Raw genomic sequence first — 144,179 nt, 5'->3', positions numbered from 1 at the left:
GTATGAAGGTATTATTTAGTTACTATATTGTAGTGTTTTTGGCACAGTATGAAGGTATTATTTAGTTACTATATTGTAGTGTTTTTGGCACAGTATGAAGGTATTATTTAGTTACTATATTGTAGTGTTTTGGCAGAGTGTGGAGGTATTATTTATTTACTATATTGTAGTGTTTTGGCACAGTGTGGAGATATTATTTAGTTACTATATTGTAGTGTGTTTGGCACTGTATGGAGATATTATTTAGTTACTATATAGTAGTGTTTTTGGCACAGTATGGAGGTATTATTTAGTTACTATATTGTAGTGTTTTTGGCACAGTATGGAGGTATTATTTAGTTACTATATTGTAGTGTATTTGGCACTGTATGGAGATATTATTTAGTTACTATATTGTAGTGTGTTTGGCACTGTATGGAGATATTATTTTAGTTACTATATTGTAGTGTATTTGGCACAGTGTGGAGGTATTATTTAGTTACTATATTGTAGTGAATTTTGGCACAGTGTGGAGGTATTATTTAGTTACTATATTGTAGTGTTTTTGGCACTGTATGGAGGTATTATTTAGTTACAATATTGTAGTGTGTTTGGCACTGTATGGAGATATTATTTAGCTACAATATTGTAATGTTTTTGGCACAGTATGGAGATATTACTTAGTTACTATATTGTAGTGTTTTTGGCACTGTATGGAGGTATTATTTAGCTACAATATTGTAATGTTTTTGGCACAGTATGGAGATATTACTTAGTTACTATATTGTAGTGTTTTTGGCACTGTATGGAGGTATTATTTAGTTACTATATTGTAGTGTTTTTGGCACAGTATGGGGGTATTATTTAGTTACTATATTGTAGTGTTTTTGGCACAGTATGGAGATATTATTTAGTTACAATTTTGTAGTGTTTTTGGCACAGTATGGAGATATTATTTAGTTACTATATTGTAGTGTTTTTGGCAATGTATGGAGATATTATTTAGTTACTATATTGTAGTGTGTTTGGCACTGTATGGAGGTATTTAGTTACTATATTGTAGTGTTTTTGGCACTGTATGGAGTTATTATTTAGTTACAATATTGTAGTGTGTTTGGCACTGTATGGAGATATTATTTAGTTACTATATTGTAGTGTATTTGGCACAGTGTGGAGGTATTATTTAGTTACTATATTGTAGTGTATTTGGCACAGTGTGGCGGTATTATTTAGTTACTATATTGTAGTGTTTTTGGCACTGTATGGAGGTATTTAGTTACTATATTGTAGTGTTTTTGGCACTGTATGGAGGTATTATTTAGTTACTATATTGTAGTGTATTTGGCACAGTGTGGAGGTATTATTTAGCTACAATATTGTAGTGTGTTTTGCACTGTATGGAGATATTATTTAGTTACTATATTGTAGTGTATTTGGCACAGTGTGGAGGTATTATTTAGTTACTATATTGTAGTGTTTTTGGCACTGTATGGAGGTATTATTTAGTTACAATATTGTAGTGTTTTTGGCACTGTATGGAGGTATTATTTAGTTACTATATTGTAGTGTTTTTGGCACAGTGTGGAGGTATTATTTAGTTACTATATTGTAGTGTTTTTGGCACTGTATGGAGGTATTCAGTTACTATATTGTAGTGTTTTTGGCACAGTATGGAGATATTATTTAGTTACTATATTGTAGTGTTTTTGGCACAGTATGGAGGTTTTATTTAGTTACTATATTGTAGTCTTTTTGGCACAGTGTGGAGGTATTATTTAGTTACTATATTGTAGTGTTTTGGCACTGTATGGAGTTATTATTTAGTTACTATATTGTAGTGTTTTTGGCACAGTATGAAGGTATTATTTAGTTACTATATTGTAGTGTTTTTGGCACAGTGTGGAGGTATTATTTAGTTACTATATTGTAGTGTTTTTGGCACTGTATGGAGGTATTATTTAGTTACTATATTGTAGTGTTTTTGGCACAGTATGGAGGTATTATTTAGTTACTATATTGTAGTGTTTTTGGCACTGTATGGAGGTATTATTTAGTTACTATATAGTATTGTTTTTGCCACTGTATGGACATATTATTTAGTTACTATATTGTAGTGTTTTGGCACTGTATGGAGGTATTATTTAGTTACTAAATTGTAGTGTTTTTGGCACTGTATGGAGGTATTATTTAGTTACTATATTGTAGTGTTTTTGGCACTGTATGGAGGTATTAGTTACTATAATTTAGTGTTTTTGGCACAGTATGGAGATATTATTTAGTTACTATTTTGTAGTGTTTTTGGCACAGTATGGAGGTATTATTTAGTTACTATATTGTAGTGTTTTTGGCACTGTATGGAGGTATTATTTAGTTACTATATTGTAGTGTTTTTGGCACAGCATGGAGGTATTTAGTTACTATATTGTAGTGTTTTGGCACAGTATGGAGGTATTTAGTTACTATATTGTAGAGTGTTTTGGCACAGTATGGAGGTATTATTTAGTTACTATAATTTAGTGTTTTTGGCACAGTATGGAGATATTATTTGGTTACTATATTGTAGTGTTTTTGGCACAGTATGGAGGTATTATTTAGTTACTATATAGTAGTGTTTTTGGCATTGTATGGAGGTATTATTTAGTTACTATATTGTAGTGTTTTTGGCACAGTGTGGAGGTATTATTAAGTTACTATATTGTAGTGTTTTTGGCACAGTATGGAGATTTTATTTAGTTACTATATTCTAGTGTATTTGGCACAGTATGGAGGTATTATTTAGTTACTATATTGTAGTATTTTTGGCACTGTATGGAGATATTATTTAGTTACTATATTGTAGTTTTCGGCACAGTATGGAGGTATCATTTAGTTACTATATTGTAGTGTATTTGGCACTGTATGGAGGTATTATTTAGTTACTATATTGTAGTGTATTTGGCACTGTATGGAGGTATTATTTAGTTACTATATTGTAGTGTTTTTGGCACTGTATGGAGGTATTATTTAGTTACTATATTGTAGTGTTTTTTGGCACAGTATGGAGGTATTTAGTAACTATATTGTAGTGTTTTTGGCACAATATGGAGATATTATTTAGTTAATATATTGTAGTGTGTTTGGCAATGTATGGAGATATTATTTAGTTACTATATTGTAGTGTTTTGGCACTGTATGGAGATATTATTTAGTTACTATACTGTAGGGAATTTGGCACAGTATAGAGATATTACTTAGTTACTATATTGTAGTGTTTTTGGCACAGTATGGAGATATTACTTAGTTACTATATTGTAGTGTTTTTGGCACAGTATGGAGGTATTATTTAGTTACTATATTGTAGTGTTTTTGGCACTGTATGGAGGTATTATTTAGTTACTATATAGTAGTGTTTTTGGCACTGTATGGAGATATTTTTTAGTTACTATATTGTAGTGTTTTTGGCACTGTATGGAGGTATTATTTAGTTACTATATTGTAGTGTTTTTGGCACTGTATGGAGATATTATTTAGTTACTATATAGTATTGTTTTTGCCACTGTATGGAGATATTATTTAGTTACTATATTGTAATGTTTTTGGCACAGCATGGAGGTATTTAGTTACTATATTGTAGTGTTTTGGCACAGTATGGAGGTATTTAGTTACTATATTGTAGTGTTTTGGCACAGTATGGAGGTATTTAGTTACTATATTGTAGTGTTTTGGCACAGTATGAAGGTATTATTTAGTTACTATAATTTAGTGTTTTTGGCACAGTATGGAGATATTATTTAGTTACAATATTGTAGTGTTTTTGGCACAGTATGGGGGTATTATTTAGTTACTATATTGTAGTGTTTTTGGCACTGTATGGAGATATTATTTAGTTACTATATTGTAGTGTGTTTGGCAATGTATGGAGATATTATTTGGTTACTATATTGTAGTGTTTTTGGCACAGTATGGAGATATTATTTAGTTACTATATTGTAGTGTTTTTGGCACAGTATGGAGATATTATTTAGTTACTATATTGTAGTGTTTTTGGCACAGTATGGAGGTATTATTTAGTTACTATATTGTAGTATTTTTGGCACTGTATGGAGATATTATTTAGTTACTATATTGTAGTTTTCGGCACAGTATGGAGGTTTTATTTAGTTACTATATTGTAGTGTTTTTGGCACTGTATGGAGGTATTATTTAGTTACTATATTGCAGTGTTTTTGGCACAGTATGGAGGTATTTAGTTACTATATTGTAGTGTTTTTGGCACAGTGTGGAGGTATTATTTAGTTACTATATTGTAGTGTGATTGGCACAGTATGGAGAAATTATTTATTTACTATATTGTAGTGTTTTTGGCACAGTATGAAGGTATTATTTAGTTACTATATTGTAGTGTTTTTGGCACAGTGTGGAGGTATTATTTAGTTACTATATTGTAGTGAATTTGGCACAGTGTGGAGGTATTATTTAGTTACTATATTGTAGTGTTTTTGGCACTGTATGGAGGTGTTATTTAGTTACAATATTGTAGTGTGTTTGGCACTGTATGGAGATATTATTTAGCTACAATATTGTAATGTTTTTGGCACAGTATGGAGGTATTATTTAGTTACTATATTGTAGTGTTTTTGGCACAGTATGGGGGTATTATTTAGATACAATATTGTAGTGTTTTTGGCACAGTATGGAGATATTATTTAGTTACTATATTGTAGTGTGTTTGGCACTGTATGGAGGTATTTAGTTACTATATTGTAGTGTTTTTGGCACTGTATGGAGGTATTATTTAGTTACAATATTGTAGTGTGTTTGGCACTGTATGGAGATATTATTTAGTTACTATATTGTAGTGTATTTGGCACAGTGTGGAGGTATTATTTAGTTACTATATTGTAGTGTATTTGGCACAGTGTGGCGGTATTATTTAGTTACTATATTGTAGTGTTTTTGGCACTGTATGGAGGTATTTAGTTACTATATTGTAGTGTTTTTGGCACTGTATGGAGGTATTATTTAGTTACTATATTGTAGTGTATTTTGCACAGTGTGGAGGTATTATTTAGCTACAATATTGTAGTGTGTTTGGCACTGTATGGAGGTATTTAGTTACTATATTGTAGTGTTTTTGGCATTGTATGGAGGTATTATTTAGTTACTATATTGTAGTGTATTTGGCACAGTATGGAGATATTATTTAGTTACTATATTGTAGTGTATTTGGCACAGTGTGGAGGTATTATTTAGTTACTATATTGTAGTGTTTTTGGCACTGTATGGAGGTATTATTTAGTTACTATATTGTAGTGTTTTTGGCACTGTATGGAGATATTATTTAGTTACTATATGATAGTGTTTTTGGCACAGTATGGAGATATTTTTTAGTTACTATATTGTAGTGTTTTTGGCACTGTATGGAGGTATTATTTAATTACTATATTGTAGTGTTTTTGGCACTGTATGGAGATATTATTTAGTTACTATATGATAGTGTTTTTGGCACTGTATGGAGGTATTATTTAGTTACTATATAGTATTGTTTTTGCCACTGTATGGAGATATTATTTAGTTACTATATTGTAATGTTTTTGGCACAGCATGGAGGTATTTAGTTACTATATTGTAGTGTTTTGGCACAGTATGGAGGTATTTAGTTACTATATTGTAGTGTTTTGGCACACTATGGAGGTATTATTTAGTTACTATAATTTAGTGTTTTTGGCACAGTATGGAGATATTATTTGGTTACTATATTGTAGTGTTTTTGGCACAGTATGGAGGTATTATTTAGTTACTATATAGTAGTGTTTTTGGCATTGTATGGAGGTATTATTTAGTTACTATATTGTAGTGTTTTTGGCACAGTATGGAGGTATTATTTAGTTACTATATTGTAGTGTATTTAGCACAGTGTGGAGGTATTATTTAGTTACTATATTGTAGTGTATTTGGCACAGTATGGAGGTATTATTTAGTTACTATATTGTAGTGTTTTTGGCACAGTATGGAGATATTATTTAGTTACTATATTGTAGTGTTTTTGGCACTGTATGGGGGTATTATTTAGTTACTATATTGTAGTGTTTTTGGCACAGTATGGAGGTATTATTTAGTTACTATATTGTAGTGTATTTGGCACAGTGTGGAGGTATTATTTAGGTACTATATTGTAGTGTTTTTGGCACTGTATGGAGGTATTACTTAGTTACTATATTGTAGTGTTTTTGGCACTGTATGGAGGTATTATTTAGTTACTATATTGTAGTGTTTTTGGCACAGTATGGAGATATTACTTAGTTACTATATTGTAGTGTTTTTGGCACTGTATGGAGGTATTATTTAGTTACTATATTGTAGTGTTTTTGGCACAGTATGGAGGTATTATTTAGTTACTATATTGTAGTGTTTTTGGCACTGTATGGAGGTATTTAGTTACTATATTGTAGTGTTTTTGGCACTGTATGGAGGTATTATTTAGTTACTATATTGTAGTGTGTTTGGCACAGTATGGAGGTATTATTTAGTTACTATATTGTAGTGTTTTTGGCACAGTATGGAGATATTATTTAGCTACAATATTGTAATGTTTTTGGCACAGTATGGAGATATTACTTAGTTACTATATTGTAGTGTTTTGGCACAGTATGTAGGTATTATTTAGTTACTATATTGTAGTGTTTTTGGCACAGTATGGAGGTTTTATTTAGTTACTATATTGTAGTGTTTTTGGCACAGTGTGGAGGTTTTATTTAGTTACTATATTGTAGTCTTTTTGGCACAGTGTGGAGGTATTATTTAGTTACTATATTGTAGTGTTTTGGCACTGTATGGAGTTATTATTTAGTTACTATATTGTAGTGTTTTTGGCACAGTATGAAGGTATTATTTAGTTACTATATTGTAGTGTTTTTGGCACTGTATGGAGGTATTATTTAGTTACTATATTGTAGTGTTTTTGGCACAGTATGGAGGTATTATTTAGTTTCTATATTGTAGTGTTTTTGGCACTGTATGGAGGTATTATTTAGTTACTATATAGTATTGTTTTTGCCACTGTATGGAGATATTATTTAGTTACTATATTGTAGTGTTTTGGCACTGTATGGAGGTATTATTTAGTTACTAAATTGTAGTGTTTTTGGCACTGTATGGAGGTATTATTTAGTTACTATATTGTAGTGTTTTTGGCACAGTATGGAGATATTATTTAGTTACTATTTTGTAGTGTTTTTGGCACAGTATGGAGGTATTATTTAGTTACTATATTGTAGTGTTTTTGGCACTGTATGGAGGTATTATTTAGTTACAATATTGTAGTGTATTTGGCACAGTATGGAGGTATTATTTAGTTACTGTATTGTAGTGTTTTTGGCACAGTATGGAGGTATTATTTAGTTACTATATTGTAGTGTTTTTGGCACTGTATGGAGATATTATTTAGTTACAATATTGTAGTGTATTTGGCACAGTATGGAGGTATTATTTAGTTACTATATTGTAGTGTGTTTGGCACTGTATGGAGGTATTACAATTTTGTAGTGTTTTGGGCACAGTATGGAGGTATTATTTAGTTACTATATTGTAGTGTTTTTGGCACAGTGTGGAGGTATTATTTAGTTACTATATTGTAGTGTTTTTGGCACTGTATGGAGGTATTATTTAGTTACTATATTGTAGTGTTTTTGGCACAGTATGGAGGTATTATTTAGTTTCTATATTGTAGTGTTTTTGGCACTGTATGGAGGTATTATTTAGTTACTATATAGTATTGTTTTTGCCACTGTATGGAGATATTATTTAGTTACTATATTGTAGTGTTTTGGCACTGTATGGAGGTATTATTTAGTTACTAAATTGTAGTGTTTTTGGCACTGTATGGAGGTATTATTTAGTTACTATATTGTAGTGTTTATGGCACAGTATGGAGATATTATTTAGTTACTATTTTGTAGTGTTTTTGGCACAGTATGGAGGTATTATTTAGTTACTATATTGTAGTGTTTTTGGCACTGTATTGAGGTATTATTTAGTTACAATATTGTAGTGTATTTGGCACAGTATGGAGGTATTATTTAGTTACTGTATTGTAGTGTTTTTGGCACAGTATGGAGGTATTATTTAGTTACTATATTGTAGTGTTTTTGGCACTGTATGGAGATATTATTTAGTTACAATATTGTAGTGTATTTGGCACAGTATGGAGGTATTATTTAGTTACTATATTGTAGTGTTTTTGGCACAGTATGGAGATATTATTTAGTTACTATTTTGTAGTGTTTTTGGCACAGTATGGAGGTATTATTTAGTTACTATATTGTAGTGTTTTTGGCACTGTATGGAGGTATTATTTACTTACAATATTGTAGTGTATTTGGCACAGTATGGAGGTATTATTTAGTTACTGTATTGTAGTGTTTTTGGCACAGTATGGAGGTATTATTTAGTTACTATATTGTAGTGTGTTTGGCACTGTATAAAGATATTATTTAGTTACTATATTGTAGTGTTTTGGCACAGTATGGAGATATTATTTAGTTACAATATTGTAGTGTATTTGGCACAGTATGGAGGTATTATTTAGTTACTATATTGTAGTGTGTTTGGCACTGTATGGAGGTATTACAATTTTGTAGTGTTTTTGGCACAGTATGGAGGTATTATTTAGTTACTATATTGTAGTGTTTTTGGCACAGTGTGGAGGTATTATTTAGTTACTATATAGTATTGTTTTTGCCACTGTATGGAGATATTATTTAGTTACTACATTGTAATGTTTTTGACACAGCATGGAGGTATCTAGTTACTATATTGTAGTGTATTTGGCACAGTGTGGAGATATTATTTATTTACTATATTGTAGTGTTTTTGGCACAGTATGGAGATATTTAGTTACTATAATTTAGTGTTTTTGGCACTGTATGGAGGTATTATTTAGTTACTATATTGTAGTGTTTTTGGCACAGTATGGAGGTATTATTTAGTTACTATATTGTAGTGTTTTTGGCACTGTATGGAGGTATTATTTAGTTACTATATTGTAGTGTTTTTGGCACAGTATGGAGATATTATTTAGTTACAATTTTGTAGTGTTTTTGGCACAGTATGGAGATATTATTTAGTTACTATATTGTAGTGTGTTTGGCACTGTATGGAGGTATTTAGTTACTATATTGTAGTGTTTTGGCACAGTGTGGAGATATTATTTAGTTTCTTTATTGTAGTGTTTTTGGCACTGTATGGAGGTATTATTTAGTTACAATATTGTAGTGTGTTTGGCACTGTATGGAGATATTATTTAGTTACTATATTGTAGTGTATTTGGCACAGTGTGGAGGTATTATTTAGTTACTATATTGTAGTGTTTTTGGCACAGTATGGAGGTATTTAGTTACTATATTGTAGTGTTTTTGGCACTGTATGAAGGTATTATTTAGTTACTATATTGTAGTGTTTTTGGCACAGTATGGAGGTATTTAGTTACTATATTGTAGTGTTTTTGGCACTGTATGAAGGTATTATTTAGTTACTATATTGTAGTTTTTTTGGCACAGTATGGAGGTATTATTTAGTTACTATATTGTAGTGTTTTTGGCACTGTATGGAGGTATTTAGTTACTATATTGTAGTGTTTTTGGCACTGTATGGAGGTATTATTTAGTTACTATATTGTAGTGTGTTTGGCACTGTATAAAGATATTATTTAGTTACTATATTGTAGTGTATTTGGCACAGTGTGGAGGTATTATTTAGTTACTATATTGTAGTGTTTTTGGCACTGTATGGAGGTATTATTTAGTTACTATATTGTAGTGTTTTTGGCACAGTATGGAGGTATTATTTAGTTATTATATTGTAGTATTTTTGGCACAGTATGGAGGTATTATTTAGTTACAATATTGTAATGTTTTTGGCACAGTATGGAGATATTACTTAGTTACTATATTGTAGTGTTTTTGGCACTGTATGGAGGTATTATTTAGTTCCTATATTGTAGTGTTTTGGCACAGTATGAAGGTATTATTTAGTTACTATATAGTAGTGTTTTTGGCAGTGTATGGAGGTATTATTTAGTTACTATATTGTAGTGTTTTTGGCACAGTATGGGGGTATTATTTAGTTACTATATTGTAGTGTGTTTGGCACAGTATGGAGATGTTATTTAGTTACTATATTGTTGTGTTTTTGGCACTGTATGGAGATATTATTTAGTTACTATATTGTAGTGTTTTTGGCACAGTATGGAGATATTATTTAGTTACAATTTTGTAGTGTTTTTGGCACAGTATGGAGATATTATTTAGTTTCTTTATTGTAGTGTTTTTGGCACTGTATGGAGGTATTATTTAGTTACTATATTGTAGTGTTTTGGCACTGTATGGAGGTATTATTTAGTTACTATATTGTAGTGTTTTTGGCACAGTATGGAGGTATTATTTAGTTACTATATTGTAGTGTTTTTGGCACAGTATGGGGGTATTATTTAGTTACTATATTGTAGTGTTTTTGGCACAGTATGGAGATATTATTTAGTTACTATATTGTAGTGTTTTTGGCACTGTATGGGGGTATTATTTAGTTACTATATTGTAGTGTTTTTGGCACAGTATGGAGGTATTATTTAGTTACTATATTGTAGTGTATTTGGCACAGTGTGGAGGTATTATTTAGGTACTATATTGTAGTGTTTTTGGCACTGTATGGAGGTATTACTTAGTTACTATATTGTAGAGTTTTTGGCACTGTATGGAGGTATTACTTAGTTACTATATTGTAATGTTTTTGGCACTGTATGGAGGTATTTAGTTACTATATTGTAGTGTTTTTGGCACAGTATGGAGATATTACTTAGTTACTATATTGTAGTGTTTTTGGCACTGTATGGAGGTATTATTTAGTTACTATATTGTAGTGTTTTTGGCACAGTATGGAGGTATTATTTAGTTACTATATTGTAGTGTTTTTGGCACTGTATGGAGGTATTTAGTTACTATATTGTAGTGTTTTTGGCACTGTATGGAGGTATTATTTAGTTACTATATTGTAGTGTGTTTGGCACAGTATGGAGGTATTATTTAGTTACTATATAGTATTGTTTTTGCCACTGTATGGAGATATTATTTAGTTACTATATTGTAGTGTTTTTGGCACAGCATGGAGGTATTTAGTTACTATATTGTAGTGTTTTGGCACAGTATGGAGGTATTATTTGGTTACTATATTGTAGTGTTTTTGGCACTGTATGGAGGTATTATTTAGTTACTATATTGTAGTGTTTTTGGCACAGTATGGAGATATTATTTAGTTACTATTTTGTAGTGTTTTTGGCACAGTATGGAGGTATTATTTAGTTACTATATTGTAGTGTTTTTGGCACTGTATGGAGGTATTATTTAGTTACTATATAGTATTGTTTTTGCCACTGTATGGAGATATTATTTAGTTACTATATTGTAATGTTTTTGGCACAGCATGGAGGTATTTAGTTACTATATTGTAGTGTTTTGGCACAGTATGGAGGTATTTAGTTACTATATTGTAGAGTGTTTTGGCACAGTATGGAGGTATTATTTAGTTACTATAATTTAGTGTTTTTGGCACAGTATGGAGATATTATTTGGTTACTATATTGTAGTGTTTTTGGCACAGTATGGAGGTATTATTTAGTTACTATATAGTAGTGTTTTTGGCATTGTATGGAGGTATTATTTAGTTACTATATTGTAGTGTTTTTGGCACAGTATGGAGATATTATTTAGTTACTATATTGTAGTGTTTTTGGCACAGTATGGAGGTATTATTTAGTTACTATATTGTAGTGTTTTTGGCACAGTATGGAGATATTATTTAGTTACTATATTGTAGTGTTTTTGGCACAGTGTGGAGGTATTATTTAGTTACTATATTGTAGTGTTTTTGGCACTGTATGGAGGTATTATTTAGTTACTATATTGTAGTGTTTTTGGCACTGTATGGAGATATTATTTAGTTACTATATTGTAGTGTGTTTGGCAATGTATGGAGATATTATTCAGTTACTATATTGTAGTGTTTTTGGCACAGTATGGAGGTATAATTTAGTTACTATATTGTAGTGTTTTTGGCACAGTATGGAGGTATAATTTAGTTACTATATTGTAGTGTTTTTGGCACAGTATGGAGGTATTATTTAGTTACTATATTGTAGTGTTTTGGCACAGTATGGAGGTATTATTTAGTTACTATATTGTAGTGTTTTGGCACTGTATGGAGGTATGATTTAGTTACTATATTGTAGTGTTTTTGGCACTGTATGGAGATATTATTTAGTTACTATATTGTAGTGTTTTTGGCACAGTATGGAGGTATTATTTAGTTACTATATTGTAGTGTTTTTGGCACAGTATGGAGGTATTATTTAGTTACTATACTGTAGTGTTTTTGCACTGTATGGAGGTATTATTTAGTTACTATATTGTAGTGTTTTTGGCACAGTATGGAGGTATTTAGTTACAATATTGTAGTGTGTTTGGCACTGTATGGAGATATTATTTAGTTAATATATTGTAGTGTTTTTGGCACAGTATGGAGGTATTATTTAGTTACTATATTGTAGTGTTTTTGGCACAGTATGGAGGTATTATTTAGTTACTATATTGTAGTGTTTTTGGCACAATATGGAGATATTATTTAGTTAATATATTGTAGTGTGTTTGGCAATGTATGGAGGTATTATTTAGTTACTATATTGTAGTGTTTTTGGCACAGTATGGAGGTATTATTTAGTTACTATATTGTAGTGTATTTGGCACAGTATGGAGATATTATTTAGTTACTATATTGTAGTGTGTTTGGCACTGTATGGAGGTATTATTTAGTTACTATATTGTAGTGTGTTTGGCACAGTATGGAGGTATTATTTAGTTACTATATTCTAGTGTATTTGGCACAGTATGGAGGTATTATTTAGTTACTATATTGTAGTGTTTTTGGCACAGTATGAAGGTATTATTTAGTTACTATATTGTAGTGTTTTTGGCACAGTATGAAGGTATTATTTAGTTACTATATTGTAGTGTTTTGGCAGAGTGTGGAGGTATTATTTATTTACTATATTGTAGTGTTTTGGCACAGTGTGGAGATATTATTTAGTTACTATATTGTAGTGTGTTTGGCACTGTATGGAGATATTATTTAGTTACTATATAGTAGTGTTTTTGGCACAGTATGGAGGTATTATTTAGTTACTATATTGTAGTGTTTTTGGCACAGTATGGAGGTATTATTTAGTTACTATATTGTAGTGTATTTGGCACTGTATGGAGATATTATTTAGTTACTATATTGTAGTGTGTTTGGCACTGTATGGAGATATTATTTAGTTACTATATTGTAGTGTATTTGGCACAGTGTGGAGGTATTATTTAGTTACTATATTGTAGTGAATTTGGCACAGTGTGGAGGTATTATTTAGTTACTATATTGTAGTGTTTTTGGCACTGTATGGAGGTATTATTTAGTTACAATATTGTAGTGTGTTTGGCACTGTATGGAGATATTATTTAGCTACAATATTGTAATGTTTTTGGCACAGTATGGAGATATTACTTAGTTACTATATTGTAGTGTTTTTGGCACTGTATGGAGGTATTATTTAGCTACAATATTGTAATGTTTTTGGCACAGTATGGAGATATTACTTAGTTACTATATTGTAGTGTTTTTGGCACTGTATGGAGGTATTATTTAGTTACTATATTGTAGTGTTTTTGGCACAGTATGGAGGTATTATTTAGTTACTATATTGTAGTGTTTTTGGCACTGTATGGGGGTATTATTTAGTTACTATATTGTAGTGTTTTTGGCACAGTATGGAGATATTATTTAGTTACAATTTTGTAGTGTTTTTGGCACAGTATGGAGATATTATTTAGTTACTATATTGTAGTGTTTTTGGCAATGTATGGAGATATTATTTAGTTACTATATTGTAGTGTGTTTGGCACTGTATGGAGGTATTTAGTTACTATATTGTAGTGTTTTTGGCACTGTATGGAGTTATTATTTAGTTACAATATTGTAGTGTGTTTGGCACTGTATGGAGATATTATTTAGTTACTATATTGTAGTGTATTTGGCACAGTGTGGAGGTATTATTTAGTTACTATATTGTAGTGTATTTGGCACAGTGTGGCGGTATTATTTAGTTACTATATTGTAGTGTTTTTGGCACTGTATGGAGGTATTTAGTTACTATATTGTAGTGTTTTTGGCACTGTATGGAGGTATTATTTAGTTACTATATTGTAGTGTATTTGGCACAGTGTGGAGGTATTATTTAGTTACTATATTGTAGTGTTTTTGGCACTGTATGGAGGTATTATTTAGTTACAATATTGTAGTGTTTTTGGCACTGTATGGAGGTATTATTTAGTTACTATATTGTAGTGTTTTTGGCACAGTGTGGAGGTATTATTTAGTTACTATATTGTAGTGTTTTTGGCACTGTATGGAGGTATTCAGTTACTATATTGTAGTGTTTTTGGCACAGTATGGAGATATTATTTAGTTACTATATTGTAGTGTTTTTGGCACAGTATGGAGGTTTTATTTAGTTACTATATTGTAGTCTTTTTGGCACAGTGTGGAGGTATTATTTAGTTACTATATTGTAGTGTTTTGGCACTGTATGGAGTTATTATTTAGTTACTATATTGTAGTGTTTTTGGCACAGTATGAAGGTATTATTTAGTTACTATATTGTAGTGTTTTTGGCACAGTGTGGAGGTATTATTTAGTTACTATATTGTAGTGTTTTTGGCACTGTATGGAGGTATTATTTAGTTACTATATTGTAGTGTTTTTGGCACAGTATGGAGGTATTATTTAGTTACTATATTGTAGTGTTTTTGGCACTGTATGGAGGTATTATTTAGTTACTATATAGTATTGTTTTTGCCACTGTATGGACATATTATTTAGTTACTATATTGTAGTGTTTTGGCACTGTATGGAGGTATTATTTAGTTACTAAATTGTAGTGTTTTTGGCACTGTATGGAGGTATTATTTAGTTACTATATTGTAGTGTTTTTGGCACTGTATGGAGGTATTAGTTACTATAATTTAGTGTTTTTGGCACAGTATGGAGATATTATTTAGTTACTATTTTGTAGTGTTTTTGGCACAGTATGGAGGTATTATTTAGTTACTATATTGTAGTGTTTTTGGCACTGTATGGAGGTATTATTTAGTTACTATATAGTATTGTTTTTGCCACTGTATGGAGATATTATTTAGTTACTACATTGTAATGTTTTTGGCACAGCATGGAGGTATTTAGTTACTATATTGTAGTGTTTTGGCACAGTATGGAGGTATTTAGTTACTATATTGTAGAGTGTTTTGGCACAGTATGGAGGTATTATTTAGTTACTATAATTTAGTGTTTTTGGCACAGTATGGAGATATTATTTGGTTACTATATTGTAGTGTTTTTGGCACAGTATGGAGGTATTATTTAGTTACTATATAGTAGTGTTTTTGGCATTGTATGGAGGTATTATTTAGTTACTATATTGTAGTGTTTTTGGCACAGTGTGGAGGTATTATTAAGTTACTATATTGTAGTGTTTTTGGCACAGTATGGAGATTTTATTTAGTTACTATATTCTAGTGTATTTGGCACAGTATGGAGGTATTATTTAGTTACTATATTGTAGTATTTTTGGCACAGTATGGAGGTATTATTTAGTTACTATATTGTAGTATTTTTGGCACAGTGTGGAGGTATTATTTGGTTACTATATTGTAGTGTTTTTGGCACTGTATGGAGATATTATTTAGTTACTATATTGTAGTTTTCGGCACAGTATGGAGGTATCATTTAGTTACTATATTGTAGTGTATTTGGCACTGTATGGAGGTATTATTTAGTTACTATATTGTAGTGTATTTGGCACTGTATGGAGGTATTATTTAGTTACTATATTGTAGTGTTTTTGGCACTGTATGGAGGTATTATTTAGTTACTATATTGTAGTGTTTTTTGGCACAGTATGGAGGTATTTAGTAACTATATTGTAGTGTTTTTGGCACAATATGGAGATATTATTTAGTTAATATATTGTAGTGTGTTTGGCAATGTATGGAGATATTATTTAGTTACTATATTGTAGTGTTTTGGCACTGTATGGAGATATTATTTAGTTACTATACTGTAGGGAATTTGGCACAGTATAGAGATATTACTTAGTTACTATATTGTAGTGTTTTTGGCACAGTATGGAGATATTACTTAGTTACTATATTGTAGTGTTTTTGGCACAGTATGGAGGTATTATTTAGTTACTATATTGTAGTGTTTTTGGCACTGTATGGAGATATTATTTAGTTACTATATAGTATTGTTTTTGCCACTGTATGGAGATATTATTTAGTTACTATATTGTAATGTTTTTGGCACAGCATGGAGGTATTTAGTTACTATATTGTAGTGTTTTGGCACAGTATGGAGGTATTTAGTTACTATATTGTAGTGTTTTGGCACAGTATGGAGGTATTTAGTTACTATATTGTAGTGTTTTGGCACAGTATGAAGGTATTATTTAGTTACTATAATTTAGTGTTTTTGGCACAGTATGGAGATATTATTTAGTTACAATATTGTAGTGTTTTTGGCACAGTATGGGGGTATTATTTAGTTACTATATTGTAGTGTTTTTGGCACTGTATGGAGATATTATTTAGTTACTATATTGTAGTGTGTTTGGCAATGTATGGAGATATTATTTGGTTACTATATTGTAGTGTTTTTGGCACAGTATGGAGATATTATTTAGTTACTATATTGTAGTGTTTTTGGCACAGTATGGAGATATTATTTAGTTACTATATTGTAGTGTTTTTGGCACAGTATGGAGGTATTTAGTTACTATATTGTAGTATTTTTGGCACTGTATGGAGATATTATTTAGTTACTATATTGTAGTTTTCGGCACAGTATGGAGGTTTTATTTAGTTACTATATTGTAGTGTTTTTGGCACTGTATGGAGGTATTATTTAGTTACTATATTGCAGTGTTTTTGGCACAGTATGGAGGTATTTAGTTACTATATTGTAGTGTTTTTGGCACAGTGTGGAGGTATTATTTAGTTACTATATTGTAGTGTGATTGGCACAGTATGGAGAAATTATTTATTTACTATATTGTAGTGTTTTTGGCACAGTATGGAGGTATTATTTAGTTACTATATTGTAGTGTTTTTGGCACAGTGTGGAGGTATTATTTAGTTACTATATTGTAGTGAATTTGGCACAGTGTGGAGGTATTATTTAGTTACTATATTGTAGTGTTTTTGGCACTGTATGGAGGTGTTATTTAGTTACAATATTGTAGTGTGTTTGGCACTGTATGGAGATATTATTTAGCTACAATATTGTAATGTTTTTGGCACAGTATGGAGGTATTATTTAGTTACTATATTGTAGTGTTTTTGGCACAGTATGGGGGTATTATTTAGTTACAATATTGTAGTGTTTTTGGCACAGTATGGAGATATTATTTAGTTACTATATTGTAGTGTGTTTGGCACTGTATGGAGTTATTTAGTTACTATATTGTAGTGTTTTTGGCACTGTATGGAGGTATTATTTAGTTACAATATTGTAGTGTGTTTGGCACTGTATGGAGATATTATTTAGTTACTATATTGTAGTGTATTTGGCACAGTGTGGAGGTATTATTTAGTTACTATATTGTAGTGTATTTGGCACAGTGTGGCGGTATTATTTAGTTACTATATTGTAGTGTTTTTGGCACTGTATGGAGGTATTTAGTTACTATATTGTAGTGTTTTTGGCACTGTATGGAGGTATTATTTAGTTACTATATTGTAGTGTATTTTGCACAGTGTGGAGGTATTATTTAGCTACAATATTGTAGTGTGTTTGGCACTGTATGGAGGTATTTAGTTACTATATTGTAGTGTTTTTGGCATTGTATGGAGGTATTATTTAGTTACTATATTGTAGTGTATTTGGCACAGTATGGAGATATTATTTAGTTACTATATTGTAGTGTATTTGGCACAGTGTGGAGGTATTATTTAGTTACTATATTGTAGTGTTTTTGGCACTGTATGGAGGTATTATTTAGTTACTATATTGTAGTGTTTTTGGCACTGTATGGAGATATTATTTAGTTACTATATGATAGTGTTTTTGGCACAGTATGGAGATATTTTTTAGTTACTATATTGTAGTGTTTTTGGCACTGTATGGAGGTATTATTTAGTTACTATATTGTAGTGTTTTTGGCACTGTATGGAGATATTATTTAGTTACTATATGATAGTGTTTTTGGCACTGTATGGAGGTATTATTTAGTTACTATATAGTATTGTTTTTGCCACTGTATGGAGATATTATTTAGTTACTATATTGTAATGTTTTTGGCACAGTGTGGAGGTATTTAGTTACTATATTGTAGTGTTTTGGCACAGTATGGAGGTATTATTTAGTTACTATAATTTAGTGTTTTTGGCACAGTATGGAGATATTATTTGGTTACTATATTGTAGTGTTTTTGGCACAGTATGGAGGTATTATTTAGTTACTATATAGTAGTGTTTTTGGCATTGTATGGAGGTATTATTTAGTTACTATATTGTAGTGTTTTTGGCACAGTGTGGAGGTATTATTTAGTTACTATATTGTAGTGTTTTTGGCACAGTGTGGAGGTATTATTTAGTTACTATATTGTAGTGTATTTGGCACAGTATGGGGGTATTATTTAGTTACTATATTGTAGTGTATGTGGCACAGTATGGGGGTATTATTTAGTTACTATATTGTAGTGTATTTGGCACAGTATGGGGGTATTATTTAGTTACTATATTGTAGTGTTTTTGGCACAGTGTGGAGGTATTATTTAGTTACTATATTGTAGTGTATTTGGCACAGTATGGGGGTATTATTTAGTTACTATATTGTAGTGTATGTGGCACAGTATGGAGGTATTATTTAGTTACTATATTGTAGTGTTTTGGCACAGTATGGAGATATTATTTAGTTACTATATTGTAGTGTTTTGGCACTGTATGGAGATATTATTTAGTTACTATACTGTAGGGAATTTGGTACAGTATGGAGATATTACTTAGTTACTATATTGTAGTGTTTTTGGCACAGTATGGAGATATTACTTAGTTACTATATTGTAGTGTTTTTGGCACAGTATGGAGGTATTATTTAGTTACTATAGTGTAGTGTTTTTGGCACTGTATGGAGGTATTATTTAGTTACTATATAGTAGTGTTTTTGGCACAGTATGGAGATATTATTTAGTTACTATATTGTAGTGTTTTTGGCACAGTATGGAGGTATTATTTAGTTACAATATTGTAGTGTTTTTGGCACTGTATGGAGGTATTATTTAGTTACTATATTGTAGTGTTTTTTGCACTGTATGGAATTATTATTTAGTTACTATATGATAGTGTTTTTGGCACTGTATGGAGGTATTATTTAGTTACTATATAGTATTGTTTTTGCCACTGTATGGAGATATTATTTAGTTACTATATTGTAATGTTTTTGGCACAGCATGGAGGTATTTAGTTACTATATTGTAGTGTTTTGGCACAGTATGGAGGTATTTAGTTACTATATTGTAGTGTTTTGGCACAGTATGGAGGTATTATTTAGTTACTATATTGTCGTTTTTGGCACTGTATGGAGATATTATTTAGTTACTATTTTGTAGTGTTTTTGGCACAGTATGGAGGTATTATTTAGTTACTATATTGTAGTGTTTTTGGCACAGTATGAAGGTATTATTTAGTTACTATATTGTAGTTTTTGGCACAGTGTGGAGGTATTATTTAGTTATTATATTGTAGTGTTTTTGGCACTGTATGGAGGTATTATTTAGTTACTATATTGTAGTGTTTTTGGCACTGTATGGAGATATTACTTAGTTACTATATTGTAGTGTTTTTGGCACTGTATGGAGATAATATTTAGTTACTATATTGTAGTGTTTTTGGCACAGTGTGGAGGTATTATTTAGTTACTATATTGTAGTGTTTTTGGCACAGTATGGAGGTATTATTTAGTTACTATATTGTAGTGTTTTTGGCACTGTATGGCGGTATTATTTAGTTACTATATTGTAGTGTTTTTGGCACAGTATGGAGATATTATTTAGTTGCTATATTGTAGTGTTTTGGCACAGTATGGAGGTATTATTTAGTTACTATATTGTAGTGTTTTTGGCACAGTATGGAGGTATTTAGTTACTATATTGTAGTGTTTTTGGCACTGTATGGAGGTATTATTTAGTTACTATATTGTAGTGTTTTTGGCACAGTATGGAGATATTATTTAGTTGCTATATTGTAGTGTTTTGGCACAGTATGGAGGTATTATTTAGTTACTATACTATAGTGTTTTTGGCACAGTATGGAGGTATTATTTAGTTACTATATTGTAGTGTTTTTGGCACAGTGTGGAGGTATTATTTAGTTACTATATTGTAGTGTTTTTGGCACAGTATGGAGGTATTATTTAGTTACTATATTGTAGTGTTTTTGGCACAGTATGGAGGTATTTAGTTACTATATTGTAGTGTTTTTGGCACAGTGTGGAGGTATTATTTAGTTACTATATTGTAGTGTTTTTGGCACAGTATGGAGGTATTATTTAGTTACTATATTGTAATGTTTTTGGCACAGTATGGAGGTGTTATTTAGTTACTATATTGTAGTGTTTTTGGCACTGCATGGACATATTACTTTGTTACTATATTGTAGTGTTTTTGGCACTGTACGGAGGTATTATTTAGTTACTATATTGTAGTGTTTTTGGCACTGTATGGAGATATTATTTAGTTACTATTTTGTAGTGTTTTTGGCACAGTATGGAGGTATTATATAGTTACTATATTGTCGTTTTTGGCACTGTATGGAGATATTATTTAGTTACTATTTTGTAGTGTTTTTGGCACAGTATGGAGGTATTATTTAGTTACTATATTGTAGTGTTTTTGGCACAGTATGGAGATATTATTTAGTTACTATATTGTAGTGTTTTTGGCACAGTATGGAGGTATTATTTAGTTACTATATTGTAGTGTTTTTGGCACAGTATGGAGGTATTTAGTTACTATATTGTAGTGTTTTTGGCACAGTGTGGAGGTATTATTTAGTTACTATATTGTAGTGTTTTTGGCACAGTATGGAGGTATTATTTAGTTACTATATTGTAATGTTTTTGGCACAGTATGGAGGTGTTATTTAGTTACTATATTGTAGTGTTTTTGGCACTGCATGGACATATTACTTTGTTACTATATTGTAGTGTTTTTGGCACTGTACGGAGGTATTATTTAGTTACTATATTGTAGTGTTTTTGGCACTGTATGGAGATATTATTTAGTTACTATTTTGTAGTGTTTTTGGCACAGTATGGAGGTATTATTTAGTTACTATATTGTCGTTTTTGGCACTGTATGGAGATATTATTTAGTTACTATTTTGTAGTGTTTTTGGCACAGTATGGAGGTATTATTTAGTTACTATATTGTAGTGTTTTTGGCACAGTATGGAGATATTATTTAGTTACTATATTGTAGTTTTTGGCACTGTATGGAGGTATTATTTAGTTACAATATTGTAGTGTTTTTGGCACAGTATGAAGGTATTATTTAGTTACTATATTGTAGTGTTTTTGGCACAGTATGGAGATATTATTTAGTTACTATATTGTAGTGTTTTTGGCACAGTATGGAGGTATTATTTAGTTACTATATTGTAGTGTTTTTGGCACAGTATGAAGGTATTATTTAGTTACTATATTGTAGTTTTTGGCACAGTGTGGAGGTATTATTTAGTTATTATATTGTAGTGTTTTTGGCACTGTATGGAGGTATTATTTAGTTACTATATTGTAGTGTTTTTGGCACTGTATGGAGATATTACTTAGTTACTATATTGTAGTGTTTTTGGCACTGTATGGAGATAATATTTAGTTACTATATTGTAGTGTTTTTGGCACAGTGTGGAGGTATTATTTAGTTACTATATTGTAGTGTTTTTGGCACAGTATGGAGGTATAATTTAGTTACTATATTGTAGTGTTTTTGGCACTGTATGGAGGTATTATTTAGTTACTATATTGTAGTGTATTTGGCACTGTATGGAGGTATTATTTAGTTACTATATTGTAGTGTTTTTGGCACAGTATGGAGGTATTATTTAGTTACTATATTGTAGTGTTTTTGGCACTGTATGGCGGTATTATTTAGTTACTATATTGTAGTGTTTTTGGCACAGTATGGAGATATTATTTAGTTGCTATATTGTAGTGTTTTGGCACAGTATGGAGGTATTATTTAGTTACTATATTGTAGTGTTTTTGGCACAGTATGGAGGTATTTAGTTACTATATTGTAGTGTTTTTGGCACTGTATGGAGGTATTATTTAGTTACTATATTGTAGTGTTTTTGGCACAGTATGGAGATATTATTTAGTTGCTATATTGTAGTGTTTTGGCACAGTATGGAGGTATTATTTAGTTACTATACTATAGTGTTTTTGGCACAGTATGGAGGTATTATTTAGTTACTATATTGTAGTGTTTTTGGCACAGTATGAAGGTATTATTTAGTTACTATATTGTAGTTTTTGGCACAGTGTGGAGGTATTATTTAGTTATTATATTGTAGTGTTTTTGGCACTGTATGGAGGTATTATTTAGTTACTATATTGTAGTGTTTTTGGCACTGTATGGAGATATTACTTAGTTACTATATTGTAGTGTTTTTGGCACTGTATGGAGATAATATTTAGTTACTATATTGTAGTGTTTTTGGCACAGTGTGGAGGTATTATTTAGTTACTATATTGTAGTGTTTTTGGCACAGTATGGAGGTATTATTTAGTTACTATATTGTAGTGTTTTTGGCACTGTATGGCGGTATTATTTAGTTACTATATTGTAGTGTTTTTGGCACAGTATGGAGATATTATTTAGTTGCTATATTGTAGTGTTTTGGCACAGTATGAAGGTATTATTTAGTTACTATATTGTAGTGTTTTTGGCACAGTATGGAGGTATTTAGTTACTATATTGTAGTGTTTTTGGCACTGTATGGAGGTATTATTTAGTTACTATATTGTAGTGTTTTTGGCACAGTATGGAGATATTATTTAGTTGCTATATTGTAGTGTTTTGGCACAGTATGGAGGTATTATTTAGTTACTATACTATAGTGTTTTTGGCACAGTATGGAGGTATTATTTAGTTACTATATTGTAGTGTTTTTGGCACAGTGTGGAGGTATTATTTAGTTACTATATTGTAGTGTTTTTGGCACAGTATGGAGGTATTATTTAGTTACTATATTGTAGTGTTTTTGGCACAGTATGGAGGTATTTAGTTACTATATTGTAGTGTTTTTGGCACAGTGTGGAGGTATTATTTAGTTACTATATTGTAGTGTTTTTGGCACAGTATGGAGGTATTATTTAGTTACTATATTGTAGTGTTTTTGGTACAGTATGGAGGTTATTATTTAGTTAATATATTGTAGTGTTTTGGCACAGTATGGAGGTATTATTTAGTTACTATATTGTAGTGTTTTTGGCACAGTATGGAGATATTACTTAGTTACTATATTGTAGTGTTTTTGGCACAGTATGGAGGTATTATTTAGTTACTATATTGTAGTGTTTTTGGCACAGTATGGAGGTATTATTTAGTTACTATATTGTAGTGTTTTGGCACAGTATGGAGATATTATTTAGTTACTATATTGTAGTGTTTTTGGCACAGTGTGGAGGTATTATTTAGTTACTATATTGTAGTGTTTTGGCACAGTATGGAGATATTATTTAGTTACTATATTGTAGTGTTTTTGGCACAGTGTGGAGGTATTATTTAGTTACTATATTGTAGTGTTTTTGGCACTGTATGGAGGTATTATTTAGTTACTATATTGTAGTGTTTTTGGCACAGTATGGAGGTATTATTTAGTTACTATATTGTAGTGTTTTTGGCACAGTATGGAGGTATTATTTAGTTACTATATTGTAGTGTTTTGGCACAGTACGGAGGTATTATTTAGTTACTATATTGTAGTGTTTTTGGCACAGTATGGAGATCTTAGTTAGTTATTATATTGTAGTGTTTTTGGCACTGTATGGAGGTATTATTTAGTTACTATATTGTAGTGTTTTTGGCACTGTATGGAGATATTACTTAGTTACTATATTGTAGTGTTTTTGGCACAGTATGGAGGTATTATTTAGTTACTATATAGTAGTGTTTTTGGCACTGTATGGAGATAATATTTAGTTACTATATTGTAGTGTTTTTGGCACAGTGTGGAGGTATTATTTAGTTACTATATTGTAGTGTTTTTGGCACAGTATGGAGGTATTATTTAGTTACTATATTGTAGTGTTTTTGGCACAGTGTGGAGGTATTATTTAGTTACTATATTGTAGTGTTTTTGGCACAGTATGGAGGTATTATTTAGTTACTATATTGTAGTGTTTTTGGCACAGTATGGAGGTATTTAGTTACTATATTGTAGTGTTTTTGGCACAGTATGGAGGTATTTAGTTACTATATTGTAGTGTTTTTGGCACAGTGTGGAGGTATTATTTAGTTACTATATTGTAGTGTTTTTGGCACAGTATGGAGGTATTATTTAGTTACTATATTGTAGTGTTTTTGGCACAGTATGGAGATATTATTTAGTTACTATATTGTTGTGTTTTTGGTACAGTATGGAGGTATTATTTAGTTAATATATTGTAGTGTTTTGGCACAGTATGGAGGTATTATTTAGTTACTATATTGTAGTGTTTTTGGCACAGTATGGAGATATTATTTAGTTACTATATTGTAGTGTTTTTGGCACAGTATGGAGGTATTATTTAGTTACTATATTGTAGTGTTTTTGGCACAGTATGGAGGTATTATTTAGTTACTATATTGTAGTGTTTTGGCACAGTATGGAGGTATTATTTAGTTACTATATTGTAGTGTTGTTGGCACAGTACGGAGGTATTATTTAGTTACTATATTGTAGTGTTTTTGGCACAGTATGGAGATCTTAGTTAGTTATTATATTGTAGTGTTTTGGCACTGTATGGAGGTATTATTTAGTTACTATATTGTAGTGTTTTTGGTACAGTATGGAGGTATTATTTAGTTAATATATTGTAGTGTTTTGGCACAGTATGGAGGTATTATTTAGTTACTATATTGTAGTGTTTTTGGCACAGTATGGAGGTATTATTTAGTTACTATATTGTAGTGTTTTTGGCACTGTATGGAGATATTATTTAGTTATTATATTGTAGTGTTTTTGGCACAGTATGGAGGTATTATTTAGTTACTATATTGTAGTGTTTTTGGCACTGTATGGAGATATTACTTAGTTACTATATTGTAGTGTTTTTGGCACTGTATGGAGATAATATTTAGTTACTATATTGTAGTGTTTTTGGCACAGTGTGGAGGTATTATTTAGTTACTATATTGTAGTGTTTTTGGCACAGTATGGAGGTATTATTTAGTTACTATATTGTAGTGTTTTTGGCACTGTATGGCGGTATTATTTAGTTACTATATTGTAGTGTTTTTGGCACAGTATGGAGATATTATTTAGTTGCTATATTGTAGTGTTTTGGCACAGTATGGAGGTATTATTTAGTTACTATATTGTAGTGTTTTTGGCACAGTATGGAGGTATTTAGTTACTATATTGTAGTGTTTTTGGCACTGTATGGAGGTATTATTTAGTTACTATATTGTAGTGTTTTTGGCACAGTATGGAGATATTATTTAGTTGCTATATTGTAGTGTTTTGGCACAGTATGGAGGTATTATTTAGTTACTATATTGTAGTGTTTTTGGCACAGTATGGAGGTATTTAGTTACTATATTGTAGTGTTTTTGGCACAGTGTGGAGGTATTATTTAGTTACTATATTGTAGTGTTTTTGGCACAGTATGGAGGTATTATTTAGTTACTATATTGTAGTGTTTTTGGTACAGTATGGAGGTTATTATTTAGTTAATATATTGTAGTATTTTGGCACAGTATGGAGGTATTATTTAGTTACTATATTGTAGTGTTTTTGGCACAGTATGGAGATATTACTTAGTTACTATATTGTAGTGTTTTTGGCACAGTATGGAGGTATTATTTAGTTACTATATTGTAGTGTTTTTGGCACAGTATGGAGGTATTATTTAGTTACTATATTGTAGTGTTTTTGGCACAGTATGGAGGTATTATTTAGTTACTATATTGTAGTGTTTTTGGCACAGTATGGAGGTATTATTTAGTTACTATATTGTAGTGTTTTGGCACAGTACGGAGGTATTATTTAGTTACTATATTGTAGTGTTTTTGGCACAGTATGGAGATCTTAGTTAGTTATTATATTGTAGTGTTTTTGGCACTGTATGGAGGTATTATTTAGTTACTATATTGTAGTGTTTTTGGCACTGTATGGAGATATTACTTAGTTACTATATTGTAGTGTTTTTGGCACAGTATGGAGGTATTATTTAGTTACTATATAGTAGTGTTTTTGGCACTGTATGGAGATAATATTTAGTTACTATATTGTAGTGTTTTTGGCACAGTGTGGAGGTATTATTTAGTTACTATATTGTAGTGTTTTTGGCACAGTATGGAGGTATTATTTAGTTACTATATTGTAGTGTTTTTGGCACAGTGTTGAGGTATTATTTAGTTACTATATTGTAGTGTTTTTGGCACAGTATGGAGGTATTATTTAGTTACTATATTGTAGTGTTTTTGGCACAGTATGGAGGTATTTAGTTACTATATTGTAGTGTTTTTGGCACAGTATGGAGGTATTTAGTTACTATATTGTAGTGTTTTTGGCACAGTGTGGAGGTATTATTTAGTTACTATATTGTAGTGTTTTTGGCACAGTATGGAGGTATTATTTAGTTACTATATTGTAGTGTTTTTGGCACAGTATGGAGATATTATTTAGTTACTATATTGTAGTGTTTTTGGTACAGTATGGAGGTATTATTTAGTTAATATATTGTAGTGTTTTGGCACAGTATGGAGGTATTATTTAGTTACTATATTGTAGTGTTTTTGGCACAGTATGGAGATATTACTTAGTTACTATATTGTAGTGTTTTTGGCACAGTATGGAGATATTACTTAGTTACTATATTGTAGTGTATTTGGCAATGTATGGAGATATTATTTAGTTACTATATTGTAGTGTTTTTGGCACAGTATGGAGGTATTATTTAGTTACTATATTGTAGTGTTTTTGGCACAGTATGGAGGTATTATTTAGTTACTATATTGTAGTGTTGTTGGCACAGTACGGAGGTATTATTTAGTTACTATATTGTAGTGTTTTTGGCACAGTATGGAGATCTTAGTTAGTTATTATATTGTAGTGTTTTGGCACTGTATGGAGGTATTATTTAGTTACTATATTGTAGTGTTTTTGGTACAGTATGGAGGTATTATTTAGTTAATATATTGTAGTGTTTTGGCACAGTATGGAGGTATTATTTAGTTACTATATTGTAGTGTTTTTGGCACAGTATGGAGGTATTATTTAGTTACTATGTTGTAGTGTTTTTGGCACAGTATGGAGGTATTATTTAGTTATTATATTGTAGTGTTTTTGGCACAGTATGGAGGTATTATTTAGTTACTATATTGTAGTGTTTTTGGCACTGTATGGAGATATTACTTAGTTACTATATTGTAGTGTTTTTGGCACTGTATGGAGATAATATTTAGTTACTATATTGTAGTGTTTTTGGCACAGTGTGGAGGTATTATTTAGTTACTATATTGTAGTGTTTTTGGCACAGTATGGAGGTATTATTTAGTTACTATATTGTAGTGTTTTTGGCACAGTATGGAGATATTACTTAGTTACTATATTGTAGTGTTTTTGGCACTGTATGGAGATAATATTTAGTTACTATATTGTAGTGTTTTTGGCACAGTGTGGAGGTATTATTTAGTTACTATATTGTAGTGTTTTTGGCACAGTATGGAGGTATTATTTAGTTACTATATTGTAGTGTTTTTGGCACAGTGTGGAGGTATTATTTAGTTACTATATTGTAGAGTTTTTGGCACAGTATGGAGGTATTATTTAGTTACTATATTGTAGTGTTTTTGGCACAGTATGGAGGTATTTAGTTACTATATTGTAGTGTTTTTGGCACAGTATGGAGGTATTATTTAGTTACTATATAGTAGTGTTTTTGGCACTGTATGGAGATAATATTTAGTTACTATATTGTAGTGTTTTTGGCACAGTGTGGAGGTATTATTTAGTTACTATATTGTAGTGTTTTTGGCACAGTATGGAGGTATTATTTAGTTACTATATTGTAGTGTTTTTGGCACAGTGTGGAGGTATTATTTAGTTACTATATTGTAGTGTTTTTGGCACAGTATGGAGGTATTATTTAGTTACTATATTGTAGTGTTTTTGGCACAGTATGGAGGTATTTAGTTACTATATTGTAGTGTTTTTGGCACAGTATGGAGGTATTTAGTTACTATATTGTAGTGTTTTTGGCACAGTGTGGAGGTATTATTTAGTTACTATATTGTAGTGTTTTTGGCACAGTATGGAGGTATTATTTAGTTACTATATTGTAGTGTTTTTGGCACAGTATGGAGATATTATTTAGTTACTATATTGTAGTGTTTTTGGTACAGTATGGAGGTATTATTTAGTTAATATATTGTAGTGTTTTGGCACAGTATGGAGGTATTATTTAGTTACTATATTGTAGTGTTTTTGGCACAGTATGGAGATATTACTTAGTTACTATATTGTAGTGTTTTTGGCACAGTATGGAGGTATTATTTAGTTACTATATTGTAGTGTTGTTGGCACAGTACGGAGGTATTATTTAGTTACTATATTGTAGTGTTTTAGGCACAGTATGGAGGTATTATTTAGTTACTATATTGTAGTGTTTTTGGTACAGTATGGAGGTATTATTTAGTTAGTATATTGTAGTGTTTTGGCACAGTATGGAGGTATTATTTAGTTACTATATTGTAGTGTTTTTGGCACAGTATGGAGGTATTTAGTTACTATATTGTAGTGTTTTTGGCACAGTATGGAGGTATTTAGTTACTATATTGTAGTGTTTTTGGCACTGTATGGGGGTATTATTTAGTTACTATATTGTAGTGTTTTTGGCACAGTATGGAGATATTATTTAGTTACTATATTGTAGTGTTTTTGGCACTGTATGGCGGTATTATTTAGTTACTATATTGTAGTGTTTTTGGCACAGTATGGAGATATTATTTAGTTGCTATAATGTAGTGTTTTTGGCACAGTATGGAGGTATTATTTAGTTACTATATTGTAGTGTTTTTGGCACAGTATGGAGGTATTTAGTTACTATATTGTAGTGTTTTTGGCACTGTATGGAGGTATTATTTAGTTACTATATTGTAGTGTTTTTGGCACAGTATGGAGATATTATTTAGTTGCTATATTGTAGTGTTTTGGCACAGTATGGAGGTATTATTTAGTTACTATACTATAGTGTTTTTGGCACAGTATGGAGGTATTATTTAGTTACTATATTGTAGTGTTTTTGGCACAGTGTGGAGGTATTATTTAGTTACTATATTGTAGTGTTTTTGGCACAGTATGGAGGTATTATTTAGTTACAATATTGTAGTGTATTTGGCACGGTATGGAGGTATTATTTAGTTACTATATTGTAGTGTTTTTGGCACAGTGTGGAGGTATTATTTAGCTACAATTTTGTAGTGTTTTTGGCACAGTATGGAGGTATTATTTAGTTACTATATTGTAGTGTTTTGGCACAGTATGGAGGTATTATTTAGTTACTATATTGTAGTGTTTTTGGCACAGTATGGAGGTATTATTTAGTTACTATATTGTAGTGTTTTTGGCACAGTATGGAGGTATTATTTAGTTACTATATTGTAGTGTTTTTGGCACAGTATGGAGGTATTATTTAGTTACTATATTGTAGTGTTTTTGGCACAGTGTGGAGGTTTTATTTAGTTACTATATTGTAGTCTTTTTGGCACTGTGTGGAGGTATTATTTAGTTACTATATTGTAGTGTTTTGGCACTGTATGGAGTTATTATTTAGTTACTATATTGTAGTGTTTTTGGCACAGTATGGAGGTATTATTTAGTTACTATATTGTAGTGTTTTTGGCACAGTATGGAGATATTACTTAGTTACTATATTGTAGTGTTTTTGGCACAGTATGGAGGTATTATTTAGTTACTATATTGTAGTGTTTTTGGCACAGTATGGAGGTATTATTTAGTTACTATATTGTAGTGTTTTTGGCACAGTATGGAGGTATTATTTAGTTACCATATTGTAGTGTTTTTGGCACAGTATGGAGGTATTATTTAGTTACTATATTGTAGTGTTTTTGGCACAGTATGGAGGTATTATTTAGTTACTATATAGTAGTGTTTTTGGCACTGTATGGAGATAATATTTAGTTACTATATTGTAGTGTTTTTGGCACAGTATGGAGGTATTATTTAGTTACTATATTGTAGTGTTTTTGGCACAGTATGGCGGTATTATTTAGTTACTATATTGTAGTGTTTTTGGCACAGTATGGAGATATTATTTAGTTGCTATATTGTAGTGTTTTTGGCACAGTATGGAGGTATTTAGTTACTATATTGTAGTGTTTTTGGCACAGTATGGAGGTATTTAGTTACTATATTGTAGTGTTTTTGGCACTGTATGGAGGTATTATTTAGTTACTATATTGTAGTGTTTTTGGCACAGTATGGAGATATTATTTAGTTGCTATATTGTAGTGTTTTTGGCACAGTATGGAGGTATTTAGTTACTATATTGTAGTGTTTTTGGCACAGTATGGAGGTATTTAGTTACTATATTGTAGTGTTTTTGGCACAGTATGGAGATATTATTTAGTTACTATATTGTAGTGTTTTTGGCACTGTATGGCGGTATTATTTAGTTACTATATTGTAGTGTTTTTGGCACAGTATGGAGATATTATTTAGTTGCTATATTGTAGTGTTTTTGGCACAGTATGGAGGTATTATTTAGTTACTATATTGTAGTGTTTTTGGCACAGTATGGAGGTATTATTTAGTTACTATATTGTAGTGTTTTTGGCACAGTATGGAGGTATTTAGTTACTATATTGTAGTGTTTTTGGCACAGTATGGAGATATTATTTAGTTACTATATTGTAGTGTTTTTGGCACTGTATGGCGGTATTATTTAGTTACTATATTGTAGTGTTTTTGGCACAGTATGGAGATATTATTTAGTTGCTATATTGTAGTGTTTTTGGCACAGTATGGAGGTATTATTTAGTTACTATATTGTAGTGTTTTTGGCACAGTATGGAGGTATTTAGTTACTATATTGTAGTGTTTTTGGCACTGTATGGAGGTATTATTTAGTTACTATATTGTAGTGTTTTTGGCACAGTATGGAGATATTATTTAGTTGCTATATTGTAGTGTTTTGGCACAGTATGGAGGTATTATTTAGTTACTATACTATAGTGTTTTTGGCACAGTATGGAGGTATTATTTAGTTACTATATTGTAGTGTTTTTGGCACAGTGTGGAGGTATTATTTAGTTACTATATTGTAGTGTTTTTGGCACAGTATGGAGGTATTATTTAGTTACAATATTGTAGTGTATTTGGCACGGTATGGAGGTATTATTTAGTTACTATATTGTAGTGTTTTTGGCACAGTGTGGAGGTATTATTTAGCTACAATTTTGTAGTGTTTTTGGCACAGTATGGAGGTATTATTTAGTTACTATATTGTAGTGTTTTGGCACAGTATGGAGGTATTATTTAGTTACTATATTGTAGTGTTTTTGGCACAGTGTGGAGGTATTATTTAGTTACTATATTGTAGTGTTTTGGCACAGTACGGAGGTATTATTTAGCTACAATTTTGTAGTGTTTTTGGCACAGTATGGAGGTATTATTTAGTTACTATATTGTAGTATTTTTGGCACAGTATGGAGGTATTATTTAGTTACTATATTGTAGTGTATTTGGCACTGTATGGAGATATTATTTAGTTACTATATTGTAGTGTTTTTGGCACAGTGTGGAGGTATTATTTAGTTACTATATTGTAGTGTTTTTGGCACAGTACGGAGGTATTATTTAGTTACTATATTGTAGTGTTTTTGGCACAGTATGGAGATATTATTTAGTTACTATATTGTAATGTTTTTGGCACAGTATGGAGATATTATTTAGTTACTATATTGTAGTGTTTTTGGCACTGTATGGAGTTATTAGTTACTATATTGTAGTGTTTTTGGCACAGTATGGAGGTATTATTTAGTTACAATATTGTAGTGTTTTTGGCACTGTATGGAGTTATTAGTTACTATATTGTAGTGTTTTTGGCACGGTATGGAGGTATTATTTAGTTACTATATTGTAGTGTTTTTGGCACTGTATGGAGTTATTAGTTACTATATTGTAGTGTTTTTGGCACGGTATGGAGGTATTATTTAGTTACTATATTGTAGTGTTTTTGGCACAGTGTGGAGGTATTATTTAGCTACAATTTTGTAGTGTTTTTGGCACAGTATGGGGGTATTATTTAGTTACTATATTGTAGTGTTTTTGGCACAGTATGGAGGTATTATTTAGTTACTATATTGTAGTGTTTTGGCACAGTATGGAGGTATTATTTAGTTACTATATTGTAGTGTTTTTGGCACAGTATGGAGGTATTATTTAGTTACTATATTGTAGTGTATTTGGCACGGTATGGAGGTATTATTTAGTTACAATATTGTAGTGTATTTGGCACGGTATGGAGGTATTATTTAGTTACTATATTGTAGTGTTTTTGGCACAGTATGGAGGTATTATTTAGTTACTATATTGTAGTGTGTTTGGCACAGTATGGAGGTATTTAGTTACAATATTGTAGTGTATTTGGCACTGTATGGAGGTATTATTTAGTTACTATATTGTAGTGTTTTTGGCACAGTATGGAGATATTATTTAGTTGCTATATTGTAGTGTTTTTGGCACAGTATGGAGATATTATTTAGTTGCTATATTGTAGTGTTTTTGGCACAGTATGGAGGTATTTAGTTACTATATTGTAGTGTGTTTGGCACAGTATGGAGGTATTATTTAGTTACTATATTGTAGTGTTTTTGGCACAGTATGGAGATATTATTTAGTTGCTATATTGTAGTGTTTTTGGCACAGTATGGAGGTATTTAGTTACTATATTGTAGTGTTTTTGGCACAGTATGGAGGTATTTAGTTTCTATATTGTAGTGTTTTTGGCACAGTATGGAGATATTATTTAGTTACTATATTGTAGTGTTTTTGGCACTGTATGGCGGTATTATTTAGTTACTATATTGTAGTGTTTTTGGCACAGTATGGAGATATTATTTAGTTGCTATATTGTAGTGTTTTTGGCACAGTATGGAGGTATTATTTAGTTACTATATTGTAGTTTTTGGCACTGTATGGAGGTATTATTTAGTTACTATATTGTAGTGTTTTTGGCACAGTATGGAGGTATTTAGTTACTATATTGTAGTGTTTTTGGCACTGTATGGAGGTATTATTTAGTTACTATATTGTAGTGTTTTTGGCACAGTATGGAGATATTATTTAGTTGCTATATTGTAGTGTTTTGGCACAGTATGGAGGTATTATTTAGTTACTATACTATAGTGTTTTTGGCACAGTATGGAGGTATTATTTAGTTACTATATTGTAGTGTTTTTGGCACAGTGTGGAGGTATTATTTAGTTACTATATTGTAGTGTTTTTGGCACAGTATGGAGGTATTATTTAGTTAGAAATATTGTAGTGTATTTGGCACGGTATGGAGGTGTTATTTAGTTACTATATTGTAGTGTTTTTGGCACAGTGTGGAGGTATTATTTAGTTACTATATTGTAGTGTTTTTGGCACAGTATGGGGGTATTATTTAGTTACTATATTGTAGTGTTTTTGGCACAGTATGGAGGTATTATTTAGTTACTATATTGTAGTGTTTTTGGCACAGTGTGGAGGTATTATTTAGCTACAATTTTGTAGTGTTTTTGGCACAGTATGGAGGTATTATTTAGTTACTATATTGTAGTGTTTTGGCACAGTATGGAGGTATTATTTAGTTACTATATTGTAGTGTTTTTGGCACAGTATGGAGGTATTATTTAGTTACAATATTGTAGTGTGTTTGGCACTGTATGGAGATATTATTTAGTTACTATATTGTAATGTTTTTGGCACAGTATGGAGATATTATTTAGTTACTATATTGTAGTGTTTTTGGCACTGCATGGAGTTATTAGTTACTATATTGTAGTGTTTTTGGCACAGTATGGAGGTATTATTTAGTTACAATATTGTAGTGTATTTGGCACGGTATGGAGGTATTATTTAGTTACTATATTGTAGTGTGTTTGGCACAGTATGGAGGTATTATTTAGTTACTATATTGTAGTGTTTTTGGCACAGTGTGGAGATATTATTTAGTTGCTATATTGTAGTGTTTTGGCACAGTATGGAGGTATTATTTAGTTACTATACTATAGTGTTTTTGGCACAGTATGGAGGTATTATTTAGTTACTATATTGTAGTGTTTTTGGCACAGTGTGGAGGTATTATTTAGTTACTATATTGTAGTGTTTTTGGCACAGTATGGAGGTATTATTTAGTTACAATATTGTAGTGTATTTGGCACGGTATGGAGGTATTATTTAGTTACTATATTGTAGTGTTTTTGGCACAGTGTGGAGGTATTATTTAGCTACAATTTTGTAGTGTTTTTGGCACAGTATGGAGGTATTATTTAGTTACTATATTGTAGTGTTTTGGCACAGTATGGAGGTATTATTTAGTTACTATATTGTAGTGTTTTTGGCACAGTATGGAGGTATTATTTAGTTACTATATTGTAGTGTTTTTGGCACAGTATGGAGGTATTATTTAGTTACTATATTGTAGTGTTTTTGGCACAGTATGGAGGTATTATTTAGTTACTATATTGTAGTGTTTTTGGCACAGTGTGGAGGTTTTATTTAGTTACTATATTGTAGTCTTTTTGGCACTGTGTGGAGGTATTATTTAGTTACTATATTGTAGTGTTTTGGCACTGTATGGAGTTATTATTTAGTTACTATATTGTAGTGTTTTTGGCACAGTATGGAGGTATTATTTAGTTACTATATTGTAGTGTTTTTGGCACAGTATGGAGATATTACTTAGTTACTATATTGTAGTGTTTTTGGCACAGTATGGAGGTATTATTTAGTTACTATATTGTAGTGTTTTTGGCACAGTATGGAGGTATTATTTAGTTACTATATTGTAGTGTTTTTGGCACAGTATGGAGGTATTATTTAGTTACCATATTGTAGTGTTTTTGGCACAGTATGGAGGTATTATTTAGTTACTATATTGTAGTGTTTTTGGCACAGTATGGAGGTATTATTTAGTTACTATATAGTAGTGTTTTTGGCACTGTATGGAGATAATATTTAGTTACTATATTGTAGTGTTTTTGGCACAGTATGGAGGTATTATTTAGTTACTATATTGTAGTGTTTTTGGCACAGTATGGCGGTATTATTTAGTTACTATATTGTAGTGTTTTTGGCACAGTATGGAGATATTATTTAGTTGCTATATTGTAGTGTTTTTGGCACAGTATGGAGGTATTTAGTTACTATATTGTAGTGTTTTTGGCACAGTATGGAGGTATTTAGTTACTATATTGTAGTGTTTTTGGCACTGTATGGAGGTATTATTTAGTTACTATATTGTAGTGTTTTTGGCACAGTATGGAGATATTATTTAGTTGCTATATTGTAGTGTTTTTGGCACAGTATGGAGGTATTTAGTTACTATATTGTAGTGTTTTTGGCACAGTATGGAGGTATTTAGTTACTATATTGTAGTGTTTTTGGCACAGTATGGAGATATTATTTAGTTACTATATTGTAGTGTTTTTGGCACTGTATGGCGGTATTATTTAGTTACTATATTGTAGTGTTTTTGGCACAGTATGGAGATATTATTTAGTTGCTATATTGTAGTGTTTTTGGCACAGTATGGAGGTATTATTTAGTTACTATATTGTAGTGTTTTTGGCACAGTATGGAGGTATTATTTAGTTACTATATTGTAGTGTTTTTGGCACAGTATGGAGGTATTTAGTTACTATATTGTAGTGTTTTTGGCACAGTATGGAGATATTATTTAGTTACTATATTGTAGTGTTTTTGGCACTGTATGGCGGTATTATTTAGTTACTATATTGTAGTGTTTTTGGCACAGTATGGAGATATTATTTAGTTGCTATATTGTAGTGTTTTTGGCACAGTATGGAGGTATTATTTAGTTACTATATTGTAGTGTTTTTGGCACAGTATGGAGGTATTTAGTTACTATATTGTAGTGTTTTTGGCACTGTATGGAGGTATTATTTAGTTACTATATTGTAGTGTTTTTGGCACAGTATGGAGATATTATTTAGTTGCTATATTGTAGTGTTTTGGCACAGTATGGAGGTATTATTTAGTTACTATACTATAGTGTTTTTGGCACAGTATGGAGGTATTATTTAGTTACTATATTGTAGTGTTTTTGGCACAGTGTGGAGGTATTATTTAGTTACTATATTGTAGTGTTTTTGGCACAGTATGGAGGTATTATTTAGTTACAATATTGTAGTGTATTTGGCACGGTATGGAGGTATTATTTAGTTACTATATTGTAGTGTTTTGGCACAGTGTGGAGGTATTATTTAGCTACAATTTTGTAGTGTTTTTGGCACAGTATGGAGGTATTATTTAGTTACTATATTGTAGTGTTTTGGCACAGTATGGAGGTATTATTTAGTTACTATATTGTAGTGTTTTTGGCACAGTGTGGAGGTATTATTTAGTTACTATATTGTAGTGTTTTGGCACAGTACGGAGGTATTATTTAGCTACAATTTTGTAGTGTTTTTGGCACAGTATGGAGATATTATTTAGTTACTATATTGTAGTATTTTTGGCACAGTATGGAGGTATTATTTAGTTACTATATTGTAGTGTATTTGGCACTGTATGGAGATATTATTTAGTTACTATATTGTAGTGTTTTTGGCACAGTGTGGAGGTATTATTTAGTTACTATATTGTAGTGTTTTTGGCACAGTACGGAGGTATTATTTAGTTACTATATTGTAGTGTTTTTGGCACAGTATGGAGATATTATTTAGTTACTATATTGTAATGTTTTTGGCACAGTATGGAGATATTATTTAGTTACTATATTGTAGTGTTTTTGGCACTGTATGGAGTTATTAGTTACTATATTGTAGTGTTTTTGGCACAGTATGGAGGTATTATTTAGTTACAATATTGTAGTGTTTTTGGCACTGTATGGAGTTATTAGTTACTATATTGTAGTGTTTTTGGCACGGTATGGAGGTATTATTTAGTTACTATATTGTAGTGTTTTTGGCACTGTATGGAGTTATTAGTTACTATATTGTAGTGTTTTTGGCACGGTATGGAGGTATTATTTAGTTACTATATTGTAGTGTTTTTGGCACAGTGTGGAGGTATTATTTAGCTACAATTTTGTAGTGTTTTTGGCACAGTATGGGGGTATTATTTAGTTACTATATTGTAGTGTTTTTGGCACAGTATGGAGGTATTATTTAGTTACTATATTGTAGTGTTTTGGCACAGTATGGAGGTATTATTTAGTTACTATATTGTAGTGTTTTTGGCACAGTATGGAGGTATTATTTAGTTACTATATTGTAGTGTGTTTGGCACAGTATGGAGGTATTTAGTTACAATATTGTAGTGTATTTGGCACTGTATGGAGGTATTATTTAGTTACTATATTGTAGTGTTTTTGGCACAGTATGGAGATATTATTTAGTTGCTATATTGTAGTGTTTTTGGCACAGTATGGAGGTATTTAGTTACTATATTGTAGTGTGTTTGGCACAGTATGGAGGTATTATGTAGTTACTATATTGTAGTGTTTTTGGCACAGTATGGAGGTATTATTTAGTTACAATATTGTAGTGTATTTGGCACGGTATGGAGGTATTATTTAGTTACTATATTGTAGTGTTTTTGGCACAGTGTGGAGGTATTATTTAGCTACAATTTTGTAGTGTTTTTGGCACAGTATGGAGGTATTATTTAGTTACTATATTGTAGTGTTTTTGGCACAGTATGGAGGTATTATTTAGTTACTATATTGTAGTGTGTTTGGCACAGTATGGAGGTATTTAGTTACAATATTGTAGTGTATTTGGCACTGTATGGAGGTATTATTTAGTTTCTATATTGTAGTGTTTTTGGCACAGTATGGAGATATTATTTAGTTGCTATATTGTAGTGTTTTTGGCACAGTATGGAGATATTATTTAGTTGCTATATTGTAGTGTTTTTGGCACAGTATGGAGGTATTTAGTTACTATATTGTAGTGTGTTTGGCACAGTATGGAGGTATTATTTAGTTACTATATTGTAGTGTTTTTGGCACAGTATGGAGATATTATTTAGTTGCTATATTGTAGTGTTTTTGGCACAGTATGGAGGTATTTAGTTACTATATTGTAGTGTTTTTGGCACAGTATGGAGGTATTTAGTTTCTATATTGTAGTGTTTTTGGCACAGTATGGAGATATTATTTAGTTACTATATTGTAGTGTTTTTGGCACAGTATGGAGATATTATTTAGTTGCTATATTGTAGTGTTTTTGGCACAGTATGGAGGTATTATTTAGTTACTATATTGTAGTTTTTGGCACTGTATGGAGGTATTATTTAGTTACTATATTGTAGTGTTTTTGGCACAGTATGGAGGTATTTAGTTACTATATTGTAGTGTTTTTGGCACTGTATGGAGGTATTATTTAGTTACTATATTGTAGTGTTTTTGGCACAGTATGGAGATATTATTTAGTTGCTATATTGTAGTGTTTTGGCACAGTATGGAGGTATTATTTAGTTACTATACTATAGTGTTTTTGGCACAGTATGGAGGTATTATTTAGTTACTATATTGTAGTGTTTTTGGCACAGTGTGGAGGTATTATTTAGTTACTATATTGTAGTGTTTTTGGCACAGTATGGAGGTATTATTTAGTTAGAAATATTGTAGTGTATTTGGCACGGTATGGAGGTGTTATTTAGTTACTATATTGTAGTGTTTTTGGCACAGTGTGGAGGTATTATTTAGTTACTATATTGTAGTGTTTTTGGCACAGTATGGGGGTATTATTTAGTTACTATATTGTAGTGTTTTTGGCACAGTATGGAGGTATTATTTAGTTACTATATTGTAGTGTTTTTGGCACAGTATGGAGGTATTATTTAGTTACTATATTGTAGTGTTTTGGCACAGTATGGGGGTATTATTTAGTTACTATATTGTAGTGTTTTTGGCACAGTGTGGAGGTATTATTTAGCTACAATTTTGTAGTGTTTTTGGCACAGTATGGAGGTATTATTTAGTTACTATATTGTAGTGTTTTGGCACAGTATGGAGGTATTATTTAGTTACTATATTGTAGTGTTTTTGGCACAGTATGGAGGTATTATTTAGTTACAATATTGTAGTGTGTTTGGCACTGTATGGAGATATTATTTAGTTACTATATTGTAATGTTTTTGGCACAGTATGGAGATATTATTTAGTTACTATATTGTAGTGTTTTTGGCACTGTATGGAGTTATTAGTTACTATATTGTAGTGTTTTTGGCACAGTATGGAGGTATTATTTAGTTACAATATTGTAGTGTATTTGGCACGGTATGGAGGTATTATTTAGTTACTATATTGTAGTGTGTTTGGCACAGTATGGAGGTATTATTTAGTTACTATATTGTAGTGTTTTTGGCACAGTGTGGAGGTATTATTTAGCTACAATTTTGTAGTGTTTTTGGCACAGTATGGAGGTATTATTTAGTTACTATATTGTAGTGTTTTTGGCACAGTATGGAGGTATTATTTAGTTACTATATTGTAGTGTTTTGGCACAGTATGGGGGTATTATTTAGTTACTATATTGTAGTGTGTTTGGCACAGTATGGAGATATTATTTAGTTACTATATTGTAGTGTTTTTGGCACAGTATGGAGGTATTATTTAGTTACTATATTGTAGTGTATTTGGCACAGTATGGAGGTATTATTTAGTTACTATATTGTAGTGTGTTTGGCACAGTATGGAGGTATTTAGTTACAATATTGTAGTGTATTTGGCACGGTATGGAGGTATTATTTAGTTACTATATTGTAGTGTTTTTGGCACAGTATGGAGGTATTATTTATTTACTATATTGTAGTGTTTTGGCACAGTATGGAGGTATTATTTATTTACTATATTGTAGTGTTTTTGGCACAGTATGAAGGTATTATTTAGTTGCTATATTGTAGTGTTTTTGGCACAGTATGGAGGTATTATTTAGTTACTATATTGTAGTGTTTTTGGCACAGTATGGAGGTATTATTTAGTTACAATATTGTAGTGTGTTTGGCACAGTATGGAGATATTATTTAGTTACAATATTGTAGTGTGTTTGGCACAGTATGGAGGTATTATTTAGTTACTATATTGTAGTGTTTTTGGCACTGTATGGAGGTATTATTTAGTTACTATATTGTAGTGTGTTTGGCACAGTATGGAGGTATTTAGTTACAATATTGTAGTGTATTTGGCACGGTATGGAGGTATTATTTAGTTACTATATTGTAGTGTTTTTGGCACAGTATGGAGGTATTATTTATTTACTATATTGTAGTGTTTTGGCACAGTATGGAGGTATTATTTAGTTACTATATTGTAGTGTTTTTGGCACAGTATGGAGGTATTATTTAGTTACAATATTGTAGTGTGTTGGGCACAGTATGGAGATATTATTTAGTTACAATATTGTAGTGTTTTTGGCACTGTATGGGGGTATTATTTAGTTACTATATTGTAGTGTTTTTGGCACTGTATGGAGGTATTATTTAGTTAATATATTGTAGTGTTTTGGCAGAGTGTGGAGGTATTATTTAGTTACTATATTGTAGTGTATTTGGCACAGTGTGGAGGTATTATTTAGTTACTATATTGTAGTGTTTTTGGCACAGTATGGAGGTATTTAGTTACTATATTGTAGTGTTTGGCACTGTATGGAGATATTATTTAGTTACTATATTGTAGTGTATTTGGCACAGTGTGGAGGTATTACTTAGTTACTATATTGTAGTGTTTTTGGCACAGTATGGAGATATTATTTAGTTACTATATTGTAGTGTATTTGGCACAGTGTGGAGGTATTACTTAGTTACTATATTGTAGTGTTTTTGGCACAGTATGGAGATATTATTTAGTTACTATATTGTAGTGTGTTTGGCACAGTATGGAGGTATTTAGTTACTATATTGTAGTGTTTTTGGCACAGTATTGAGGTATTATTTAGTTACTATATTGTAGTGTGTTTGGCACAGTATGGAGGTATTATTTAGTTACTATATTGTAGTGTTTTTGGCACTGTATGGAGGTATTTAGTTACTATATTGTAGTGTTTTTGGCACAGTATGGAGGTATTTAGTTACTATATTGTAGTGTTTTTGGCACAGTATGGAGGTATTTAGTTCCTATATAGAACTATTTTTGAGGTGCATTGCTCCCCTTTCTCTTTTACCATAAAGAACAGTAGGAAGTGGCTCTCACACTTGTGTTTACCTGGGGCTTTTACAGTCTTTCATCCCACCCTGCCTATGGCGACCAGGAGTCGATTGCAACTTTACAGCACTTACAGGGGATGTATGGTTTAAATACCCCATTGTCATACCCCCTATTAGTAAATTCTGAGATACAGGGGGTCGTCTGTTCAGGATCCTCATCTCTCGGTCAGAGTGGAGAGCCGTTAATACAGCGTCTCTGGAGGACCAATCCTGTCCTGTATTACACAGACAACACATTGATATGAATGGACGCTGTGTAACACTTCATATTCCCTGTGGGGGTGCTGTAGGGGAACTGAACACTTACTGCCTGGTTTCCCCACAGATTACAGCTGATCGCTGGGGGTCCCAGCAGGAGGACACTTTGTGATCTGCTTATTGTCGAGGGACCCTTGTAGCAAGTAGGGATTGTCTAAGCAATTACAGCTCTCACAGGAGGAAATGCACTCACCCTCAGTAACACCACCCCATAGTCGTACATCATCACGGGGTCCTTCATCTGCATGGCCCCCTTTTCGTAAAACTTCACTGCAGCCTCAGGGTTGGAGGAGATTCCCTGCTGTCCCCAGAAGAGCATCCGGCTGACGGTTTGCTGATGATAAACAAGCGAGTGTCAGTGTGCACTGCTATACACGTGTTACTCTATCAGGCGCTCTGCCAACCAGACTCATTCATTATCCTGTTAATTGCTCCGGAAGCCAAATAAACAGACATCCTCTAAGTCTACACGGAGCTGCCAAATCAGCTTGTCCCGTCCCATAAATCATTCCCAGACATTCAGCGGTGACATCCAGCGGCAGCCTGATGAATCCCTGCTGGAGGGGAGATCTATATAAAGATTATGTGTCACAAGGTACAGCGTCTGTATATATACAGTGAAGGAAATAAGTATTTGATCCCTTGCTGATTTTGTAAGTTTTCCCACTGTCAAAGTCATGAACAGTCTAGGATTTTTAGGCTAGGTTAATTTTACCAGTGAGAGATAGATTATATAAAAAAAAACAGAAAATCACATTGTCACAATGATATCTATTTATTTGCATTGTGCACAGAGAAATAAGTATGTGACCCCCGACCAACCATTAAGAGTTCAGCCTCCTCCAGACCAGTTACTGCTCCAAATCAACTTGGTGCCTGCATTATAGACAGCTCTTACATGGTCACCTGTATAAAAGACTCCTGTCCACAGACTCAATGATCAGTCTGACTCTAACCTCTACAACATGGGCACGACCAAAGAGCTTTCTAAGGATGTCAGGGACAAGATCATAGACCTGCACAAGGCTGGAATGGGCTACAAAACCATAAGTGAGACGCTGGGTGAGAAGGAGACAACTGTTGGTGCAATAGTAAGAAAATGGAAGACATACAAAATGACTGTCAATCGACATCGATCTGGGGCTCCATGCAAAATCTCACCTCGTGGGGTATCCTTGATCCTGAGGAAGGTGAGAACTCAGCCGAAAACTACATGGGGGGAACTTGTTAATGATCTCAAGGCAGCTGGGACCACAGTCACCAAGAAAACCATTGGTAACACATTACACCGTAATGGATTAAAATCCTGCAGTGCCCGCAAGGTCCCCCTGCTCAAGAAGGCTCATGAACAGGCCCATCTGAAGTTTGCAAATGACCATCTGGATGATTCTGAGAGTGATTGGGAGAAGGTGCTGTGGTCAGATGAGACTAAAATTGAGCTTTTTAACTCAACTCGCCGTGTTTGGAGGAAGAGAAATGCTGCCTATGACCCAAAGAACACCGTCCCCACTGTCAAGCATGGAGGTGGAAACATTATGTTTTGGGGGTGTTTCTCTGCTAAGGGCACAGGACTACTTCACCGCATCAATGGGAGAATGGATGGAGCCATGTACCGTCAAATCCTGAGTGACAACCTCCTTCCCTCCACCAGGACATTAAAAATGGCTCGTGGCTGGGTCTTCCAGCACGACAATTACCCGACACATACAGCCAAGGCAACAAAGGAGTGGCTCAAAAAGAAGCACATTAAGGTCATGGAGTGGCCTAGCCAGTCTCCAGACCTTAATCCCATCGAAAACTTATGGAGGGAGCTGAAGATCCGAGTTGCCAAGCGACAGCCTCGAAATCTTAATGATTTACAGATGATCTGCAAGGAGGAGTGGGCCAAAATTCCATCTAACATGTGTGCAAACCTCATCATCAACTACAAAAAACGTCTGACTGCTGTGCGTGCCAACAAGGGTTTTGCCACCAAGTATTAAGTCTTGTTTGCCAAAGGGATCAAATACTTATTTCTCTGTGCACAATGCAAATAAATAGATATCATTTTGACAATGTGATTTTCTGTTTTTTTTTATATAATCTATCCCTCACTGGTAAAATTAACCTAGCCTAAAAATTCTAGACTGTTCATGACTTTGACAGTGGGCAAACTTACAAAATCAGCAAGGGATCAAATACTTATTTCCTTCACTGTATATGTAGCAATGCTGCTAAAAATGGCGCCATCTGTGTGATACTGTATAGATGTCGCTGAATTCATTGCGCCTCGATCAGCGGGAGACGGCGATATAGACTAACGTATGAGCGCGACATTGTGTAAACATCTGGGGTAATGTCGGCCCCTTTTTAAGATTGAAGATAAAGCTGATATTTAGGGAAGAAAGCGGAGCACCCAATGAATAAACATGGCGTCGGGGTCAATCATCACCTTACACTTGCGCCATTTTTATGTCATACACGAATTTATACATGAACCCCAAAGATGTCAGTCACAAAACCATAATATCGTACTATTATATTTATAAACTCGCTTGTCAGCTCTGATGTCATCACTTGTCAGCTCTGATGTCATTAATTGTCAGCTCTGATGTCATCACTTGTGAGCTCTGATGTTATTACTTGTCAGCTCTGATGTTATTACTTGTGAGCTCTGATGTCATTACTTGTGAGCTCTGATGTCATTACTTGTAAGCTCTGATGTCATTACTTGTGAGTTCTGATGTCATTACTTGTCAGCTCTGATGTTATTACTTGTCAGCTCTGATGTTATTACTTGTGAGCTCTGATGTCATTACTTGTAAGCTCTGATGTCATTACTTGTCAGCTCTGTTATTACTTGTCAGCTCTGATGTTATTACTTGTGAGCTCTGTTATTACTTGTCAGCTCTGATGTTATTACTTGTGAGCTCTGATGTCATTACTTGTGAGCTCTGATATCATTACTTGTGAGCTCTGATGTCATTACTTGTGAGCTCTGATGTCATTACTTGTAAGCTCTGATGTCATTACTTGTGAGTTCTGATGTCATTATTTGTCAGCTCTGATGTCATCACTAGTCAACTCTGATGTCATCACTTGTCAGCTCTGATGCCATCACTCATCAGCTCTGATGCCATCACTCGTGAGCTCTGATGTCATCACTTGTGAGCTCTGATGTCATCACTTGTCAGCTCTGATGTCATCACTTGTCAGCTCTGATGTCATCACTTGTCAGCTCTGATGTCATTACTTGTGATGTCATCACTTGTCAGCTCTAATGTCTTGAGCTGAGGACACCCCCTGTCTCCAGTCCCTTCCCCTGCATCCGCCAGTACCTGAGCTGAGGACACCCCCTGTCTCCATGCCTTTCCCCTGCCCCCGCTAGTACCTGAGCTGAGGACACCCCTTGCCTCGCCTGGAACCTCAGCCACATGAAGAGATCATCATTTTCTTTTGTCTGTTGCTTTAAAACGTCCTCGTCTGTCAGGCGGATTTGCTCCACGTAAGACTGAGGGGGAAAAACGAGCGACACTTTATTTTATTCTTTGAATTAAATACGTTTTGCTGAGAAAGTAGCAGTGAGGTATAAAGTGCCTCATGCCTCAAGAAGGTCATAAATAACTTAAAGCACAGATTTGCCTTTCAGCATCATTTTATAGGTTCAGTCTCTTCTACTCTGGTCACATCCAGAGCTGCAGTAGTATTTCTGCTAGACTCCTGTTAGCTCTCAGTAGTTTGGTTCAGTAGAAGTGCTGAGCATGATTTGCTGTACTGCATTATGGGAGATGAAGTGCTTACATCATTTATGTTAATGGATTTCAAATGGCAGCTTGAAGAATGGCTTACAGCCCATGATGTGATTAGAGTATAAGGCATGCTATAATAGTAGTAATGTGAATGAAGCTCTGGATGTGACTGGAGTATAAGACATGATGTAACAGCAGAATAGTGACTGAAGCTCTGGATGTGACTGAAGTATAAAACATAATGTAACTGCAGACTGTGGCTGCAGCTCTGGATGTGACTGGAGTATATGATATGATGTAACGGCAGCATTGTGACTACAGATCTGGATGTGACTGGAGTATAAGACATGATGTCACAGCAGAATTGTGACTGCAGCTTTGGATGTGAGTAGAGTATAAGACATGATGTACCAGCAGAATTGTGACTGCCGCTTTGGATGTGACTGGAGTATAAGACATGTTGCTACTTAAGATCAATATAAGATAAGCGAGACTTACAAAGTTATTTATGGGAAGTATAATATCGTACCTGGTGTTTGTCGGGCTGCAGTCGATCCGCCATTGTCTGGCGAGCAATATTGGCGTAATATGCATAGGATAGGTCGTAATCTAGCGGGTACCCGTCCACCCCCAGGTGATGCTTGTGCCCAAGAAACAACTGAGAGAGACGCTCGTCTTTCTGCGCAGAAATGAGGCTGAACTTCAGGGCCTGGAAGTGAGCGAGACGTAACAAAGGAATAATCGCCATCATGAGTGCCGCCATCTTTGTTCTGTAACTGCAGCATCACGATGTCAGAGCGCGGCGCCCGTGTGTCATACCTTAGACGGGTCCTTTATGACTCCCAGGCCGGTTTGGTGCAGCACTGCCGCCGTGTATAGCGCAGGGAGATACCCCAGACATCCAGCCTGGAGGACGAGCGCCACCGACCGGCGCATCCTGGAGAAACCATCAGCAGCCAAAATCCTCTTCTTGTATATTTTGGACAGAGCTTGACCGAAGAGCTCACGATTAAAGGTGACGTGACCTGTATGAAAAGGATCAAGGGGAACAGGAAATATCACTGCTGCCACTAGAGGGCACAATCACATGCACCGAATTCAGGCCACAGACTATTGAAGAGGCAATACTTTACATAATGTACTGATTCTACTCCAGTCACATCCAGAACTACACACACGCGCACGCGCACATCATATTACTATTCTTTATTACACTACATTACATTTTGTTGTTTGATGGACAATGTTGGGGGTTCCTTTCACGTTGCAATCATCAGCATGTCAGATAACGGTCTTCAGTAACATGGTGACACTTTGGCCATTCCCAGTACACGGTGGTCAGTGATCTCACCTGCTCCGGTCACTCTCCTCAACAGCCTGGTGATAAGGACCCTGTGCGGGGGAGGAGGTGAATCCCAGGCTGAGCACTGCGGTCCTGAAGACTCTGGACTATAACGAGTCTGGTACTCATGGTAGATGTCACTGCAGATTCCTGCGGTGGAGAATGCGGGGAGATAATATAAAGAAGCGCGTTTACATGAGAACCGTGAAGTAACATGGAGAGCGATGGATATGGAGAAGAATTTACAGTACAGACCGGTCACTGAACCCCACAGGACCCGAGATATAAAACATATAGAAACATTAATATACACAGACACTCCTCAGGTCCAGGCTGGAACGATATGATAGATCTCCTGTACAGTCACCGCACGCACAGTTTAGCAGCATTTCTGTCCAGTTGTCCTCCAGACTCCCCCTTAGTATGTTCTGCAGGGTGTGGTACTGCAGGTTGGCTAGAACCCCTTGACTTCCTGTCTGGGTGACCACCATTTGAATACTTGTAGCAATGGGATCAGAAGTGGTCACAGGAAGTTCTGTCCGCTGTAGAGTAGACTGCTCCTCCCTGCTGCACAGACCTGTTTTATCACCCCCCCCCCCTCCCCCCGCCCCCGATAACAAGAAGAGATGGGAAAGACAAGAGGGAAAGGTGCAGGAATAAGAAATATTGTAAGTACAGAGAAGAATTCACTGTATAACTGATACAACAAAATTGTGCTCCCACAATATAGGGAAGTTTTAATGGATTCACTGAAGTGATATATGAGTAAAATATAACTTTATTTAGATAACTCTCTAAAAACAGGGGTACAATCACCACCGTGACAAAGCCCCACCGTGTGTATTAAAAACGTATTAAACAGTAACTACTGAGTCCTGATACCATTGCGAACCCTCTATGACTCAGTATGTTATTAACGATATCAAACCGGAATCAGCACATAACCATGGGCATAACAGTAGTATAGACCTTGAGACACACTAGAGCCCGCGATAACCGCACCTGAAGCTCCTAGTGCTAAAGGATACAACAATTCACACTGTCCCCAATGCTACAATTCCTCACTAACCCGACCCTACGCGTTTCAATACTCATCATCAGGGGTCTGTACTTGGTCACTCTGGCCGGGATGCCAGCGATATTAGTTCAGCAGCAGATATTCTGCTGTACTCCGCGGGAGCGTGCGCGCATAGATGTCAGCGGCACGCCTCACTACGGGACTCTGATCACTATAAACAACTAACTCCTCCCCCCGTCCTCGGCAGCGGTCTGCAGATCAGCCAATCACACTCACTCCCCCGGAATTCATGACGCCTGTCCATGTGACTCCCGGCCATCAGCTGACAACCAGGAATCAACATCGACCGCATCGAGCCGAAGGCGCAGTGGAGACCGCAGACGCGTCACCCATGCTGCACAAGAATAACCCTAAGTTGAGGAAGGAATCCAGCGATATTCAGGTAATGGATAGATATTGCGGATCAGCTCAGGCCCGCAACCGGACAGCCACAAATAAAACACCTAGCCCAAAAAATAGTACATATTGTATAGATAATGGAATAATGGAATGTCTACCACACTTATCAATTTTGAAAAATCTCTTGAAAGGGACCACGTCTATTTAACCTCAACTAGACAAGATGTATTTAACAATTGGATATAAACATATATAAACATAAGATCGCATGACACAATGACCACAGGTCAGGCAGCCATGATGAGAGTGTCCTACTTAAATAAAGCAGGCATAATTGGTCTGCTCATTTAGACCATCTGATTGTACACATGACAATCTATAAATCCACTGGGCTTCCTTATGCAGAATGAGGTTATCCCAGTCCCCTCCCCCCCCCCCGTCCCCACCGCCCCCCCCCCCCCCCCCCGTCCCCCCCGTTTGGGAGGCCTTATGAGTTCAATAGCCTGAAATTGTAAACATTCTGCTGTACCCTGGTGTTTGGCATGTACATGTTTGGATATAGAAGTGTCTCTTGAATGAACAATGTCACCAACATGCTCTCGAATCCGGCGCCTAAACTGCCGTATCGTTTTGCCCACATAGTTCAGGGGACATGGACATGTGATCAGATAGACCACCCCTGCTGTTTTGCAATTAACAAAATCTCGGATTTCATATTCCACCTTGGTGGTAACATTTTGAAATTTGTTTCCTCTCTGAATGAAATCACAAGATTTGCAGCTGCCACATCTATGTGTACCCGGTATCTGTCTATCCATCCATGTGCCTTTAGGTGTAATGGGGTCAAAACAACTCTGCATGACCCTGTCCCTGATGTTTTTGCCTCTGCGGAAAGTGACTGAGGGCCACTGTGTGATCTGATCTGCCAAATCTACATCAGCACTGAGAATGCGCCAGTACCTTTTCAAGATTTGCATGATTTCACTTTGCTTGGAATCATACGTGCCTATGAGTCTCGTAACTCTTTCTTCCTTCCGTTGTCTAGGGACAAGAAGACTTTGCCTATCCGCATCTCTCGCTCCCTTATAGGCCTTCCTGATTACTCCCATAGGAAAACCTCTATCCTTCAGTCTACCCGTGAGCTCTTGCGCCTGTCTTTTAAAGTCCTCCATCGAGCTACAGTTCCGGCGTACTCGCATGAACTGGCCCTTGGGAATACCACGCTTGAGGGGATAAGGGTGGCAGCTATTCCATTGAAGGAGACTGTTGGTTGCTGTTTCCTTGCGGTGTACTTTAGTACAAATTGTACCTTCCGCTGTTTTGGTGATTTTAAGATCTAAAAAGGACAGTTCTTGATTTATTTAAGTAGGACACTCTCATCATGGCTGCCTGACCTGTGGCCATTGTGTCATGCGATCTTATGTTTATATATGTTTATATCCAATTGTTAAATACATCTTGTCTAGTTGAGGTTAAATAGACGTGGTCCCTTTCAAGAGATTTTTCAAAATTGATAAGTGTGGTAGACATTACATTATTCCATTATCTATACAATATGTACTTTTTTTTGGGCTAGGTGTTTTATTTGTGGCTGTCCGGTTGCGGGCCTGAGCTGATCCGCAATATCTATCCATTACCTGAATATCGCTGGATTCCTTCCTCAACTTAGGGTTATTCTTGTGCAGCATGGGTGACGCGTCTGCGGTCTCCACTGCGCCTTCGGCTCGATGAGGTCGATGTTGATTCCTGGTTGTCAGCTGATGGCCGGGAGTCACATGGACAGGCGTCATGAATTCCGGGGGAGTGAGTGTGATTGGCTGATCTGCAGACCGCTGCCGAGGACGGGGGGAGGAGTTAGTTGTTTATAGTGATCAGAGTCCCGTAGTGAGGCGTGCCGCTGACATCTATGCGAGCACGCTCCCGCGGAGTACAGCAGAATACCTGCTGCTGAACTAATATCGCAGGCATCCCGGCCAGAGTGACCAAGTACAGACCCCTGATGATGAGTATTGAAACGCGTAGGGTCAGGTTAGTGAGGAATTGTAGCATTGGGGACAGTGTGAATTGTTGTATCCTTTAGCACTAGGAGTTCCAGGTGCGGTTATCGCGGGCTCTAGTGTGTCTCAAGGTTTATACTACTGTTATGCCCATGGTTATGTGCTGATTCCGGTTTGATATCGTTAATAACATACTGAGTCATAGAGGGTTCGCAATGGTATCAGGACTCAGTAGTTACTGTTTAATACGTTTTTAATACACACGGTGGGGCTTTGTCACGGTGGTGATTGTACCCCTGTTTTTAGAGAGTTATCTAAATAAAGTTATATTTTACTCATATATCACTTCAGTGAATCCAAGTACAGAGAAGAAGAGTTGTAGGAGACAGACCCTCCCCTGCCATATACCTGCCATCTTCTGCCGTGATAGAAAGTGCCGGAACCTCATGGAACATTCCGTCTTGAAGGTCTCACACTTCCGGAACCACTGCGGGAGCTGTATACTGTCTACGAGCCGGGGAGGTGGAGTCTTAGGAAGAAAAAGATACAGGAACTGTTCATTACATAGCGGGGAGGTAACATGTCACATGACCACTTGGCACCTTTTTATTTTGGCTTCAGTGACGCTACAATGGCGCCATCTGTAACATTTATCAAATGACCTGGGGGGATAACCTGAATATCAAGTCAATAAATGGTGAAATCCATTTTTTTGGACCATCTTAATAAAATTTGATGTAATAAAAAATGGTGCCATGCTTGTAAATATGGAAATTTATTGACCGATGATCCTGATCCTGCCACCATAGACTGTATGGACTACTGAACCTTCAATGTGGGGGTCGAGGGATGGAGAATAATTACTCTGTACGCGGGCACAATCCTGTTCCTGTAGTAAACGCTCGGCCCATAGAATCCGCTCATCCCCGGCACGTATTTAGAGCCGCCCAGATGGAAACTTCCAGTCGTGTCCGAGAGCAAAACTGCATCTGAGAATCTGGGGGGACAGAGGAGACATAATGAGTGCAGGCAGAAAGGGGAGGAGTCTACTGTAGTCACCAATCAGATCACTGCCCTAGAATACTATCAGCTGGGGTCTGATTGGATACTATAGAAGCTCCTCCCCTTTAGATCTGCACTGGCTTTAGACTTACATTATGTTTTATGCTCTAGTCAGATCCAAAGCTGTATTTATAATTCTGTAGACTTTCTGCTCTCGGACAGTAGTGCATTATAGAAGCTGGCCTGTTACCCAGTTACAGCTGAGCTGTGATAAGAAACCAGCTGAATTGTGATTGCAGCTTTGTATGTGAATGGAGTATAACACTGGGTTCAGTAAAGTAAAGGATTTACAGATATTCAGTGATATATGGAGAGCTATCCTGCGGGCTGTACATCGCTGAGGTTTTACATATATTATGCTCAATATTCTAACTAACTAAAAAATATTGCTTAAAGTATTTAGTGAGGGGAAAGACGCAGCGTACTGATAAAGATGGCGGACATCACTACAATGTGAGCAGAATACACGTATCCCACTCTATAGTGAGGAGAGCAGTTACCTGTATGGGGTCTCATTAACATTTCCTCCACATATGACGGTCAGGTTTCCCTAAGAAAGACAATGAGATCAGTTTCATTATCACCATCATCATCATCATCACCATCATCATCACCATCATCATTATTACCACCATCATCATCACCACCATCAACTTCACCACTATCATCATCACCATCACCACCATCATCACCATCATCATCACCACCATCATCATCATCATCACCACCATCATCATCACCATCATCATCACCACCACCATCATCATGACCATCATCATTATCATCACCACCATCATCATTATCACCACTCTCATCATCACCACCATCATTATCACCATCATCATCATCATTATAACCATCCTCACCATCATCACCATCATCATCAACACCACCATCAACATCATCATCATCACAACCATCATCGTCACCATCATCACCATCATAATTATCACCATCATCACCATCATAATTATCACCATCAACATCATCATCATCACCATCATCATCATCATCACCACCACCAACCTCACCACCATCATCATTATCACCATCATCACCATCATCATCATCATCACCACCACCATCGCCATCATCATCACAACCATCATCATCACCACCATCATCATCATCACCATCATCACCATCAACCTCACAACCATCATCATTATCACCATCATCACCACCATCATCATCATCATCACCACCATCATCATCATCAACATCATCACCACCATCACAATCATGATCATCACCATCATCATGCTCACCACCATCATCATTATCACCATCATCTTCACCACCATCATCATTACCACCATCATCACCACCATCATCATCACCACCATCATCATCATTACCACCACCATTATTATCACCATCATCACCATCATCATCGCCATCATCACCACCATCATTATCACCACCATCATCATCACCACCATCATCATCATCATCATCACCACCATCATCATCATCACCATCATCATCATCATCACCATCATCATCATCATCATCACCACCATCACCATCATCATCACCACCATCATCACCACCATCATAATTATCACCACCATCATTATCACCACCATCATCACCACCATCATCATCATCACCACCACCATCATCATCATCACCACCACCATCTCCATCATCATCACCTTCATCACCATCATATCACCATCATCATCATCATCATCATCATCACCATCATAATTATCACCACCATCATTATTATCACCATCATCATGACCACCATCATTATTATCACCATCATCATCATCACCATAATCCCCATCATCACCATCATTATTATAACCATCATCATCACCACCACCATCCTCATTCCCACCATTATCACCATCATTGTCGCCATCATCACCATCCTGCAGTTCTGGTTGTGATTGGAGTATAAGACATGATGTAATAGCAGGATTGTGAGTAATGCTTTCCATATAACTTGTGTATTAGACATAATGTAACTGCAGGATTGTGAATACAGCTCTGGAGGTGACTGGAGTACAACACATGATGTCACACTTTGAATTGTAAATTGTGAAGTTCCCACCAGTGAGGTCTCCAATGTCAGCTGGACCTGGCACCACTGATCCAAGGGCACGGGCTGCAGATTCTGGAACGCCTGCGCCTCCCGGGAGAGCAGCTCCACCTGAACGTGCAGATGACCTGGAGATAAAGACACAAACACGACTGACATCTATAATGTGACTGTAATGCAGACCCCTATAGACAGTGTAATATTGCCCATAGGACAATATAGGGACTGACATTTCCAGGAAGGTTTTTCGTGGTATTTTACAGGGAACTTGTCTGTACCTGGAGGTTTTATCCTGTACAAATATCTCCGCTCATCACCAGACAGGAACATCACCAAACTTCCTGATATAAAGGTCATTTCCTGACTCTCAGAACGTCTGTTGTAATGATTCCAGAAAATTACTAACACTACACTTGAGCAGCACAGAGTATTTCAGGAGATGAATAGGGGGAGGCCATGACCTATCCACTCATGTGACGATGTAAGGCTCTGTTCACATTGGTTTTATGGCCGAAGCAGTTACATTGCAGCTCCTCCTGGTGATGTATAAATTACATTGCAGCTCCTCCTGGTGATGTTACTCTTACCTCTCGAATGAGAGGTGGGGGCAAGATCACCCGGTGCACCCCGCCCGCCATAGTCCCTTAAATCCTTCATTTTAGCTACTAGACAGACAATGGTTCAGTTACTTTTTCCCCTCCAATCTCTAACGTTCTTATATATAAACCATACCCCCCCCCTCATGCCTGCCCACTCCGCCCTACACCCGTCATTGTGTATAATCCCATGAGATTCCACTGCAGTGACTCACGTGTTAATCCTGGGATCATAATGTAATAACCCTGTAATCCCCTGTAATCCCGTGTAATCCCCTGTAATCCCAACGATTAGACTAGGTAAAACCTAAACCAGAGCAAAAACTGGAGGTAAAACAAAAAAAAAAAACACTGCAGGACAACCCAACCTGTCTGATCAGAGGAGACACGGCAGGACAACCTGTCTGATCAGAGGAGACACGGCAGGACAACCTGTCTGATCAGAGGAGACACTGCAGGACAACCTGTCTGATCAGAGGAGACACGGCAGGACAACCTGTCTGATCAGAGGAGACACGGCAGGACAACCTGTCTGATCAGAGGAGACACCGCAGGACAACCTGTCTGATCAGAGGAGACACCGCAGGACAACCTGTCTGATCAGAGGAGACACCGCAGGACAACCTGTCTGATCAGAGGAGACACCGCAGGACAACCTGTCTGATCAGAGGAGACACCGCAGGACAACCTGTCTGATCAGAGGAGACACCGCAGGACAACCTGTCTCATCAGAGGAGACACGGCAGGACAACCTGTCTGATCAGAGGAGACACCGCAGGACAACCTGTCTGATCAGAGGAAACACCGCAGGACAACCTGTCTGATCAGAGGAGACACGGCAGGACAACCTGTCTGATCAGAGGAGACACGGCAGGACAACCTGTCTGATCAGAGGAGACACCGCAGGACAACCTGTCTGATCAGAGGAGACACCGCAGGACAACCTGTCTGATCAGAGGAGACACCGCAGGACAACCTGTCTGATCAGAGGACACACCGCAGGACAACCTGTCTGATCAGAGGAGACACCGCAGGACAACCTGTCTGATCAGAGGAGACACCGCAGGACAACCTGTCTGATCAGAGGAGACACCGCAGGACAACCTGTCTGATCAGAGGAGACACCGCAGGACAACCTGTCTGATCAGAGGAGACACCGCAGGACAACCTGTCTGATCAGAGGACACACCGCAGGACAACCTGTCTGATCAGAGGAGACACCGCAGGACAACCTGTCTGATCAGAGGAGACACCGCAGGACAACCTGTCTGATCAGAGGACACACCGCAGGACAACCTGTCTGATCAGAGGAGACACCGCAGGACAACCTGTCTGATCAGAGGAGACACCGCAGGACAACCTGTCTGATCAGAGGAGACACCGCAGGACAACCTGTCTGATCAAAGGAGACACCGCAGGACAACCTGTCTGATCAGAGGAGACACCGCAGGACAACCTGTCTCATCAGAGGAAACACCGCAGGACAACCTGTCTGATCAGAGGAGACACCGCAGGACAACCTGTCTGATCAGAGGAGACACCGCAGGGCAACCTGTCTGATCAGAGGAGACACCGCAGGACAACCTGTCTGATCAGAGGAGACACCGCAGGACAACCTGTCTGATCAGAGGTCATACCGCAGGACTACCTGTCTGATCAGAGGAGACACCGCAGGACAACCTGTCTGATCAGAGGAGACACCGCAGGACAACCTGTCTGATCAGAGGAGACACTGCAGGACAACCTGTCTGATCAGAGGAGACACCGCAGAACAACCTATCTGATCAGAGGAGACACCGCAGGACAACCCTGTCTGATCAGAGGAGACACCGCAGGACAACCTGTCTGATCAGAGGAAACACCGCAGGACAACCTGTCTGATCAGAGGACACACCGCACGACAACCTGTCTGATCAGAGGAGACACCGCAGAACAACCTGTCTGATCAGAGGAAACACCGCAGGACAACCTGTCTGATCAGAGGACACACCGCAGGACAACCTGTCTGATCAGAGGAGACACCGCAGGACAACCTGTCTGATCAGAGGAGACACCGTAGGACAACCTGTCTGATCAGAGGAGACACCGCAGGACAACCTGTCTGATCAGAGGAGACACCGCAGGACAACCTGTCTGATCAGAGGAGACACGGCAGGACAACTTGTCTGGTCAGAGGAGACTATGCAGGACAACTTGTCTGATCAGAGGAGACTATGCAGGACAACCTGTCTGATCAGAGGAGACCGCAGAACAACCTGTCTGATCAGAGGAGACACCGCAGGACAACCTGTCTGATCAGAGGAGACACCGCAGGACAACCTGTCTGATCAGAGGACACACCGCAGGACAACCTGTCTGATCAGAGGACACACCGCAGGACAACCTGTCTGATCAGAGGAGACACCGCAGGACAACCTGTCTGATCAGAGGAGACACCGCAGGACAACCTGTCTGATCAGAGGAGACACCGTAGGACAACCTGTCTGATCAGAGGAGTCACACCGCAGGACAACCTGTCTGATCAGAGGAGACAAGGCAGGACAACCTGTCTGATCAGAGGAGACACTGCAGGACAACCTGTCTGATCAGAGGAGACCGCAGAACAACCTGTCTGATCAGAGGAGACACCGCAGGACAACCTGTCTGATCAGAGGAAACACTGCAGGACAACCTGTCTGATCAGAGGAGACCGCAGAACAACCTGTCTGATCAGAGGAGACACCGCAGGACAACCTGTCTGATCAGAGGAGACACCGCAGGACAACCTGTCTGATCAGAGGAGACACCGCAGGGCAACCTGTCTGATCAGAGGAGACACCGCAGGACAACCTGTCTGATCAGAGGAGACACCGCAGGACAACCTGTCTGATCAGAGGAGACACCGCAGGACAACCTGTCTGATCAGAGGAGACACCGCAGGACAACCTGTCTAAACAGAGGAGACACCGCAGGACAACCTGTCTGATCAGAGGAGACACCGCAGGACAACCTGTCTGATCAGAGGAGACACCGCAGGACAACCTGTCTGATCAGAGGAAACACTGCAGGACAACCTGTCTGATCAGAGGAGACACCGCAGGGCAACCTGTCTGATCAGAGGAGACACCGCAGGACAACCTGTCTCATCAGAGGAGACACCGCAGGACAACCTGTCTGATCAGAGGAGACACCGCAGGACAACCTGTCTGATCAGAGGAGACACCGCAGGACAACCTGTCTGATCAGAGGAGACACCGCAGGACAACCTGTCTGATCAGAGGAGACACCGCAGGATAACCTGTCTGATCAGAGGAGACACTGCAGAACAACCTGTCTGATCAGAGGAGACACCGCAGGACAACCTGTCTGATCAGAGGAGACACCGCAGGACAACCTGTCTGATCAGAGGAGACACCGCAGGGCAACCTGTCTGATCAGAGGAGACACCGCAGGACAACCTGTCTGATCAGAGGAAACACCGCAGGACAACCTGTCTGATCAGAGGAGACACCGCAGGAGAACCTGTCTGATCAGAGGAGACACCGCAGAACAACCTGTCTGATCAGAGGAGACACGGCAGAACAACCTGTCTGATCAGAGGAGACACGGCAGGACAACCTGTCTGATCAGAGGAGACACCGCAGGACAACCTGTCTGATCAGAGGAGACACCGCAGGACAACCTGTCTGATCAGAGGAGACACCGCAGGACAACCTGTCTGATCAGAGGAGACACCGCAGGACAACCTGTCTGATCAGAGGACACACCGCAGGACAACCTGTCTGATCAGAGGAGACACTGCAGGACAACCAGTCTGATCAGAGGAGACACTGCAGGACAACCTGTCTGATCAGAGGTCATACCGCAGGACTACCTGTCTGATCAGAGGAGACACCGCAGGAACACCTGTCTGATCAGAGGAGACACTGCAGGACAACCTGTCTGATCAGAGGAGACACCGCAGAACAACCTGTCTGATCAGAGGAGACACCGCAGGACAACCTGTCTGATCAGAGGAGACACCGCAGGACAACCTGTCTGATCAGAGGAGACACCGCAGGACAACCTGTCTGATCAGAGGAAACACCGCAGGACAACCTGTCTGATCAGAGGACACACCGCAGGACAACCTGTCTGATCAGAGGAGACACCGCAGGACAACCTGTCTGATCAGAGGAGACACCGCAGGACAACCTGTCTGATCAGAGGAGACACGGCAGGACAACTTGTCTGGTCAGAGGAGACTATGCAGGACAACTTGTCTGATCAGAGGAGACTATGCAGGACAACCTGTCTGATCAGAGGAGACACCGCAGGACAACCTGTCTGATCAGAGGAGACACCGCAGGACAACCTGTCTGATCAGAGGAGACACCGCAGAACAACATGTCTGATCAGAGGAGACACCGCAGGACAACCTGTCTGATCAGAGGAAACACCGCAGGACAACCTGTCTGATCAGAGGAGACACCGCAGGACAACCTGTCTGATCAGAGGAGACACCGCAGGACAACCTGTCTGATCAGAGGAGACACCGCAGGACAACCTGTCTGATCAGAGGAGACACCGCAGGACAACCTGTCTGATCAGAGGAGACACCGCAGGACAACCTGTCTGATCAGAGGAGACATCGCAGGACAACCTGTCTGATCAGAGGAGACACCGCAGGACAACCTGTCTGATCAGAGGAGACACCGCAGGACAACCTGTCTGATCAGAGGAGACACCGCAGGATAACCTGTCTGATCAGAGGAGACACTGCAGAACAACCTGTCTGATCAGAGGAGACACCGCAGGACAACCTGTCTGATCAGAGGAGACACCGCAGGACAACCTGTCTGATCAGAGGACACACCGCAGGACAACCTGTCTGATCAGAGGAGACACCGCAGGACAACCTGTCTGATCAGAGGAGACACGGCAGGACAACTTGTCTGGTCAGAGGAGACTATGCAGGACAACTTGTCTGATCAGAGGAGACTATGCAGGACAACCTGTCTGATCAGAGGAGACACCGCAGGACAACCTGTCTGATCAGAGGAGACACCGCAGAACAACCTGTCTGATCAGAGGAGACACCGCAGGACAACCTGTCTGATCAGAGGAGACACCGCAGGACAACCTGTCTGATCAGAGGAGACACCGCAGGACAACCTGTCTGATCAGAGGTCATACCGCAGGACTACCTGTCTGATCAGAGGAGACACCGCAGGACAACCTGTCTGATCAGAGGAGACACCGCAGGACAACCTGTCTGATCAGAGGAGACACTGCAGGACAACCTGTCTGATCAGAGGAGACACCGCAGAACAACCTATCTGATCAGAGGAGACACCGCAGGACAACCTGTCTGATCAGAGGAGACACCGCAGGACAACCTGTCTCATCAGAGGAAACACCGCAGGACAACCTGTCTGATCAGAGGAGACACCGCAGGACAACCTGTCTGATCAGAGGAGACACCGCAGGGCAACCTGTCTGATCAGAGGAGACACCGCAGGACAACCTGTCTGATCAGAGGAGACACCGCAGGACAACCTGTCTGATCAGAGGTCATACCGCAGGACTACCTGTCTGATCAGAGGAGACACCGCAGGACAACCTGTCTGATCAGAGGAGACACCGCAGGACAACCTGTCTGATCAGAGGAGACACTGCAGGACAACCTGTCTGATCAGAGGAGACACCGCAGAACAACCTATCTGATCAGAGGAGACACCGCAGGACAACCCTGTCTGATCAGAGGAGACACCGCAGGACAACCTGTCTGATCAGAGGAAACACCGCAGGACAACCTGTCTGATCAGAGGACACACCGCACGACAACCTGTCTGATCAGAGGAGACACCGCAGAACAACCTGTCTGATCAGAGGAAACACCGCAGGACAACCTGTCTGATCAGAGGACACACCGCAGGACAACCTGTCTGATCAGAGGAGACACCGCAGGACAACCTGTCTGATCAGAGGAGACACCGTAGGACAACCTGTCTGATCAGAGGAGACACCGCAGGACAACCTGTCTGATCAGAGGAGACACCGCAGGACAACCTGTCTGATCAGAGGAGACACGGCAGGACAACTTGTCTGGTCAGAGGAGACTATGCAGGACAACTTGTCTGATCAGAGGAGACTATGCAGGACAACCTGTCTGATCAGAGGAGACCGCAGAACAACCTGTCTGATCAGAGGAGACACCGCAGGACAACCTGTCTGATCAGAGGAGACACCGCAGGACAACCTGTCTGATCAGAGGACACACCGCAGGACAACCTGTCTGATCAGAGGACACACCGCAGGACAACCTGTCTGATCAGAGGAGACACCGCAGGACAACCTGTCTGATCAGAGGAGACACCGCAGGACAACCTGTCTGATCAGAGGAGACACCGTAGGACAACCTGTCTGATCAGAGGAGACACACCGCAGGACAACCTGTCTGATCAGAGGAGACAAGGCAGGACAACCTGTCTGATCAGAGGAGACACTGCAGGACAACCTGTCTGATCAGAGGAGACCGCAGAACAACCTGTCTGATCAGAGGAGACACCGCAGGACAACCTGTCTGATCAGAGGAAACACTGCAGGACAACCTGTCTGATCAGAGGAGACCGCAGAACAACCTGTCTGATCAGAGGAGACACCGCAGGACAACCTGTCTGATCAGAGGAGACACCGCAGGACAACCTGTCTGATCAGAGGAGACACCGCAGGGCAACCTGTCTGATCAGAGGAGACACCGCAGGACAACCTGTCTGATCAGAGGAGACACCGCAGGACAACCTGTCTGATCAGAGGAGACACCGCAGGACAACCTGTCTGATCAGAGGAGACACCGCAGGACAACCTGTCTAAACAGAGGAGACACCGCAGGACAACCTGTCTGATCAGAGGAGACACCGCAGGACAACCTGTCTGATCAGAGGAGACACCGCAGGACAACCTGTCTGATCAGAGGAAACACTGCAGGACAACCTGTCTGATCAGAGGAGACACCGCAGGGCAACCTGTCTGATCAGAGGAGACACCGCAGGACAACCTGTCTCATCAGAGGAGACACCGCAGGACAACCTGTCTGATCAGAGGAGACACCGCAGGACAACCTGTCTGATCAGAGGAGACACCGCAGGACAACCTGTCTGATCAGAGGAGACACCGCAGGACAACCTGTCTGATCAGAGGAGACACCGCAGGATAACCTGTCTGATCAGAGGAGACACTGCAGAACAACCTGTCTGATCAGAGGAGACACCGCAGGACAACCTGTCTGATCAGAGGAGACACCGCAGGACAACCTGTCTGATCAGAGGAGACACCGCAGGGCAACCTGTCTGATCAGAGGAGACACCGCAGGACAACCTGTCTGATCAGAGGAAACACCGCAGGACAACCTGTCTGATCAGAGGAGACACCGCAGGAGAACCTGTCTGATCAGAGGAGACACCGCAGAACAACCTGTCTGATCAGAGGAGACACGGCAGAACAACCTGTCTGATCAGAGGAGACACGGCAGGACAACCTGTCTGATCAGAGGAGACACCGCAGGACAACCTGTCTGATCAGAGGAGACACCGCAGGACAACCTGTCTGATCAGAGGAGACACCGCAGGACAACCTGTCTGATCAGAGGAGACACCGCAGGACAACCTGTCTGATCAGAGGACACACCGCAGGACAACCTGTCTGATCAGAGGAGACACCGCAGGACAACCAGTCTGATCAGAGGAGACACTGCAGGACAACCTGTCTGATCAGAGGTCATACCGCAGGACTACCTGTCTGATCAGAGGAGACACCGCAGGAACACCTGTCTGATCAGAGGAGACACTGCAGGACAACCTGTCTGATCAGAGGAGACACCGCAGAACAACCTGTCTGATCAGAGGAGACACCGCAGGACAACCTGTCTGATCAGAGGAGACACCGCAGGACAACCTGTCTGATCAGAGGAGACACCGCAGGACAACCTGTCTGATCAGAGGAAACACCGCAGGACAACCTGTCTGATCAGAGGACACACCGCAGGACAACCTGTCTGATCAGAGGAGACACCGCAGGACAACCTGTCTGATCAGAGGAGACACCGCAGGACAACCTGTCTGATCAGAGGAGACACGGCAGGACAACTTGTCTGGTCAGAGGAGACTATGCAGGACAACTTGTCTGATCAGAGGAGACTATGCAGGACAACCTGTCTGATCAGAGGAGACACCGCAGGACAACCTGTCTGATCAGAGGAGACACCGCAGGACAACCTGTCTGATCAGAGGAGACACCGCAGAACAACATGTCTGATCAGAGGAGACACCGCAGGACAACCTGTCTGATCAGAGGAAACACCGCAGGACAACCTGTCTGATCAGAGGAGACACCGCAGGACAACCTGTCTGATCAGAGGAGACACCGCAGGACAACCTGTCTGATCAGAGGAGACACCGCAGGACAACCTGTCTGATCAGAGGAGACACCGCAGGACAACCTGTCTGATCAGAGGAGACACCGCAGGACAACCTGTCTGATCAGAGGAGACATCGCAGGACAACCTGTCTGATCAGAGGAGACACCGCAGGACAACCTGTCTGATCAGAGGAGACACCGCAGGACAACCTGTCTGATCAGAGGAGACACCGCAGGATAACCTGTCTGATCAGAGGAGACACTGCAGAACAACCTGTCTGATCAGAGGAGACACCGCAGGACAACCTGTCTGATCAGAGGAGACACCGCAGGACAACCTGTCTGATCAGAGGACACACCGCAGGACAACCTGTCTGATCAGAGGAGACACCGCAGGACAACCTGTCTGATCAGAGGAGACACGGCAGGACAACTTGTCTGGTCAGAGGAGACTATGCAGGACAACTTGTCTGATCAGAGGAGACTATGCAGGACAACCTGTCTGATCAGAGGAGACACCGCAGGACAACCTGTCTGATCAGAGGAGACACCGCAGAACAACCTGTCTGATCAGAGGAGACACCGCAGGACAACCTGTCTGATCAGAGGAGACACCGCAGGACAACCTGTCTGATCAGAGGAGACACCGCAGGACAACCTGTCTCATCAGAAGAGACACCGCAGGACAACCTGTCTGATCAGAGGAGACACCGCAGGACAACCTGTCTCATCAGAAGAGACACCGCAGGACAACCTGTCTGATCAGAGGAGACACGGCAGGACAACCTGTCTGATCAGAGGAGACACCGCAGGACAACCTGTCTGATCAGAGGAAACACCGCAGGACAACCTGTCTGATCAGAGGAGACACCGCAGGACAACCTGTCTGATCAGAGGAGACACCGCAGGACAACCTGTCTGATCAGAGGAGACACCGCAGGACAACCTGTCTGATCAGAGGAGACACGGCAGGACAACCTGTCTGATCAGAGGAAACACCGCAGGACAACCTGTCTGATCAGAGGACACACCGCAGGACAACCTGTCTGATCAAAGGAGAAACCGCAGGACAACCTGTCTGATCAGAGGAGACACCGCAGGACAACCTGTCTGATCAGAGGAGACACCGTAGGACAACCTGTCTGATCAGAGGAGACACTGCAGGACAACCTGTCTGATCAGAGGAGACACCGCAGGACAACCTGTCTGATCAGAGGAGACACTGCAGGACAACCTGTCTGATCAGAGGAGACACCGCAGGACAACCTGTCTGATCAGAGGAGACACCGCAGGACAACCTGTCTAATCAGAGGAGACACTGCAGGACAACCTGTCTGATCAGAGGAGACACCGCAGGACAACCAGTCTGATCAGAGGAGACACCGCAGGACAACCTGTCTGATCAGAGGTCATACCGCAGGACTACCTGTCTGATCAGAGGAGACACCGCAGGAACACCTGTCTGATCAGAGGAGACACCGCAGGACAACCTGTCTGATCAGAGGAGACACCGCAGAACAACCTGTCTGATCAGAGGAGACACCGCAGGACAACCTGTCTGATCAGAGGAGACACCGCAGGACAACCTGTCTGATCAGAGGAGACACCGCAGGACAACCTGTCTGATCAGAGGAGACACCGCAGGACAACCTGTCTGATCAGAGGAGACACCGCAGGACAACCTGTCTGATCAGAGGAGACACCGCAGGACAACCTGTCTGATCAGAGGAGACACCGCAGGACAACCTGTCTGATCAGAGGAGACACCGCAGGACAACCTGTCTGATCAGAGGAGACACCACAGGACAACCTGTCTGATCAGAGGACACACCGCAGGACAACCTGTCTGATCAGAGGAGACACCGCAGGACAACCTGTCTGATCAGAGGAGACACCGCAGGACAACCTGTCTGATCAGAGGAGACACCGCAGGACAACCTGTCTGATCAGAGGAGACACCGCAGGACAACCTGTCTGATCAGAGGAGACAAGGCAGGACAACCTGTCTGATCAGAGGAGACACTGCAGGACAACCTGTCTGATCAGAGGAGACCGCAGAACAACCTGTCTGATCAGAGGAGACACCGCAGGACAACCTGTCTGATCAGAGGAAACACTGCAGGACAACCTGTCTGATCAGAGGAGACACCGCAGAACAACCTGTCTGATCAGAGGAGACACCGCAGGACAACCTGTCTGATCAGAGGAGACACCGCAGGACAACCTGTCTGATCAGAGGAGACACCGCAGGACAACCTGTCTGATCAGAGGAGACACCGCAGGACAACCTGTCTGATCAGAGGAGACACCGCAGGACAACCTGTCTGATCAGAGGAGACACCGCAGGACAACCTGTCTGATCAGAGGAGACACCGCAGGACAACCTGTCTGATCAGAGGAGACACTGCAGAACAACCTGTCTGATCAGAGGAGACACCGCAGGACAACCTGTCTGATCAGAGGAGACACCGCAGGACAACCTGTCTGATCAGAGGAGACACCGCAGGACAACCTGTCTGATCAGAGGAGACACCGCAGGGCAACCTGTCTGATCAGAGGAGACACCGCAGGACAACCTGTCTCATCAGAGGAGACACCGCAGGACAACCTGTCTGATCAGAGGAGACACCGCAGGACAACCTGTCTGATCAGAGGAGACACGGCAGGACAACCTGTCTGATCAGAGGAGACACCGCAGGGCAACCTGTCTGATCAGAGGAGACACCGCAGGACAACCTGTCTCATCAGAGGAGACACCGCAGGACAACCTGTCTGATCAGAGGAGACACCGCAGGACAACCTGTCTGATCAGAGGAGACACCGCAGGACAACCTGTCTGATCAGAGGAGACACCGCAGGACAACCTGTCTGATCAGAGGAGACACCGCAGGATAACCTGTCTGATCAGAGGAAACCCTGCAGGACAACCTGTCTGATCAGAGGAGACACCGCAGGACAACCTGTCTGATCAGAGGAGACACCGCAGGACAACCTGTCTGATCAGAGGAGACACCGCAGGACAACCTGTCTGATCAGAGGAGACACCGCAGGATAACCTGTCTGATCAGAGGAGACCCTGCAGGACAACCTGTCTGATCAGAGGAGACACCGCAGGGCAACCTGTCTGATCAGAGGAGACACCGCAGGACAACCTGTCTGATCAGAGGAGACACCGCAGGACAACCTGTCTGATCAGAGGAGACACCGCAGGACAACCTGTCTGATCAGAGGAGACACCGCAGGACAACCTGTCTGATCAGAGGAGACACCGCAGGACAACCTGTCTGATCAGAGGAGACACCGCAGGACAACCTGTCTGATCAGAGGAGACACCGCAGGACAACCTGTCTGATCAGAGGAGACACCGCAGGATAACCTGTCTGATCAGAGGAGACACCGCAGGACAACCTGTCTGATCAGAGGAGACACCGCAGGACAACCTGTCTAATCAGAGGAGACACCGCAGGACAACCTGTATGATCAGAGGAGACACCGCAGGACAACCTGTCTAATCAGAGGAGACACCGCAGAACAACCTGTCTAATCAGAGGAGACACCGCAGAACAACCTGTCTGATCAGAGGAGACACCGCAGGACAACCTGTCTGATCAGAGGAGACACCGCAGGACAACCTGTCTGATCAGAGGACACACCGCAGGACAACCTGTCTGATCAGAGGAGACACCGCAGGACAACCTGTCTGATCAGAGGAGACACGGCAGGACAACCTGTCTGATCAGAGGAGACACTGCAGGACAACCTGTCTGATCAGAGGAGACACCGCAGGACAACCTGTCTGATCAGAGGAGACACCGCAGGACAACCTGTCTGATCAGAGGAGACACCGCAGGACAACCTGTCTGATCAGAGGAGACACTGCAGAACAACCTGTCTGATCAGAGGAGACACCGCAGGACAACCTGTCTGATCAGAGGAGACACCGCAGAACAACCTGTCTGATCAGAGGAGACACTGCAGAACAACCTGTCTGATCAGAGGAGACACCGCAGGACAACCTGTCTGATCAGAGGAGACACCGCAGGACAACCTGTCTGATCAGAGGAGACACCGCAGAACAACCTGTCTGATCAGAGGAGACACCGCAGGACAACCTGTCTGATCAGAGGAGACACCGCAGGACAACCTGTCTGATCAGAGGAGACACCGCAGGACAACCTGTCTGATCAGAGGAGACACTGCAGGACAACCTGTCTGATCAGAGGAGACCGCAGAACAACCTGTCTGATCAGAGGAGACACCGCAGGACAACCTGTCTGATCAGAGGAAACACTGCAGGACAACCTGTCTGATCAGAGGAGACACCGCAGAACAACCTGTCTGATCAGAGGAGACACCGCAGGACAACCTGTCTGATCAGAGGAGACACCGCAGGACAACCTGTCTGATCAGAGGAGACACCGCAGGACAACCTGTCTGATCAGAGGAGACACCGCAGGACAACCTGTCTGATCAGAGGAGACACTGCAGAACAACCTGTCTGATCAGAGGAGACACCGCAGGACAACCTGTCTGATCAGAGGAGACACCGCAGGACAACCTGTCTGATCAGAGGAGACACCGCAGGACAACCTGTCTGATCAGAGGACACACCGCAGGACAACCTGTCTGATCAGAGGAGACACCGCCGGACAACCTGTCTGATCAGAGGAGACACCGCAGGACAACCTGTCTGATCAGAGGAGACACCGCAGGACAACCTGTCTGATCAGAGGAGACACCGCAGGACAACCTGTCTGATCAGAGGAGACACCGCAGGACAACCTGTCTGATCAGAGGAGACACCGCAGGGCAACCTGTCTGATCAGAGGAGACACCGCAGGACAACCTGTCTGATCAGAGGAGACACCGCAGGACAACCTGTCTGATCAGAGGAGACACCGCAGGACAACCTGTCTGATCAGAGGAGACACCGCAGGACAACCTGTCTGATCAGAGGAGACACCGCAGGACAACCTGTCTGATCAGAGGAGACACCGCAGGACAACCTGTCTGATCAGAGGAGACACGGCAGGACAACCTGTCTGATCAGAGGAGACACCGCAGGGCAACCTGTCTGATCAGAGGAGACACCGCAGGACAACCTGTCTGATCAGAGGAGACACCGCAGGGCAACCTGTCTGATCAGAGGAGACACCGCAGGACAACCTGTCTGATCAGAGGAGACACCGCAGGACAACCTGTCTGATCAGAGGAGACACCGCAGGACAACCTGTCTGATCAGAGGAGACACGGCAGGACAACCTGTCTGATCAGAGGAGACACCGCAGGGCAACCTGTCTGATCAGAGGAGACACCGCAGGACAACCTGTCTGATCAGAGGAGACACCGCAGGGCAACCTGTCTGATCAGAGGAGACACCGCAGGACAACCTGTCTGATCAGAGGAGACACCGCAGGACAACCTGTCTGATCAGAGGAGACACCGCAGGACAACCTGTCTGATCAGAGGTCATTGCCGGTGCACAGAGAGAGGGGCAGATCATTATAGGAGCAGCTCCAGAGAGCAGGATCCGGATATGGTACTGACAATGGCTGCAAATGTTTTACATCATATGAACCTGCTGCCAGAGTCTTGTATGACATCGATAATGATGTAGTGACTGGCAGAGTGAGGGTCACTGTCCTCGGAGGACACTGGTCAATTACCTGATTAACTCTATCTGCACCTACCTGGCATTGTTCTAAACTGACCCCAAATCTACAGGATCACTGCACCCCCCCCCCCTCCTGCACATTGCTCTTCACTCTACCTGTGTCCGTCATCAGCACTGCAGGGGTTATGTAATCGTGTCTGATATCCAAATGATAGAAAACGCCGCAGAAACTTGTCGGACACCACATCGTAACGTAGACCCAGAAGACGAACGTACAGCTGCGGAGAGCAGAGAATCCATAAATAATGTGATCAAATACAAAATAACAATGACATTCAATATAGTAGACTAAAAAAAACTACACCTTCTGAAATGCAAAGCAGCGGAGTGTACTGGGTTATAGCAGCTTAGCTGAATTTAGGATGAGGGACGACTAGGCCCGAGGAAGCATAAAGTGGGCCAGGGCGTCCCTGATGAGGGTGGTTAGAGGAAGCAAGGGATATAAAATGGTGCTGGTCGCATGGCCAATGGCACCAGCATGGCTGGAGGGGGAGGGTGAACTCATTGTTCACTGTGAGATAAGTGTAGAAAGGGGAGCGATAGTGGAAAGAACTATAGGAGCGCATAAGTAAAGAGGATAGGGGAGGGGGAGCAGGATAAGGGTTTATAAGTCCAGAAAGCAGGGAGGTAAGACATTACTTACCAGGAGAAGAAAAGACACAGAAGAAGAAAGGGAGCAATACACTAACTATTTACAAGGAGAAGGAAAGAGGAGAGACGCTCACTACTTACCGGGAGAAGGAAATAGGATGGAATTGTCCCAGGAGAAGTCGGGTGGTGAGGTCGTCGCTGAAACGGAACTAGGGTCAGATGCAGGAACGAGGCCAAGGAGGAAGATCGTGGTGCCCAGGCGTCTTCGGGACGCCAGTAATCCGGGTAAGTCGGTTCCCTACCGAAAAAGGGTCTCCCAGGTGCCCCATTGCCACGCCAGCCCTGCGGGCCCGCCTAGCCCCCCTCCCGCATCCGTCCACCATCCTCCCCCCCAGCCTCGTATTGTTCCGTCCTCCTCCGCCCGTTCTCGGCTTGCTTGGGTTCCCCTACCCACCGCAAGCCGCTGCCCCTCTTCCATCGCTGGTACACTCTCTTCCCGAGCGTCCGTACCGTGTGACCGGAAGTCCTCATCAGCGTCACTTCCGGCGGCGCCGGAAGTGAGCGGTTTGGCCGGAGACGCTACGCTCTCTGCCCACAGCGTTCCCCCAACACAGTATAACCCCCCCAGCACATTTCTCCCGTCCTCCGCCACCTCCGGTCCCCCCGTTCCCCCCCCTTTCTCAGGTACGGCCAGGTGGGTGGGGGCCCCCGCCCCTGTATGTTCTCAACCCCCCTCCCCTTACACTAATTGGGCTCCCCCTCCAGCCCAATTTTACCCAACCAACCCTGCCCTTAACGGTTTGTACACATCCCCCCCCCCCCCACGTATTTTCCCGGGCACCTCAAAACAGGGTTTTTACCCGTTCAATGGAACACATGTTCAAGGGGAGGGCAATTTGCAAGGTGCCCCTACGGGCATGCTAAACGCTCACCAGGTTAATAACCCACCCATTCCCCCCGTATGGGCCCCTCCCAACCCTTGGTGGGGCCAAAGCTCCAACCTTGAGTATAGTTCCCAACAACAGGGGCAAACCGGGCCTAATGTGGGCTCATGGGGTGATAGAAATGTATCAGGCAACATATACTCGCACAGTGTTTGTCATTGCAGAGAACAGAGCAGCGATCGACCAAAACAAGCAGCTGACGGAGGTCGGACGGAGATAACGGGCAGCAGCAACGCAGAAGGGGGTCACGGTGAGATGGGAGCCCTTGAGGTCCAGCAGCTTGGTGAGTCTGATTCCGATTCATCCGAAGGGGACCTGTGGTCAGAGGGGGAGGATACCAGCAGCGAGGGCAGGATGCTTAAAGTTTTAAGAAAATGTTTGAAGGCAGTAAAAAGTAAAGGTAACTCAGGAGAAGGAAGGGTGCGGGGTCAGGCTAAGAATAGCTCATTAGTGGAAAATGTGTTAGCGGCCGGCGGTCAGGATACTTACGCCTGCTCATTGTCCCCAACATATGCACATTTGCCACAGAAAGTCTTGAAACGTATTAGGGAAGGGAAGTACATAGATATTTTTGAAGTGGTCAGTCGGATAGGAAACAGTGGAGGACCATTGTGGAGTGGATCAAGGGGTTCCTAGTTTATGCCAGTGTATGGGTAGAATCCAGACCGGAGCAATGCATCAACATCTTAAAGTACATGGACTTGGTGGTTGATGCGCATGCCTTTTACGGGGGTCAGGGCTGGTTGGAGTACGACAGGGCTTTTATGAAAAAGATGGTAGGAAGTAAGATTTTGAGTTTTGGCCAGAAGGATTTGGATTTATGGTCCAGATTGATGGGGAGAGAGAGGGCTCAGGTGGGTACAGGGGCCAAGGGGCCCAACCAAGTCAGCAAGGGCAGAATGGTTTGTTGGGCATATAACGAAAGGAACAGTAATCGGGGGTTTGCATGTAGATTTAGACACGCGTGCTCCAAGTGTGGGGCAGAGCATCCCCAGGTGGAGTGCGGGGGGAAAAAATTTGAAGGTAAACCCAGTAATTCCTTTCGTGGGTTTGAAAAAGGCGCAGTCACCAGTGAACATAAACAGGCTAAGTGAGTGGCTAAGGCTTTATCCCGATAGGGAAAAAGCAGGATTTTTGGAGGAGGGGTTTAAGTTTGGTTTTAAATTACCTGTTGAGGGGGTGGTGCAAGGGTCCAAAAAATTTAGAAACTTGAGATCGGCTGATGTATTACCAGGAGTGTTGGAGGAGAAGTTGTGGAAGGAGGTGGGGTTAGGGAGAATAGAGGGGCCTTTTGATGCTGCACCGGTCGAGGGCATGGTGGTATCACCGTTGGGAGTGGTCCCCAAGAAAGTAGAGGGTAAGTACAGGATGATTCAGCACCTGTCTTACCCAAGAGGGGGTCAGTTAACGATACAATAGGGAAGGAAGTAAGCGAGGTACATTATCAGTCATTTGAGTCAGCGGTAGAAAGGGTAAGAGGATGTGGAAAGGGGGCGTTGATGGCCAAAGTAGATATTGAATCCGCTTTTAGATTGTTACCATTGCATCCGGAGAGTTTTAAATACACAGGGTGTTGTTCAAGGGAAAGTTTTTTGTAGATAAATGTTTACCCATGGGTTGCGCCAATTTTTATGCGCGTATTTTGAAGCATTCAGTTCGTTTTTGCATTGGTGTTTGCAGAAGGTGTGCGGGTGGGAGACAATTGCCCACTACCTGGATGATTTTTTGTTAGTAGGACCAGCAGGGTCAGAAATTTGCCAGGTAATGTTACAGAAGTTTATAGCGCTACTGCAGGATTTGGGGGTCCCCATAGCACAAGAAATGAGAGTGGAGCCAGTAACAAAGTTGTCATATCTAGGCATAGAAATAGACTCATTGGAAGGCCAATGTAGGTTACCTGTCGAGAAGGTGAAGGCATTGTTGGAGGAGGTAAGGGAGGTGAAAACCAGCGGGAAGGTGACATTAAGAAAGATGCAGTCGCTGTTGGGTTCCCTTAATTTTGCATGTAGGGTGATTCCAATGGGCAAAGTATTTTCCAGGCGTTTACAGTTAAGCACGGCAGGAGTGAAGGCAGGACAACATAAAATTAGAATAACAAGGGCATTAAGAGACGATCTGCAGGTTTGGGAGAGTTTCTTGGTAAAATTTAATGGAGTGCGGGTTTGGCTACGGGAACAATGCTCCAATCAGAAGTTGAGATTGTTCTCAGACGCTTCAGGGTCAGTTGGCTTCGGATCCTTTTTTGACGGAAAGTGGTGTGCAGGGGTGTGGCCAGACGGTTGGGCAGAAAAGGGGTGGTTGAGGAACATGACATTGCTTGAACTATTCCCAATAGTGGTAGCAGTGGAACTATGGAAGAAACAGTTGAGGAACAGGTGGGTAATTTTTTGGACAGACAATATGAGTGTGGTGTCGGCTGTGAACAATCTATCCAGTAGCTCCCCCCCTGTGTTGGCACTGTTAAGGCATTTGGTAGGGAAGTGCATGGAGTGGAATATCAACTTCAGAGCTGAACATGTCCCAGGGGTCAATAACTCGATTGCGGATGCTTTGTCAAGGGGGAAGTGGGAGTTATTTTTCCAATTAGTACCAAATGCGGAGCGAACAGGATATGTGTACCCTAACAATATTTGGCAGGTGCTGACCCAAGTCTAGAAAAACTTTGTGGAAAAATCGTTGGCGCCAAACACATGGAAGACATACATGAAAGAATGGAAGAGGTGGGAGGTTTTCAGGAGGAACGAAGGCGGAGTCCGGTGCAGTGTTTATGGAAGCTGCTGGGTAACATGTGGAGGGATGGCGCAGCAAAAGGTAGGGCCGCCACCTTGGTGGCGGCAGTATCATTTATTACAAAGGTAAGAGGGGAGGAGGATCCTACAAAGGTTTTTGCAATTAGACGGGTGTTGAAGGGTTGGTCAAGGTCACAGCCACGAGGAGTAGACAAGAGGGAGCCATTGGACTCAGGCAGAGTAAAGAGGCTGGTGGCAGCATTGGGGGCCACATGTAGGGACAGGCACGAAGTGCTGCTATTTAAGGCTGCATTCACATTGGCTTTTGCGGGTGCTTTCAGGTTAGAGGAATTGGTGTCCACTTCAAAGAAGAGTAAAGATGGGTTACAGCTCGAAGACATAAAATGTGATGGCACAACTGTTAAGTGCCTTATCAGAAAGTCCAAGACTTATCAAAACGGGAAAGGGGCATGGGTGACTATGCTAAGGAAAGGGGGGGCAATTTGTCCAGTGGGGGCAGTGAGGGATTATTTGGGCTCACGAGGAGCAAAGGTAGGAGCTTTCCTTAAGCACAAGGATGGTAGTGCCCTGTCCAGGTTCCAGTTTTGTCAGATACTTAAGAGGACAGCGGTGGCAGCGGGGCTAGAAAAATACAGAATTGGTTCACATTCTTTCAGAATTGGGGCGGCATCAGAAGCAGCAGCGGCGGGATCAGATGAGGGGAGCATTAAGCCTTTGGGGAGATGGAAATCCAATGCCTTCCGCACTTATATTCGTCCATTGCCATGTTAATGATTGTATGTTGTCTCTCCCACAGAGGAAAAAAGCGTATGGGTGATTGGACACTCCTTCGTGTACTGGGCCGCGGAGAAGGCAAGGATGAGACCGTATGGATTACAACTGGGCCTGCCGGGCGACGGGGTCAAGGTGAAGTGGTTCGGGAGACATGGTCTTCGATGGTTCCAGATGAGTAAGCTGGTGGAGGAAGCGGCAGAATGGCGGCGCCCACAGGTGATCGTGATACATGCCGGGGGGAACGACTTGACTAGTACAAAAGCTTGGGTACTAGTTAACAAGATGAAGGTGGATGTTGCCGTATGGAAAGAAAGGTGGCCGGGGGTAAAGTTTTTGTGGTCAGAAATTATCCAAAGGCAGAGTTCGATGGGGGCAACATCAACAGCGGCCATTGAAAAGGTGAGAAAGAAGGTCAACAAGGCCATGAAGGACTTTATGGTGGAGACGGAAGGAGTTTTTATTCAGCACAAGGACATTGATTTTGGGTGCCAAGGAATGTACAGGAATGATGGCGTACACTTATCTGATGTGGGACTGGACATAATTAACAACAATCTGCAGGAAGGGCTGGAGGACTGGTGGAAAGGAGTTTTTATGGGGTAAAAAAGGTAAGATCGGCAGAGGAGCCTACCTTTTTTGGTGGCGGATCGTGGCACTGCACTCCTGCTAAGAGTGGTTTCGGTGGTGGACCACGGCGAGTTTTACCACTAGTTATACGGCGGGGTGAACTCGCACGGGGGGGGACACTAGTTATACGGCAGGTCGCCAGGATGTTTTGGGCCTGGGCAGTCACGAAAGCCAGATGACGGTCCGGCGGCTGCCTGGGGGGACAGCCGTGGCAGGGGGCACGGCTGTCCTTGTTTACAGGATGCGAGCTGGGGCCAGGCGGGCCCCAGCTCAGGGAGTGCCGTGTCGCGATTGAAGTCAGGCTCCTCTTGCGCTGTATTGCCTATGGTTAATGTGTTTTTAATAAATCGTGGCGCATGCCACAATTTACTTGCCAATTTAAGAATGATGTGTTTTTAATTTAAAGTTGTTACTAAGGGTTTAGCACGTGCACACCTTATGGTCTGTCAGCCCAGTGTTCACACATTGTAAATACAGCTCCGGGTGTAACCAGAGTAGAATCCAGTGCAATATAACAACATCTGATTCCTGCGTCCACCCAAATCCTAAGGGCGGGTTCACACATGGCGGAATTTCACTTAAATTCCGCTGCGGACACTCCGCAGCGTTAATCCGCAGCGGAGCCGTTTCTCCATTGACTTTCACTTTAATTTAGCAGTGTTCGTTTACACGATGCGTACAATTCCGCTGCGGAGCATAGGCTGCGGAGCGGAATTTGGTGTCCGCAGCATGCTCTGTCTGTTGCGGAGCAGTGGCGGACTCATGGCGGAATTTCTCCATTGACTTCAATGGAGATTCAAAGTTCCGCAATGAAGTCCGCAGCTGTCATGCACATGTCATGTGTGCTGCGGATGCGTCTTGCTTTTTTAACTTGACATTTCTTCATTCTGGCTGGACCTATGTATTTCTAGGTCTACAGCCAGACTGAGGAAGTCAATGGGGCTCCCGTAATGACGGGAGCGTTGCTAGGAGACGTCTGTAAATAGTCACTGTCCAGGGTGCTGAAAGAGTTAAGCGATCGGCAGTAACTGTTTCTGCACCCGGGACAGTGACTACCGATCCCAATATACATGTATCTGTAAAAAAAAATGAAGTTCGTACTTACCGAGAACTCCCTGCGTCTGTCTCCAGTCCGGCCTCCCAGGATGACGTTTCAGTGTAAGTGACGGCTGCAGCCAATCACAGGCCAAGCACAGGCTGCAGCGGTCACATGGACTGGAGCGTCATCCAGGGAGGTCGGGCTGGATGCCGAAGGAGGGACGCGTCATAAAGACAACGGCCGGTAAGTATGAATTTCTTTTACTTTCACTAGGGAAAGTGCTGTCCATTCTCTCTATCCTGCACTGATAGGGAGAAGGGAAGCACTTTTCCCGCAGTCCGCAGCAGCTAGTCCGCATCAATTTTCTGCACATTTTGTGCAGATCCGCAGCCGTAATCCGCAACCCGGATTAGGTGCGGCATTGATGCGGACAGTTGCGGAGGAATTCCGCCATGTGTGGTCATGCCCTAAAAGTGATTACTGCGACTTGTACAACGCATCAACGTCTCCCTTTAAAGGGATTAAAGTTGCGGGAAACTTGCAAAAATTCTGATGATTTTACTGCGACACATTTTCCGCGCAATAAAGACGTTGCACATTAAAAGTTGTTGTCTAAACCCAAGGCTCGGCCTGAGGTCCACGGAGACTGAAAGTGGCGAGCCGCGGTTATCACCATGTCACAATGTGGCTTCAGTTATCTCTATAGGGAATAAGGTGCCGCCATTGTTGTTACACCCTCGGAACCTTTGGGAGAGATCAGAGGTCACTTGTGACTTGGAGAATAATTGAAGTTCCTTGCGATGGCGAATTTACTATGATTGGGCCACAACCCTTGACCATTATGGGGTGTGGGCCTAATGGACATCCTTATATACCGCCATGCTGTTGTGGGTGGGTTTACCAGATGTAGGGGGTCTAAGCAGCGGTGTGAGGTGACATCAGCGGTCCACAGCTTCACAGAGCTCCCTCTAGTGTCTATAGGTGTGACTACGTGCAGCGCTCCCGTCTATGTACCATGTATTACCAGAACTCCCCCACATCTTACAGCTTCATATTAATAATGTGGAGATGAATTACCGAGGAGACACTGAGTATCGCTGCCTCTGCGTTTCCAGCACGCGGTCTCTGTGCGGCTCCAGCGCTCGTGTGACTCCATAGCTCTCCCCGGTGCTGGCGAAGAGGAAGGACAGGAGCTGGACGACCTCTGCAGAGAGGAAAAGAGGTTCCATTCATTGCTTCTTGAAAGACGCCAAACAATCCCCCTATAGACACTTTCCTTCTGTAAATGAAGCTGAATCATGACATGATGAAGAGTTCTACAACTATTCCTCACCATTTTCAAGATCACTGCTTGCTTTCATTGAATGGGAACATTCTTGTTTACAGCCAGAGACCAATAAAGTGTTCTGACCTAATACTTTGTACAGCTGATGTATCCAGATTGTATCGAGTCTAGACAATCCTCTGTGAGCTTGGACTCGAGGCTGATACATTTTACCTCCACTGAAACATTGTAACAAACTATTAGGACAGGAGAGAGATTTGTACCACGGATGTGTTTCCTCACAGAGGATTGTCTGCGCTGATACATTATAACAAACCAACAGCTGTGGAAAATATTACGCCAGGACAATGTAAACAAGAATATTTCCACTCACTGATAGCAGTCAGAGTTCTTGAAAGTGGTGAGGAATACAAAGTCTATTAGAAAGTTACAGAAATTTGCATTGTACAGGGATTCGATTTCATAACAGAGGATTTCACTAGAGCTTCAAAACGGCTGCCAAAACAAATGAAGATTTCTGCCAGACCTAGAATGATAATTGATTTGCTGTCAGTGAATAGATCCACAGATATATATGTACTTTATTGACTTCTATGGGTCATCTACTGGGGAAATTCTATATAACACTGCACAGTCTATACTTATACTCTATATTCTATATAACACTGCACAGTCTATACTTATACTCTATACTCTATATAACACTGCACATTCTATACTTATACTCTATATTCTATATAACACTGCACATTCTATACTTATACTCTATATTCTATATAACACTGCACATTCTATACTTATACTCTATATTCTATATAACACTGCACATTCTATACTTATACTCTATATTCTATATTACACTGCACATTCTATACTTATACTCTATATTCTATATTACACTGCACATTCTATACTTATACTCTATATTCTATATTACACTGCACATTCTATACTTATACTCTATATTCTATATTACACTGCACAGTCTATACTTATACTCTATATTCTATATTACACTGCACATTCTATACTTATACTCTATATTCTATATTACACTGCACATTCTATACTTATACTCTATATTCTATATAACACTGCACATTCTATACTTATACTCTATATTCTATATAACACTGTACATTCTATACTTATACTCTATATTCTATATTACACTGCACATTCTATACTTATACTGTATATTCTATATTACACTGCACATTCTATACTTATACTGTATATTCTATATAACACTGCACATTCTATACTTATACTCTATATTCTATATTACACTGCACATTCTATACTTATACTCTATATTCTATATTACACTGCACATTCTATACTTATACTCTATATTCTATATAACACTGCACATTCTATACTTATACTCTATATTCTATATAACACTGTACATTCTATACTTATACTCTATATTCTATATTACACTGCACATTCTATACTTATACTGTATATTCTATATTACACTGCACATTCTATACTTATACTGTATATTCTATATAACACTGCACATTCTATACTTATACTCTATATTCTATATAACACTGCACATTCTGTACTTATACTCTATATTCTATATAACACTGCACATTCTATACTTATACTCTATATTCTATATAACACTGCACATTCTATACTTATACTCTATATTCTATATAACACTGCACATTCTATACTTATACTCTATATTCTATATAACACTGCACATTCTATACTTATACTCTATATTCTATATTACACTGCACATTCTATACTTATACTCTATATTCTATATTACACTGCACATTCTATACTTATACTCTATATTCTATATTACACTGCACATTCTATACTTATACTCTATATTCTATATTACACTGCACATTCTATACTTATACTCTATATTCTATATTACACTGCACATTCTATACTTATACTCTATATTCTATATAACACTGCACATTCTATACTTATACTCTATATTCTATATTACACTGCACATTCTATACTTATACTCTATATTCTATATTACACTGCACATTCTATACTTATACTCTATATTCTATATAACACTGCACATTCTATACTTATACTCTATATTCTATATTACACTGCACATTCTATACTTATACTCTATATTCTATATTACACTGCACATTCTATACTTATACTCTATATTCTATATTACACTGCACATTCTATACTTATACTCTATATTCTATATAACACTGCACATTCTATACTTATACTCTATATTCTATATAACACTGCACATTCTATACTTATACTCTATATTCTATATTACACTGCACATTATATACTTATACTCTATATTCTATATAACACTGCACATTCTATACTTATACTCTATATTCTATATTACACTGCACATTCTATACTTATACTCTATATTCTATATTACACTGCACAGTCTATACTTATACTCTATATTCTATATTACACTGCACATTCTATACTTATACTCTATATTCTATATTACACTGCACATTCTATACTTATACTCTATATTCTATATAACACTGCACATTCTATACTTATACTCTATATTCTATATAACACTGCACATTCTATACTTATACTCTATATTCTATATAACACTGCACATTCTATACTTATACTCTATATTCTATATAACACTGCACAGTCTATACTTATACTCTATATTCTACATTACACTGCACATTCTATACTTATACTCTATATTCTATATAACACTGCACATTCTATACTTATACTCTATATTCTATATAACACTGCACATTCTATACTTATACTCTATATTCTATATAACACTGCACATTCTATACTTATACTCTATATTCTATATTACACTGCACATTCTATACTTATACTCTATATTCTATATTACACTGCACATTCTATACTTATACTCTATATTCTATATAACACTGCACATTCTATACTTATACTCTATATTCTATATTACACTGCACAGTCTATACTTATACTCTATATTCTACATTACACTGCACAGTCTATACTTATACTCTATATTCTATATAACACTGCACATTCTATACTTATACTGTATATTCTATATTACACTGCACATTCTATACTTATACTCTATATTCTATATAACACTGCACATTCTATACTTATACTCTATATTCTATATAACACTGCACATTCTATACTTATACTCTATATTCTATATTACACTGCACATTCTATACTTATACTCTATATTCTATATTACACTGCACATTCTATACTTATACTCTATATTCTATATAACACTGCACATTCTATACTTATACTCTATATTCTATATTACACTGCACATTCTATACTTATACTCTATATTCTATATTACACTGCACATTCTATACTTATACTCTATATTCTATATAACACTGCACATTCTATACTTATACTCTATATTCTATATTACACTGCACATTCTATACTTATACTCTATATTCTATATAACACTGCACATTCTATACTTATACTCTATATTCTATATTACACTGCACATTCTATACTTATACTCTATATTCTATATTACACTGCACATTCTATACTTATACTCTATATTCTATATAACACTGCACATTCTATACTTATACTCTATATTCTATATTACACTGCACATTCTATACTTATACTCTATATTCTATATTACACTGCACAGTCTATACTTATACTCTATATTCTATATAACACTGCACATTCTATACTTATACTCTATATTCTATATAACACTGCACATTCTATACTTATACTCTATATTCTATATTACACTGCACATTCTATACTTATACTCTATATTCTATATTACACTGCACATTCTATACTTATACTCTATATTCTATATAACACTGCACAGTCTATACTTATACTCTATATTCTATATTACACTGCACATTCTATACTTATACTCTATATTCTATATAACACTGTACATTCTATACTTATACTCTATATTCTATATTACACTGCACATTCTATACTTATACTCTATATTCTATATTACACTGCACATTCTATACTTATACTCTATATTCTATATAACACTGCACATTCTATACTTATACTCTATATTCTATATTACACTGCACATTCTATACTTATACTCTATATTCTATATTACACTGCACATTCTATACTTATACTCTATATTCTATATAACACTGCACATTCTATACTTATACTCTATATTCTATATAACACTGCACATTCTATACTTATACTCTATATTCTATATAACACTGCACATTCTATACTTATACTCTATATTCTATATTACACTGCACATTCTATACTTATACTCTATATTCTATATTACACTGCACATTCTATACTTATACTCTATATTCTATATAACACTGCACATTCTATACTTATACTCTATATTCTATATTACACTGCACATTCTATACTTATACTCTATATTCTATATAACACTGCACATTCTATACTTATACTCTATATTCTATATTACACTGCACATTCTATACTTATACTCTATATTCTATATTACACTGCACATTCTATACTTATACTCTATATTCTATATAACACTGCACATTCTATACTTATACTCTATATTCTATATTACACTGCACAGTCTATACTTATACTCTATATTCTATATAACACTGCACATTCTATACTTATACTCTATATTCTATATAACACTGCACAGTCTATACTTATACTCTATATTCTATATAACACTGCACAGTCTATACTTATACTCTATATTCTATATTACACTGCACATTCTATACTTATACTCTATATTCTATATAACACTGCACATTCTATACTTATACTCTATATTCTATATTACACTGCACATTCTATACTTATACTCTATATTCTATATTACACTGCACATTCTATACTTATACTCTATATTCTATATTACACTGCACATTCTATACTTATACTCTATATTCTATATAACACTGCACATTCTATACTTATACTCTATATTCTATATAACACTGCACATTCTATACTTATACTCTATATTCTATATTACACTGCACATTCTATACTTATACTCTATATTCTATATTACACTGCACAGTCTATACTTATACTCTATATTCTATATAACACTGCACATTCTATACTTATACTCTATATTCTATATAACACTGCACATTCTATACTTATACTCTATATTCTATATTACACTGCACATTCTATACTTATACTCTATATTCTATATTACACTGCACATTCTATACTTATACTCTATATTCTATATTACACTGCACATTCTATACTTATACTCTATATTCTATATAACACTGCACATTCTATACTTATACTCTATATTCTATATAACACTGCACATTCTATACTTATACTCTATATTCTATATAACACTGCACATTCTATACTTATACTCTATATTCTATATAACACTGCACATTCTATACTTATACTCTATATTCTATATAACACTGCACAGTCTATACTTATACTCTATATTCTACATTACACTGCACATTCTATACTTATACTCTATATTCTATATAACACTGCACATTCTATACTTATACTCTATATTCTATATAACACTGCACATTCTATACTTATACTCTATATTCTATATAACACTGCACATTCTATACTTATACTCTATATTCTATATTACACTGCACATTCTATACTTATACTCTATATTCTATATTACACTGCACATTCTATACTTATACTCTATATTCTATATAACACTGCACATTCTATACTTATACTCTATATTCTATATTACACTGCACATTCTATACTTATACTCTATATTCTATATAACACTGCACATTATATACTTATACTCTATATTCTATATAACACTGCACATTCTATACTTATACTCTATATTCTATATAACACTGCACATTCTATACTTATACTCTATATTCTATATTACACTGCACATTCTATACTTATACTCTATATTCTATATTACACTGCACATTCTATACTTATACTCTATATTCTATATAACACTGCACATTCTATACTTATACTCTATATTCTATATTACACTGCACAGTCTATACTTATACTCTATATTCTATATTACACTGCACAGTCTATACTTATACTCTATATTCTATATTACACTGCACATTCTATACTTATACTCTATATTCTATATTACACTGCACATTCTATACTTATACTCTATATTCTATATAACACTGCACATTCTATACTTATACTCTATATTCTATATTACACTGCACATTCTATACTTATACTCTATATTCTATATAACACTGCACATTATATACTTATACTCTATATTCTATATAACACTGCACATTCTATACTTATACTCTATATTCTATATAACACTGCACATTCTATACTTATACTCTATATTCTATATTACACTGCACATTCTATACTTATACTCTATATTCTATATTACACTGCACATTCTATACTTATACTCTATATTCTATATAACACTGCACATTCTATACTTATACTCTATATTCTATATTACACTGCACAGTCTATACTTATACTCTATATTCTATATTACACTGCACATTCTATACTTATACTCTATATTCTATATTACACTGCACATTCTATACTTATACTCTATATTCTATATAACACTGCACATTCTATACTTATACTCTATATTCTATATTACACTGCACATTCTATACTTATACTCTATATTCTATATTACACTGCACAGTCTATACTTATACTCTATATTCTATATAACACTGCACATTCTATACTTATACTCTATATTCTATATTACACTGCACATTCTATACTTATACTCTATATTCTATATTACACTGCACATTCTATACTTATACTCTATATTCTATATAACACTGTACATTCTATACTTATACTCTATATTCTATATTACACTGCACATTATATACTTATACTCTATATTCTATATAACACTGCACATTCTATACTTATACTCTATATTCTATATTACACTGCACAGTCTATACTTATACTCTATATTCTATATAACACTGCACATTCTATACTTATACTCTATATTCTATATAACACTGTACATTCTATACTTATACTCTATATTCTATATTACACTGCACATTATATACTTATACTCTATATTCTATATAACACTGCACATTCTATACTTATACTCTATATTCTATATAACACTGCACAGTCTATACTTATACTCTATATTCTATATAACACTGCACATTCTATACTTATACTCTATATTCTATATAACACTGTACATTCTATACTTATACTCTATATTCTATATAACACTGCACAGTCTATACTTATACTCTATATTCTATATTACACTGCACATTCTATACTTATACTCTATATTCTATATAACACTGCACATTCTATACTTATACTCTATATTCTATATTACACTGCACAGTCTATACTTATACTCTATATTCTATATAACACTGCACATTCTATACTTATACTCTATATTCTATATTACACTGCACATTCTATACTTATACTCTATATTCTATATAACACTGCACAGTCTATACTTATACTCTATATTCTATATAACACTGCACAGTCTATACTTATACTCTATATTCTATATAACACTGCACATTCTATACTTATACTCTATATTCTATATAACACTGCACATTCTATACTTATACTCTATATTCTATATAACACTGCACATTCTATACTTATACTCTATATTCTATATTACACTGCACAGTCTATACTTATACTCTATATTCTATATAACACTGCACATTCTATACTTATACTCTATATTCTATATAACACTGCACATTCTATACTTATACTCTATATTCTATATTACACTGCACATTCTATACTTATACTCTATATTCTATATAACACTGCACATTCTATACTTATACTCTATATTCTATATAACACTGCACAGTCTATACTTATACTCTATATTCTATATAACACTGCACAGTCTATACTTATACTCTATATTCTATATTACACTGCACATTCTATACTTATACTCTATATTCTATATTACACTGCACATTCTATACTTATACTCTATATTCTATATAACACTGCACATTCTATACTTATACTCTATATTCTATATAACACTGCACAGTCTATACTTATACTCTATATTCTATATAACACTGCACAGTCTATACTTATACTCTATATTCTATATTACACTGCACATTCTATACTTATACTCTATATTCTATATAACACTGCGCATTCTATACTTATACTCTATATTCTATATTACACTGCACATTCTATACTTATACTCTATATTCTATATAACACTGCACATTCTATACTTATACTCTATATTCTATATTACACTGCACATTCTATACTTATACTCTATATTCTATATTACACTGCACATTCTATACTTATACTCTATATTCTATATAACACTGCACATTCTATACTTATACTCTATATTCTATATTACACTGCACATTCTATACTTATACTCTATATTCTATATAACACTGCACATTCTATACTTATACTCTATATTCTATATTACACTGCACATTCTATACTTATACTCTATATTCTATATTACACTGCACATTCTATACTTATACTCTATATTCTATATTACACTGCACATTCTATACTTATACTCTATATTCTATATAACACTGCACATTCTATACTTATACTCTATATTCTATATAACACTGCACATTCTATACTTATACTCTATATTCTATATAACACTGCACAGTCTATACTTATACTCTATATTCTATATAACACTGCACAGTCTATACTTATACTCTATATTCTATATTACACTGCACATTCTATACTTATACTCTATATTCTACATTACACTGCACATTCTATACTTATACTCTATATTCTATATAACACTGCACATTCTATACTTATACTCTATATTCTATATTACACTGCACATTCTATACTTATACTCTATATTCTATATTACACTGCACATTCTATACTTATACTCTATATTCTATATTACACTGCACATTCTATACTTATACTCTATATTCTATATAACACTGCACATTCTATACTTATACTCTATATTCTATATAACACTGCACATTCTATACTTATACTCTATATTCTATATTACACTGCACATTCTATACTTATACTCTATATTCTATATTACACTGCACATTCTATACTTATACTCTATATTCTATATAACACTGCACATTCTATACTTATACTCTATATTCTATATAACACTCTACATTCTATACTTATACTCTATATTCTATATAACACTGCACAGTCTATACTTATACTCTATACTCTATATAACACTGCACATTCTATACTTATACTCTATATTCTATATAACACTGCACATTCTATACTTATACTCTATATTCTATATTACACTGCACATTCTATACTTATACTCTATATTCTATATTACACTGCACATTCTATACTTATACTCTATATTCTATATTACACTGCACATTCTATACTTATACTCTATATTCTATATTACACTGCACATTCTATACTTATACTCTATATTCTATATAACACTGCACAGTCTATACTTATACTCTATATTCTATATAACACTGCACATTCTATACTTATACTCTATATTCTATATAACACTGCACATTCTATACTTATACTCTATATTCTATATTACACTGCACATTCTATACTTATACTCTATATTCTATATAACACTGCACAGTCTATACTTATACTCTATATTCTATATAACACTGCACATTCTATACTTATACTCTATATTCTATATTACACTGCACATTCTATACTTATACTCTATATTCTATATTACACTGCACATTCTATACTTATACTCTATATTCTATATAACACTCTACATTCTATACTTATACTCTATATTCTATATAACACTGCACAGTCTATACTTATACTCTATACTCTATATAACACTGCACATTCTATACTTATACTCTATATTCTATATTACACTGCACATTCTATACTTATACTCTATATTCTATATAACACTGCACATTCTATACTTATACTCTATATTCTATATTACACTGCACATTCTATACTTATACTCTATATTCTATATTACACTGCACATTCTATACTTATACTCTATATTCTATATAACACTGCACATTCTATACTTATACTCTATATTCTATATAACACTGCACATTCTATACTTATACTCTATATTCTATATTACACTGCACATTCTATACTTATACTCTATATTCTATATAACACTGCACATTCTATACTTATACTCTATATTCTATATAACACTGCACATTCTATACTTATACTCTATATTCTATATTACACTGCACATTCTATACTTATACTCTATATTCTATATAACACTGCACATTCTATACTTATACTCTATATTCTATATTACACTGCACAGTCTATACTTATACTCTATATTCTATATTACACTGCACATTCTATACTTATACTCTATATTCTATATTACACTGCACATTCTATACTTATACTCTATATTCTATATAACACTGCACATTCTATACTTATACTCTATATTCTATATTACACTGCACATTCTATACTTATACTCTATATTCTATATTACACTGCACATTCTATACTTATACTCTATATTCTATATAACACTGCACAGTCTATACTTATACTCTATATTCTATATAACACTGCACATTCTATACTTATACTCTATATTCTATATAACACTGCACATTCTATACTTATACTCTATATTCTATATAACACTGCACATTCTATACTTATACTCTATATTCTATATAACACTGCACAGTCTATACTTATACTCTATATTCTATATTACACTGCACATTCTATACTTATACTCTATATTCTATATTACACTGCACATTCTATACTTATACTCTATATTCTATATAACACTGCACATTCTATACTTATACTCTATATTCTATATTACACTGCACATTCTATACTTATACTCTATATTCTATATAACACTGCACAGTCTATACTTATACTCTATACTCTATATAACACTGCACATTCTATACTTATACTCTATATTCTATATTACACTGCACATTCTATACTTATACTCTATATTCTATATAACACTGCACATTCTATACTTATACTCTATATTCTATATTACACTGCACATTCTATACTTATACTCTATATTCTATATTACACTGCACATTCTATACTTATACTCTATATTCTATATAACACTGCACATTCTATACTTATACTCTATATTCTATATAACACTGCACATTCTATACTTATACTCTATATTCTATATTACACTGCACATTCTATACTTATACTCTATATTCTATATAACACTGCACATTCTATACTTATACTCTATATTCTATATAACACTGCACATTCTATACTTATACTCTATATTCTATATTACACTGCACATTCTTTATTTTTTCACTGTCAGTAATATATATTTCCTACTAGTTTTCCCTAGGAAGTTTATTTAATTTCTCACTGAGCACATAACCCTAAGGCCTTATTCACACGAGCGTGTACCGTTTTGCACGCGTTGCAGTTCGGTGTGACATCAGTGTCTGGTACGCGTCTGAGTTTTTTTACGCGTGTATGTCATCCATACGTCACGCGTTTTTTACGTCAGCAAAAAAAACCTGAAGGAGGTGTTTTTCTTTTTAGCATTATTTCTTTAGCAGCTGTTGTGTGATTCACAGGCAGCACACGTATGACATCCGTGTGCTGTCCATGATTTTCACGCACCCATTGACTTCAATGGGTGGGTAATGCGCAAAAAATGCAGAAGTATAGGACATGCAGTGATTTATGCAACGGACACACGCTGCGTGAAAAACACTGAATGGCCCCATTGAATTGCATAGGTCCATGTGACATCCGTTGTTTTAACGCACGTAACATGGACATGAAATACGCTCGTGTGAATAAGGCCTTAAGGTAGTTAGTTAGACCAATAAAAACGGTTATATTTCCATTTATATTGCTGATCTGAGTTATTTGTTCTTAGTCTGATTTCTTTATGATTCTTATTTTTTTATATTTTTTATATATTTTTTTATGTTAATGCTTTAAGTATTTTAATATTATTTTTCGTCTTATATTAAATAATATTAGCCCAAGTGAGAACCGGTCACCCACTTGTAAAGCGTTAGCACTGGGCTATCCCTATTTCTGATGCTTTATTGGTCCCATCCACCAGTAGTAGAGTGCTACCCTGGGGTAATAGTTGGTATCTATACTGAGAGTGTTTCTATTGCACAGATGCTCTACCTATACAATTCTACTTCAACTTATTCTATATATATTTTTATATTAATGCTTTTAGTATTTTAATATTATTTTTCGTCTTATATTGAATAATATTAGCCCAAGTGAGGAATTAGATTGATGCCCTCCACCCAAATGACCCTCACACAAGAACTGTTTCTGGAACCAGTAGTCTGGGCTTGTAGGAATGGTTCTGCCTGGTCAATTAATGGAACTATACGAGTAGTCTATACGTTTAATTTAGTGGTAAATTTCATTGACCTTCCTCACCTTGCTCCACTGGACATTGTGTTATTTTATCCTTTATATGATTCCATAGGAGCTCCTGGTCCCAGCGTAGGGTCCTGCGATGCTCTTTGTAAGGCCGTGTATATAACGGCAGGGTTTTTATTAGATGGGACGTTTTCGCCACCCCTTTGCTATATGAGTAGCTATCTGGCCTGTCAAAATCAGTAGGATGATCTGAGATCCACGCCCTCAGCAGGACATCAGTCACCTGGATGGGACGTCTTAAGAAATAGTCTTCTCTGTAGATCATCTGGTCTGGAAAGTCCAACTGGATTTTACGCGTTGATTCTGTGTCATGAGGGCTGCAAGTCCAACGTTTTTTAAATATGGCAACCAGAGGCTTTGTGAGAGAAGAGGCTAATATGTCAACGTGGACCACCTGGCTCCTCGGACAGTGAAAGAAAACTACCAGGACCGGACTCTCGGACACCTTCTCTGGTGGATTGAGGAAGTCAATGAAAGATCTGCTGGGGGTCCCTGTCTGAGAGGTGACCATCTGCATCCAACAGCACTGAAAATAATAGAGAATACATCATCACAAATATTCAGCAGTAATCAGATAACACTGTAGGGACTGTGAACGTTTACATCTGTGTGTAGAACCAACTAAGGCATATCTATCAATGCTACAAAGCCTATGATGGCCATGATCAGGGGTCAGCATGGAAATGACTTTACAATAATATTATTTTGTTTCTGCAACATCTTCCTTATGAACCTGGATAAGTAGCAGAATCTTAGGTTTAAGGCTTCTCATTCATCTGGATAGTGATAAAACATCAGGTTGTGGGCTTCTTATGACTCTAGATATGTAGTAGGATATTAGGTTGAGGACTTCTTATGACTCTGGATATGTAGTAGAACATCAGGTTGAGGGGCTTCTTATGACTCTAGATATGTAGTAGAACATTAGGTTGAGTGGCTTCTTATGACTAGATATGTAGTAGAACATTAGGTTGAGGGGCTTCTTATGACTCTAGATATATAGTAGGATATTAGGTTGAGGGCTTCTTATGACTCTAGATATGTAGTAGAACATCAGGTTGTGGGCTTCTTATGACTCTAGATATGTAGTAGGATATTAGGTTGAGGGCTTCGTATGACTCTGGATATGTAGTAGAACATCAGGTTGAGGGGCTTCTTTAGACACTAGATATGTAGTAGAACATCAGGTTGTGGGGTTCTTATGACTCTAGATATGTAGTAGAACATAAGGTTGAGGGCTTCGTATGACTCTGGATATGTAGTAGAACATAAGGTTGTGGGGTTTCTTTAGACACTAGATATGTAGTAGAACATCAGGTTGTGGGGTTCTTATGACTCTAGATATGTAGTAGAACATAAGGTTGTGGGGTTCTTATGACTCTAGATATGTAGTAGAACATAAGGTTGTGGGGTTCTTATGACTCTAGATATGTAGTAGAACATTAGGTTGAGTGGCTTCTTATGACTAGATATGTAGTAGAACATGAGGTTGTGGGGTTCTTATGACTCTGGATATGTAGTAGAACATGAGGTTGTGGGGTTCTTATGACTCTGGATATATAGTAGGATATTAGGTTGTGGGCTTCTTATGACTCTAGATATATAGTAGGATATTAGGTTGAGGGCTTCTTATGACTCTAGATATGTAGTAGAACATCAGGTTGTGGGCTTCTTATGACTCTAGATATGTAGTAGGATATTAGGTTGAGGGCTTCTTATGACTCTAGATATGTAGTAGAACATCAGGTTGTGGGCTTCTTATGACTCTAGATATGTAGTAGGATATTAGGTTGAGGGCTTCTTATGACTCTGGATATGTAGTAGAACATCAGGTTGAGGGGCTTCTTTAGACACTAGATATGTAGTAGAACATCAGGTTGTGGGGTTCTTATGACTCTAGATATGTAGTAGAACATTAGGTTGAGGGGCTTCTTATGACTCTAGATATGTAGTAGAACATGAGGTTGAGGGGCTTCTTGTGACTCTAGATATGTAGTAGAACATGAGGTTGAGGGGCTTCTTATGACTCTAGATATGTAGTAGAACATCAGGTTGAGGGGCTCTTATGACTCTGGATATGTAGTAGAACATGAGGTTGAGGGCTTCTTATGACTCTAGATATGTAGTAGAACATGAGGTTGAGGGGTTCTTATGACTCTAGATATGTAGTAGAACATGAGGTTGAGGGCTTCTTATGACTCTAGATATGTAGTAGAACATGAGGTTGAGGGCTTCTTATGACTCTAGATATGTAGTAGGATATTAGGTTGAGGGCTTCTTATGACTCTAGATATGTAGTAGAACATGAGGTTGTGGGCTTCTTATGACTCTGGATATGTAGTAGGATATTAGGTTGAGGGCTTCTTATGACTCTAGATATGTAGTAGAACATGAGGTTGAGGGGCTTCTTATGACTCTGGATATGTAGTAGGATATTAGGTTGAGGGGTTCTTATGACTCTAGATATATAGCAGGATATTAGGTTGAGGGGCTCTTATGACTCTGGATATGTAGTAGAACATGAGGTTGAGGGGCTTCTTATGACTCTAGATATATAGTAGGATATTAGGTTGTGGGCTTCTTATGACTCTAGATATGTAGTAGAACATGAGGTTGAGGGGCTTCTTATGACTCTAGATATGTAGTAGGATATTAGGTTGAGGGGCTTCTTATGACTCTAGATATATAGCAGGATATTAGGTTGAGGGGCTCTTATGACTCTGGATATGTAGTAGAACATGAGGTTGAGGGCTTCTTATGACTCTAGATATGTAGTAGAACATCAGGTTGTGGGCTTCTTATGACTCTAGATATGTAGTAGGATATTAGGTTGAGGACTTCTTATGACTCTGGATATGTAGTAGAACATCAGGTTGAGGGGTTTCTTATGACTCTAGATATGTAGTAGAACATTAGGTTGAGGGGCTTCTTATGACTCTAGATATGTAGTAGAACATTAGGTTGAGTGGCTTCTTATGACTAGATATGTAGTAGAACATGAGGTTGTGGGGTTCTTATGACTCTGGATATGTAGTAGAACATGAGGTTGAGGGGCTTCTTATGACTCTAGATATGTAGTAGAACATGAGGTTGAGGGCTTCTTATGACTCTAGATATGTAGTAGAACATGAGGTTGAGGGCTTCTTATGACTCTAGATATGTAGTAGGATATTAGGTTGAGGGCTTCTTATGACTCTAGATATGTAGTAGAACATGAGGTTGTGGGCTTCTTATGACTCTGGATATGTAGTAGGATATTAGGTTGAGGGCTTCTTATGACTCTAGATATGTAGTAGAACATGAGGTTGAGGGGCTTCTTATGACTCTGGATATGTAGTAGGATATTAGGTTGAGGGGTTCTTATGACTCTAGATATATAGCAGGATATTAGGTTGAGGGGCTCTTATGACTCTGGATATGTAGTAGAACATGAGGTTGAGGGGCTTCTTATGACTCTAGATATATAGTAGGATATTCTGTTGTGGGCTTCTTATGACTCTAGATATGTAGTAGAACATGAGGTTGAGGGGCTTCTTATGACTCTAGATATGTAGTAGGATATTAGGTTGAGGGGCTTCTTATGACTCTAGATATATAGCAGGATATTAGGTTGAGGGGCTCTTATGACTCTGGATATGTAGTAGAACATGAGGTTGAGGGCTTCTTATGACTCTAGATATGTAGTAGAACATCAGGTTGTGGGCTTCTTATGACTCTAGATATGTAGTAGGATATTAGGTTGAGGACTTCTTATGACTCTGGATATGTAGTAGAACATCAGGTTGAGGGGTTTCTTATGACTCTAGATATGTAGTAGAACATTAGGTTGAGGGGCTTCTTATGACTCTAGATATGTAGTAGAACATTAGGTTGAGTGGCTTCTTATGACTAGATATGTAGTAGAACATGAGGTTGTGGGGTTCTTATGACTCTGGATATGTAGTAGAACATGAGGTTGAGGGGCTTCTTATGACTCTAGATATATAGTAGGATATTAGGTTGAGGGCTTCTTATGACTCTAGATATGTAGTAGAACATCAGGTTGTGGGCTTCTTATGACTCTAGATATGTAGTAGGATATTAGGTTGAGGGCTTCGTATGACTCTGGATATGTAGTAGAACATCAGGTTGAGGGGCTTCTTTAGACACTAGATATGTAGTAGAACGTCAGGTTGTGGGGTTCTTATGACTCTAGATATGTAGTAGAACATGAGGTTGTGGGGTTCTTATGACTCTAGATATGTAGTAGAACATTAGGTTGAGTGGTTCTTATGACTAGATATGTAGTAGAACATGAGGTTGTGGGGTTCTTATGACTCTGGATATGTAGTAGAACATGAGGTTGTGGGGTTCTTATGACTCTGGATATATAGTAGGATATTAGGTTGTGGGCTTCTTATGACTCTAGATATATAGTAGAATATTAGGTTGAGGGCTTCTTATGACTCTAGATATGTAGTAGAACATCAGGTTGTGGGCTTCTTATGACTCTAGATATGTAGTAGGATATTAGGTTGAGGGCTTCTTATGACTCTGGATATGTAGTAGAACATCAGGTTGAGGGGCTTCTTTAGACACTAGATATGTAGTAGAACATCAGGTTGTGGGGTTCTTATGACTCTAGATATGTAGTAGAACATTAGGTTGAGGGGCTTCTTATGACTCTAGATATGTAGTAGAACATGAGGTTGAGGGGCTTCTTATGACTCTAGATATGTAGTAGAACATCAGGTTGAGGGGCTTCTTATGACTCTAGATATGTAGTAGAACATCAGGTTGAGGGGCTTCTTATGACTCTAGATATGTAGTAGAACATTAGGTTGAGGGGCTTCTTATGACTCTAGATATGTAGTAGAACATCAGGTTGAGGGGCTTCTTATGACTCTAGATATATAATAGGATATTAGGTTGTGGGCTTCTTATGACTCTAGATATGTAGTAGAACATCAGGTTGAGGGGCTTCTTATGACTCTAGATATGTAGTAGAACATGAGGTTGAGTGGCTTCTTATGACACTAGATATGTAGTAGAACATGAGGTTGTGGGGTTCTTATGACACTAGATATGTAGTAGAACATTAGGTTGAGGGGCTTCTTATGACTCTAGATATGTAGTAGAACATGAGGTTGAGGGGCTTCTTATGACTCTAGATATGTAGTAGAACATCAGGTTGAGGGGCTTCTTATGACTCTAGATATGTAGTAGAACATCAGGTTGAGGGGCTCTTATGACTCTGGATATGTAGTAGAACATCAGGTTGTGGGGTTCTTATGACTCTAGATATGTAGTAGAACATTAGGTTGAGGGGCTTCTTATGACTCTAGATATGTAGTAGAACATGAGGTTGAGGGGCTTCTTATGACTCTAGATATGTAGTAGAACATCAGGTTGAGGGGCTTCTTATGACTCTAGATATGTAGTAGAACATCAGGTTGAGGGGTTCTTATGACTCTGGATATGTAGTAGAACATGAGGTTGAGGGGCTTCTTATGACTCTAGATATATAATAGGATATTAGGTTGTGGGCTTCTTATGACTCTAGATATGTTTTAGGATATTAGGTTGAGGGCTTCTTATGACTCTAGATATGTAGTAGAACATCAGGTTGAGGGGCTTCTTATGACTCTAGATATGTAGTAGAACATGAGGTTGAGTGGCTTCTTATGACACTAGATATGTAGTAGAACATGAGGTTGTGGGGTTCTTATGACACTAGATATGTAGTAGAACATCAGGTTGAGGGGTTTCTTATGACTCTAGATATGTAGTAGAGCATCAGGTTGAGGGGCTTCTTATGACTCTAGATATGTAGTAGAACATGAGGTTGTGGGGTTCTTATGACTCTAGATATGTAGTAGAACATGAGGTTGAGTGGCTTCTTATGACACTAGATATGTAGTAGAACATGAGGTTGTGGGGTTCTTATGACTCTAGATATGTAGTAGAACATCAGGTTGAGGGGTTCTTATGACTCTGGATATGTAGTAGAACATGAGGTTGAGGGGCTTCTTATGACTCTAGATATATAATAGGATATTAGGTTGTGGGCTTCTTATGACTCTAGATATGTTTTAGGATATTAGGTTGAGGGCTTCTTATGACTCTAGATATGTAGTAGAACATCAGGTTGAGGGGCTTCTTATGACTCTAGATATGTAGTAGAACATGAGGTTGAGTGGCTTCTTATGACACTAGATATGTAGTAGAACATCAGGTTGAGGGGTTTCTTATGACTCTAGATATGTAGTAGAACATCAGGTTGAGTGGCTTCTTATGACTAGATATGTAGTTGAACATCAGGTTGAGGGCTCTTTCTGAAACTACATGTTTAGTGAAACATCAGAGTGAGAGATCCTTGTGAACATCATGCACATTATTAGAATTAGAACCCAGCAATACATTTCTTACCTGGCAGAGGATCATACACACTGTCTCCCCCACTCCCCACAGTCCCATTTTTTCGTCTCAGTAGGGCGCCTGCTTTCTAGTCGTCTCCTCAGAAGGGTCAGTGTCTAGTGGTCATCGGGAACATCTGAAGCCTGTGGAGCACGATGCCCTCCACCTACTCCCTGTGTATGGAGAGTCCAGCACTGCTCATAGTTATAACATGTCAGGATATTCCAGATTACAGCGCAGGGTCCACGGGTCTTGAGGATGAGCGACCTCCAGAAGTTGCAGAGTCTCAGGATTTTCTGGTGAAGATCAGTTCTCACTTCTTGTCTTTAATCACCTGCAGGACGAGTACCTGTCAGCACCTGCCATACAGAGAACACATAGTGATACGTGGAGCCTACAGCAGCCTCAGCCCCCTCAAGGTTTAATGAAACGTCAGGAATAAGTATTTATTCAGTCACCTCCTGGAAATCTTCTCCAAGTCACTGCAAGGAAAATGCCCATCACCCCAGTCCGCAGCCATTATAGGGGCTCTTATCATGGTGGGTCCCTATTCACATCACCTGGGACCAGTGTCATATCTATAGGGGGTGTAGGGGTTATAGCCACGCCCGGGTCCTGGTGCCTTAGGGCCCCAATATTACATTATGGCAGTACTTAGCAGTTGAGGACCCAGTTCTACATTTTCAATGGGGTCCGGAAGTTTTAACCTCTGCCTGGAACCAATTTAGTCCTTGGATCTTGGTATACTTGGTCGCAGCGATGAGATTTCGTACGTAACACGTGACCGTGGCAGCCAATCACTGACTACAACAGTGACGCGTCGTCCATACTGACATCATCTGTTAGTGATTGGCGGCTGCAGTCACATGTCCAGCATGACCAGTCGTTGTTGCTGTTATTGAGGCACAATGCAAACTTATTTATATTGAATTCTCCCCAAATCGCAAGTTTTCCACGGTAGATTATTTGTAATCTGTGGATGTAATAAGTCTTTACATGGGATTGTTTTTAAGAAAATGGGGTCCTGGGCAACAAGCAAAGTTCCTGACGTTTCACAACATATAATATATAATATATTACACAGGTACATGAGCACTTTCCCCCAAATACTGCCATACAATGCCCACAGAACTGCCACATACAGCGCTGTGCAAAAGTTTTAGGCAGTTGTGGATAAATGCTGCAAAGCAAGAATGATTTCACAAATAGAAGTTAATAGTTTTGTTTTTTTATCAATTAGTGAAATGCAAAGTGAATGAACAGAAGAGAAATCTAAATCGGAACAATATTTGGGGTGACCGCCCTTTGCCTTCAGCATCAATTCTTCTAGATACTTGTACACAGTTTTTGCAGGAACTCAGCCGGGAGGTTGTTCCATATCTTGGAGAACTAAGCGCAGATCTTCTGTGGATGACGCTGCCTCCAATTCTTCTGTCTCAGGCTTCATGAGGTTGAGATCAGGGCTGTGTGGGGGCCACATCATCACTTCCAGGGCTTCTTCTTCTTTACACTGAGAGAACCTGCTGACATTTTTCTGCACCCCGGTTCCTATGTTTTGGTGCATAGTTGGGTTGCTTGGCCTGGTTTCCATGTCGTACATATGGCTTTTTGGGGGCAATTCTTCCATGAAGACCATTTCTGGACAGACTTCTACGAACAGTAGATTGATGTACCTGGGTCCCTCTGGTTTCTGCCAGTTCTGAGCTGATGGCACTGCTGGACATTTCCTGATTTTGAAGGGAAGTAAGAGTGATGTGTCTTTGATCTGCATCTGTAATGGCCGGAAGGAGGTGAAGGGAAAGTGAGCCCTAATCTACCCACCGCCCTGTCCCTGCCTACTTGCAACGACTCGCCCTAGGCGACGAGGTACAACTGGGCGGCGGTCCCTACGCTGTCTAAGTGCACAGGAAAACAAACAGGGAACATGCAAGGGAAGGGGCAGTAGCCACGGAACGCCACGAGGAAACGGAGCGGCGAACGGACAGTCAGGACCAGGACGAAGTGAGTACACCCAAGCGGGCAAGGAGACAGAAGCAAGCCAGGGGCAAAGCAAAGCAGGTCAAGCAGAACTGCAGCAAGGCAGAAGCACGGCAGAAGCAGGCTGGAGCAAGCAGCAGTGGGGCCAGGAATCCAAAAGAATTACAAGCCCTGAGGGAGAGAACAGGGCAGGTAATAAAGGACAGGGGGCGGAGCTAACTCCGACAGACCAGGCCGCGATAGGCTCTCCCACTCCTGAGCCTGCCACCCTGGTTGGTGGGAGATGGTGTCAGTCGAACAGGTCTGGCCTCAGGTGTGGATTGATTAATCCCAGGAGTATACCTAGATGAAGTACCTGGCAGATCCCTAACAGTACTCCCCCTTTTATGAGGGGCCACCGGACCCTTACTAAGGGGACCCGGTTTAGTGGGGAAGAGAAGGTGGAACCTCCTGATCAATACCCCAGCGTGAACATCACGGGCAGGTACCCAAGTCCTCTCCTCCGGCCCGTATCCTCTCCAATGGACCAGGTACTGGAGGGAGCCCTGGACCATCCTACTGTCCATAATCTTGGCCACCTCGAATTCCACCCCCTCAGGGGTGAGAACGGGAACAGGAGGTATCCTCGAGGGGGACCAGGACGGGGAGCAGCGTTTAAGGAGGGAGGCATGGAAGACGTCATGTATGCGAAATGATGGGGGGAGCTCCAGACGGAAGGATACAGGGTTGAGGACTTCAATGATCTTATAAGGTCCAATAAATCGGGGAGCAAACTTCCTGGACGGGACCTTAAGGCGCAAGTTCCTGGACGACAACCAGACCAAATCCCCGACGACAAACCGGGGGTTAGCAGAACGTCTACTATCCGCCTGAATCTTTTGTGCGCTCTGGGACGCCTCTAGGTTCTTCTGAACCTGGGCCCAGACGGTGCACAGTTCCCGATGAACATCCTCTACCTCAGGATTATTGGAACAACCAGGGGAGACGGAGGAGAATCTTGGGTTAAACCCGAAATTACAGAAAAACGGGGAGACCCCTGACGAGTTACTGACCCGGTTATTCAAGGAAAATTCAGCAAGGGGAAGGAATGAGACCCAATCGAATTGACAGTCAGAGATGAAACACCTTAATTATTGTTCCAGGGATTGGTTGGTCCTTTCCGTTTGGCCATTAGTTTCGGGATGGAAGGCGGAGGAGAAGGACAGATCAATCTCCAACTTTTTACAAAAAGCTCTCCAAAATAAGGAAACAAATTGTACCCCTCTGTCAGAAACGATATTGACTGGGGCCCCATGGAGACGCAGGATGTGTTTCACAAACAAAGAAGCTAACGTCTTGGCGTTAGGTAGCTTCTTAAGGGGCACAAAGTGGCACATCTTGCTGAAGCGGTCGACTACCACCCACACCACCGACTTGCCCTGAGATGGAGGCAAATCGGTGATAAAATCCATGGAGATATGGGTCCAAGGTCTCTGGGGAATGGGCAAGGAACGTAGTAGGCCCGCAGGTCGGGACCTAGGGGTTTTGGACCTAGCACAAACCTCACAAGCGGCGACGTAAGCCCTAACGTCTTTAGGCAACCCAGGCCACCAATAGTTTCTGGTAATGAGGTGTTTGGTGCCCAAGATGCCAGGATGACCAGATAGAGCGGAGTCATGGTTTTCCCTGAGTACCCTCAGCCGGTATTGCAGGGGAACAAACAGTTTGTCCCCAGGGACGTTCCCGGGAGCTGCACCCTGATCAGCCGCGATATCAGAAGCTAAATCAGAATCCGTGGCAGAGACGATTATACCAGGGGGTAAAATACAAGCAGGATCCTTCTCAGAAGGAGGATTGGCCATGAAACTACGTGACAGAGCATCAGCCTTAATATTCTTGGACCCAGCCCTATAGGTAACCAAGAAATTAAATCTGGTAAAGAATAGTGCCCACCGAGCTTGTCTAGGATTAAGCCTCCGGGCTGATTCTAGGAAAACCAGATTCTTGTGATCCGTAAGGACCGTTACCTGGTGTCTGGCCCCCTCCAGGAAGTGCCGCCACTCCTCAAAAGCCCATTTAATGGCTAGAAGTTCGCGGTTGCCAATATCATAGTTACTCTCCGTGGGCGAAAACTTCCTAGAGAAGTAAGCACAGGGGCGGAGATGGGTGAGGGAGCTGGTACCCTGGGACAAGACGGCCCCCACTCCCACCTCAGAAGCGTCAACCTCCACAATAAATGGCTCCTCTTGATTGGGCTGAATCAGCACGGGGGCCGAGATAAAGCACTTCTTGAGGGTCTCAAAGGCCTGGACGGCCTCAGGGGGCCAATGGAGGACATCAGCACCCTTGCGGGTAAGGTCCGTAAGAGGCTTAGCGACGACCGAGAAGTTGGCAATAAATCTCCTGTAATAGTTGGCGAACCCTAAAAAACACTGTAACGCCTTAAGGGAGGCAGGTTGGACCCATTCCGCCACAGCCTGAACCTTGGCAGGGTCCATGCGGAATTCATGAGGAGTGAGGATTTGCCCTAAAAATGGTATCTCCTGTACCCCAAAGACACATTTTTCAGTCTTAGCAAACAGATTATTCTCCCGAAGGACCTGGAGCACCTTCCTGACATGCTCCACGTGGGAGGACCAGTCCTTGGAAAACACCAGTATGTCATCAAGGTACACAACAAGAAAATTACCCAGGTACTCTCTCAGGATTTCATTAATAAAATTCTGGAAGACAGCAGGGGCATTACACAACCCAAAGGGCATGACCAGGTATTCGAAATGACCCTCGGGTGTGTTGAACGCAGTTTTCCACTCATCCCCCTCTTTGATGCGGATAAGGTTATATGCCCCCCGTAGATCGAACTTAGAAAACCATTGGGCTCCCTGAACCTGATTAAAAAGATCCGGAATCAAAGGAAGTGGGTACTGGTTCCTTACGGTGACCTTATTCAGGTTACGATAATCAATGCACGGCCTAAGACCACCATCCTTCTTCCCCACGAAGAAGAAGCCAGCACCTACAGGAGAAGTCGAGGGGCGAATGAAACCCTTGGCCAGGCATTCTTGGATATATTCCCTCATAGCTTTACGTTCAGGACATGAAAGATTAAATATCCTCCCCTTAGGAAGCTTGGCACCAGGCACCAAATCGATAGCGCAATCGTAATCTCTATGGGGGGGCAACACCTCGGAGGCCTCCTTAGAAAACACATCGGCGAAGTCCTGAACAAACTCAGGAAGCGTGTTTACCTCCTCCCGGGGAGAAATAGAGTTAACAGAAAGACATGACATAAGACATTCATTACCCCATTTGGTGAGATCCCCAGTATTCCAATCAAACGTGGGATTATGCAACTGCAACCAGGGAAGGCCTAAAACCAGATCAGACGATAATCCCTGCATCACCAGTACAGAACACTGCTCCAAATGCATGGAGCCAACAAGGAGTTCAAAAACAGGAGTATGCTGAGTAAAATAACCATTAGCAAGGGGAGTTGAGTCGATTCCTACTACAGGGATAGGATAAGGTAAATCAATAAAAGGCATTTTTAGAGACATAGCAAATTCCGCAGACATGATATTAGCAGATGACCCTGAATCCACGAAAGCACTGCCCGTGGCAGACCGGCCAGCAAACGAGACCTGAAAGGGAAGCAAAATTTTATTGCGTTTCACATTAACGGGAAATACCTGTGCGCCCAAGTGACCTCCCCGATGATCACTTAGGCGCGGAAGTTTTCCGGCTTCTTATTCTTGCGCCTGGGACAGGTGTTCAGTAGATGCTTGTCGTCCCCACAGTAGAAGCAGAGACCATTCATTCTGCGAAACTCCCTACGTTGTCGAGGGGACATGGAGGCCCCGAGTTGCATAGGTACCTCCGAGTCCTCCGTGGAGGGGCGAGGAGACGGGACCTCGGGGGGGATCACCGAAAAGTCAGAGGGGAGCACACTGAAGCGTTCTAGCTGACGTTCCCTGAGACGTCGGTCAAGTCGTACTGCTAGGGCCATAACCTGGTCAAGGGAGTCAGACGAGGGGTAGCTAACCAGCAGATCCTTCAGGGCGTCAGATAATCCTAACCTAAACTGGCACCTTAGGGCCGGATCGTTCCACTGAGAAGCTACGCACCACTTCCTAAAATCAGAACAGTATTCCTCAACCGGTCTCCTACCCTGACGTAAGGTCACCAGCTGACTCTCGGCTAAGGCAGTCCTGTCAGTCTCGTCGTAAATGAGTCCGAGGGCAGAGAAAAAACGATCAACAGAGGAAAGTTCAGGGGCGTCAGGAGCCAAGGAGAAGGCCCACTCTTGGGGCCCTTCCTGGAGTCGGGATATGATGATACCCACCCGCTGGTTCTCGGAACCTGAGGAGTGGGGCTTTAGGCGGAAATACAGTCTGCAACTCTCCCGGAAGGAGAGAAACGTCTTACGGTCCCCTGAGAACCGGTCAGGTAACTTGAGGTCGGGTTCTAGAGGTGAGGTGAGGGGTACTACTAAAGCAGCGTCACCCTGATTGACCCTTTGGGCCAGGGCCTGGACCTGTAGGGAGAGGCCCTGCATCTGCTGGGCCAGGGTCTCAAGGGGGTCCATGATAGCGTCAGCGTAGGAGAAATGGTAGACTAGGTAAGGGCTTGTAATTATGTAATGGCCGGAAGGAGGTGAAGGGAAAGTGAGCCCTAATCTACCCACCGCCCTGTCCCTGCCTACTTGCAACGACTCGCCCTAGGCGACGAGGTACAACTGGGCGGCGGTCCCTACGCTGTCTAAGTGCACAGGAAAACAAACAGGGAACATGCAAGGGAAGGGGCAGTAGCCACGGAACGCCACGAGGAAACGGAGCGGCGAACGGACAGTCAGGACCAGGACGAAGTGAGTACACCCAAGCGGGCAAGGAGACAGAAGCAAGCCAGGGGCAAAGCAAAGCAGGTCAAGCAGAACTGCAGCAAGGCAGAAGCACGGCAGAAGCAGGCTGGAGCAAGCAGCAGTGGGGCCAGGAATCCAAAAGAATTACAAGCCCTGAGGGAGAGAACAGGGCAGGTAATAAAGGACAGGGGGCGGAGCTAACTCCGACAGACCAGGCCGCGATAGGCTCTCCCACTCCTGAGCCTGCCACCCTGGTTGGTGGGAGATGGTGTCAGTCGAACAGGTCTGGCCTCAGGTGTGGATTGATTAATCCCAGGAGTATACCTAGATGAAGTACCTGGCAGATCCCTAACAGCATCTCTAAGTTTCCTTGGTTGACCACTGTGTCTACAGTCCTCAATGTTGCCCGTTCCTTTGTGCTTCTTCAAGAGTTTAAACAGCACATCATGAAACCTCAGTCTGCTGTGAAATATTTCCTGGGAGAGACCTTGCTGATGCAGTATAACTACCTTGTGTCTTGTTGCTGTGCTCAGTCTTGCCATGGTGAACCTGTGACGTGAAACGGTCTTCCACAACCTCACCTTTGTAGCAGAGTTTGGCTGTTCCTCACCCAGTTTTAAGCCTCTTACACAGCTGTTTCTGTTACACTTAATGACTGTGTTTCACCTACATATGAAAATGATGATAATTATCGCCTGTTTAGAATAATTGGTTAATCATAGACCTGAATATAATCCTACAAAATCCAGGACTTTGTAAAGTGCACCTAGAAGAATCGATGACGTTTTAAAGGAAAAGGGGGGTCACACCAAATATTGATTTGATTTAGATTTATTTTCTGTTCATTCACTTTGTATTTTGTTAATTGTTGAGAAAAAAAAACTATGATCACTATTCACTATTAACACTATTTTTGGAAGCATTCTTACTCTGCAGCATTTTTCCACAACTGCCTAAAACTTTTGCACACTTTTGCTGTACATCCCACACTATAGTACCATTTAATGCCCAAATAGTTCCGCATGAACCGCCCGATGCTTTATCATTAACCCCTTTACCGTGACTCGTGAAGGAGTTAATAGTTATGTCCTTGGGCAGTAAAAAGGGTTAATGATAAAGCAACGGGTGGTTCAGGGAAATGATGGTTTGCGCGCTCCACTCTCAGGTTTCTCCTGGGGCTCCCCCAGTTCTTTGGGGCCTTAAGAAAACAGGGGTCTTGCTCCAGTACCCCAAAAACAGACCCTGGATGTCAACCAGCTTTTCCAGACTCCTGAATGTCAAATGTAAATAGTTGTGCAGCTCTATGTTAGGGGGCAGGTATCACTTATAACTACACAGATTTGCCATCCAGGTGTCTTTAAGAGTCTGGCAGCCATGTTGGTTATTATTCAGCTTTCCCAGGAACAGATATGGGAGGTGTAATTAATAATGGTCTTGGAAGACGTTATAGCGTATTCCCACCGTGGGCGACGTCTCCTCCGGAATTTACATAGCAGGTGAGTAAGACACGACCGAGCCGGCGACAAACACACAGCAGTACACACACTAAACCCGGCGCTGTTTGAGTAAAGGGGTGTGAGATCTGAGCAAATACAAGATTGTGGGCTCCAGGACATGGAAGGAAACCATCAGCAAGTGATATATGTGCAGAGGATCTCATCATCCTCACCACAGACACAGATGAAACAATAGGATCGGCAACCCTGACCCAAGGAGCTCACAATTTACATTAAAGAGCTCAGCCAGTCCTATGGAAGTAAAGCGTAATCATCGTAGAATAGAAATTCTACAACTTTCTAATATACTTTGTGTTTCAATTCACTGATGTTTTAAAGATCTCTGCTTGCAGCCTATGAATAGGAGCATGAATATTTCTCACAGCTGAGAGTTTGTTGCAATGTATCAATATAGACAATCCTCTGTGAGTTAAACACATAAGCAGCGCAGATCTCTCTCCTGTACTGACAGGTTGTTACAATGTATCAGTGCAGGTAAAATGTGTCCGTCTAGGGTACCGGCTGCTTCGCAAACAGAGGATTGTTCACACTTGATACAATTGTAAGAACCCCTCAGCTGTGAGAAGTAGAAGGTCAGGAAAAGATTTTTAGTCTGTGAAATTAAACAAGAATATTTTCACTGACAGCAAGCAGAGATGAGGAATAAAAACTTTTCATTATAACATAAATGAGCTTTGTTTACATAAGACTTGACTAGTCCTTTCATCAGACCATACAGTTGTACAGCAGGCAGCGAGCTCACATACAGGGACATACACACAGGTATACTACTGCTGCTGCGCTCACCTGTATTCTGCCGTCCTCGGTGTCCCGGATCCCTCATCCTGTTACTGCTCCTTCACGGCCTCTATTTACCTGGAGGAGGAGGAGGGACAAGACGCTTCACCCATGACCTCACCTGTTCGGCTACAGGAGGGACATCAACTACACAGTGTCAGTAAATCTGAGCCCCCCATCAGGTGGGTGACCAGGTAATTGTGGTGGAATGACCACTGGATTCACAGACCAGGATAATGGTTTACAAAAATAAATCCCTGCACATCCCAATAATGAGATTCTACTCATAATCACACCTGATATAGAGGGAAATGGGATTGAGTTGGAGGTAAAGGCAACATTAGGGAGTGGAGGCTATACAGCAGGGCCACCAGGGAGTGGAGGCTATACAGCAGGTTACCAGAGAGTGGAGGCTATCCTACAGGTCACCAGGGAGTGGAGGCTATCCTACAGGTTACCAGAGAGTGGAGGCTATCCTACAGGTCACCAGGGAGTGTAGGCTATACAGCAGGGTCACCAGGGTGTGGAGGCTATACAGCAGGGTGACCAGGGAGTGGAGGCTATACAGCAGGGTCACTAGGGAGTGGAGGCTATCCTACAGGTCACCAGGAAGTGGAGGCAACACAGCAGGGTCACCAGGGAGTGGAGGTTATCCTACAGGTTACCAGAGAGTGGAGGCTATACAGCAGGGTCATCAGGGAGTGGAGGCTATACAGCAGGGTCACCAGGGAGTGGAGGCTATACAGCAGGGTCACCAGGGAGGCTATCCTACAGGTTACCAGAGAGTGGAGGCTATCCTACAGGTCACCAGGGAATGGAGGCTATCCTACAGTTCACCAGAGAGTGGAGGCTATCCTACAGGTCACCAGGGAATGGAGGCTATCCTACAGGTCACCAGAGAATGGAGACTATCCTGCAGGTTACCAGAGAGTGGAGGCTATACAGCAGGGTCTCCAGGGAGTGGAGGCTATCCTAAAAGTTACCAGGGAGTGGAAGCTATCCTAGAGGTCACAGAGAGTGGAGGCTATCGTATAGGGTCACCAGGGAGTGGAGGCTATCCTACAAGTCACCAGAAAGTGAAGGCTAATCTACAGGCTCACCAGGAAGAGAAAGCTATCCCACAGGATTAAAAGGCAATGGAGTCTAACCTATAATGTCAACAGGGAGTGGACAATATCACAAAGGGTTACCAGGTTGTGGAGGCTATCCTGAAGGGTCACCAGGTTGTGGAGGCTATCCTAAAGGGTCACCAGGGAGTGGTGACTATCCTACAGGGTCATGTTGAAGTGGAGGCTTTCCAGCAGTTCACGAAAGAGTGGAGGCTATCATTCAAGGACACTAAGGAGTGGAGGCTATCCCACATGGTCACCAAGGAGTGGAGGCTATCCTACGGGGTCACTGGGGAGTAAAGGCCCTTTTACACTGGTCAATTATCAGGCAAACGAGCGTTCATACAACACTCATTCCCTATAATTGCCCTGTGTTAACAGGGCAACAATCAGCCGATGAACGACCAATTGCTCATTCATCAGCTGATCGCATCATTTTAAATGTATAAACCTTTATCGTTGACGGCGGCGCATCTTGGTGTGTAAACAGGGGGATGTGCTGTCGACATGATAGAAATGTACAGGGACGAGCGATCGAAGTAACGAGTGCTCGTTCCCTTACAAGCTCCTTGTGAAAGGAGCAAACGAGAGCCCATCACATGGCCCACATCGTGCCGTATAATACTACCTTTTGACTACCCAACAGTCACCAGGCAGTGGACACTATTGTTTAGTATCACTAGGGAGTAGAGCCTATTATACATAGTCACAAGGGAGTGGAGAAGAACCCACAGGATCGACATGTAGTGGAGGCTATCCTACTACGTCACCGGGAGTGGATGCTTTCACATAGGATCACCAGGGAGTGAAGGCTATAACACAGGGTCACTAAGGAGTAAAGGCTATCACACACAGTGACCAGGAGTGGAGACTATCCTACAGGGTCCCTGGGAGTGATGGCTAAGCCACTGGGTCACCAGGGAGTGGACAAAAATGATTCAGCATTACCAGTAAGTGGAGGCTATCCTACAAGGTCACCAGGGCATGAAGTCTAAATCACCAGGTCACCAGGGAGTGGCTACAAGATAACCAGGGAGTGGATCTTATCCCAAAGTGTTACCAAGGAGGATAGGCTATTATATAGGGTCACCAGGGAGTGATGGCTATCCCCCAGGGTCACTAGAAAGTGGAGGCTTTGTTGCAGGGTCACCAGGGAGTAAATGCTTTCCCACAGGGTCACAAGGGAGTGGACACAAATTATTCAGCATTACCAGTAAGTGGAGGCTATCCTACATGGTCACCAAGGCGTGGAGGCTATCCAACAGGGTGACCAGGGAGTGAATGCTATCCCACAGGGTCACCAGAAGGTGAGGCTATTTCAGAAGCTCAACAGGGAGTGGATCTTATCTCACAGTAAATAGAGGCTATCCTACGGGGTCCTCAGGCAGTTAAGTCTATCATACAGGGTCACGAGGGTGTATAGGCCATACCAAATGGACACTGTGGAGTGAAGGATAGAGAGGCTATCCCACAGAGTCACCAGGGAGTTGATATCATTAATCATCACCAGGGAATTACAGGGTTACCAGGAGGTGTAGGATATCCCACAGTTAACAACTAATTGCCAATAGACAAATAACCCTGTTTTCCAACTACCATAAAAGAGAAAATAAATAAGTATAAAGTCAATTCTTTAATGTGCTATATCTAGCAAATAGGATAGACCACATGAAAGATTAAAACTGTCACTGCTTAGATGTCAGGTAAACGTATGCAAGGTTACTGCACATGCACTAGTGTGACACACCCACGGACCAACGTGAAAACCGCTTTCTTAGCAGTCAATGGTTGGAGTGTGTACCATAGTCTACCCGGCAAATGGGTAGCCCATTTCCCCTGAGGACGCTACAGCAGTAGCGAAACATGTCGGGGGGGCTCCTTATATTTTAATTCCTGCTGTTTGCCGGGTAGACTATGGTACACACTCCAACCATTGACTGCTAAGAAAGCGGTTTTCACGTTGGTCCGTGGGTGTGTCACACTAGTGCATGTGCAGTAACCTTGCATACGTTTACCTGACATCTAAGCAGTGACAGTTTTAATCTTTCATGTGGTCTGTCCTATTTGCTAGATATAGCACATTAAAGAATTGACTTTATACTTATTTATTTTCTCTTTTATGGTAGTTGGAAAACAGGGTTATTTGTCTATTGGCAATTAGTTGTTAACTGTGTATTGTGCCCACCAACTACCTACGATCTCTGATAGTTTTGCTAGGATATCCCACAGTGTCACTAGGGAGTGGAGTTTATCCTACAGGGTCATCAGTTTGTGAAGGCTATCCTAAAAGTTCACCAGGTTGTAAAGGCAATCCTAAAGGGTCACCAAGGAATAAAAGGTTTCCTACAGGGTCATCAGGAAGTAGAGGCTATTATACAGGGTTACCAGATAGTGAAGGGTACCCCACAGGGCCACCAGGGAGTGCAGTCTATCCTACAGCGACACAAGAAAGTGGATGCTATTATTCAGCAACATCAGGGATTGGAGGCTACCATACATTGTCACCAGGGCGTTGAGGCAAACTCACAGGGTCACCAGGGAGTAGAGGCTATTCTACAGGGTCAGTAGGGAGTACATAAGGTCTCCAGGAACTTTATGATTTCCCACTTGGTCACCAGGGAGTAAGGGCTATCACACAGGGTCAATAGGGAGTAAGGGCTATCACACAGGGTCAATAACTCCCTAATTAAGGGCTATCACACAGTATCACAAAGGTCTATAGGCTATCACAAGGGCTATCACACAGAGCTACTAGACAGTGGAAGCTATCCCATAGGGTCACCAGGGAGTACACACTATATTGCAGGGACAAGAGGGAGTGGAGGTTATCCTTTAGGGTCACCTGGGATTGATGGGTATTCAGCTTCACCAGTGAATGGAAGCAAATATTTAGCATCACCAGAGAATCAAGACGGTACCACAGGGTTATCATGGAGTAGAGGTGATCCCACATGGCCACCAGGAAGTGGAAGCTGTCCTACAGGGTCACCAGGGAGTAAAGGATATCCCACAGGGTCACCAGGTATTGAATGTAATCCCACAAGGTCACCAGGAAGTGGAAGCTGTCCTACAGGGTCGCCAGGGAGTGAAGGATATCCCATAGGGTCACCAGGGAGTAAATGCTATTCAACAATGTCACCAGGAAGTGGAGGTTGCCATACAGGGTCACCAGGTTGTGGAGGCACTCATTCTGGGTACTGAGGCAGTAGAGCTTATCCTACAGGGTCATCTGGTTTTGGAGGCTATCCGACAGGGTCACCAGGACGTGGAGCCTATCCCACATGGTCACCATGGAGTGGAGGCTAACCAATAGGGTCACCAGGGAGTTAAGGCTATTCTAAAGGGTCACCAGGGAGTGGAGAACATCCTACAGGGTTACCAGGGAGAGAAGGCTAACCCACAGGGTCAGTAAGGAGTGGAGGCTGTTCCTCAGAGTTTACAAGGGACTGGATGTTATGATACAAGGTCACCAGTAAGTGAATCTTATCCCACAGTTTTACCAGTGAGTGGAAGCTGTCCCACAGGGACACCATGCAGTGTAGGGTATCTCACGGAATAACTAGCGAGTGGAGAAAAGGGGGGCTATCCCACAGGTTTACCAGGGTGTGGAGGTTATCCTACAATGTCACCTGGGAGTGGACACCATCATTCAGCTACACCAGGGAATGAAGGCGATTATACCAGGTCACCAGGCGGTGGAGGCCATCCCACAAGGTCACCAGGTTATGGAGGCTATGCTAGAGGGTCACCAGGGAAGGTTGGCTATCCTAAAGGATGACCAGGGAGTAGAGGCTGTCCTACAGAGTTACAAGGAAGTGAAGACCGTACCACAAGGTCATCAGAGAGTGGAGGCTATCCCACAGAGTCACCATGAAAAATTAGGCTATCTCACAGTGTCACCAGGTATCGTTGGCTGCCCAAACAGGGTCACCAGGGAGTATAGATTATGCTCTAGGGCCACCAGGGAGTGAATGCTATACCACAAGTTCACTAGGAAGTGAGGGCTCTCCTACAGGGTCACAAGGAAGTGGAGGTTATCCCACAGGCTCATCAGGGAATGGAGGCTATCTCACAGTGTCAACAAGGAGTGTCGGCTGTCCCACAGGGTCACCAGGCAGTATAGGCTATCCTAAATGGTCATCATTTGAATGCAATCCCACAAGGTCACCAGGAAGCAGGAGCTCTTCTATAGGGTCACAATGGAGTGGAGGCTATCTCACAGTTTCACCAGGGAGTGTCGACTATACCACAGGGTCACCAGGGATTATAGGCTATCCTTCAGAGTCACCAGGGAGTGAATGCTATACTACAAGGTCACTAGGAAGTGAGGGCTGTCCTACAGAGTCACTAGGAGGTGGAGGCTATCCCACAGGGTCACCAGGGAGTGAAGACTGTCCCACAGGGTCACCAGAGTGGGAAGGCATTCTTACTCGGTCAACAGGGGAGTGCATATTATCCTACAAGATCACCAGGGAGTGGAATCTTTTCCCACAGTGTTACCAGAGAGTCAAGGATATTCCACAGGGACACCAGGGAGTATAGGCTATCCCATAGGGTCACCAGGGAGTAAATGCTATACCACAAGGTCACTAGGAAGTGAGGGCTTTCCTAGAGTCACAAGGAAGTGGAGCCTATCCCACAGGATCATCAGGGAGTGGAGGCTCTCACAGTGTCACCAGGGAGTGGAGGCTGTCCCACAGGGTCACCAGGCTATCCTACATAGTCAGCATGCAGTCAATGTTTTCCTACGGAGTCACAAGGAAGTGAAAACTATCCCACAGGGTCACCAGGGAGTGCAGGCTATCACACAGTATCACCAGGTAGTGAGGACTGTTCTACAAGGTCACCAGCGAGTGGAGGCATTTTTACTTGGTCAACAGGGGAGTGCATATTATCCTACAAGATCACCAGGGATCACAAGGGCGATCCTAGAGGGTCACCAGGTAGTAGAGGCTGTCCTACAGAGTCACAACCAAGTGAAGACTATACCACAAGGTCATCAGGAAGTGGAGGCTATCCCAGAGGGTCACTGTGAAAAATGAGACTATCTCACAGGGTCACCCAAGAGTGAATGCTATACCACAAGCTCACCAGGGAGTGAGAGTTGTCTTACAGGGTCATAAGGGAGTGAGGGCGATCCCACAGGGACACCAGGCATGGATGGGAAAAGATTAGGAAAAACTTGCAGGTCTTGGTGCCCGGCTTGTGATTTAAAAAGTCAGAACTTTTTCTGCAGTCATTTCAGTGTTATTAAGACGTTGCGTTACAGGACTGAACTGGTCCCTTCATCAGGTCCGTGTAAAGACACAAACGGTTTGGGCTTCATTTATGTGCATCAAAAGCTCGGGAGAAACAAGAGCATCTTCAAAAAGACAACAGAGGGAGATAACGGGTGTGGCGTCATTTCTTCTCGTAAGGCCGGACTGACACGGGCGAGGTGCATCCATGCTCTGCGCTGCGGGACGCGATATCACGTAGCCCCCATAGACTAGAGTCTATGGAGAGATGCGTGAAGGGTGAAATAACAGGACATGTCCTATTTTCTCACAGACCCTTTACATGCTCCATTGAAACAACGGCCGTCACACAGACCTAAGTAATTCAATGTGGCCGTTCGCACGGGTCCTATCATTTCACGCTTCACGCCTCCCTCCATAGACTCTGATATCGCATCCCGCAGTGCAGAGCACGGATGCACCTCGGATGTGAAAAACCGACGTTTTTCACATCCGAGATGCGCAACGCCGGTGTGAATCCGGTCTTAGAAACATTTATTGTACATATATGAATGCAGGATTCTAAAATGACAACGTGACTATGTGAGGGAGCGCGGTGTGGAATCAATACTCGTTATGATGCTGGTCAGGATTGTTGAAAGTATTATCTGGGTTCTTCTTTTTACCATAGCTTCCCTGGTTGTCACGGCGACGCTCCGATAGCGCCCTGTTCTGGGTTCTTTTTCTATTATTTTGAGGTCTGGCTGGTCAGGTGATCTGGATTGCATTTCAGCGTAATCAATGCGGATTTTCCGCAACGGATTCATTGCGGTGTTACAGTAGCGGCAGTGTGGGTGAGATTTTGCCAAATCTCGTCCACACACAGCGGGAATAAAGTCGCACATAAATCGACCTGCGGTGCGGTTTCTTCAGCTGTATCTGGTCAATTATTGCTGCGGAGTCGCTGCTCTTCTGTTGCGGGTTTTCTCCATTGAATTCAATGTGGTTCTTAAACCCGCAACAAAGTGTCATCCGCCGCAAACACTGCAAGTGAGAAAAAAAAAAAAAGTTATATTTACCAGAGTTCCCTGCTTCTTCTCCAGTCCGGCCTCCTGGTTGACGTTTCATCCCATGTGACCGCTGCAGCCATCACAGACCAATCACAGGCTGCAGCGATCACATGACCTGCAACGTCATCCCTGGAGGCCGGACCAGGCACAGAAGAGAGGGAGGGGTTAAGTATGAATCTTTTTTGGTTTTTGCCAGAATAAACGCACAACAACGTGGTGCTGATTTTCGGACGGCGTGCCCTGCGGTGTTCTGGGCGGATATGTTGCGCAGCTTGACGCAGCGTATCCGCCCTGACCATGCCGTGAGTGTTCCTACCCTAAGGCCTTATTCACACAAACGTGTCCGTTTTGCGTGCGCACAAGTTCAGTGTGGCATCTGCATATGGCGCGTGGCTGCGTCATTTTCGCGCAGCCGCCATCATTATGACACTCTGGTTTTATGTTTACAAACAGAAAAGCAGGAGGTGCTTTTCTGTTTTCATTCATTTTTTTTACTACTGTAACGCGCATCACGCGCGGCACCCGGAAGTGCTTCCGTGTGATGAGAACGATTTGCACGCACCCATTGACTTCAAAGGTGTGCGTGCAGCGCGAAACACGGCAAGTATAGGACATGTCGTGAGTTTTACGCAGTGGACACACGCTGCGTAAAATCACGCCCTGTCAGAACGGCCCCATTGACTTACATAAGTCCGTGCGACGTGCGTGATTTCCACGCGCGTAGCACGGACGTAATACACGTCCGTCTGAATAAGGCCTTAAGCTGTGTGTGGAGAAGTTAAGACATTTTTTGAAGGGAAACCCCATGGATTTTATTACTCATTACGCTTGGACTTAAAGGGGTTTTCCCACGAACTAAACTACAATTAAAAGTGTCCATAATCGGCGGTTCTACCGACCATCGTACGGCTTTGTTGTCGCTTTCAATGTTCTCATGAACGCGCTTTATTTCGTTTGCACTCAGGAACTTCCGATTATTCCCGAGTGCTTGCTGTGACTACAAGCCTGTAGCTGCTACTGCGGATGCGCAGCGCTGTCCAAATCCCCCGCCTGCACCCGGGAGCTGACGACTGTTCCCAAGCACTTGGGAACAGTCACCGGCTCCCAGGTGCAGGCGGGGATTTGGACAGCGCTGCGCATCCGCAGTAGCAGCTACAGGCTTGTAGTCACAGCAAGCACTCGGGAATAATCGGAAGTTCCTGAGTGCAAACGAAATAAAGCGCGTTCATGAGAACATTGAAAGCGACAACAAAGCCGTACGATGGTCGGTAGAACCGCCGATTATGGACACTTTTAATTGTAGTTTAGTTCGTGGGAAGACCCCTTTAAAGAGGCTGTCACCAGATTATAAGTGTCCTGTCTCCTACATAATGTGATCAGCTGTAATGTAGAGAACAGTGGTCCTAGTAATAAAGAGGCTGTCACCACATTATAAGTTCCCTGTCTCCTACATAATGTGATTGGCGCTGTAATGTAGATAACAGTGGTCCTAGTAATAAAGAGGTCCTGTCACCAGATTATAAGTGCTCTATCTCCTACATAATGTGATCAGCTGTAATGTAGAGAACAGTGGTCCTAGTAATAAAGAGGCTGTCACCAGATTATTCGAGCTCCGTCTCCTACATAATCTGATCGGCTGTAATGTAGATAACAGTGGTTTTTATTTTGTAAAACGATAATTTTTGAGCAAGTTATGAGCAATTTTAGATTTATGCTAATTAGTTTCTTAATGACCAACTGGGCGTGTTTTACTTTTTACCAAGTGGGCGTTGTGAAGAGAAGTGTATGACGCTGACCAATCAGTGACCAATCAGCGTCATACACTTCTCTCCATTCTTGTCTATTTGTACTCACTGCACAGTGTGATCTCGCGAAATCACGCTGTGCAGTTACATACTCCCACATCAACTTTACCGAAGCGTCTTGAGAGTGAATAGACCACCTCCAGCCATGACGCGACGTCTATTCACACTCCCGACATTTCAGTAAAGTTTCTGTGAATGACAGCAAAGCGTGGTCTCGCGAGATCACGCTGTGCTGTGTGAATAAGTCCCCAAGAAACTTTACTGAAGTGTCGGGAGAGTGAATAGACATCGCGTCCTGGCTGGAGGTGATGTCTATTCACTCTCAAGACACTTCGGTAAAGTTAATGTGGGAGTATGTGACTGCACAGCGTGATTTTGCGAGATCACGTTGTGTTGTGAGTACTGCTAAAAATGAATGGAGAGAAGTGTATGGTGCTGATTGGTCACTGATTGGTCACTGATTGGTGAGCGTCATACACTCCTCTGTACAACTCATAAAAACCACTGCTGTTATCTACATTACAGCGCCGATCATATTATGTAGGAGACAGGGCACTTATAATCTGGTGACAGCCTCTTTAATTGTCCTTATTATTAGTAACTTTTACCGAATACGAATGTTCCGAAGTCATTTGTGCTTCCAGTGTATGAAGATTTATTTAATATATATGTGTTTGTCCAATAATTTACTCTTCCACATATTTTATATACTTTGTTTGCACTGGAAAACATTGTTAATAAATAATTGCCTAATAATAATAATAATAATAACAACAACAATAGTAATAATAATAATAATAATAATAATAATGATAATAATAATGATAATAATAATAATAATAATAATAATAATAATGATAATAATAATAATAATAATGATAATAATAATAATAATAATAGTAATAATAATAGTGATAATAATAATAATGATAATAATAATAATAATAATAATAATGATAATAGTAATAATAGTAATAAAAGTAATAATAATAATAATAATAACAACAACAATAGTAATAATAATAATAATAACAACAACAATAGTAATAATAATAATAATAATAATAATGATAATAATAATAATGATAATAGTAATAATAATAATAATAATAATAGTGATAATAATAATAATGATAATAATAATAATAATAATAATGATAATAGTAATAAAAGTAATAATAATAATAGCAATAATAATAATAATAGTAATAATAATAATGATAATAATGATGATGATAATAATAATAATAGTGATAATAATAATAATAATAATAATAGAAATAATAAGATGTGGTGCAGAAAATGGATCATTTCATATATTTTTGGAATGTGAAAAGCTTAGAGTCTATTGGAGAGATCAGTCGAGTAATAAGATTGGTAATAAAGGATGTGGGACCGTTAGGTCCTGATCTCTTCCTTCTGCATCACAGTGATATCCCATATAAACAGTATACAGATTTGCTTCTTAATAACCTGATAAATGCTGCAAGAGCCGTATCCCTATGAAATGGAAAGATCGGAATCCACATCAGTGAATGCCTGGCTCTTAAAAGTAAATTATATTATGAGAATGGAACATCTGATATTATATGGTAATGAAAAGAGACGAACATTTTTCATAAAACATGGGTAGAATGGATTCATGTTTGTGGGTCTTCTGAGTATCGAGTTGAACTTTTAAAAGATCTTGATAGAGGAGACTGACCGGGTCCCCTGTGAGGAGACTGACCGGGGGTCCCCTGTGAGGAGACTGACCGAGGGTCCCCTGTGAGGAGACTGACCGGGGGTCCCCTGTGAGGAGACTGACCGGGGGTCCCCTGTGAGGAGACTGACCGGGGGTCCCCTGTGAGGAGACTGACCTAGGGTCCCCTGTGAGGAGACTGACCGGGGGTCCCCTGTGAGGAGACTGACCGGGGGTCCCCTGTGAGGAGACTGACCGAGGGTCCCCTGTGAGGAGACTGACCGGGGGTCCCCTGTGAGGAGACTGACCGGGGGTCCCCTGTGAGGAGACTGACCGGGGGTCCCCTGTGAGGAGACTGACCGGGGGTCCCCTGTGAGGAGAGAGAAGTTTATACTTTATAAAAGGAATTTATAAGTATTTTTTATTTATTTTTTATATATTTTTTTAAAAACACAAACAGGATGTTATCGCCTGAAGATTATGTTTGTATTTAAAACAGAAATTTGCAAGGAAAAGGTAAAAAAAAAGAATCGTAAAATGTCTGTTTTTGTACTGTACATGTTTTTTTATTTTTTATGTTATGTTTAAAAACATGTATAAATAAAGAATATGAAAAAAATAAAATAATAATAATAGAAATAATAATAATGATAATAAGAATAATCTTCTAAATATAATCTGTACATAATCCTGACATAACAGAATATGCATAAAATAGATAGAAACAAAGGATGTAAACTCTTAAAGAGTCTCTGTCACCACATTATAAGTGCCCCGTCTCCTACATAATGTGATCAGCGCTGTAATGTAGAGAATAGTGGTCCTAGTAATAAAGAGGCTGTCACCACATTATAAGTGCCCCGTCTCCTACATAATGTGATCAGCGCTGTAATGTAGAGAACAGTGGTCCTAGTAATAAAGAGGCTGTCACCACATTATAAGTGCCCCGTCTCCTACATAATGTGATCGGCACTGTAATGTAGATAACAGTGGTCCTAGTAATAAAGAGGCTGTCACCACATTATAAGTGCCCCGTCTCCTACATAATGTGTTCGGCGCTGTAAAGTAGAGAACAGTGGTCCTAGTAATAAAGAGGCTGTCACCAGATTATAAGTGCCCCGTCTCCTACATAATGTGATCGGTGCTGTAAAGTAGAGAACAGTGGTCCTAGTAATAAAGAGGCTGTCACCACATTATAAGTGCCCGGTCTCCTACATAATCTGATGGGCGCTGTAAAGTAGAGAACAGTGGTCCTAGTAATAAAGAGGCTCTGTCACCAGATTATAAGTGTCCTGTCTCCTACATAATGTGATCGGCGCTGTAAAGTAGAGAATAGTGGTCCTAGTAAAAAAGAGGCTGTCACCAGATTATAAGTGTCCTGTCTCCTACATAATGTGATCAGCTGTAATGTAGATAACAGAGGTCCTAGTAATAAAGACCCTGTCACCACATTATAAGTGCCCTGTCTCCTACATAATGTTATCAGCGCTGTAATGTAGATAACAGTGGTCCTAGTAATAAAGAGGCTGTCACCAGATTATAAATGCCCGGTCGCCTACATAATGTGATCAGCGCTGTAATGTAGATAACAGTGGTCCTAGTAATAAAGAGGCTGTCACCAGATTATAAGTGTCCTGTCTCCTACATAATGTGATCAGCTGTAATGTAGATAACAGAGGTCCTAGTAATAAAGAGGCTGTCACCAGATTATAAGTGCCCTGTCTCCTACATAATGTGATCAGCGCTGTAACGTAGATAACAGAGGTCCTAGTAATAAAGAGGCTGTCACCAGATTATAAGTGTCCTGTCTCCTACATAATGTGATCAGCTGTAATGTAGATAACAGAGGTCCTAGTAATAAAGAGGCTGTCACCAGATTATAAGTGCCCCGTCTCCCACATAATCTGATCAGCGCTGTAATGTAGAGAACAGTGGTCCTAGTAATAAAGAGGCTGTCACCAGATTATAAATGTCCTGTCTCCTACATAATGTGATCAGCTGTAATGTAGATAACAGTGGTCCTAGTAATAAAGAGGCTGTCACCAGATTATAAATGTCCTGTCTCCTACATAATGTGATCAGCGCTGTAATGTAGAGAACAGTGGTCTAGTAATAAAGAGGCTGTCACCAGATTATAAGTGCCCGGTCTCCTACATAATGTGATCGGCGCTGTAATGTAGATAACAGTGGTCCTAGTAATAAAGAGGCTGTCACCACATTATAAGTGCCCTGTCTCCTACATAATGTGATCAGCGCTGTAATGTAGATAACAGTGGTCCTAGTAATAAAGAGGCTGTCACCACATTATAAATGTCCTGTCTCCTACATAATGTGATCAGCGCTGTAATGTAGAGAACAGTGGTTTTTATTTTGAAAAACGATCATATTTGAGCGTTATGAGCAATTTTAGATTTATGCTAATTCGTTTCTTAAAGACAAACTGGGCGTGTTTTTACTTTTGACCAAGTGGGCGTTGTAAAGAAGTGTATGAGGCTGACCAATCAGTGACCAATCAGTGACCAATCAGTGACCAATCAGTGACCAATCAGCGTCATACACCACATTGTTCCAGCCCATTGTTACAGTGTGATTGTGCAGTGAAACAAATGCCGGGCTGGAACGATGAGAAGTGTATCACGCTGATTGGTCACTGATTGGTCAGCCTCATACACTTCTTTACAGCGCCCACTTGGTCAAAAGTAAAAACACGCCCAGTTTGTCTTTAAGAAACGAATTAGCATAAATCTAAAATTGCTCATTAAAAAATGATAGTTTTTCAAAATAAAAACCACTGCTGTCTACATTACAGCGCTGATCAGACTATGTAGGAGACGGGGCATTTATAATCTGGTGACAGCCTCTTTATTACTAGAACTACTGTTATCTACATTACAGCGCCGATCACATTATGTAGGAGACGGGGCACTTATAATCCGGTGACAGCCTCTTTATTACTAGGACCACTGTTATCTACATTACAGCGCCGATCACATTATGTAGGAGACAGGACACTTATAATCTGGGGACAGAGTCTCTTTATTACTAGGACCACTGTTATCTACATTACAGCTGATCAGACTATGTAGGAGACAGGGCACTTATAATCTGGTGACAGCCTCTTTATTACTAGGACCACTGTTCTCTACATTACAGCGCCGATCACATTATGTAGGGGACAGGGCACTTATAATGTGGTGACAGCCTCTTTATTACTAGGACCACTGTTATCTACATTACAGCGCCGATCACATTATGTAGGAGACAGGGCACTTATAATCTGGGGACAGAGTCTCTTTATTATGAACAAATGTCCCACAGGAGAAAGTAAGTGGTTAGGTACGACCAGCATGTGTGTACAAAGTACCCCCAAATTATCTAATCAAAGAATAGCAGGACTCTACTATATCAAATAACAAAATTGAAAACCAAGAGTCACAAGGCTAAACATATTGTAAAAAATCAATTTTATTGCATATAAATATAACATACATAATATAAAACAAACAAAGCGAGGTTTCTAAAAAGAGAAAAAAGTTATGTATGAACCACTCCAAACTAATATTGAATCGCAGGGATGGTATAAAGACAACACCAAAACCACAAGGGTATGGTATACAAAAGCACCTTAACATAGGGACATAACTGCGGTAGACAAGAGTATTATATGAAAGATCATGAGGTCAGCATGTAAATTGCAATAGTGCATAATTCATATCATCTGCTGTCCATTACACAAACACAATAATATGTCACCGCATAAGCTAAATGTCCTCTGTCCACAAGTGGAAATCTTTACGAAACTAGTGATGGAGGAGTTTCAACAAATTTCAATTAGTAAACAGCATGACAATTTGACGGCAAAACAAAGGATAGCATTGAAAGAACTACAATCCTATAAAGATGTGGTATATAAACCAGCTGACAAAGGGGGGAATATTGTGATCTGGCCAACCAACCTTTATGAGAGGGAGGCATTTCGTCAGCTGAGGGACAAACGGACATATGAGAAACTCTCATATAATCCGATGAGTTCTTTTTCCTTTGAATTGGGTAAAATTTTGGATAGAGCCTTGGAGAAGGGGATAATCCCAAAAAAAGTGTTTGATGGCCTGAGGGTTCAATACCCCAGAATACCTACTTTTTATCTGTTACCTAAGGTTCACAAAAACCCACTTGAACCTCCAGGAAGGCCTATAGTCTCAGGGATCGGGGGCCTATGTGACCCTATATGCAGGTTTATTGATTTTTATCTAAAACCTTTGGTTGAAACGCTGCCCTCTTATATTAAGGATACAACTGACATGCTCACGAGAATTGATGGGATAGTATTAGAGCCGGATATGTTGTTGGTGACGGCTGATGTCGAGTCGCTATACACAAGCATTCGACACCATGACGGGGTTAATGCGGTCCGCTTCTTCTTGGAGATGAGCAACTGGGACAGCCAAATGAGAGATCTGATTATAGAACTTTTGGAATATATTCTTACCCACAATCTGTTTGTGTTCAAGGATACCTTCTACGTACAAAAGCAAGGCACTGCAATGGGTGCGGCATGCGCTCCGGCATACGCGAACCTGTTTCTCGGTTTTTGGGAGAGACAGGTTCTGCAGAGTGGCGGCGCCCATGCCGCTGACCATGTGCAGTGCTGGTTGCGTTACATAGATGACGTACTTATCATCTGGCAAGGTACGGAACAACAGCTGATTGAGTTTATGGGGGCATTGAATGTGAACACATTCAATATCAAATTGACATATACTTGTGATGGACAGAGAGTGGATTTTCTGGATGTGACAATTGAGGCTGATGCAGAGGGAGTATTACAGACGGATGTCTACAGAAAGGAGACGTCAACGAACTCCCTTTTGCACGCTACCTCAGCACATCCACATTCCACTACTAGGGCTGTCCCAGTTGGTCAGTTTCTCAGAATGAAGCGGATCTGTTCTTCGGAGGAGAAATTCGAGGAGCAATCACAGGACCTGAAAGAGAGATTTATAGCCAGGGGCTATAGCCACAGATGTATTAAGCAGGGATACAATCGTGCCAAAAACACGGAACGAAAGAACCTATTACATCTGACAGGCACAAAAAAGAAAGACCAGATGGAAAACAAAATTAGATTCATCTCCACATTTAATAACCAGTGGCAAACAATGCGATCAGTTTTGGAGAAACACTGGCCGATTCTACATACAGAACCTGCATTCTCAAAGGTTTTACCAACTAACCCTCAGATGACGGCTAGAAGGAATAAAAATCTAAGAGACATATTGGTGAAGAGCCACTATGTACCATTACAATCTAATCCTTTTTCCACACGAGGCCCGATTCAGGGGTGTTACCCCTGTGGTGACTGTGTGGCATGTGCCAACATAGCAAGGTCAACCTCTTTTATCTCCGTTAAAAACAAACGCCAGTTTAAAATCCTGCATTATATATCTTGCAGCACGACCCATGTCATTTATTATGCAACATGTGGATGTCCAAAGGTTTACGTGGGCTTGACATCTAGACAGCTCAGGGTCCGGATTCGTGAACATGTAAGGGATATCCTGGCTGCGAAGGATGTCAGTGATTTTACACTACTGAAAACGATCCCAAAACATTTTAAACTATACCATGGTTGTGACCCCAAAACCTTTCTGGCATGGGGCATAGACATGGTACATTGTGGTGTTAGAGGGGGAAATGCGATCAAGATCCTGGCACAAAAGGAGTGCAGATGGATCACTACCCTTGGAACTATGGCCCCCTTAGGTCTTAATGAGAAATTGAGCTTTTCTGCATTTCTATGAAATGATAGTCTCGTCCATTGCCATTATAATATTTTTAGGAGATTTTAATTTATTCTGTATATATGTCCTACCTTGAGTTGATATTGACTGCATTCTTTTATGTCCAGGTCTAGATACTGTTGAACTTTTCCCAATGTGAGGTGCTCTTTTCGGACTGCTGTGCTACTACTGGAAATATCTGGAAAACAAATATTCGATTAATTATAGATTGACACAGTGACGAAAGAACGGACAATTCAATTCCTATATTAAAACATTGGTTTTGTTTGAAAAAATATGTCGTACACTACTTGATGATGCTACTGTTTTAACATTAGTGCAATATTCCCCTTTTCCCTTGTCCTTAAATATGGAATTTTGCTGATGTCATGATCCTTTCACTTGTGTTTACCACATATATGTCCTTGTTTCTAGGGTGAATGTGTATACTATGCCCCTGTGATTTGGTGTAGCATTTATACCATCCATGCTATTTAACAGTAGTGTGGAATGGTCCATATAACACTTCTTTCCTTTTTTAGAAACTTTGCTGTGTATTTTACAATAGACAGCATATTTTCACTTTCTCACGATCCTTTTTCCCTTCCCTTTTCACGTCGTCACTAATTATGCTTTTGTTTTCACTTATGCTATATATAATATAATTCAATTTTATCTTTTGGTGTATTACTGAAACACATTCTTTAATTATGAATTTTGTAAATGTGATTAATATGAGTTATACCACTAGCACTTATCACCATTCTATGTATATTCTCTAATATATGCAATATATTTTTCTCCTTTATATCACTTTTTACATTCTTTCATTATACACTCTATGATTGTGATATTTCAATTTGTTTTTACATGTATTACAGAGGGAATGTACGGTCTGAATCCATCCTGAGGAGTAGCATAGATCATAGATAGAGACAGAGATACATATTGGTGCTAGATACCTACCTTACTTTGGGGTAGCGCATGCTGCAGGGATGTCGGGTCCGTTCCTCGGTCTCCTCTCGTCAACACGCCGTGTATGCGCTTGCGCTGTCCCCATGGAGACGCGTCTTTGGAGACGCGCGTGCGCAGCAACGGTGTGACGACAGGCGGCCGGGGTACTGTGACCTCTGACACTATCCCGCGCATGCGCCGTGGACCAAAGAGGAAGAGACCTTACACGGAACGTTTGAGTTTGTATGTTGAGGGACAGTATATAAAGAGGACAGGATATAGTTTAGATTATACCCCCTGAGGAAGCTAGAGCAGCGAAACGCGCGTTGGGGTGATATTCTCTGTCACATGGACCACGGGGATCGCAGGTTCACCACCACATCTATGGGTAAGACTTGATAGATTGGCTCCTTCTGGTTGTTAGCCAGATCGGAAGTCTTCTTCACCTTTGGGCGCATTTAGGGTACTTTCCCTCTGGATACATAGCAACAAGGCTTTCCCCTCGGAGCACCTGTTTGCAGAGTGCTAATTGACATATTTAGCTTATGCGGTGACATATTATTGTGTTTGTGTAATGGACAGCAGATGATATGAATTATGCACTATTGCAATTTACATGCTGACCTCATGATCTTTCATATAATACTTTTGTCTACCGCAGTTATGTCCCTATGTTAAGGTGCTTTTGTATACCATACCCTTGTGGTTTTGGTGTTGTCTTTATACCATCCCTGCGATTCAATATTAGTTTGGAGTGGTTCATACATAACTTTTTTCTCTTTTTAGAAACCTCGCTTTGTTTGTTTTATATTATGTATGTTATATTTATATGCAATAAAATTGATTTTTTACAATATGTATAGCCTTGTGACTCTTGGTTCTCAATTATGTTATTAGAGTCTCTTTATTACTAGGACCACTGTTATCTACATTACAGCGCTGATCACATTGTGTAGGAGACCGGGCACTTATAATGTGGTGACAGCCTCTTTATTACTAGGACCACTGTTATCTACATTACAGCGCCGATCACATTATGTAGGAGACAGGGCACTTATAATCTGGGGACAGAGTCTCTTTATTACTAGGACCACTGTTATCTACATTACAGCGCCGATCACATTGTGTAGGAGACCGGGCACTTATAATGTGGTGACAGCCTCTTTATTACTAGGACCACTGTTATCTACATTACAGCACCGATCACATTATGTAGGAGACCGGGCATTTATAATCTGGTGACAGCCTCTTTATTACTAGGACCACTGTTATCTACATTACAGCGCCGATCACATTATGTAGGAGACCGGGCACTTATAATCTGGTGACAGCCTCTTTATTTCTAGGACCACTGTTATCTACATTACAGCACCGATCACATTATGTAGGAGACGGGGCACTTATAATCTGGTGACAGCCTCTTTATTACTAGGACCACTGTTATCTACATTACAGCGCCGATCACATTATGTAGGAGACCGGGCACTTATAATCTGGTGACAGAGCCTCTTTATTACTAGGACCACTGTTATCTACATTACAGCGCCGATCACTTTGTGTAGGAGACCGGGCACTTATAATCTGGGGACAGAGTCTCTTTATTACTAGGACCACTGTTATCTACATTACAGCGCCGATCACATTGTGTAGGAGACCGGGCACTTATAATGTGGTGACAGCCTCTTTATTACTAGGACCACTGTTATCTACATTACAGCACTGATCAGATTATGTAGGAGACGGGGCACTTATAATCTGGTGACAGCCTCTTTATTTCTAGGACCACTGTTATCTACATTACAGCACCGATCACATTATGTAGGAGACGGGGCACTTATAATCTGGTGACAGCCTCTTTATTACTAGGACCACTGTTATCTACATTACAGCGCCGATCACATTATGTAGGAGACCGGGCACTTATAATCTGGTGACAGAGCCTCTTTATTACTAGGACCACTGTTATCTACATTACAGCGCCGATCACTTTGTGTAGGAGACGGGGCACTTATAATCTGGTGACAGCCTCTTTATTACTAGGACCACTGTTCTCTACATTCCAGCGCCGATCACATTATGTAGGAGACCGGGCACTTATAATGTGGTGACAGCCTCTTTATTACTAGGACCACTGTTATCTACATTACAGCGCCGATCACATTATGTAGGAGACAGGGCACTTATAATGTGGTGACAGCCTCTTTAAGCACAAGGTTTTATCTCAGCTGCGTCCACATGTTCTTGTTTATTCTCGCATCATTTTGTCACTTACATTTTATCGCTATTGGCGATTATATCCGGATGGTTGTTGTTCTAGAGAATACATTTTGTGCTAATTTTTTGGGCTCCTTTATTGTGCAAGAGACAGTAAACAGAAAACATAAAGAAGAAAAGGCAACTTTCCTTAATCTTAGGCCGTGTTCACACTGAGTTTTTTTGCAGGCGGACAAATCCTGGCCGCGGCCATTGAACTCCGTGGGCAAAAAACACAGCGAATGCGGCTTTCTCTGCAGCCCATTGATGTCAATAAGAGGACAGAGACGGAAACGCCTGAAGAAAGGACATGATGCTTTGTCCAGCTCGCGGAAAAAAAAATGTCACTGCCTCCCATTGAAATCAATGGGAGGCGTTTTTGGACGCTTTTTTGGCGCAGTTTCCTACATGGTTTCTGCATCAAAAACAGCGCCAAAGAACTCAGTGTGAACTAGGCCTTAGTTTGTATTCTCTATTGTTCCCTTCATTCCGTCTGGTGTTAGGGTTTGATATTTATAAATCCAAAAGGATTCTCTATTTTTTAATACCAAGACCCTATTATGCAGCGACGTAACTACCGCTGCAGCAGCCGCAGGACGCAGATACGATCGTCACTATGGCGGAGCAGGGAGGTTTCTCTGCCGTTTACTGGGCTACAGGTCACGTTCGGCCTGCAGCCTATCAGGCGCTGGGTCAGGATCTCTGCACAGGTCGGTGTGATGACGTCACTGGATCACGCCAGCCAACGCAAGGATCCCGTCAGCATTGATTCTTTGGAACAGCTCTGTTTGTCGCGTGAACAAGATGAGTATAAAGTTTTTTTGCTTTATTTGTTTAGTGGGGGGGGGCTGTATGGCACATGGGGGGCTGCTATCTACAAGGGGGAGGTGGAGGCGCTATCTACAGGGGGGGCTGTATGGCGCTATCTACAGGGGGACACTATCTACAAGGACGGGCTGTGTGTGGCCCCCAGGGGAGGGGGGCCAAGTCAAAAGTTTTCTATGCGGCCCAGTGTTTCCTAGTTACGCCCCCGCTATTATGTGTTGTTGCAGGGATCTGTTCCTACATCAATCCTCCCACCGTTGGTGTAGATGCCTTAAAACCTTGTGTTCAGGAAAAGGTTGTAGGTATTAGACCTGCTTATTGGTTCTGGCTCTCAGGGTCTGTTTTGTTCTGTCTTTATATTGTAGATCACAAAACTCGAAGCGCAATTAAGAGACTTTCTGATGGGAGGCTATCCCGCATGGTCAGCAAGGAGTGCAGACGGGGTCACCAGGGAGTTGAGGCATTTTTACTGGGTCAACAGGGGAGTGTATATTATTCTACAAGGTTACCAGGGAGTAGATCTTTTCCCACAGTGTTACCAGAGAGCAGAGGCTATCCTCCAGGGTCCTCGGGGAGTAAAGGCTATCCCACAAGGTCGCAAGGGATTGAAGAATAAGGCCACTAAAGAGTGGGTGTTATTCTATAGGGTCACTAAGTTGTGGAGCCTATTCTACTGAGTTACCAGGGAGTGGCAGCTATTCTATAGGCTCATCAGGGAGTAGAGACTATCCTACAGGGTCACCAGGGAATAAAGGCTATACTATATGGTCACCATTCAGTGGAGGCTATCCTAAATAGTCATCAGGGAGTAGAGGCTATCCTAAATAGTAATCAGGGAGTGGAGACTATTCTAGAAGGTCACCAGGGGGTGGAAGCTATCCTACAAGGTCATCAGGGAGTAGAGGCTATCCTAAATAGTCATCAGGGAGTAGAGGCTATCCTATGAATCACCAGGAAGTGGAGACTATTCTAGAAGGTCATCAGGGGGTGGAAGCTATCCTACAGGGTCATCAGGGAGTAGAGGCTATCCTAAATAGTCATCAGGGAGTAGAGGCTATCCTAAATAGTCATCAGGGAGTGGAGACTATTCTAGAAGGTCACCAGGGGGTGGAAGCTATCCTACAGGGTCATCAGGGAGTAGAGGCTATCCTAAATAGTCATCAGGGAGTAGAGGCTATCCTAAATAGTCATCAGGGAGTGGAGACTATTCTAGAAGGTCACCAGGGGGTGGAAGCTATCCTACAGGGTCATCAGGGAGTAGAGGCTATCCTATAGAGTCACCAGGGGGTGGAGGCTGTACTACAGGGTCATCATGGAATGGAGGCTATCCCAAAGGGGCATCAGGGAGTAGAGGCTATCCTATAGAGTCACCAGGGGGTGGAGGCTGTACTACAGGGTTATCATGAAGTGGAGACTATCCTACAGCGTTACCATGGAGTAAAGGGTTTCCTACAGGTTTATAATGGAGATGGAGTGGAGGGAGTGGAGCTGCATCTGGAGGAAATCAGGAGAGATTTCATGTCAGTTTTATCCACGCAGCTTTTAATCCATATAACGCTGGGGAAGCAAAAGCCGCAGAAAAGGTGGTTCTGTGCGTCACTATAATAGCGGTCTAAAGAAAGTTATGGGGATGGGGTGATGCTGTCTAATATGTCCCCCATATTGAGTCCCTGACATAACAATAAACCTTGTGCACATAGGTAGAAGGACTTGGTTATCTGGCAGCACTCTGTGGTCACTTCTGCACTCCCAGCATGCCCCACCATTTGGTGTAAGGGGAAACAGAATTGGGACACCCCCCCCACACTTGATCTCTGGGTCAATAATAGATAATTAAACTCTTTAAGTCAACCTCAAAAAATCCGTGAGGACAGATCCGATACATGAAGCAAAACGTCCAGTGTGAACGAGTCCCGACCCGGAGCGCTGATCTACTGGTCAGGATACATGCAGTGCTGAGCATTGACCACTAGATGGAGCCAGGATCACACTGCAGCCGAAGATCAGACAACAGGAGGCAGAAATCTGCGGAGTCCTTATTTATAGAGAATAATAATGTCATATCTTATAATACTCCAGGACTGACGTCCCTCCCTGTTCTCTCCCCGTCGCTGGATCTCTACATTGTGTTTGAAGGTCAAAGTAGTTTTAAAAAGAAACAATTCAAAACTTATGGTCACTTGTCAGGAAGGAAGATTTCATACATTGTAACAAACCCTTCAGCTGGGTGAACAGGACAAGTTTACAGTCTCAGAATGTAAACAATGAATGCTCCAATTCACTGACAGCAAGTAGAGATTGAAACAAAAAAGTGGTCACCTGACAGTATTCCCTGGTTACTTGGTAGTATTCTCTAATTACCTGGCAGCGTTCTGTAATCACCTGGCAGCACTCTGTTTTCACATGGCAGCACTCTATGGTCACTTGGTAGCACTCTCTGGTTACCTGGCAGCACTCTGTTGTCTCGTGACAGTACTCTACAGTCATCTGGCAGCACTCTGTAGTCATCTGACAATATACTCTGGTTATCTGGCAGCACTCTGTGGTCACCTGGTTATCTGGCAGCACTCTGTGGTCACCTGGTTATCTGGCAGCACTATGTGGTCACCTGGTTATCTGGCAGCACTCTGTGGTCACCTGGTTATCTGGCGGCACTCTGTGGTCACCTGGTTATCCGGCAGCACTCTGTGGTCACCTGGTTATCTGGCAGCACTCTGTGGTCACCTGGTTATCTGGCAGCACTCTGTGGTCACCTGGTTATCTGGCAGCACTATGTGGTCACCTGGTTATCTGGCGGCACTCTGTGGTCACCTGGTTATCTGGCAGCACTCTGTGGTCACCTGGTTATCTGGCAGCACTATGTGGTCACCTGGTTATCCGGCAGCACTCTGTGGTCACCTGGTTATCTGGCAGCACTCTGTGGTCACCTGGTTATCTGGCAGCACTCTGTGGTCACCTGGTTATCTGGCAGCACTCTGTGGTCAGCTGGTTATCTAGCAGCACTCTGTGGTCACCTGGTTATCTGGCAGCACTATGTGGTCACCTGGTTATCTGGCAGCACTCTGTGGTCACCTGGTTATCTGGCAGCACTATGTGGTCACCTGGTTATCTGGCGGCACTCTGTGGTCAGCTGGTTATCTGGCGGCACTCTGTGGTCACCTGGTTATCTGGCAGCACTCTGTGGTCACCTGGTTATCTGGCAGCACTATGTGGTCACCTGGTTATCTGGCGGCACTCTGTGGTCAGCTGGTTATCTGGCGGCACTCTGTGGTCACCTGGTTATCCGGCAGCACTCTGTGGTCACCTGGTTATCTGGCAGCACTATGTGGTCACCTGGTTATCCGGCAGCACTCTGTGGTCACCTGGTTATCTGGCAGCACTCTGTGGTCACCTGGTTATCTGGCAGCACTCTGTGGTCACCTGGTTATCTGGCAGCACTATGTGGTCACCTGGTTATCTGGCGGCACTCTGTGGTCACCTGGTTATCTGGCAGCACTCTGTGGTCACCTGGTTATCTGGCAGCACTATGTGGTCACCTGGTTATCTGGCGGCACTCTGTGGTCAGCTGGTTATCTGGCGGCACTCTGTGGTCACCTGGTTATCTGGCAGCACTCTGTGGTCACCTGGTTATCTGGCAGCACTATGTGGTCACCTGGTTATCTGGCGGCACTCTGTGGTCAGCTGGTTATCTGGCGGCACTCTGTGGTCACCTGGTTATCCGGCAGCACTCTGTGGTCACCTGGTTATCTGGCAGCACTATGTGGTCACCTGGTTATCCGGCAGCACTCTGTGGTCACCTGGTTATCTGGCAGCACTCTGTGGTCACCTGGTTATCTGGCAGCACTCTGTGGTCACCTGGTTATCTGGCAGCACTATGTGGTCACCTGGTTATCTGGCGGCACTCTGTGGTCAGCTGGTTATCTGGCGGCACTCTGTGGTCAGCTGGTTATCTGGCAGCACTCTGTGGTCACCTGGTTATCTGGCAGCACTATGTGGTCACCTGGTTATCTGGCAGCACTCTGTGGTCACCTGGTTATCTGGCAGCACTCTGTGGTCACCTGGTTATCTGGCAGCACTATGTGGTCACCTGGTTATCTGGCAGCACTCTGTGGTCACCTGGTTATCTGGCGGCACTCTGTGGTCACCTGGTTATCCGGCAGCACTCTGTGGTCACCTGGTTATCTGGCAGCACTCTGTGGTCACCTGGTTATCTGGCAGCACTCTGTGGTCACCTGGTTATCTGGCAGCACTATGTGGTCACCTGGTTATCTGGCGGCACTCTGTGGTCACCTGGTTATCTGGCAGCACTCTGTGGTCACCTGGTTATCTGGCAGCACTATGTGGTCACCTGGTTATCCGGCAGCACTCTGTGGTCACCTGGTTATCTGGCAGCACTCTGTGGTCACCTGGTTATCTGGCAGCACTCTGTGGTCACCTGGTTATCTGGCAGCACTCTGTGGTCAGCTGGTTATCTAGCAGCACTCTGTGGTCACCTGGTTATCTGGCAGCACTATGTGGTCACCTGGTTATCTGGCAGCACTCTGTGGTCACCTGGTTATCTGGCAGCACTATGTGGTCACCTGGTTATCTGGCGGCACTCTGTGGTCAGCTGGTTATCTGGCGGCACTCTGTGGTCACCTGGTTATCTGGCAGCACTCTGTGGTCACCTGGTTATCTGGCAGCACTATGTGGTCACCTGGTTATCTGGCGGCACTCTGTGGTCAGCTGGTTATCTGGCGGCACTCTGTGGTCACCTGGTTATCCGGCAGCACTCTGTGGTCACCTGGTTATCTGGCAGCACTATGTGGTCACCTGGTTATCCGGCAGCACTCTGTGGTCACCTGGTTATCTGGCAGCACTCTGTGGTCACCTGGTTATCTGGCAGCACTCTGTGGTCACCTGGTTATCTGGCAGCACTATGTGGTCACCTGGTTATCTGGCGGCACTCTGTGGTCACCTGGTTATCTGGCAGCACTCTGTGGTCACCTGGTTATCTGGCAGCACTATGTGGTCACCTGGTTATCTGGCGGCACTCTGTGGTCAGCTGGTTATCTGGCGGCACTCTGTGGTCACCTGGTTATCTGGCAGCACTCTGTGGTCACCTGGTTATCTGGCAGCACTATGTGGTCACCTGGTTATCTGGCGGCACTCTGTGGTCAGCTGGTTATCTGGCGGCACTCTGTGGTCACCTGGTTATCCGGCAGCACTCTGTGGTCACCTGGTTATCTGGCAGCACTATGTGGTCACCTGGTTATCCGGCAGCACTCTGTGGTCACCTGGTTATCTGGCAGCACTCTGTGGTCACCTGGTTATCTGGCAGCACTCTGTGGTCACCTGGTTATCTGGCAGCACTATGTGGTCACCTGGTTATCTGGCGGCACTCTGTGGTCAGCTGGTTATCTGGCGGCACTCTGTGGTCAGCTGGTTATCTGGCAGCACTCTGTGGTCACCTGGTTATCTGGCAGCACTATGTGGTCACCTGGTTATCTGGCAGCACTCTGTGGTCACCTGGTTATCTGGCAGCACTCTGTGGTCACCTGGTTATCTGGCAGCACTATGTGGTCACCTGGTTATCTGGCAGCACTCTGTGGTCACCTGGTTATCTGGCGGCACTCTGTGGTCACCTGGTTATCTGGCAGCACTCTGTGGTCACCTGGTTATCTGGCAGCACTCTGTGGTCACCTGGTTATCTGGCAGCACTATGTGGTCACCTGGTTATCTGGCAGCACTCTGTGGTCACCTGGTTATCTGGCAGCACTATGTGGTCACCTGGTTATCTGGCAGCACTATGTGGTCACCTGGTTATCTGGCAGCACTATGTGGTCACCTGGTTATCTGGCGGCACTCTGTGGTCAGCTGGTTATCTGGCGGCACTCTGTGGTCACCTGGTTATCTGGCAGCACTCTGTGGTCACCTGGTTATCTGGCAGCACTCTGTGGTCACCTGGTTATCTGGCAGCACTCTGTGGTCACCTGGTTATCTGGCAGCACTATGTGGTCACCTGGTTATCTGGCGGCACTCTGTGGTCACCTGGTTATCTGGCAGCACTCTGTGGTCACCTGGTTATCTGGCAGCACTATGTGGTCACCTGGTTATCTGGCGGCACTCTGTGGTCAGCTGGTTATCTGGCGGCACTCTGTGGTCACCTGGTTATCTGGCAGCACTCTGTGGTCACCTGGTTATCTGGCAGCACTATGTGGTCACCTGGTTATCTGGCGGCACTCTGTGGTCAGCTGGTTATCTGGCGGCACTCTGTGGTCACCTGGTTATCCGGCAGCACTCTGTGGTCACCTGGTTATCTGGCAGCACTATGTGGTCACCTGGTTATCCGGCAGCACTCTGTGGTCACCTGGTTATCTGGCAGCACTCTGTGGTCACCTGGTTATCTGGCAGCACTCTGTGGTCACCTGGTTATCTGGCAGCACTATGTGGTCACCTGGTTATCTGGCGGCACTCTGTGGTCAGCTGGTTATCTGGCGGCACTCTGTGGTCAGCTGGTTATCTGGCAGCACTCTGTGGTCACCTGGTTATCTGGCAGCACTATGTGGTCACCTGGTTATCTGGCAGCACTCTGTGGTCACCTGGTTATCTGGCAGCACTCTGTGGTCACCTGGTTATCTGGCAGCACTCTGTGGTCACCTGGTTATCTGGCAGCACTCTGTGGTCACCTGGTTATCTGGCAGCACTATGTGGTCACCTGGTTATCTGGCAGCACTCTGTGGTCACCTGGTTATCTGGCAGCACTATGTGGTCACCTGGTTATCTGGCAGCACTATGTGGTCACCTGGTTATCTGGCAGCACTATGTGGTCACCTGGTTATCTGGCGGCACTCTGTGGTCAGCTGGTTATCTGGCGGCACTCTGTGGTCACCTGGTTATCTGGCAGCACTCTGTGGTCACCTGGTTATCTGGCAGCACTCTGTGGTCACCTGGTTATCTGGCAGCACTCTGTGGTCAGCTGGTTATCTGGCAGCACTATGTGGTCACCTGGTTATCTGGCAGCACTATGTGGTCACCTGGTTATCTGGCAGCACTATGTGGTCACCTGGTTATCTGGCAGCACTCTGTGGTCACCTGGTTATCTGGCAGCACTCTGTGGTCAGCTGGTTATCTGGCAGCACTATGTGGTCACCTGGTTATCTGGCAGCACTCTGTGGTCACCTGGTTATCTGGCAGCACTATGTGGTCACCTGGTTATCTGGCAGCACTCTGTGGTCACCTGGTTATCTGGCAGCACTCTGTGGTCACCTGGTTATCTGGCAGCACTCTGTGGTCACCTGGTTATCTGGCAGCACTCTGTGGTCACTTGGCAGCACTCTGTGGGTTGTAAATGACCCCTGGAGACATCTGCGGACACTTCAGTCTTTACCTTTCTTCCCCCGGTTTGCTGAGAATAGCTGCAGTCCGGTCGTCGTCTTGTCCACATTTTTAAGCCTTTGCTGAGTTGGTTGATCTCGTAAGTTGATGTATTGGGGGGAATCCAAACCAGACACCCCCAGACAGCTGGTCACATGGTTTATTCCTGTAGATAGGAGCTTTTATAGAGGAGGTGTCCAAAGCAAAGTTAAAATAGGCCCCAACCCTCTCCGATCATGAGTCCCATAGCTAATAGTGTGCTCTACCTTTATGGCAGGTTTTACATCACCTGCAGCAACTGAGGGGTGGAGCTTAATGGGGTGGAGCAGTCTGAGACCCGCCCATTTGCCGCCACACTTTTGTTTTGCAAGCTCTAGCACTGGAGGGGGGGCAGTCAGATGGGGGATCCCTGGATACAGAGAGGTGGTATTGGCAGAACAGTATAAATAAAGAGGGGGACGTCACAGGACGGGTTACCCATTATATTATCTATATGTCTCCTGCACAGCCCTGGCACTGCGATGGTTAATGCACCCCGAGTCTCAGAGAAATGAGGCCATTGTCTATTCGGAGCTGTAATCCGGATGTTTTTTCTTTCTGGAGCCGTCGTGTTCTGCAGATGTGAATTCATCTAATCGGCTTATTCCTGGGACACCGGGGACGCAGCGCACAACATAACCGACTCCGCCGCCCTAATCGCCAGATAAAAGAGACATGTACGTGGTGGATTCTGTGCGCAGGTCTAGGGGTGTCAGAATGACCCCCTCAAACCGAAAATCGCCCTCTATAATGCCACATTGTAACAATTCTATTGTTATATCCGTTCCTGGAAAAGTTGGGTGACATCCAAAATGACTGTAAATATATCACCTGCGAGGAGGTCACCCAGCCCCCCCCCCCCCCCCCCGTGCTACTGAAGTTCTGGTTATACAAATATTTCCTGATGCCGTTACCGCATAACTAGGGGGGTTCGTCGTTTAGGGCTCTCGGAAAGCTGGGCGATGGTCCACATGAGAGAACTGGCCACAATCAGGATGTTATGTGGGGGCCCTGGGGGCCGATGTCCGGTGCTTTCTATGCAGTAGATTTTATGTGTGGGCAGTTATTATTGGGCACTATGTTATTATCGGGGTACTCTGCCTGTTATTAAGGGGGTACTCTGGCTATTATAATGGAGGCATTCTGGTTGTTATTATGGGGACACTATTATTGTGGCTGCACTCTGGCTGTTATAATGGTGGCACTCTGGTTATTATGGGGACACTATTATGTGGCTACACTCTGGCTATTATGAGTGACCTTTAGTTGTTATTACAGGGCCACTCTGGTTGTTATTATGGGGGCACTGTTATTACAGGGGCACTCTGGCTGTTATTATGGGGGCACTGTTATTACAGCGGCACTCTGGCTGTTATTATGGGGGCACTGTTATTACAGGGGCACTCTGGCTGTTATTATGGGGGCACTGTTATTACAGGGGCACTCTGGCTGTTATTATGGGGGCACTGTTATTAGAGGGGCACTCTGGCTGTTATTATGGGGGCACTGTTATTAGAGGGGCACTCTGGCTGTTATTATGGGGGCACTGTTATTACAGCGGCACTCTGGCTGTTATTATGGGGGCACTGTTATTACAGGGGCACTCTGGCTGTTATTATGGGGGCACTGTTATTACAGGGGCACTCTGGCTGTTATTATGGGGGCACTGTTATTAGAGGGGCACTCTGGCTGTTATTATGGGGGCACTGTTATTACAGGGGCACTCTGGCTGTTATTATGGGGGCACTGTTATTACAGGGGCACTCTGGCTGTTATTATGGGGGCACTGTTATTACAGGGGCACTCTGGCTGTTATTATGGGGGCACTGTTATTACAGGGGCACTCTGGCTGTTATTATGGGGGCACTGTTATTAGAGGGGCACTCTGGCTGTTATTATGGGGGCACTGTTATTAGAGGGGCACTCTGGCTGTTATTATGGGGGCACTGTTATTAGAGGGGCACTCTGGCTGTTATTATGGGGGCACTGTTATTAGAGGGGCACTCTGGCTGTTATTATGGGGGCACTGTTATTACAGGGGCACTCTGGCTGTTATTATGGGGGCACTGTTATTACAGGGGCACTCTGGTTGTTATTATGGGGCACTGTTATTACAGGGGCACTTTGGCTGTTATTATGGGGGCACTGTTATTAGAGGGGCACTCTGGCTGTTATTATGGGGGCACTGTTATTACAGGGGCACTCTGGCTGTTATTATGGGGGCACTGTTATTAGAGGGGCACTCTGGCTGTTATTATGGGGGCACTGTTATTAGAGGGGCACTCTGGCTGTTATTATGGGGGCACTGTTATTAGAGGGGCACTCTGGCTGTTATTATGGGGGCACTGTTATTACAGGGGCACTCTGGCTGTTATTATGGGGGCACTGTTATTAGAGGGGCACTCTGGCTGTTATTATGGGGGCACTGTTATTAGAGGGGCACTCTGGCTGTTATTATGGGGGCACTGTTATTACAGGGGCACTCTGGCTGTTATTATGGGGGCACTGTTATTACAGGGGCACTCTGGCTGTTATTATGGGGGCACTGTTATTAGAGGGGCACTCTGGCTGTTATTATGGGGGCACTGTTATTACAGGGGCACTCTGGCTGTTATTATGGGGGCACTGTTATTACAGGGGCACTCTGGCTGTTATTATGGGGGAGCGCTGGCTGTTAATATTGGTGCACACTGTCTATTATTATTGGGGTATTTTGTTGTTATGGGGGCACTCTGGCTGTTATTATGGAGGCACTGTTATTGGGGTACTCTGTTATGATTGCAGCTGTTTTTTTGGGGCACTCCGTTATTATGGGGGCACTCGGGCATCCCTCTAGACTTCACATTGTACAGGATCTATACACACTGCATTCATGAAGAACATCCATGTGATGACATCATCAGGCAGTTATCATGATGTCATTGCATGGAGTATGTGGGGACCCCCAAGCATAGGGGCCCAGATGCAGCTAGAACCTCTGCAGCGCCTATTGCTGGACCAGCGGGGTAGACTGCAGCACAGAGGAGGAGGCGTTACTGTGTACCAGCTGCAACTGATCGGGGACAGAGATGTCTCATGAATATTTCAGGGCTCTCAGCCGGCACAGTAATTAAAGACAAGAAACGACAATAGACGCGTTAACCCTTCACAGTGCGGTACGGACGTCGTCTATGTGGTGGAGTATAAATAGTACTACAGGGTAACCAAGTGTCACCCCAAAACACATCAACATCCACCCGTACCCATATAACACCCCCACCCATCACCATCCAAGACCGACATGTGAGAGGTGACTGTGCTGCAGTGCTCTGTGCTGCTGTTTATGTCATTCAGAGGTTTCCAGCCTATGAAAACCTTAGGGAATGTTCACACACTTAATAAAAAACGTCTGAAAATACGGCGGAAAGCAGATCCTGATTTTCAGGCGTTGTTTAATCATACTCGCGTTTTTCGTGGCGTTTATTACAGCCGTTTTTAGAGCTGTTTTTCTATAGAGTCAATCAAAAACGGCCCCAAATTCGGCTCAAGAAGTGACAGGCACGTCTTTTTACGGGGCGTTTTTTAACGTTTTTGAATAACGGCCCCGTAAAAAACAAATGCCCGTCGGAACAGAACGCCGTTTTTCCCCATTGAAGTCAACGGTCCTATGTTTGGAGGAGTTCTGCTTCCGATTTTTCGTCCGTTTTTCGTCGGTTTGTGGCCCGAAAAACGGCCGAAAATAAGCCGTGTGAACATAGCCTTAGACTGCAGCGAGTTGTATAACACAGCAGAGCTAGGATGGTAACTCTGCTGTTCTTGTTACTGGACCAGGTATGTAGTGTAGCGGCCGGATACAGTGACGACCCTACAGCTCAATGTCTATGGTTTATACTCCACAAGACCAGAAGTGTACAGCATCGGAGCCATTACCAGAAGACCCCACAGCCCGTCATACACGTGGGATCCTGGTAATGACGGTCGGGTCTATGTAGTAATCAGATCCGTTCACATTGCTGCGTCCGCACCCTCATCCTATCAATATGTGGACCCAATCATTACTACATCCAGTGGCGTAGCTATAGGGGTCGCAGCGGTCGCAGTTGCGACCGGGCCCCTAAGCCTGGGGGGCCCACGGGCCCCCGTTGCCATACAGCATGTTTTCTAACTAAATCTTCTGTGCCGTGAAGCCGGCACTTCCGGGTTACGGTCACATGGTACACTTAGTGTACCATGTGACCGTGTTGTCACGTGACAAGGCTTCCAGACAGAGCAGAAGAGTCGGTGCGGAGGACTCCAGGTAAGCTGCAGTGTAATGTATTGTGTTGTAACGTTATGTATTGTAATGTAATGTATGTGATGCCTTGTAATGTATTGTGTTGTATGCGGTGGAGAGGGGGGGAGCGTTAAATCACAGCCCCCCTCTCCTCCACACTGCACAATACAGTATAATACACATGAGTGTATGAGAGCGGGGCTGCGGCTGTGTAATACAGTCACTGCCCCGCTCCTGAGTCCTGATAACAAGTGCGCGCTGTCAGGATGATGCGATGCGGCCGGCGCTGCACTAATGAGCGCCGGCACTGAAGACAGAACATGGTGGGCGCGCTACAAAACACCCCCATGTTCTGTCCCCAGGGCCTGAACCGCCGCTCATTAGTGCAGCGCCGGCCGCATCACCTCATGCTGACCGCGCGCGCACTTATATCAGGAGCGGGGCAATGGCTGTATTACACAGCCGCAGCCCTGCTCTATAACGGCGGAGATCAGAGAAACCGCTCATCTCCGCCGCTATTCTCCTGAATGCTGCGATCAAAGCTGACTGCAGCATTCAGGGGAAAGTGAGGAGGGGGATGCCCCTGGATCGCGTCACAGGGAATTCCTGTGACGCGATTAAGGGACATACCATATATGGGTAGACAGCCCAGGGTCTGTTGAAGGACCCCAGGGCTGTCCTACCATATTTCCTGTTGTTAGGGCATACTGAGGTATGTCCTAACAACTGCCTGTGTACTATCCGTACACAGGCTAATGTACTGTCATATAGCTATAGGCCAGTACATTGAAGTTTAAAAATAAAATAAAAACAAAGTAATGTTAAATAAAAAAAATACACATACACCTTTTTTATAATAAACTTTAAAATAAGTCTCAATACATAAAACATACAAATAATCGGTATTGGCGCGCCCGTAATAACCTGCAGAACAATTTTTTTGCATCATTTATGATGTGTACTCTGTAAAAAAATAAAATAAAAATTGCTTTCTATCACTTAGGCCCCATTCACACGACCGTGCCCGCAATCAGGGCCCGCGATTGCGGGCACGGCCGGCTGCCGACTGCCACCCGCATTTTCGGGCCGTGCTCCCGTACAAAGTATAGGAGAACGGCCCGCAAAATGCAAAAGGACGGACATGTTCCATAATTTTCGGAACATTTCTACGGCACGGACACCCATCCGTAGCGCTACGGAAATGTGTCCGCGCTCAATGAAAGTGAATGGAGGTTATTTACGGTCGTGTGCATGGGGCCTAATTGTGAGGCACGAGGTGCGATGATGAATTTAACCTCCATGTGCCTCACATTATTAGTAATTAACCCCATCATGTACCTTACACATTAACCCATTATGGCTGAGAAACATGATGGGGTTAATTACTATTAATGTGAGACATTCAAAATTCATCATCACACCTCGCGCCTCACATCAGAAAAGGGAAGAACTTTTTATTTTATTTTATTACTGTTGGCAAAGTAAACGAAGTATCGGTATCGAAGTCCAAATTTTGGTATCGTGACATCCCTACACTGTGGGTCGCGTCCCCCTGGGTATTCGTGAGTCACTCACCGAGGTCCCGGTTCCAATCAATGCTGGAGCAAGGAGCTGACATCTCCATGATCTAGCATTCCCTGTGCCCTGAGCGGCTCGACGCAGGCAGGCGGGATGTAGCGACATCATCGCGCCTTCCTGCGCTGAGTCACTCATAGCACAGACCGGAGGAGGCGAAGGATCCTCCACCCGACGTGGGAACGAGGATAGGTAAGTAATTATGCACATATGGGGGCATTATACTGTATAGGGGGCTGATATTGTGGGGGGGGGCATTATACTGTATGAGGGGCTGATATGGGGAGCATTATACGGTATGGGGCTATTATGGGGGGGCAGTATACGGTATGGGGCTATTATGGGGGGGCAGTATACGTTATGGGGCATTATACTGTGTGGGGGCAGCTATGGGAGCATTAACTGTGTGGGGGCAGCTATGGGAGCATTAACTGTGTGGGGGCATTATACTATGGGGGCTGTTGGGCAAGGCATCTGGGCATAGGAGCGCGCAGGGGTCTGATGATGATGGTGGTCCTGGGGAGGGGTAGGGGGGCCCAAGCTGAATTCTTGCACCCGGGCCCATGAGCCTTTAGCTACGCCCCTGACTACATCCCGATAATCTCATGTGCGTTTCTATACCGGGTATCAATCCCCTCCCCCATCATGCCTCCAGAGTGGGCACTGAGTAGAGTATGGCTCTATATTGGCAGAATATGGGCACTATTTAGCACTACGTCGGCACTAGGCAGCTCAATGTGGACATAGTATGGTGCTGTCTGGACACATTGTGACGCACTGGGCACTATTAGGCTCTATGTGGCCAACGTATGGGAATAAGTGGGCGCTGTGTGGTACTGTCTAGATATAGTATGGCACTAAGTGGGCGCTATATGGCACTGTCTGGTTATAGTATGGCACTAAGTGGGCACTGTATGGCACTGTCTGTTTATAGTCTGGCACCTGGTGGGCTCTGTATGGCACTGTCTGTATATAGTATGGCACTAAGTTGGCACTGTCTGAATATAGTATGGCACTAAGTGGGCGCTGTATGACACTGTCTGGATATAGTATGGCACTAAGTGTGCACTGTGTGGCACTCTGGATATAGTATGGCACTAAGTGGGCACTGTATGACACTGTCTGGATATAGTATGGCATTAAGTGGGCGCTGTGTGGCACTGTCTGGATATTGTATGGCACTAAGTGGGCGCTGTGTGGCACTGTCTGGATATTGTATGGCACTGAGTGGGCGCTGTATGGAACTGTCTGGATATAGTATGGCACTAAGTGGGCGCTGTATGGCACTGTCTGGATATAGTATGGCACTAAGTGGGCGCTGTATGGCACTGTCTGGATATAGTATGGCACTGAGTGGGCGCTGTATGGCACTGTCTGGATATAGCAAGGCACTAAGTGGGCGCTGTATGACACTGTCTGGATATAGTATGGCACTGAGTGGGCGCTGTATGGCACTGTCTGGATATAGCAAGGCACTAAGTGGGCGCTGTATGACACTGTCTGGATATAGTATGGCAGTAAGTGGATGATGTATGGCACAGTCTGGATATAGTATGGCACTAAGTGGGCGCTGTATGGCACTGTCTGGATATAGTATGGCACTAAGTGGGCGCCGTATGACACTGTCTGGATATAGTATGGCATTAAGTGGGCGCTGTATGGCACTGTCTGGATATAGCAAGGCACTAAGTGGGCGCTGTATGACACTGTCTGGATATAGTATGGCACTAAGTTGGCACTGTATGGCAATGTTTGGATATTGTATGGCACTGAGTGGGCGCTGTATGACACTGTCTGGATATAGTATGGCACTGAGTGGGCGCTGTGTGGCACTGTCTGGATATAGCAAGGCACTAAGTGGGCGCTGTATGACACTGGATATAGTATGGCACTAAGTGTGCGCCGTGTGGCACTCTGGATATAGTATGGCACTAAGTGGGCGCTGTATGACACTGTCTGGATATAGTATGGCATTAAGTGGGCGCTGTATGACACTGTCTGTATATAGTATGGCACTAAGTTGGCACTGTATGGCACTGTTTGGATATTGTATGGCACTGAGTGGGCGCTGTATGACACTGTCTGGATATAGTATGGCACTAAGAGGGCGCTGTATGGCACTGTCTGGATATAGTATGGCACTAAGTGGGCGCTGTATGACACTGTCTGTATATAGTATGGCACTAAGTGGGCACTGTATGGCACTGTCTGGATATTGTCTGGCACTGAGTGGGCGCTGTATGGCACTGTCTGTATATAGTATGGCACTAAGTGGGCACTGTATGGCACTGTCTGTATATAGTATGGCACTAAGTGGGCACTGTATGGCACTGTCTGGATATTGTCTGGCACTGAGTGGGCGCTGTATGGCACTGTCTGTATATAGTATGGCACTAAGTGGGCACTGTATGGCACTGTCTGTATATAGTATGGCACTAAGTGGGTGCTGTATAGCACTGTCTGGATATAATATGGCACTAAGTGGACGATGTATGGCACTGTCTGGATACAGTATAGCACTAAGTGGACGATGTATGGCACTGTCTGGATATAGTATGGCACTAAGTGGATGATGTATGGCACTGTCTGGATATAGTATGGCACTAAGTGGGCGCCGTATGGCATTGTCTGGATATAGTTTGGCACTAAGTGGGCGCCGTATGACACTGTCTGGATATAGTATGGCAGTAAGTGGACGATGTATGGCACTGTCTGGATATAGTATGGCAGTAAGTGGACGATGTATGGCACTGTCTGGATATAGTTTGGCACTAAGTGGGCGCCGTATGACACTGTCTGGATATAGTATGGCAGTAAGTGGACGATGTATGGCACTGTCTGGATATAGTATGGCAGTAAGTGGACGATGTATGGCACTGTCTGGATATAGTATGGCACTAAGTGGGCGCTGTGTGGCACTGTCTGGATATAGTATGGCACTAAGTGGACGATGTATGGCACTGTCTGGATATAGTATGGCACTAAGTGGGCGCTGTATGGCACTGTCTGGATATGGTATGGCACTAAGTGTGCGCTGTGTGGCACTCTGGATATAGTATGGCACTAAGTGGACGATGTATGCCATTGTCTGGATATAGTTTGGCACTAAGTGGGCGCCGTATGACACTGTCTGGATATAGTATGGCACTAAGTGGGCGCCGTATGCCATTGTCTGGATATAGTATGGCACTAAGTGGGCGCCGTATGGCATTGTCTGGATATAGTTTGGCACGCTGGATCAAGAAGTCACCACCATGTATTTGGGCAATGCATGTGAATTACTGGCAGCCTATATGTTATCTGTGCACGGAGTGCCATACATGAGTGCTGTATGGCGGTGTATGGGACATGTGTTAATGTGCAGCGACTGTATGTACTATGGCGGTATATTCCTTATTACTAGGGCAACAGGGTTAAGAAAATGCCAGCCCCCTCTGCAAGTAACTGATGTAAGACCCCTTGAGTATAAATGGCGCATGGTAGGTGGGGACCCTGGTGCCGATTACCCCTCAGGTTCTTTTCCTTTTTTCGAGAATCTCCGCAGACAAGGCTCCCAGCAGTAAAGGGGTTAACACTGTAGGGCATCTGTTAATTACCGCGCCCGCCTCGCCACCCCTTTATCTTCATGTTGCCTCCAGGGTAAGACAACATTATCGTCCAATTATCAGCCGTCGCTTTAATTAAATTTCCGGCTTGTTCATAAGAATTAATCGCTCTGCTATCGGCAGGAGCTAAAAGGATCCCGGGGAGATAATCCTACAGGTGGCAGCCGGCCAAAGACAGGGAAACCAGGACAACCGAGCTAGAGACGCAGAACGAGACTGCAACTGAGCCTCCTCAGCTCTGCTACATTGCAGGAAAAAAGATGCAAAATATATGGGAAATGCAGCGCAGTATGAAACGGGCGGCAGATTTACCCCCACAACGGTCACAGCGAGGCCTACACCGCAATCTGTCACTATATTGTTACATAGTATCCTCCATACAGCGGGGACTACACCGCAATCTGTCACTATATTGTTACATAGTATCCTCCATACAGCGGGGGCTACACCACAACCATCACTATATTATTACATAGTATCCTCCATACAGCGGGGACTACACCGCAATCTGTCACTATATTGTTACATAGTATCCTCCATACAGCGGGGGCTACACCACAACCATCACTATATTGTTACATAGTATCCCCCATACAGCGGGGGCTACACCACAACCTGTCACTATATTGTTACATAGTATCCTCCATACAGCGAGGGCTACACCACAACCATCACTATATTGTTACATAGTATCCTCCATACAGCAGAGGCTACACCACAACCATCACTATATTGTTACATAGTATCCTCCATACAGCAGAGGCTACACCACAACCATCACTATATTGTTACATAGTATCCTCCATACAGCGGGGACTACACCGCAATCTGTCACTATATTGTTACATAGTATCCTCCATACAGCGGGGGCTACACCGCAATCTGTCACTATATTGTTACATAGTATCCTCCATACAGCGGGGGCTACACCACAACCTGTCACTATATTGTTACATAGTATCCTCCATACAGCGGGGGCTACACCACAACCATCACTATATTGTTACATAGTATCCCCCATACAGGGGGGGCTACACCACAACCTGTCACTATATTGTTACATAGTATCCTCCATACAGCGGGGGCTACACCACAACCATCACTATATTGTTACATAGTATCCTCCATACAGCAGAGGCTACACCACAACCATCACTATATTGTTACATAGTATCCTCCATACAGCGGGGGCTACACCACAACCTGTCACTATATTGTTACATAGTATCCTCCATACAGCGGAGGCTACACCACAACCATCACTATATTGTTACATAGTATCCTCCATACAGCGTGGGCTACACCACAACCATCACTATATTGTTACATAGTATCCTCCATACAGCGGGGGCTACACCACAACCATCACTATATTGTTACATAGTATCCTCCATATAGCGGGGGCTACACCACAACCTGTCACTATATTGTTACATAGTATCCACCATACAGCGGGGGCTACACCACAACCATCACTATATTGTTACATAGTATCCTCCATACAGCGGGGGCTACACCACAACCATCACTATATTGTTACATAGTATCCACCATACAGCGGGGGCTACACCACAACCATCACTATATTGTTACATAGTATCCTCCATACAGCGGGGGCTACACCACAACCATCACTATATTGTTACATAGTATCCTCCATACAGCGGGGGCTACACCACAACCTGTCACTATATTGTTACATAGTATCCTCCATACAGCGGGGGCTACACCACAACCATCACTATATTGTTACATAGTATCCCCCATACAGCGGAGGCTACACCACAACCATCACTATATTGTTACATAGTATCCTCCATACAGCGGAGGCTACACCACAACCATCACTATATTGTTACATAGTATCCACCATACAGCGGAGGCTACACCACAACCATCACTATATTGTTACATAGTATCCTCCATACAGCGGGGGCTACACCACAACCTGTCACTATATTGTTACATAGTATCCTCCATACAGCGAGGGCTACACCACAACCATCACTATATTGTTACATAGTATCCTCCATACAGCGGGGGCTACACCACAACCATCACTATATTGTTACATAGTATCCTCCATACAGCGGGGGCTACACCACAACCATCACTATATTGTTACATAGTATCCTCCATACAGCGGGGGCTACACCACAACCATCACTATATTGTTACATAGTATCCCCCATACAGCGGGGGCTACACCACAACCATCACTATATTGTTACATAGTATCCTACATACAGCGGGGGCTACACCACAACCATCACTATATTGTTACATAGTATCCTCCATACAGCAGAGGCTACACCA

At 41.2% G+C, this 144,179-nt stretch overlaps 1 protein-coding gene across 1 annotated transcript; it reads right to left on the bottom strand.

Moving 5' to 3' along the window:
* Positions 1–42,174: 42,174 nt before the first annotated feature.
* Positions 42,175–95,295, bottom strand: LOC142740323 (protein sel-1 homolog 3-like). Its single transcript, XM_075849869.1, has 13 exons — positions 95,248–95,295; positions 88,837–89,365; positions 76,068–76,194; positions 68,362–68,483; positions 53,632–53,747; positions 52,067–52,116; positions 51,369–51,501; positions 50,913–51,033; positions 47,100–47,240; positions 46,568–46,773; positions 46,278–46,457; positions 45,391–45,510; positions 42,175–42,354 (listed from the first exon to the last, which is right to left on the bottom strand). Exons 1-13 carry the CDS (start codon positions 95,293–95,295, stop codon positions 42,175–42,177), a joined length of 2,073 nt encoding a protein of 690 aa, XP_075705984.1.
* Between the last annotated feature and the right edge of the window lie 48,884 nt (positions 95,296–144,179).

This window comes from Rhinoderma darwinii, chromosome 2 (genome assembly GCF_050947455.1).
Source record: "Rhinoderma darwinii isolate aRhiDar2 chromosome 2, aRhiDar2.hap1, whole genome shotgun sequence".
Lineage (NCBI taxonomy): Eukaryota > Metazoa > Chordata > Amphibia > Anura > Rhinodermatidae > Rhinoderma > Rhinoderma darwinii.
This window is presented reverse-complemented; position numbering and strand designations above follow the sequence as displayed.

What these genes read in the sequence shown, in the direction of transcription:
- LOC142740323 (XM_075849869.1), bottom strand. Translation starts at nt 95,295, where the DNA reads ATGGGACTGTGGGGAGTGGGGGAGACAGTGTGTATGATCCTCTGCCAG. An exon ending in ATCACGGCAGAAGATGGCAG is followed by an intron (nt 47,241 to 50,912) that starts GTATATGGCAGG and finishes TCTCCACCGCAG; the next exon opens with GAATCTGCAGTGACATCTAC. An exon ending in TGCAGCCCGACAAACACCAG is followed by an intron (nt 45,511 to 46,277) that starts GTACGATATTAT and finishes TTTCCCCCTCAG; the next exon opens with TCTTACGTGGAGCAAATCCG.